Below are 122,265 nucleotides of genomic sequence, written 5' to 3' on the forward strand. Positions count from 1 at the left end.
CTTTAAGAAAGTAATGCTTATATAAGTAGAATAAAAGTTAAGATATAAGGGTTATTATAAAGATTCTAATACTTTTACCTTTTTCTTATTAGCTATAGTTCTTTATTCCTTAAAGTAGCCTTTTAGCTTTATTTAGGTTAAGAGTATACTCCTTAACAAGTCTATTTTTAAAAATATTAAAGTTATAACTAATTCTACTATAAACAAACTTTTAAAAATAGTAATAGCCTTTATATTTACTATAAAAGCTAATCTTAAAGCCTAAACTATCTTTAACAATTAACTTATAGTTATATATAATTATAATATCTCTATATCTAGTTTTTTATAGCTATATATACTACTAGCTTAATAACTATTTTCCTTTAGTAAACTAGGTTTTATTCTAGGCTATTTTAATTAGTATTAATATAATATATATAACTAAAGAAAGTATTAAATATACCTATAACTTAAAAAGAATAAAAAAGCTAATCTAATTATATTAAATTATAATATATATATAAATATAACGTAAATATATAATAAGTAGCCTATTATAGTAAGTAGCTTACCTTTACTTACTCTCTAGCTATTTATATAAGTTAATTAAGTAACATTATATAAAATTAATTAAAACTACTTATTATCCTCTTTTTTAGAGGTCTCTTATATTACCTAATATATTTATATGTTATATCTAGTCTTTCTGTAATTACTATATTACTAACTACATAATTTACTCCCCTTTATATAAGCCTCCTCTTAACACATATTTTTACCTCTAGTATTAATAACCCTTTTCTTTACCTAGATTACCTTTGCTTTAGCTGTATTAAGGGATTCTCTAAGACGCAGTTAGGTTTTTTTAGCCCTTTAACGCTTACTTAGTATCTTATTTGCTGTACAAAGCCTATTAAAACTACGTAGAATAAAGGTTTCCAGCAAGTAGGCAGTTAACACACAAACCACACCAAACACCAAGGTCCCAGTATCGTCACAAGTGCACCTGGAGTGACCGATTACCCTAAGTAACTACCCTAACGCCTAGACTGTAAGATACTACTCTTTTCAGGTCCTCCTTGGCCTGATCAAGGCCATAAGCAAACCAGAAAAGTATATCCTTCACGTCTTACAGTCTGTTCAGATTTACCTTTATTACTAAGTAGTATATATATATATATTATAATCTCTAGAGAAAAAGAATACCCTCTTAGACCTTAGAGGTCTAGTTAAGCCTAAGAAAATAAAGCAATAGTTACTTATTATATGTCTTATTTAGATATTAAAGTAATAAATTTATTTATTTTTATCTAAGTACTTGTCTAAAGATATTAAGCTTGTTTATCTGTTTAGTGATTAGATGTTAATCTCTGTAATAGTATCTAACTAAAGTCCCTTTTTGTACTTAGAAGGGTTCTGCTTAGTCATGTCTGATTATGCCTGTAATTGTGTCTATAGGCTAATAAAAAGAAGAATTGAAAACGTAAAACCTTACCCCTTTCTACTATAGTACTTAGCTTTAATAAAAGCTAGTTTATATATTAACTTACTAATACCTTTAGCTTATAAGTTAACTACTTTATATAAATAGGTTAATAAGCTATATTAATAACTAGTAATCCTTTTCTTAAGTAATATAAAGCTTTATATAGTATTATATACTATAGTTAGTATCTTTAGGTCCTAGGAGCCTTAGCTACTTAGGTATAAGTTAAATAGTGTTAATGTCTTTAGCAAAAATCTAGGTAAGAAATAACTACTTCTAGGTTAAAAAGGATAAGGTTAGCTTATTTAAAGCTAGCTTATACGTTTTTTTTATTTATTAAAGCAAAAAAGGTTACTTTAAAGGTAAAAAAAAAGTTATTCTTAGTAATATATATAATCTAACGTAGTCTACAAGCAAGTAGGCCATATAAGCTAGTAGGCCACTTTCATAGTACTTATAAAACAACATATAAAAGATATTAGCTATAACGCCTTAAATTAATTTAAACTATTTAGAATCCCCTTCTTTAAAGGTAAATTTAACTTTTTAATATATGTAAGCATTATAACTAGGCTCTCTATAGATGCTATATCGTTACGCACACGTTTCTAGCCTCCTTATATAACCACTATTCTGACTTATTTTTACCTTTAACTACTCTGTTATATCTATTTAGGACTTTAAATCCTTTACCTTGTTAATTGTAAGTGATCCTTTTTACTATAGCTGTTTTTTTTTTATATGGTGATAGCGGCTAAGGTAGTCATTTACTTCTTAAAGTTTAGCTAAGTTACTTTACATTAAGGTCTATTTATACACTATTATTATTATCCCTTTTTTTAGCTACTATATACTTAAAAGAATTGTTGTTAAAGAACTATTTTAGTATTATATAATATAATTACTAATATAATTAGATTATAAAGTAATTTTAATTAGGTTATTTAACGTCTTTAGGACCTAAGCTAATAGTAAGCTAGTAGATAAACTAGGTAATGTTAACGTATAAAGCTTAATATTTAGCTATAAAATCATATAATTAAGGTTATATAGTATAAGGCTAGTTACTCTAAAGCCTACTTAAATGTTTAATGTAGTTGTTATAGTATTATACGCCTTATAGAAGGCTAGGAAAAAGTCCTCTTTAGTAATATACATAATATATACCTATATAAGACCCTCGATTTCTTTACTATATACCTATTTTAAAGGATTAAAGTACCTAACATTAAGAGGCTAGAGCTTATATAACAAGTAAGTAGGTATATAGAGCATAATAATCTTCTACTTTTTATAGTATAGCTTAAAATTAATAGAATAGTAGCTTTTATAGCTATTAAGGATAAAGAGGCAGTAAGTACCCTTTATATAATTCTTTGTATAGAAATCAAAGTACTTTACCTATTTTAGGCCTTTTTTATTTATCGTTTAACTGTTTTCTATAAATGTAATTACCTAGTTAGGCGGAAAGGGGCTATTGTACGTCCAGGAGTTAAGATAGACTTTGCCTATAAAGATAATATACAGCAGGATAAAATAACTACATAACCTAATACCTTAGATTACTATAACCTATTTTTAATTCCCTTGTTATACTACTTTTAGCTTACTATATTAGTTAGAGGTTATAATAACTATTTTAGTTAAGATCTTGTTTATTATAAACCTAGTCTTATTAAAGTTATAGATATTATTATTATATATTTTATATTTTACAATTATGTTTTATATAAAGGAAAACTATATGTAATACGCATCTAGATCCTTATAAAGTACTTTCTAATAGTTAATTCTTTAATTAAAACACGTCTAAAGCTTAGGTCGTTATCATATAAAGTTTAAGGCCTAGTTTATCTTAATACGTTATACGTTACGTTTACAAAGAAGTTAATCTACTATTTCTTAAATATTACCTAAGCACAAAGAAAACGATTATAAATCTAGGTTAATTATATATTATATAATGTTATTCTTTTTATATAAGGTTAAATTCTAGTTATATAGTTATATATTACCTTTTATAAGCTAGCTAGCTTGTTGTTGTTAAAGGGTTATACAAGGGACATTATAGATATCGTAATACCCTCACGCGTATTACGTAGCCTTATAAGATTTACGCTAGGCCTAGATTAACTATTAGTCCGGTCCCTTCATGCAGATCCACCACGCAGGATACATATTTATTCGTTTCAAACAAGGCAATCCTACACATAGAAATCTAAGCCGTTTTCCTTATGTCTTTTCTACCCTAAGTAGTGACTCTATAACAGTTATAAGCCTAGCTTATGTTATACCCTTAAACCACTATGTTTAGAGTACACTATAAGCTAGAAAATCTCTCTTAAACAAACTATCTCTATTCTCTTAAACTAATATCTCCAACATGTCTATTTCTATTAAAGCTATAAGAAAGCTTAAGACGTAAAGTAATTAGCCCTTATAATATATAACTCTTTAGCTTAAAGTAAGGTTAAAGTATGTCTAGGAATTCATTAACCTAAATAAACCTAAATAAATAGAAGAAAGTAAACCTAAATATCTTAATAAGGTCCTAGATACCTTAAGGATTTTTACCTTTAATAAATTTATTATTAATATAAATCTTAAATAAACTAATAATAAACCTCTTTTAATAATAGTTAACTTAAATATTAAGGTTATATATTAGATATATATCTTAAATATTAATATAAAAGAGGTTATTTAAAAATAATAAAAAAAAGCATTTAATATAATTAATATATAAATAAAAACATTAATTACTAAATCACTTCTTAAGCTAACTTAAATAAAAGCTTTAGCATAAAACTAGATAATACTTTACTTAATACTTAAAATTCTTAAATAATAATATACTTTAAGTAACTTATTTAGCTAGACTATTATTTAAGAAAAATATTTAGCTTTATTAAATTAAGTAGCCTTAAGTATTAACTTATCTATTTAGCTAGTAAAATAATAAAATTCTTACTTTTATATAAAAATCTTAGACCTACTAAAAGTCTAAGGTACTTTTACTTTAAGAACCTTTCTAAGAGTAGTATTACATAGAATTACCTTATCTTAGGCAACTTATAAACTTATAAAAATTATCTAAAATAAGACAATAAGCCTCTTAATTAAAAACCTAGATAACTATATAATAATTTTAACTAGTATCTTATAAAAAGACTTATTAGTAATAAAGTACTATAAAAGAAGACCTAGTATCTATATAACCCTAGCAAGTTATCCTATTATATTAACTAAGAATAATATATACTACTTCTTACTAAAGAACTTAAACAAAATATATATTTATAGCTACTTACACTATTAGCCTCTACTTAAATATACCTATATAAAGAAAGCCCTCACTAGCTACTTACCTAGACTAGCCTTAATTACTAATAATAATATATAACAAATCTATAATCAAATTAATAACCCTTAGAATACAAACCTTTAAGCTAAACTTACTCAAAAAAGGTAGCTCTAAGCAACCCTTTTATTCTAAAGAAGAGATCTTAAGAGATATAATAATAAGGCTAATAATAACAAAGAAAACAATAATAGACCTAGTAATAACTTACTATTAAAGGTTATTATATATATTATTAACCTTACCCTACTTTAACTAAACCTAGACAAAGCTACTTAAAAAAAGGAAGTTTATAGCATCTTTACTACTCTATACTCTAGCCTACACGTCCTTTTATATAACACTATATTAAATAACTATAAAGCCACTTACCTAGTAAACAACATATCCCTCTTAAAGCTAAGTATAATCTAAGCAATTAAAAAAAACAATTAACAAGTTAATTCAAGCACTACTTTATACCTTATCTATATAAAAGGTAAACATATAATTAAAGGGATTCTTAGAAACTAAAACAGAGTAAACTAGGACCTTATACTTAAAAATATAGTATACATAAAGAATTTTTATGTAAATGTTATATTAAAAGCTTTACTTTGTATAACAGGTATCTAGTACTCAGAACTTAATTACACCCTCTAATACAAAAGATATTTAGATAGCTTTATAATTAAATAACTTATATAGAAAGTAAATATTACTTTCTTTAAATATAAGCCTCTTATTAGTTATTCTACTTACATATAAATCCCTATAAGTAATATAGCTATAGTTAATATTAACATAATAATACTACCTTACTATAATACTCCTATATAACCTTTACACTATAAGAAAAATACTTACTTAGACCTTACTTAGCTTTAACACCTACAAGGTAGCTATCTAGGACCTTAAGCGTTTAAGTAATTAGTCTTAAATACTTAGGAAGTAAAGATTAAGGCCTATAAGAGATTAAAATACTCTTACTACTAAACAACCTACACAAAAAAGGTAATCTTAAGACAAAAATCAGAATAAAAGTCACTTTACTTATACTATAAAATCACTTAGGACCTCTTTAACTACCCTAAAAAGTATAATAAGAACTTATAGCTTATAGTAATTAAAGATAAATATATTAGCTAATTTTTTAGATTCCTAAGGGTATTAAAAACCTATAAAAGTATATTTAAAGTTCTATATATCTTTAAGTAATAAATAGTAAGGTAATATAGCCTTACTTTATATAAGATAAGATAAGATATAGACTACTTTGTTATAGTAATTAATAGTAATATAAAGTTCTAATAATAAGTAAAAAAAGAGGAGATTAAGGTTAAGACTACTCTTCTATACACAAAAAAGCTAAATAGTAAAGCTAAGAGGGCTAGCTAGGAAGTAATAACTAGAAATATTAAACTACTTTCTAGAGTAGGCCTTTTATATAAACTATAGGTTAAAGTAGTAATAGCTAGTATATACCTCTATAATATTAGTCCCTTTTAGTATAACGCTTAGCTTTATTTAATTAAGAAAAAAAAAATAATTTAAATAATATTTTTACTAGTAATAACCTTAATACTAAGCAACCCTTAGCTAAGACTTATATCTATAATAAGAATAGCTTTATATATATAGCTACTAAGTATACTTTGTTTAAAGGGACTAAAAGAGAAATATAGAAAAACAATACTTCAAGATAAAACTAAGAGGCTATATTAAATACTTAGTAGGCTATATTTAAAATACTTATAACTTATACTAAATATAGATCTTTTTATTTTAATAAGTTATAATTATATAAAATATAACGTTTAATAAAAGCTAATTTTATAAGAAAAATAATATAAAGGTAATAATCTTAGCTAAGAAAACATAAGTAATTATAAATAATATATAATACCTAAGCATAAATTATAACCCTAAATTCCACGTTCTAGGTATTACAGAGAAGGCTAATGTTACTCTAATCTTATAAGAAGAACACCCTTTACAACAGCTCTTACTACCTACTTCTACACTAAGAACAGTATTTCTAAACAAAAAGAAACAAAGTAATTACAAAGTATACTATATCTAACAAGGAGGGTAACTGTTAACCTCTGATCCCTCACTTAAACCAGGAGATATCCTAGATTAAGAGATTAGAATAATGTCGCGATACCCTCACGCGCATCGCGCAGCCTTGTGAGATTTGCGCCAGGCCCAGATTAACTATTAGTCCAGTCCCTTCATACAGATCTACTACACAGGATACGTATTTATTTGTTTTAGACAAAATAATCCTACATATAGAAATCTAAGCCGTTTTCCTTATATCTTTTTTACCCTAAGTAGTAACTCTATAATAATTATAAGCTTAGCTTATGTTACACCCTTAAACCACTATGTCCAGAGCACACTATAAACTAAAAAATCTCTCTCAAACAAACTATCTCTACTCTCTTAAACTAATATCTCTAATATATCTATTTCTATTAAGGCTATAAAAAAGCTTAAGACACAAAATAATTAGCCCTTATAGTATATAACTCTTTAGCTTAAAGCAAGGTTAAAGCATATCTAAGAATTCATTAACCTAAACAGACCTAAATAAACAAAAAAAAGTAAACCTAAATATCCCAATAAGATCCCAAATACCTTAAAAATTCTTACCCTTAACAAATTTATTACTAACATAAATCTTAAATAAACTAATAATAAACCCCTTTTAATAATAACTAATTTAAACATCAAGGTTATATACTAGACATATATCTTAAACGCTAGCATAAAAAAGGCTATTTAGAAATAACAAAAAAAAATATTTAATATAATCAATATATAAGTAAAAATATTAATTACTAAATCACTCTTTAAGCCAGCCTAGATAAAAGCTCTAGCACAAAACTAAACAACACTTTACTTAATACTTAAGATTCTTAAACAATAATATACTCTAAGTAACTTATCTAACTAGACTATTATTTAAGAAAAATATCTAGCTTTACTAGATCAAACAGCCTCAAACATTAACCTATCTATCTAGCTAGTAGAATAGTAAAATTCTTACCTTTATACAAAAATCCTAGACCTACTAGAAGTCTAAGGTATCCTTACTTTAAGAACCTTTCTAAGAGCAGTATTATACAGAATTACCTTATCTTAAGTAACTTATAAACTCACAGAAATTATCCAAAATAAGATAATAAGCTTTTTAGTCAAAAACCTAGATAACTACACAACAATCTTAACTAGTATCTTACAAAAAGACTTATTAATAATAAAATACTATAAAAGAAGGCCTAGTGTCTATATAACCTTAGTAAGTCATCCTACTATATTAACTAAGAATAATATATATTACTTTTTACTAAAGAACTTAAATAAAGTATATATTTATAGCTATTTATACTACTAGCTTTTACTTAAATATACTTATATAAAGAAAGCCCTTACTAGCTACTTACTTAGACTAGCCCTAATTACTAACAATAACATATAATAAATCTACAATTAAATTAATAACCCTTAAAATACAAACCTCTAAGCTAAACTCACTTAGAAAAAATAGCTCTAAGCAACCCTTTTATCCTAGAGAAAAGATCTCAGGAGATATAATAATAAAGTTAATAATAATAAAGATAATAATAATAGACCTAATAATAACTTACTATTAAAAGTTGTTATATATATTATTAACTCTACTCTACTTTAACTAAACCTAGATAAAGCTATTTAGAAAAAGAAAGTTTATAGTATCTTTACTACTCTATACTTTAGCCTACACATCCTTTCACACAACACCATATTAAATAACTATAAAGCTACCTACCTAATAAACAACATATCCCTTCTAGAGCTAAACATAGTCTAAGTAGTTAAAAAAAGCAATTAATAGGTTGATTTAAGTACTACTTTATACCCTATTTATATAAAAGATAAACATATAATTAAAGGGATTCTTAGAAGCTAAAACAGAGTAAACCAAGACCTTACGCTTAAGAATATAGTATACATAGAGAATTTTTATATAAACATTATGTTAGAAGCTTTACTCTGTACAACAAGTATCTAGTACTCAGGACTTAATTATACCCTCTAATACAAAGGATATTTAGATAGCTTTATAATCAAGTAACTTATACAAAAAACAAACATTACTTTTCTTAAATACAAGCCTTTTATTAGTTATTCTACTTATATACAAATCCTTATAAGCAACATAACTATAGTTAATATTAATACAATAATACTACTCTACTACAATACTCCCACATAACCTTTACACTACAAGAAAAGTACTTGCTTAGACCTTACCTAGCTCTAGTACCTACAAAACAGCTATCTAGGACCTTAAGCGCTTAAGCAATTAGTCTTAAATGCTTAAGGAGTAAAGATCAAGGCCTATAAGAGATTAAAATACTTCTACTACCAAATGACCTACATAAAAAAAGTAGTCTTAAAATAAAAATTAAAATAAAAATCACTTTACTTATACTATAGAATTACTTAGGACCTCTTTAACTACCCTAAAAGGTATAATAAGAACTTATAGCTTATAGTGATTAAAGACAAATACACTAGCTAATTTTTTAGATTCCTAAGAGTATCAAAAACCTATAAGAGTATATTTAAAGTTCTATATATCTTTAAGTAATAAGTAATAAAGTAACATAGCCTTACTCTATACAAGATAAGGCAAGATATAGACCACTCTATTATAGCAATTAACAGTAATACAGAGTTTTAACAATAGATAAAAGAAGAGAAGATCAAGGTTAAGACTACTCCTCTACACATAAAGAAGCTAAATAGTAAAGCTAAGAGGGCTAGCTAGAAAGTAATAACTAGAGGTATTAAACTACTTTCTAGAGCAGGCCTTCTACATAAACTATAGGTTGAAGCAGTAATAGCTAGTATATACCTCTATAATATTAGCCCTTTTTAGCATAATACTTAGCTTTACTTAATTAAGAAAGAAGAAAAATAGTTCAGATAATATTTTTACTAATAATAACCTTAATACTAAGTAACCCTTAGCTAAGACTTATGTCTATAATAAAGATAGCTTTATATATATAGCTACTAAGTATATTTTATTTAAAGAAACTAAAAGAGAAACATAGAAAGATAACGCTTTAAAGTGAAACTAAGGGGTTATATTAAATACTTAGTAAGCTATATTTAGAATACCTATAACCTATACTAAATATAGATCTTTTTACTTTAGTAGGTCATAATTATATAAAATATAACGTTTAATAAAAACTAATTCTATAAGAAAAACAACATAAAAGTAATAATCCTAGCTAAGGAAACACAAGTAATTACAAACAATATATAACACCTAAGCATAAATCATGACCTTAAATTCCATGTTCTAAGTATTATAGAAGAAGCTAATATCACTCTAATCCTACAAGAAGAACACCCTTCACAACAGCCCTTACCACCTACTCCTACGCTAAGAATAGTGTTTTTAAACAAAAAGAAACAAAGTAACTACAAAACACACTATATTTAGCAAAAAGGGTAGCTATTAACCCCTAATTCCTCACCTAAACCAAGAGACATCCCAGATCAAGAGATTAGAACAACAATAACCATCAAAGACTAAGCTATAGTAAACAAAGACATATTAGAATCCAAGGAAATTAATTACTTAACTAAAGTAATTAAAGATAAGATTATTGTCTATACTAATTTACCTCTAAATAAGGAGGGCAAGGCAAAGGAAGAACTAACAACATATTTAGGATTAGTATCTATAAGCCACACTAACTAAAAGCAAGGATTAAGTGCTAGCAATCAGGACAGCCTAAACTACAATACCTTAACCCAGCAAAGCCAGCGCTAACAAGGCCTGCCACTAAAACCAGCAACAACAGGCTAATCTAATAAAACAAAGAACACTAGCTACCTCTCTATATTCCTATATTTAAAACAAAACTAAAACATATTCTTTAACACCTTTTTACCAAAAAGACAAAAAATACTAAACAAAAAAGCCACTAAATACTAAATAATCCATAATTACATCTATATATTAATTATCTAAGCAAAACATACCTAGAAAATACTAAAACTACATAACAAGAAAAAAATAAAAGAACTACTATTTTTACTAAAGAACTAAAAAAAGCTTCTAAACCTTCCCTAGCTATATTAAGACCTTTTTCTATAAACAGCAGTAACTAAGATTCAGAAGCTTAAGTAAATAAGTACCTAAAAAGTAATAAACTAAAACAAAGTCACTCAGAAACTAATTCTCTTAAAGTAAATCTTCTTATATAAGATAAACCAGGATAATCTCCTTAACTATTATAAAGCATAAATCTGTGTAAAAGGTAATATATAAAAAAAACATCCTCTTAAATAGACATACACAGTAACACTTATAGTATAGACCTTTTATATTACAATAGTTATCATAGCTAAATTTAACCTTAAAATACACTAATTTAATATAGTTAATATATTCCTAAACACCAAGAAAGGACCAAACAAACCACCTATTACATACTTCCTCCTAGACAGCTTTAAGATACTAGACAAAATCATTAAATTACAATACATACTCTATGGTCTTAGGGACATACCCCTCCTTTAATATAAAGAACTCTTAGGCACCTTATATTATCTTAATATAAAGGCTATAAATAAAGACTTATATCTTTTTTAGACCTTAGATAAGAAGATACTTCTCTTTTTTTATATTAATAATATCCTTATACTTTATTATAAATCTTACACAAAAAACATAAAAAAGATTATAAAAGGAATTAGAATAATATACAAAGTGAAAAACTAAGGCTTAGCTAAATAATACCTGGGTATATAGATTCTATGTAACCAGCCAAAGCAAAAGATCTATTTAGCCTATAACTAATATATTAAGCATATTACCAAAAGATTTAACCTTATTAACTTAAGAACACTAGCTACTCCATTACTAATAATTACACTTAAAAAAAACAACCTTTAAGCAACCCTAGCTAATATAAAGCGTTTCTAAAAGAAGGTTAAATTAATCCTTTATACTACAATAATAATTTAACCTAACGTTATATTTATATATACCTTACTTTCATGTTTCCTAACAAACCCTTTACTTATTTACTAACAGGTAATAAACCAAGTCATTAGATACTTATATTACACTTAGTACCTAGTAATCTACTTTAGCACCTTAAAGAATACATAAACACTACTAATTACAAGTAATACTTTATTTATAGATAATAATAAGACATAAAGATCATCCTAAGAATACATTATTTTACTCTTTAAAGGTCTAATCTAATAAAAGGCTACTTAATAAAACACTATTATAATATTAATAACTAAAGCTAAGCTCCTTAGCCTTAAGCATATTATAAAAAAAACTATTACTCTTAAGCGTCTTTTCTAAAACATATAACTTAAGCTTAGTAACATATAAAAGATTAATTACAATAACAATCAAACTATTTACCTTATTATAAACAAAAGCAACCAAATTTCAACCTACTTATAACACATTAACATTCAGAATATATAGCTCTAATAAGAATACAATAAACATTTATTTAACATTATATATATACTAATAAACAACATACTAGCAGACAGTCTTACTAAGAACCTTACTAGAACAAAATTCAAGCACTTCAAAGCACTCCTTAACTTACAAGACACACAAATAAAGATCATATACACTAAAAAAGAAATATTAGTAAAAAAAGAATACTTATAAGCTATTTAAAATTGCTATTTATAGCCCATAGGCCCTTACTCCTAGTAGAAGCCTAAGAAAGAAGTTTTTTCAGTACTACTAACCCCCTAGAAGTACTATATACTAGTCCATAAAGAGCTAGTACATAAGCATAGTTAATACAAGCATTAACTAACTAACAAGGCCATCAATCATAGCCTAAATAGTATCTACCTAACCCTTATTTACAACAGCAATAGCTATACTAAAGGCAAGACCACTAGACAAAGCCGGACCAATTAGTATATTCTTACTAAGTAGTACTAGTACCACTTTACCACACTTCTATATACTATGCTAAACATCCCCTTAAGAAAAGGTCTACTTAAACATAATATAACTTCATAATACACTAATTATTTAGCTAAGGACCTATAAAAATAGTTAAAACTAAATAAATAAATATTATATATAAAAACATATACTTAGAGCTATATTACTACGCTTTATAACCAGGAACTCTTAGGCTAAACAGCAAAGCTCAGAACCCTTAATAATCATAATACAAGGGGTCTTACTAAGCACACAGCACTAGCACTTAAGGGTCCAGCTACCACTCACTAGCACACACTAACCCAAAAAGTCACTATACAGTATGCTCTAAACGCACCATAAACACTCAAAGTCTCTTCAGAGGGCAGGCTCCAGGGTCCTAGTATACACCTCCTCCTTCTCCTCCTCCTCCTCCTCATCCAACTCCTCCTCCCCCCCCACAAACCCCATCATATTTATTACTATTTAATTAAGTTAACACAAAATTCAGATCAAATACAAAGAAACACAACATATAGTCGTTTTAGGCCATAGCCTAGGCTCTTAAAGCCACATCAAAGCAGGCCTAGGCGCTAGGGGAGAGAGGCAACTCTAGATCATCCTTATCCTTACCTGCAGCACCTGCAGGGAGGTCATCTGAGAGAGGAGGCTATAAGCCGTCCTCTTCGTCGTCAACCTCCCTGCCACCATGGCCTCCAGCGAGAAAAGTCTGCTCTTATACGTTAATACTACTTGAGATATAAAGGACCTAGCTAAAGGATAAATGTATAAGAGGAGAAGAGACCACAGGCTGGTCACCAGGGAGATCAGGGGAGCCGCTGCTCTCCCCATCACCCCTACACACTTTATTACGCTTCTTGAGTTAAGCTGTACACGTTACAGTAATACAGGTACACACAGCAGCCTTTTTATTAGACTTTGAAGGCATCTATTCTTAAACGTTAGTATTATATAAAGAGCCTATAATATAAGTAAACGCGCATATACATAGCAAAAATAAGAGTATCTTAAATATATAGTTATTATTATTATAAATAAAGAAAAGAGAAAAAAGAAGGCCTTTTTGCTAAGCTAAAAGAAAATAATATTATTAAAGAAGACAAGCACCTAACCTAACAATCAATTAGCTAATTAAAGGCTACTAATTTAATCGAATTATTTAAAAGCAACAAGAAGAAAAAAAGTAGTTTCTTTACTATTAATAACTAGATATAATATCATATAACTATTTCTTTTATATCTATCGCTTTAAGAGCAAGTGTTTACATCCTTATTTATTCTTTTAAAGCAATTCTTTTATATACAGCTATTATTAGACATATAACAGTTAGAATCCGTTGATCCGCCTAAGGGGGTATGTCGCAATACCCTTACACGCATCACGCAGCCTTGTGAGATTTGCGCCAGGCTCAGATTAACTATTAGTCTAGTCCCTTCATACAGATCCACCACACAGGATACGTATTTATTCGTTTTAAACAAAGCAATCCTACACATAGAAATCTAAGCCGTTTTCCTTATGTCTTTTCCACCCTAAGTAGTGACTCTACAACAAATAATAATAACCGTTAAGGACTAAGCTATAGTAAATAAAGATATATTAAAATCTAAGGAAATTAATTACTTAACTAAGATAATTAAAGATAAAATTATTATCTATACTAATTTACCCTTAAATAAAGAGAATAAGGCAAAAAAAGAACTAATAATATATTTAAGATTAGTATTTATAAGCTATACTAACTAAAAGCAAGGATTAGGTAATAGTAATTAAAACAGCCTAAACTATAATACCTTAACCTAGTAAAGCTAACACTAACAAGGCCTGTTACTAAAACCAGTAATAATAAACTAATCTAATAAAATAAAAAACACTAACTACCTCTTTATATTCCTATATTTAGAACAAAGCTAAGACATATTCTTTAACACCTTTTTACTAAAAAAGCAGAAAGTCCTAGACAAAAAGGCTACTAAATACTAAATAATTTATAGTTACGTCTATATATTAATTATCTAAGTAAAGTATACCTAAAAGATACTAAAACTATATAACAAGAAAAAGATAAAAGAGCTACTACCTCTACCAAAAAACTAAAAAAAGCTTCTAAACCTTTCCTAGTTATATTAAGACCTTTTCTTATAAATAACAATAACTAAGATTTAAAAGCTTAAGTAAATAAATACTTAAAAAGTAATAAACTAAAGTAAAATCGCTTAAAAACTAATTCTCTTAAAGTAAGTCTTTTTATATAAGATAAACTAGAATAGTCTCTTTAACTATTATAAAACATAAATCTATATAAAAAGTAATATATAAAAAAAGTATTCTCTTAAATAAATATATATAATAACACTTATAATATAGACCTTTTATATTATAATAGCTATTATAGCTAAATTTAACCTTAAAATATACTAATTCAATGTAGTTAACGTGTTCCTAAATGCTAAGAGAAGACTAAATAAACTACTTATTATATACTTTCTCCTAAATAGCTTTAAAATACTAAATAAAATCATTAAATTATAACATATACTCTATAGTCTTAAAAACATACCTCTCCTTTAATATAAAGAACTCTTAGATACCTTATATTATCTTAGTATAAAGGCTATAAACAAAAACCTATATCTCTTTTAGACCCTAAATAAAAAAATACTTTTTCTTTTTTATATTAATAATATCCTTATACTTTATTACAAATCTTACATAAGAAACATAAAAAAAATTATAAAAAGAATTAGAATAATATACAAGGTAAAAGACTAAGGCCTAGCTAAATAATACCTAGGTATATAGATTCTATGTGATTAGCTAGAACAGAAAATCTATTTAGCCTATAACTAATATATTAAGCATATTACTAAAAAATTTAACCTTATTAACTTAAAAACACTAACTACTCTATTACTAATAATTACGCTTAAAAAGAACAACCTTTAAGTAACTTTAGCTAATATAAAGCGTTTCTAAAAGAAGATTAAATTAATTCTTTATACTATGATAATAATTTAACCTAACATTATATTCATATACACCTTGCTTTCACGTTTCCTAATAAACCCTTTACTTATTTACTAACAAGTAACAAACCAAGTTATTAGATACTTATATTACACTTAATACCTAGTAATCTACTTTAATACCTCAAAAGGTATATAAACACTACTAATTACAAATAATACTTTATTCACAAATAATAACAAGACATAAAAATCATCCTAAGAATATATTATCTTACTCTTTAAAAGTTTAATCTAGTAAAAGACTACTTAGCAAAATACTATTACAACATTAACAACTAAGGCTAAGCTCCTTAGCCTTAAGCATATTATAAAAAAAACTATTACTCTTAAATATCTTTTCTAAAACATATAACTTAAGCTTAGTAACATATAAAAGATTAATTATAATAATAATTAAACTATTTACCTTATTATAAGCAAAAGTAACTAAATTTTAACCTACTTATAGTATATTAATATTTAAAATATATAGCTTTAATAAGAATATAGTAAATATTTATTTAATATTATATATATACTAATAGATAATATACTAACAGATAGTTTTACTAAGAACCTTACTAGAGCAAAATTTAAGTACTTTAAAACGCTTTTTAACTTATAAGATATATAAATAAAGATTATATATACTAAAAAAGAGGTATTAGTAGAAGAAGAATACCTATAAGCTATTTAAAATTACTATTTATAGCCTATAAGCCTTTACTTCTAGTAAAAGCCTAAGAAAGAAGTTTTTTTAATACTATTAACCCTTTAGAAGTACTATATACTAGTTTATAAGGAGCTAATATACAAGTATAATTAATATAAGTATTAATTAACTAATAAGGCTATTAATTATAGCCTAAATAACGTTTACTTAACCCTTGTTTATAATAGTAATAGTTATACTAAAAGTAAGACTACTAAATAAAGCTAAACTAACTAGTGTATTCCTACTAAGTAGTACTAGTACTACTTTACTACACTTTTATATACTATACTAAACATCCCTTTAAGAAAAAGTCTACTTAAACGTAATATAGCTTTATAATATACTAGTTGTTTAGCTAAGGACCTATAAGAATAGTTAAAATTAAATAAATAAATATTATATATAAAAATATATACTTAGAGTTATATTATTATGTTTTATAACTAAAAACTCTTAGGCTAAATAGTAGAGCTTAGAACCCTTAATAATTATAATATAAAGGGTCTTATTAAGCGTATAGCGCTAGTACTTAAAGGTCTAGCTATTGCTTACTAGTATATATTAACCTAAAAAATCGCTATATAGTACGCTCTAAATACACTATAGGTACTTAAAGTCTCTTTAGAGAATAAGCTCTAGGGTCTTAGCGTATACCTTTTTCTCCTTCTCCTTATTCTCCTCCTCCTCCTCTACCTCCTCCCCTAGTACAAACCTAAAAGCAATTATCTTTATTTAATAGAATTAGTAAAAAGTTTAAGTTAAATAAGAAGAGTATAACGTACTAGCTAGCTACTAATTATAAAAGGCCCTTAGGACTACATTAAAGTAGGCTTAAGCGCTAAGAAAGGGAGGTAACTCTGAATTATCCTTATCCTTACTTGTAGTACTTATAGGGAAGTTAGCTGGAAGAGGAGGCTATAAGCTATCCTCTTTAGTGTTAACTTCTCTGCTACTATAGCCTTTAGCAGAAGAAGTCTACTCTTACACGTTAGTACTACTTGAGATATAAAGGACCTAAATAAAAGATAGATGTATAGGAGGAGAAGAGACTATAGGCTAGTTACCAGGGGAATTAAAAGAGCTACTGTTTTTCCTATTACTCTTATACGCTTTGTTACACTTCTTAAGTTAAGCTATATACGCTATAGTAGTATAAGTATATATAATAGCCTTCTTATTAAACTTTAAAGGTATTTATTTTTAAATATTAATATTATATAAAAAGCTTAAAATATAAGTAAATGTATATATATATAGTAAAAATAAAAGTATCTTAGATATATAGTTATTATTATTATAGATAAAGAAAAAAGAAAAAAGAAGGCTTTTTTACTAAGCTAAAAAAAAGTAATATTATTAAAAAAAACAAGTACTTAACTTAATAATTAATTAGTTAATTAAAAGCTATTAATCTAATTAAATTATTTAAAGGTAATAAGAAGGAAAAGAGTAGTTTTTTTATTATTAATAACTAGATATAGTATTATATAACTATTTCTTTTATATTTATTGCTTAAAAAGTAAGTATTTATATTTTTATTTATTTTTTTAAGGTAATTCTTTTATATATAGCTATTATTAGATATATAATAGTTAGAATCCGTTAATCTGCCTAGGGGAGTATATTGTAATACCTTTACGCGTATTACATAGCCTTGTAAGATTTACGCTAGGCCTAGATTAACTATTAGTCTAGTCTCTTTGTACAGATTCACTACGTAGAATACGTATTTATTTGTTTTAAACAAGGTAATCCTGTACATAGAAATCTAAGCTGTTTTCCTTATGTCTTTTTCACCCTAAGTAGTAACTTTATAATAATAAATTAATATAGTTTTTTATATACTTAATTTAAGGTTAAAATAAAGCATATTAAGCGCTAAAACTAAATTACTTTTAATTAAATAGTGTACTATATTTATAAGTAAAGAAAAATAAAGAGAAAGATAGGTTGTATAAAATTCTAGGAAAGTAGCCTACTAGCTTATATAGCCTACTTACTTATAAACTACGTTATATTTATATTATTTTTTTAATTCTTTTACTATATAACGCCTTTAATAGACTAAAATAGTTAATATTAAGAGGCTAGAGCTTATATAATAAATAAGAAGGTATATAAAAAATAATAATATTATATTCTTTATAATAATTATTAAACTTAGTAGACTTATAGCTATTATAGCTATTAAAGATTAAAAGCTACTTAATACCTTTTATATAAGACTTTATATACTTTTTAAAATACTATAACTAATTTAAACTAATCTTATTTATAGTCTATTTATTTTTACTAAAGTAAATACATAATTAAAGTAAAAATTAACTATTAGTATACTATAAGAAGAAGTAATATTTACCTTTAATAATAATATATAAAGGTAGTACTTAGCTATCTATATATATACCTTAAATAACAGAAACCTATTTATAATTAGTAATGTTAAAATAATAGTACTAGCTGGTTATATAACACACACAACTCAGGGACATACATTATAGTAAAGAGTATAGACTAAATATTTAGCTCTTAGTTAACTATTAAAAAAATTAAAAGTATATTTATACTAAACTAACTTAGAGATATACAAGATTATATATCTTATATATAAAAGCTAAGTCTTATAGTTAGAAAGATAATCACAGAAAATACATCTTTAGTTTACTTTAACTTTAACCTAAGTACAATTATACAAATAAGTTCTCTTAGAAAAAGAGAATCTATTTAATACTAATCAGTAGTTATTTAGTAATCTATATAATTACTTTATGTAATTACAGATTAGTAAAAGTAAAGAGATAAGACTTAGGCTTTATAGCTAGGCTACTAGGTAGTCTTGTACTTTATACAAGGCAAGAAATCCTTAGGGATACCTAAGGGGTTACGCTAGAAAGTCTCTTATACTAAAAAGCCTTAATCTTACCTATTATTATCTACTAAGCTAAACTAGGTAAATAAAATAAAAATAACTTTTACTTTATTATTATATAAGACAAATTCCTATTATTACCTACTAAACTAAACCAAACAAGAATCTTTATTATACTATATATAAAGTATAAAGTATATACTATAATACTAAATAAACTAATTTTAATATTATATAATATAAAATAACTACTAAATATAATATAGCTTTTTAAGAGAATCTAAAAGACAATTATTAAAGCTAATATAATAATATTAATAAATACTTACTAATATATAAAGAAATAAGTGTAAAAAGTAAAGTCTTACTATATACGTAAAAGAAGATTATAAATCCTAAACGTTAAAGAAATCTAGTTAATATTATATAAGTATTATCTAAAGAAGAGATAACTATATATATTACGTATATTAACATAGAAATGCTTTATCTTAAGTAATCAAAAGAAAACCTAATAATATTACTATATAAAGATTTTAATAAATAGTCTACTTTCTAATAAAAAAAGGTTTATTATGCATTTAGAGCAAAGTTTATATAACTTATTAAGCTAAAAGGATTCTAATTACTACTAATAAGAAATATGAATTAATAGCTAATTAAATTTATTAAGGAGATTAAGAGGAAGTTTAATAAGTAAGAAGAATAGCTTTCTACTTATATAACACTTATACTAAGTTATATAATTATAATAACTTAAATACTTATTTAAAACCTTAAATTAACTTTACCTTAAAACATAGCTAAACTAATAATAGAGCTAATTAAACCTTTGTATAATACACAGACAACTTAAACATTAATTATATAAGAGCAGTTATAATTAGCTTCAAGAAATATACCTTCTAGAACAAGATTCACATAAAAGGTTAAGAGTTTTCTATAAATCCAAGGTCATATAACACCTTTACATTAAGGAGACAGCATTTATAACCTACTACCAAAATAAATAGTCTAGAATAGATTATATAAGCTAACTATAATCTTAATCTTCTAGAAGAAATAGAGAAAGGATAGGAATTATATAGGTAAGCTATATAATATCTTATATAATAAGGTAAAAGTCTTTATTAGTTTTTATTAACGCCTTAAGATCACTAAAGACTAATACTATATAGTATTTCCTAATATCTTAGCTAATTATATAAAAGAGTTTTATCTCTATTATATTAAACTAACAAGGAAATAAAATAAAATATATAATATGTTAGAAATACATTTTAATATTAATATTAACTATACTCTCTATTAAATAGATTAAATAAGTCTATCCTTTATATAAGTTAAATAAAATAATCTAGATAAGAATCTAATAGATGTATTAGAGATACTCTTAGACAAGATACCTCTTATATAGTAGGTACTTAGCCTAGGTTTTTAGGGGGAGATTATGCTTTGTATGTAAGTCACCTAAGCGTATAGAGGTGTACTAGAGCTAAAAACTACTCTAAGTAATCTTAAAGCATATTATATATATAAGCAATTCTTTTCTAGCCTAAGAGTATTACTATAAGTCGCTTTAGATAAAAAGTCTATATTACATAATATTAACTTTATAGATAGAAGATACTCTAATAACAAGAGTTACCTATAACTATTATATAATAGACTATTAGATAACAAAGGATCTTCTTAATAACCTTAGAAAGGTTAACTTTTATTATAACCTAGGTTTAATTATATAATATTTAAGAAAAAATGTTTTATGTATAAGAAGAAGGGTTATTAGTCTATAAATTATTTAAATAAAGAATATAATTATATAAAAGACTAATACCTTTAGGTATATAGTATACTTAAATAAGAATTATAAAGAGATTTTATCTTATATCTTCTTAACTTTAAAAAAGAAAACTTAGTAGATAAATTATGTAATAAAAAGAGAGATTTTATAGGAAATAAAGAGATATTAGCTTTCCTAATATCTTTTTTATTCTTCTATTATATAACAAGAAAAGATATCTTTTTATTACTAAAAACGTTAAAGGCCTATTAATTCTTATTGTATAATCCTTATATCTTATTGTACTAAGAGGAACTATAGGATATAAGAGTAGTGAAGTTCTCTACTATAGAAAAACCTTAAGTCCTTATATACCTATAAGAGAACCCTTATACAATAATATCCTAGGGACCAGGATTAGTAAACATATAATTTAAGGCAAATAACTTAATCACATTAGTTAGTACTATAAAAATAGAGAATCAGCTTAGAAAAGTTATGTATTATATCCTTAATACTTCTACTCTATTCCTATTTTCATTATATAATATAAACAAGTTAGGTATATATTTTAATAACGTTAATAATATGATTATATAGCAGGATAGAAAACTTATCCTAGTTATACAGAAATAGGGTTACTTATTCTTTAACCTTAGTTACACAGAGGCCAATATGTTCTTTACAAAAGGACAACTCCAAAGGCTTCACAGACGATTTAGACATCCTTATATAGACTATCTTTATCACCTCTTAAAAAAGGCTAAGTATTATAATATTAACATTAATATTCTAGAAAAAGTCTAGAAGTTTTACTATTATTATTAATTACATAACTTAGCACTAAAGAGGTTTAAGTTTACACTTAAAAACAAAAGCTACTTTAACTATAAGATAATTATAAATATTATATAACTAAGAGATAAGAACGCTTTACATATTATTAACACAGAGATAAGCTTCTAAGGAGCTATCTTCTTAAAGTCCTTATCTATATAAGATACATAGAATACACTTTATAAGTGCTAAATCAGTATATATATTAGTCTACTAGACTATATTATACATAACCTAGGTATAAACTTTATATCAGCAGAATTCAGGAACTATATTAATATTATAGGTATATTATATAAAAAAATGCTAGTAAAAGCCTACTAGGTAATAAACAAGATAAAAAGAGCTTATGCTCCTCTAAGGTATATATATAATATCTTATATACTAAGCTTAAGCATAACACAGACAAGGAAACCATTCTCTAGATAGCTATAAAGGCATTAAATAATATAGCTGGTCTATATAGTATTATACCTACACTACTTATCTTTAGTATATATCTAAGGATTAATAAGAACTTACCTTTATTACCTAAAATCACTTAAAGAGCAGAAATAATCTAAAAGGTAATAAAAATGCTTTAAAGTATTTGTATAGAAGTAAAGATCAATCATATAATCAACACCAAAAATAACCCTAACCTCTAGAGTATACTATTACTACTAATTTAAAGTAAGGTTCTAGTATAAAGAAAAAATAAGAGATAAATTAGACTATATAAAGTCTAGGCTATAAAAAGCTATATAGTAATAGTTAAGATAGTTAATAGTCTTATATAGTTTTATATAATATATATTAAACTATATTATTAAGATATAGTATAGTTAGATTTAGATATTATATAACCTATTTCTTAGAAATAGCTAAACAAGAGAAGAAGACTAAAGAAAAGCTAAAGAAGAGCTATATAATAATCACTATATACTAATTAGGCATTTCTATCTTAGAAAAAAAAAGACTATAAAGAGTTAATAGAAAAGTTATAGCTTAATAATATGATTATAATACTAGGTGCTTTATATAAAAAGTTAAATTAAATAAAAATAAATAACTTTATTAATTAAAGAGTCTTTACCTTTATACTATATAATCTAAAAGAGTATAATTACCTTTATATCTATAAGACATAAATAGTATAAGAGATTAAGAACTTATTATTTAAGCTATATAAGAAGTTAAGACTTATTATATAAGAGTATAGGGACTAAGAAAAAGAAGAACTCTTAACTTAGGTATTTACTATCTAATAGATAAGCTAAAGGCTTATACTTATAATTAGACCTACCCTTATATAAGACTATAAATATAAAAGAGAACTTAGAGACATAACCTAGGTATATATATAATTAGACAATTATCTAACTAGGACAATTATTACATAACTACCCAAGGAGTTAAAAGACAAATACTCTAAGAACACACTTCTTTATATCTTAAAACCACTATATAGCTTAACAGAATTAGGCCTATACTAGTACAAAACCTATTCTAAGTATTACAAGAAAGATCTAAAGATAATAGAGTTAATATATAATCTATACTTACTATATATAACAAAAGGACTAGATACCTTTAGGATTATAGCTATATAGATAGATAATACACTTAGCTTTACTACACCTGTTTTCTCCTAGAGAAAAGAAGAAAAGCTAAGAAGAAAAGGACTTTATGTAAAACCAAAGACTACTTTATTACCTAATAGTGAAATTAACTTTAATAAGGGAAAGATTTAATTACACAATAACTATATTACTTTTACTTAAAAAGGCTAAGTAAAGTACCTGAAACTTATTAATCCTAATACATATAATATATATTAGTAGTATATTTCCTAAAGGGTAAAAGGAGTATACTTTATATTTATCTATTAACTAGAAGTATTATATAACCTGTTAACTATAGCCTAAACTAAGGAACCTAATAAGAAGAATATTAAAGCTTTAAATATATAACTTTAATAATAAATTAATAACTTTATATAAGGTCTTATATATATTTCTCTTAATCTTTATTATATAAAGATATATATCTTTATAAATAAATTATTTATAAATAACTTAGATCTATTATTATAACTTAGATTTATTATTATACTAGCTAAAGAAATAGCTTATATAATAATAGACTTTTAGATTAAAAGAAATATTATATACTAGAGTTTAATAAAGTGTAAAAGAGTCATATAAAACATGCTTGTAAGCGAGTTATACGGGATAACCACAGGATTTAATAGTAAAATATCCCTTAGTATAACACTTACTAAGATCCTTTATATATTATAACTCCTAAGGATTCTAATTATTATTTGTTTAGACTTATAATCTCTATATAAGTACCTTATATAACTAAGTATAATAAATAAAAAGAGGCTTATAATTAATATTATAAGTCTATATAAGTTATATAAAAAGAAAAAGATCTTAGAAGTAAGATAGATTAATAGGAAAAATAACTTTGTTAACGCTTTTACTAAGAAATTACTAAACTTAGTACTTAGACAATTAATTATAATAAATATATTAAGGATTTAAATTAAGGTATATATTAAAAGATTAAAAAAAAACACTTAATAATTAATTTATATAACTTTACTATTATATATTATTAACTATCTAAAAACAAAGTATAACCTTAAAAAAGTATCTAATATACTTAACTACTACTAATTCTAATCTTAATATTAAATTATACTTCTACTATATCTATAACCTTCTTAAATTACCATATTATATAATCTATTTAATTATTATATAAGATTTTAAAGAAAAGAAGTTATATAATTACTCCTTATTAATAACTATAAGGCTAGTAGAAGTACTAAGAAAGTAACTACTTTTATTAATGTTTTTACTAAGCTTACTACTAGGTATATAAGGCTTATAAGTATTAGTAATGTTAAGAGCCTTATAGTTACTAAGGCTACTATTATTATTATTATTATTATTACCTAAGTTATTAGACAAATCAATATCTTAACTATAGTAAGTGTAGTAAGCGCTATACGACTACTAGATATACTTAGTATAGACGTTACCCTAAAAGGTAAGAATGTAGGTGCACTAGTGGAAGCGCAGAGAGTTAATAGTCACGTATTTATTACCACAGGTAATAGCTATATAACTATAAGTCTAAACCAAGACTATAAAGAAGTAGCTTTAGTAGTAGATAATACTAGTAATAAACTACTAGATAGAAGTATTACTAGTAATATAGATCTTGATATTACGTAATAGTATATTAATAATAAGACGCTCCTTATTCTATAGTTAAGGTTAATATATAAAGATAAAATAAAAATAAAAGTAATATATATTAATAGCTAAAGCTAATAAAAGAGCATAATTATTAGTGTTATTAGTTAAAAGATAAAGCTAATAACTACTAGACGTATTAGTATATATACTAATATTACTAAAGATTAAACTACTAATAGTAGTAAAAGATATAATAGATTAATTATATAAAGTACTTGTTGAATGGATTCTCTCTTCCTGAGAGAACCCGTTTGTACGATTGTACTTGGGTTAAAGTTAGGGTGAACCAAAGATGTATTTTCCGTGATTATCTTCCTAACTACAAGACTTGGCTTTCGTACACGAGATATATGATCTCGTATGTCCCTGAGTCAGTTCGGCATGAATATACTTTTGATCCCCTCAATGGTTAACCGAGAGCCGAATATCCAGTCTGTGCCCTCTGCCATGATGTGTGTCCCTGAGTCGTGCGTGTTGTACAACCAGCTGGTGCTGTTATTCCAACAGTACTACTAATAAATTAATAAAAGGAAACATATAAAAGGAAATCTTATATATAAGTAATTATTATTAGAGTTAATTAAAAAAAAAAGAAAAATTATTATTAATTAATTATATAAGAAAATAATATATATAAAAAATAAAAAATAAAAGAAAAGAGGAAAAAAAATAAAAATAAAAAGGGTTTTAAATACCTAAAGTTATTATATAAAGGAAAGAAAATATATTAATAGTAGAAGTAGAAGTAAAGTTAATAAAAAAAGAGAGAACTTTATTAACATATGACTTACCTACTTAACCAAGTAAAAAGAAAATAAATAATTATTTAAAGTTTTAATATTAATAATTTATTATATAACATAAGTAGCTTAACCTATAGGGTTATACAATAAGGTTATTAATGTTATAATTAGTATAACCTAATTAAACACTATAAGGAGTTATATAGTTATAAAAGAAAAAGTTATAAGTATTAGAATAATAGTACTAGCTAGTTATATAATATATATAACTTAGGGATATATATTATAGCAGAGGGTATAGATTAGATATTCGGCTCTCAGTTAACTATTAAGGGGATCAAAAGTATATTCATACTGAACTAACTTAGGGATATATAAGATCATATATCTTGTATATAAAAGCTAAGTCTTATAGTTAGGAAAATAATCACAGAAAATACATCTTTGGTTCACCCTAACTTTAACCCAAGTATGATCGTACAAACGGGTTCTCTTAGGAAGAGAGAATCTATTTAATAACTAAGCTACTTTATATAAGGCCTTTTATAGTAATTAGAGGTTATAATAACCTTTATATATAATAGTATTCTTCTTAAGAAGCTTATCTTATTAAAATTATAGATATTATTATTATAGATTCTATACTTTATAATTATGTTTTATATAAGGGTAAACTAGGCTTATATAATTATAGGATCCTTAGCTAATACCTTCTAATAGTTAATTTTATATTAAAAACACATCTTTAGTTATAGTTAGCGTTATACGAAGTTTTTTGCCTATTAAGGTCTAACACATATCGCGTTACATTTATTAAGGAGGTAATTAGCTATATCTTATACGTTATTAAATCGTAATAAAAATCCTTAATCGATTAGGTTAATAACTCATTTAAGAATCACTATTTATTCTAGCTTAGTTATCTTTATTGATTTTATATAAGTCTTATAGTATAGTAATTATTTAGCGTATTAGTATTAAAGTGTTATTCTTAGGACATTATAGATAAAGGCTACTTTTTATATAGATAGTTTTAGGTCTTTTTTAATAGCTTTAATTACAAGAATAATATAACTTTTGTTCAAAGAAGAACTTATTATTATATATAGAGGAATATTAATATAAAATTAAAGTTTAAGGAGAAAAAAGAAAGTAGGCCACTTACTATAATAAGCTACTTACTATATATGTATGTTATAGAATATATAGAATAGAATTCATTAAATACTATATCTAAGATAATATTACTAATATTATAAAAAGTTTAACTTAGATAAAGGTTTAGAATAACAATAAAGGTAATATTATTAACTATATTAACTATTTTTAGCGTTAATAAGTTACTAAAGAGTTTAGTAAACTAAGAAATTATAGTAAAAAGGACCTTTATAATAAGCTAAAGCTTATACTAAATAGTTATAATAAAAGACTTTAATAAGAAGTATTTAATAAGCCTAATTAGACTAAGGAGAATACACCTGAATTCTTTAACACTTTTCCTAGGACTTTTAAGCCTATTAAAAAGATACCTTTTTTAGTACCTTAAGATAATAATCTTACTAGTCTCTTGTTACGGTCAGATATCCGACAGTGGTGGTTTCTGCTAATAGGCAGCTGAGGTCGATACTCGATAACAGTAAGGTAAGCCGTGTTAGTAATCTTGCTGGTCTGTTCGTGTCTGGTGATCAGTCAGGCACGTCTAGGCGTAGGTAGCTTGTAGCTTCACAACAGAGGGATAATCTAAGAGTCACTATGAGAGAGTGAATCACGAAGTTGATTGCTGAAGAGCTATGGAAGGTTTCTATCTTCTTGGAATGAATGTCCTTATATCTAAACTTGCTTTCCTGGATCATTCCCGTTGCTCATGATCCTGGGTGAGGGATCAGTCTTGCTGGTTAATGATCCTGGGTGAGGGATCAGTCTTGCTGGTTAATGATCCTGGCTGGGGGATCATATGGGATCACCAGTGATCCTACTGATCCATCACGTGACCTTCCCTAGTTCTTCCGATCCGAACCCGGCCCGTGCCGTAGGCCTGCATACTTGAATCGTCTGGCTGCCCTGCTGGTTGCTTCAGGGGTTCACCTCAGGCTGCACTAGTCACCAACCGGATTTGGGTCGTAACATCTCTTTGGTTTAACATACCTCTCCTTAGATACTAGTACGCTACAGGACCAGCTAGGCTTCTCTACTACACTAGCCTTAGAAGGTAATATAGTAAAATTATCTCTTAAGCCTAATTAGGCTTAAGATATAGATAATAAAAAGAAGGTTAGTAATACTAAGTCTAAGGCTACTATAAAACCTATACTTTTATATTACCTCTTTAACCTTAAGTAATTATTTAATATAACTTTTATTATATATATAAAGACTAAAAGATAATGAAATACTTATAAAAAAGCCTTATTTAATATATAAGAGTAGTACTATAAGCTAAAAGAGTATAAAATTAAGTCTATTATTAACTATATTAAGAATAAATATATTAGTATATTTAAAAACCTTTATAAGATAATAGTAGTATAATAGTACTTTTAGTAGCTATTTTTATAACCTATAATTACACTTAAATAAGAGGGTTATAAGTAGTATAATTAAGGATAAGAGTAGAATACTAAGTTTAAGGAGAAGTATCTTAAGGCTAAGAGAGAGGTAAATTATAACTAGGTAAGTAGCTTAAGATACTTTTTTTGTTATTACTAAGAGAATATTATAGGTCTAATTAAAGAAAATATAATAATAAGAACTAGTTTTTACTTTTATATATTATTTACTTTTATACTTTTATACTTTTTTTTTAATATATTATTAAAAAAGAAAATTAAGGAATAATTAAAAAAGGGTAAGGTTTTATGTTTTCTATTTTTCCTTTTATTAGCTTATAAATATAATTATAGGCCTAATTAAGTATAACTAAGTAGAACTCTTTTAAGTATAAAAAGGGATTCTAGTTATATACTATTATAAAAAGAGGAATATCTAAAGAGAAAAAAAGAAAGGTATAAAAAAGAGAAATAAGCTTAATATCTTTAGATAAGCACTTAGATAAATATAAACAAATTTATTATTTTAATATTAAGATAAGATATATAATAAGTAACTATTATTTTATTTTTTTTAGGCTTAATTAGACCTCTAAGGTCTAAGAGGGTATCTTTTTCCTTAAGAGATTATAATATATATATATATACTACTTAATAATAAAATCAAATCTAAATAGACTATAAGATATAAAGAATACACTTTTTCTAGTTTACTTATAGCCTTGATTAGGCTAAAGAGGACCTAGAAAAAGTAGTATCTTATAGTCTAGGCGTTAAGGTAGTTACCTAGGGTAATCAGTTACTCTAAGTGTACTTGTAACAATACTAGGACCTTAGTGTTTAGTGTGGTTTATGTGTTAACTACTTACTTACTAGCTTCTTTTATCTTACGTAGTTTTAATAACTAATAAGATTACTATTAAGTAGTTATTAAAGGTCTTTTTGCTATAGACTACCCCTTAGCTTAATTAAGCTAAACTATTAATTTTAGATAAGTATAGGAGCTATATAACAATAGAATTTATATAGTAATACTATATTAATAACATTTATTTATTATTTTTACTATTATATACCTCTTATATTCTTTAACTATTAGATCTATTAGTCTTTAATTTAGTTAAATTAGCTTATTATAAAAAGCTTTAACTTAATATATCTATATAGTAAGTTACTACTTATAGTAAGTTATTACCTTTCTTTTACTCTTTTACCTTTTATATAAGTTAATTTAGCTATAATATATAAAATTAATTAAAACTACTTATTACCCTTTTTCTTATTATTATCTTAAACTACTTTATATATTTATATATTATATCTAGGCTTTCTATAATTACTATATCGTTATATATATAGTTTAATACCTTCTATATAACCCTTCTTCTAAGGGTTATTTTCTCCTCTAGTATTAATACTACCCTTTTCTATTTATAGTACCTTTGCTTTAGTAGTATTAAGTAACCCTCTAAGATATAGTTAGGTCTTTTTAGCTTTTTAGTGTTTACTTAATATTTTTATTACTATATAATACTTTTTTTTTTTAGCTTTAGTAAAAGTAAACTTATATATTAACTTATTAAAACTTTTAGCTTAGAAGTTAATAATCTTATATATTACTATTAGTAAACTACTTTAATACTACTAGATCCTTTTTTTAAAAGAACTAGTACTTTATATACTATTTAGTACTATAGTTAATGTCTTAAGGTCTTAAGAGTCTTAGCTACTTAGCTATAAGCTAAATAGTGTTAGTATCTTTGGCTTAAAGTCTAAGTAGAAAATAACTACTTTAAGGTTAAAAGGTATAAGGCTTATGTATTAAAAATTAGCTTATATATTATTTTTACTTATTAAAATAAAAAATATTACTTTAAAAGTAAAAAAAAATTATTTTTTATAATATATAAAATCTATATTTATATTATTTTCTTAATTATTTTATTATATAAATACTTTAATAAGTTAAATATTTAATATTAAAAGGCTAAAGCTTATATAATAAATAAAGAAGTATATAAAAAGTAATAATATTTTATTTCTTATAGTATTTATTAAAGTTAATTAATTTATAGCTATTATAGTTATTAAGAATTAAAAGCTAATAAGAACCTTTTATATAAGTCCTTATATATTAATTAAAATACTTTAATTAATTTAAGCTAATATTATTTATTATTTATTTATTTTTACTTAAATAAATATATTATATAATTAAAAATTAGCTATTAGTATACTAAGAAAAAAGATAATATTTACTTTTTATAATAATATATAGAGGTAATACTTAGCTATTTATATATATACCTTAAATAATAAAAACTTATTTCTAATTATTAAGCTACTTTATATAAAGTCTTTTTTTATAGTTAAAAGTTATAATAACTTTTATATATAATAATATATTTATTAAAAAGCTAATTTTTTAAAATTATAAATATTATAATTTTATATTTTATACTTTATAATTATATTTTATATAAATATAAATTAGCTTTATATAATTGTAGAATCCTTAGCTAAGGCCTTTTAATAATTAATTTAATATTAAAATTATATTTTTAATTAAAGTTATTATTATATAAAGTCCTTTACTTATTAAGGTCTAATATATATTATATTATATTTAAAAAAGACTTAATTAGTTATATCTTATATAACTTTTTATTATAAAAGAAACCTTTAATTAATTAAGTTAATAACTTATTTAAGAATTACTTTTTTTTTATAGTTATTATTATTAAATTTAGTTATCTTTTAGCTTATATAACGCGTTTAGTGTATTAGTTATATAGTATTATTTAAGGGACCTTAAAGATAAATACTGCTTTTTTTATAGATATTTTTAGGTCTTATTTAATAGCTTGGATAATAAGGATAATACGACTTTTAATTAAGGAGGATTACATGTTTGTACGTAGAGGAAAGTTAGTGTAAAGGTCAAAGAGGTAGAAAGAAGGGAAAGGTAGTAACTTGCTATGAGTAGCGACTCGCTATACAGATACGTTAACTTTAATAAGTAAAATAATTTAACTATAGTTAATAAAAAATACTTTATATCTTATTATTAATAGGTATACTCATTTAGGTTAATAAAAAGTAATATTATAAGTAACTAGATAAGTATAAGACTATAGCTTATTAATATAACTAGACCTCTTATAAGCTTTCTACTATTACCTAAGGTAATAGCATTAATAATACTACTTAATAAGGCTACCTAAGGTATTTAAGGTATTTAGGGTATCTAGGATACTTAGGGTATAAAGGGATAAGAATCTGTTATATCTGTTGTTATATAGTTTACGCCTAAGAAGATAAAGGATCTTAATAGTTAACTAGACTTATTTAATAAGCTAAATTAAAGTATAACTATATAACGCTAACTATTTAGAAAGGTCAAAAAAGGCTTCTAAGAGTAGTCCTTCTAGCTAGCTACTGCCTAGCACTAGATACAGCTTTTCTAAGCCTATGTTAGTAATACGGCAGCAAGGAAGAGGAAGGCTGTTTAAATTGACCCTAATACCAAGTTCACTAACATTAGCAATATACAGAAAGCCTAGATTAAGGCTGGCGAAGCTGAAGTTGACGCAGATGAATCTAGCGCATCTGATTGCCCTAGTGAAGCAGAAAGCTATATCATAGTTGTATCTGGCCCTCGTCGATAGTCAATTGAAATAGGTGGTTGTGTTGCGATAGCCTCGTTTTTGGGTGGTTGGAAGTGGGGGGTGGTCGGAAAGTGGGTACGGTGACTTATGTGTAGTAAGAATCCCCTCCCTCAAGGAGACCAAAGACTAACAAAACCACCCTCCAGGTTAGATTTCAAGTGCGCATTCTTGATCAACGAAGTCTCAAAAAGTACATTAAACGTAATTACATGTTACGACCCAATAAGTTACCAACGATAACGCCCCACCCTGACAGGGCAGAGCGCGGGCGGCACGGCATTTGTATGGACATGACACATGGACGGACAGATGACCCCCCGGAAAAGGAGGAACTGTGGATACAGGTGATCGATCCATGGATCCAAGTAAGTGATCACTACTATTAAGTTGGTATGATCAGGACGATGGCATCAGAAACGGACTTGTATATAGGATGGCTTGGACGGGCTCCAGGAAAGACTTCCATACCTCTTCAGCAATCAACTTCGTGATTCACTCTACTATAAGTGACTCTTATATTATCCTTCTGTCGTGAAGCTACACGAGCTACCTACGCCTTGAAACGACTGACTAATCACCAGAGGCCCACAGACTAGCAAGATCACCAGCAAGACCTGACTTACTGTTATTGAGTATCGACCTCAGCTATCTATTAGCAGAAAACACCACTGTCGGCTATCTGACCGTAACACCGAAATGATATGATTACTTTGTAGATTTGTCCCCTAATGACGGACACATCTGCGTCTCACATAGGCAGGTGCTGTATACCAACTACATGCTTCTTATGAGTTTCATTTCGTTACACTTTTGGTTGTGGCTTACCCAACGTTGAAAAATGGGCTAGTTGTTGCATCGAGATGCACGTACATTCTGGCGTTTTGTCAGGCGCCCAGAGGGGGGGGGGGCACCGGCGCGGCACTAGTGGGGCCGTCGGCGGGGTAGCTGGGGGCCGCACCGGCACATAGTCAAGGGATTATAAAGGGATTCTAGCTAAGCGGCCAACACAGACTCCGACAACAAAGGTTAGCCACTGAGACCAACATTAGAGAAAGGCGATAGCACAACGCCGCTGAATTAGTGTTATAGCCAGGGGAACTGGGCTCGGTCAAGGGGGGGGACCCGGGGGGCATATAAGGAGCAGCTGCGGCGGACCTAGGGGAAAAGGCAGATTGGAATAGCAGTCAACACCCACCCCTACCTGTGCCCATCGCCGACCTCGTTACTCTGTACGACTCCAGCCTCTGACACGTTTCAAACATTTTCGTTCTTCTTGCACATAGCACTTTAAACCAGCAATAAGATCCAACTTTTCTTTTGTAACTTGTATAGTCTCCCTCCTTCGACCGAACTCAACAACCGCTATGATCCGACGCTAATCGCCTTTCCCAGACATGGTGAGTCTTTCTAGCTGCTGGCCGATAGCTGTCTTTCCCACGCCACCCTCTGTCTGCCTGGGTTTATGCACAAACATATCCCAAGTAAATACAGTAGGCTGCTTCCACAGGCGTGGGGCTCATGGCTCAAAAACATCTGCAGGGACCCACCCATGTATGCCATTCTGTGACGCCGTTCGTTCTTACTGCAGTAGCCGTAATGCTAGCCGAAAGGCTGATAACAATCTTGGAAAAAGAGCAGTGAAACCCTGTCAACAATGAGACATCCTTAACCAAGCCCTGGAGTTGACAACCAATTGGTTTTCGCTTGACAAGAGCACTGTAAGTCCCAGAACAACTCGGCACAAAACCCCATCAAGGATGGGTTTACTCGAGGACCAACCTGAGTCAAGCCGTATAGAACAGGCTGCTTCAAGGGTGTTAACACCTTTCAGGTACATGCTAAGGATTCAAGTCCAGCTTTCTAAGGGTCGGATGTCACACAACCAAAAAGGACATACAACACCAGGTATTCGCTGGTCGTCACCGACCCAACTACTAATCCGGCCCTCACTGGCTTATCTATGGGAGAGCGGACGGGATCCCGAGTTCTCCAGTGGGTATGGTCGTATGTAGTTTCTTTCGACTTTTGAGACAAATATAAAGGGCTCAAACTTTCTGCTACTCTTGTTGAGATATCATTGTCTACATTGGAACCGGATACTGGACGGATGATTACCTACTGCAAGGTAGACACAGTACAGAGATCCCATCACTACCTGCATCAGCACTAAGAGAAGCGGGGAATTACATAAGACTGCAGCTTATGCACGAGCCACCTCAGCTTGGGAATCGATCAAGCCCGGTGGTAACTTTTTCGTATGTAATGTCCATGGTTGTGCCACCGTCGCTACGAAGGAGGGGAAGCAAATCTGTGGAATGATTCTTTCCATTCATGTTTGTAATTTTTTTCATCTTTTCTTGAACGATAACCAACGTGCAGGCTCCTACGGACGGGAACGAGCTTGGAATCCTGCCCTAATGGGACGGTGACTGGCCTCGACAAATTTCACTGGGAAGCATTTAATTGGGTCACTCTGTTTCCTTAGACTCCAGCTCGTAGAAGTGTCAACAAGGGCTGCGACAAGTTTCCTTACCAACTCAATGCAACACTGACTTAGTCGCCTTCAGAAACAGCATCTCCGTCTCGCAGGCGTTTGGGGTCCGGGGCGTGGTTTTGCTCCTCACGCTGCTGGTACTCAAAGCCGTGGGCTCTAGTATTGGCTATCAAGCTGGTGTCTGGGTTGCAGACTTTTAAATAGGGCAACTGTTATGGCTCAGAATCGACATCTAACAGAGATACGGGCACTTCGGAATGGAGTTGTTGATGGCGCGCAGTCGTTATCGAACTTGTTTGTCACGACGTTAAAGGAAGCACAGGTAAGCACATTGCTCTCTGGGTTGTTGCTTACACTACATCACACCGCGCTGCGCCATAGTCCGAGGGAGATACCTGCTCTTTTTGCTGGCCGAGGGTGGAGCTGAGCGATTTGGTGACAAAACAATGCACCTTTTGGGGCGGACGAACGGTCAGATAGGTGTGTGTTGTTCACTGAAAACCCGAAATATAAAGAAGAGTAAAAAAAGAATCCTCATCTTGAACAACAACAAGCAAAAAGACCAGCTTGCAACAGGTCCAGATCCTCATCCTCAGCCGTACCCAGCCCACGCCAGCAACATCATCACAGTCTCCCAGTGTGTCCCAAATCATCTACTTAATGGTTCGCTGACGCTGTTGCCCAGGGAAATGCTCGGGAAAGGAAGGGCGTGTGGAGGGTGTATTGGCTGAGGTTAATTTCTTGGACGTGCGCATGTGTTACTTGTGGAGGTAACACTGAGGTGGAAGAGTGTAAAAATGGCTGTCCAAGTCAGCAGTGTCATGTCTGCACGGCGATAAACATTCTGGAATAGGACTTTATAGTTTTCTGTTTTTGTTGTCATTCAGCCACTTTGTCACCAACAGACCACTATGTGCAAAGATGATGGGAATGTATATCAAGCCAAATAAGTCTGTGTTCACTCCGCTTGGCTACAACACGTCAATGCCTTAGCTTGAAGAAGCAAGAACGGAGGGCGGAGAACCAGGAGATGCAAATGAACGGGCCACAATAATGCAATAAAGAGGATATATAACAGGGAGAAGTAGAGTACACAAACGCTTTAAAGTGATAAGATACAACCAGTAGAGGAAAGCCAAGGACAAATAAATAGTCAGTCTTAGTAGTAACAAACCTTTTCGCTAAGCTAATTGTATGTTACATCTCTTGATTATTTCATTGTCTTGTTCATTGTCTGTATTTGGGTAGCTTCTCCACTATTTCACAAATGGCGTCAAGTAGTTGAACTAACCCACCTACCCCACAAGAGAGCCACCCCCACATCCAAGCCATCCGAAATTGCTGCATCGTCAAGAACATCCCTTTTTTCAAACTATCACAACAATTGCTATTTGTCGCCAAACAACGCCATCTTTTTAGGATACCTTCTCTATTACACTATGAAGCAATACACTGAGTTTGAGCTTTAACGAGCCCTTGCAGACGTAGCAGATGGCTGCCTTATCCGCCAGGCTGCTCGTAACTGGGGTATACTATACCAGACCCTTCAGCATTGGCTGCACGGCAGGCAAAGCAGAAATACTGCGTAGGTTGATTATCAGCGATTATCGCAGTCACAGGAGGCTAATCTGGCTACTTATATATCTACCTAAGTTGCCTTAGGCAGTGCTCTTACCTATCAGTAAGTAAAGGGCCTAGTAGAGCGTATAATAGGCGATACTTAGTGACCTCTAGGGAAGAGATAAATAGCTTGATTCTTGTAGCAATACCTATTAATCAAGACCTAAAGATGCTGATCGATTGATTCTAGGTAATATAGAGCCTATACTATAAATACTATCTAAGAATAGTTTAGTTATCTAGATCTATTAGTAATTAAAGGTATCTATCTATCTAACTAATAGAATATAGATAAGACTAGTATTATAGAAAACAAAGGAAGTAATGGGCTAGTGCTAAGCTCTGTGTTATTGTAATATATCTAAAAAAAATAGCCTAGATCTAGAGTATAGATATTATTAATTGAGTGTGTGTTTGCTGCTAAGACCTCTTTACTTCCCTTTGTTATATATAAGGGTAAGTTAGTCTAGGCTTAGTAGTTCTTATCATTCAACTTATCTAGATATGCTGGCTAGTACTTTACAGCATTAGATAATAGCTAGACGAATGACTAGACTACTTTTAAGTAGCTAAAGAAGGTCTTTATCCTAGGGACTATACCTAGTTAGCTAGATAAGGCCAGGCTACTAATTCTAGACGGCTATCATAGCTATATAACAACAGACTTTATATAGTAATGCTTTTAGTATTACATCTATCTACTGTTTTTATTACTATATTCCTCTATTGTCCTTTAGCCTCTAGATGTATTAGTCTTTAGCCTATTAAAGCAGGTATATTAGAAAAAGGTTAAAAGTCTAGGTAACTAGATAAGTGACTTAACTATTACTAATAAAAAGGCATTTCTAGACTATTATTTTAATATGTATAAAACAGTAATAATAACCTAGAACATAAAGTCTAGCTAGAAATAAGCTAAGTTATAGCTAGTATTTATATAGCGCCCTTTATCTAACTCCCTAGTATTAAAAGCATCATCTAGCCAGCCAGCTAACCAGCAAAGCAGCAGCTAGTAATAGGATAAGGCAGTATCTGCTATCCCATGGTTAACCCCTTATCACTCTACTGATCTACGGCATCAGTTACATCTATTTAACCAGCTAGGCAAGAATACCCTAGATACCTATACTATCCGTCACCTATCTAGAAAGCTACAAAAGGGATATAATAAGCAGGTATCTAGACTAGCAATTGTAGAGCAACAAGCCAGCGATCTACAGGCCTGTCTAGATAACCAGCACAAGGGCAAGAGGAAAAAGGTCCCAACATCTCCTAATAGCACCTTCGCAACAATAGCCTATATCCAGTGGGCGCAAAATACGGATATCGGCGATACAGATAGTCTAGATGAATCCAGCGCATCTGAATTATCTAGTGAAGCCGAAAGTTGCATCTGGGTGGGTGGAAGAGGGAGTGAAATAAGTGGTGATAGTGGTAGTGATGGTGTTGCCGATGGTGGCTCGGATGTGGGGGTGGCTCGTTAACAGGGTGGTTGTGTTAAGGCATCAAATGGGAAGAATGGAAAACGGCGGTTTCCGAGGAGTTAACGCCGTGGCCAACCACACAAGGACCTCGTCGCATCGGTCTGAGCTCGTTCAAGGCCAGCGTCACCATCGCCCACGCTATACTTGATGACAGTGACGAATATGGCAAGCTTCAAGATGATAGTCGCGATAGACAATTTACCCGCAATGAATATGCCGTTATGGATCATCAGCTTATCGTCGTTAGCGCCGGTGACAAGGAGGGTGTCATACGCCAGGCTACCAGCTTAGCCACGCACCTGCGCAAGTCGCGCGATGCCACTCGTTCGTCCCCACGAGAGGGAGCGGCATATCTCAAGCAGCTGGCATTCACACCGGGTGCCAAAAGAGCCCAGCTGGCATGTCGATCCTTTGCAGTCGTGTCGAACATCAAAAAGCTCTGCAGCCAGCTCGCGCCTCGGCAACCAAATGGTGACATGGGGGACACCCACCCACGCTTTATGATACGCAGAGCGGCAGCGGCATCGCTCACAGCAGACAGCAAGCTGCGCATTGGCATGATTTCCACAGGCCCAGGTGCGCAGTGGGCACGTATGGGCATGGATCTGCTCAGGTACGACATCTTCTGGCGGAGCATTGACCGGACCACACTTTTCTCCGGCGATTGCTCGGGTGTAAGTGGTCGGTCCTCCAAGAGCTGGGAGCCAGGGTGAAGTATTCCGACCTCAACAAGGCCGAGTTCAGTCAACCGCTTTGCACCGTTCTATAAGTGGCACTGCTGGATCTCTTGGCTTGGTGGAATATCACGCCAACTGTTGTAACTGGTCACTCGAGCGGAGGACTTGGGGCTGCCGACGCGTTAGAGGTCTTGTCGGAAGAGGATGCTTGGACTGCGGCTTACTGGCGGGGAAATGTCGACGCACGATCAAAACAGCCCCGAGGCTCCATGATCGCAGCCGGTGCTCGCAAGCGGTCTATCTCAAAAAGATGCTCAGGCTCTGGTAGAACGCGTGCCGCGGTCTGACGGGGTGGTTGTGGTTGGCTGTGTCAGCTCCCCATCAAGCGTCACGCTTTCAGGAGACAAGAAGGCCGTTGAGACTGCCGGCACCCTTCTTACAAAGGCAGCCATCTTCAACCGCAAGCTTAAGGTTGATGTAGCGTATCACTCGCCGCTTCAGGCTTGCTTGTCCGACGAACACTTCACTTGGCACTGAACGACATAAGAGACGATGAATACCAACTCAAGACACTTGGCGATAATGACCATTGCTCGCCCGCGGCCTTTTGTTCGCGTGTTGTCCCTAACGTAGAATTGAGCAACTGTTTGCAGGAGAAGCAGAACTGCGACATCGAAATGGTGAAACTGGACAATGCTGGCTTGCCCTGTAGGGAGACCACTTGTTCAAAGACGCCAACGAAAGACTTAACGACCACTTCCCCTACGATATCAGTCATCAAACTTGATATTGCTGAGCGTGGCCAGCTCGACACGCTACACTTTGTGCAGTATTGCGATGAATTGGCGGACAATCTACCTGATGATGAAGTCGAAGTGAAAGTGCACGCGTCTAGTCTAAAGTATGTGATCGGTGACCTCCAAAACTAGTGATAGGCACGGCTAACGGAAAACTCCAGCTTCAAAGACATCATGGTTGCCACGGGGTGCGTCATGGGCACCATGGAAGGTGCAGATGGTAGCGGTATCATCGAGCGTATAGGAAAAGGTGTCATGACCTTGGACGTGCATGATCGCGTCGTATGCTTGGCCATCAGAATGCACTCATCAGTAATACGCATCAAGGCGTCGGCGTGCAGACGCATCCCAAATTCCATGTCTTTCACTGAGGCCGCCTCGCTACCTGTGGTGCATTGCACCGCATACAACGCCTTCGTGCGCATTGTGCGTATTGAGACGGAAGAGACACCAGGGGTTCGCAAGACAGTGCTCATCCACGCGGCGGCTGGGAGCCTCAGCCAGGTCGCCATCCAGTGCGCGGAGCACTTTGTTATGGAGATTTTCGCAACGGTGGGTCCAGACCCCAAGCGCGAGCACATTAGGCGTCTCTACGGCATTCCCGGTGACCATGTGCTCTGCGCCCGCGACACCAGCTTTGCCATGGCAATCAAGCATATGACCAATCAGCGAGGTGTTGATCTGATCCTCAATTCGACATCTGGGGAACTGCTGCGCCAGACATGGCAGTGCCTCGCTCCCGGCGGAACCTTCATCGAAGTTGACAAAGCTGTCCTGGACAGCGTGCGGCCGCGTCCCGGCAACGACGTGAGCGCAACATACACAGTCTTTGATGTCGAGAATATCATTCGCGGCAATACTCAACTTACGGGCAGGCTCCTGGATGGCGCACTCGACTACCCCCGGAGAGGCATTACGAAACCTGCCCGTGCCGCCAAGTCCCCATCAGCGACGTTCATGAGGCTTTTCGGCTTATGCAGACAGGCCGACACACTGGCAAGCTGCTCTTCTCATGGACGGACGACATTACAGTGCCGGTGCGGAGTCCAAACATTTTGAGCATCGTGGCTTCCTCTCCTAATGCCACACTCCGTCCCGGCGCCATATACCTTCTTGTCGGCGGGCTTGGCGGCATCGGACGAAGCTTGACCGCATGCTCGTCGCCATGGGCGCCCGAAATCTTTGCGTCATCTCCCGTTCCGGCCTGCGCTCTAAGTTAGCCCGCAGCCTCGCCACCGAGCTCAAGGCCAGGGATGTGAACATCAGCTCGTACGAGCGATGCCACCGACGCTATTCAGCTCGAACAGGCCTTTTTCTGCTGCTTTGGGGAGCTGCCTCCAATCCGTGCCGTTCTTCAGTGTGCAATGGTTCTGCGCGACTATACCTTAGTCAACATAACATTTGACCAGTGGGCCAAGGCTGTACGTCCCAAGACCCAGGCCAGCTTGAACGTTCACTACCTCCTGTTACCGACGGAAATCGATGCTTTCGTTACGCTCGCCTCATTCGCGGGATACTTTGGCAACGCGGGCCAAAGCCACTATAGCGCTGATTGTGCGTTCCAGAATGCTCTGGCACACCACCGATCCGCTGTGGGCCTACTTGCCGTATGAAACAAATTCTCTGATCAAATATACCATAGTACAAACGATTCTTGATGTTCTTTCATCAGGTTCCCGAGTTAAATGCCTCTTACGGAAGACCTCTTCGGTCGATAGGTGTGAAACAAAGGAACCGTGGAAAAGTGTTGGGTTTTCCTTGAAAACTGGGCCAGACTTTGCTTCACCCCATATCAAGCTTTTGGTGGCGGCTGGCCATCAATTCCATTTCCCAAGCTAACCTTGCCTGCACCGTATAGACTGCCGTTCATGAAGATCAGATTAACCTTTGATTATTGCTACGCTACCTATACTCTCGTTGCATTTCGTGGAGGAAACACCACCGCTACTAGTCCGTGCAGAATATTTCAAGAAGCGCCAATCTACCATAAAACCAGCCACGTGGAATGATAACGAAGACCGGAGATATCATATTGCTGAGTGCGACGACCAGCTCTGAATTCTTATCTATCCCACCGATTACGGGTCTTTCCCAATCGGACAAAGCAATCTTGGCAAACAAATGCCAGCTACCGTCTTTCTTGATATCGAACAGCCGTTTTATTACAACTGCCAGACGCTGGTTCCTTCCCTTATCCATTAGGCGACCTAATCAGCTTTCAATCGCCGCTCGTACCACAACCAAGGCAAATCAGCTGACTCTTCTTCACCTCCAGTGACATCCAGTTAAGCAGAGTTGGCCACAGCGGGTGGTTCTGTGCTGTCGTCTCGTCGTACGTTCTCATCAATTCACCTAACCGCCTCAACTCTACAAATCATACAACTCAGGACGCCAGGTTATGTACTGTGTTCGTCTTAGTGATTATTCTTGGACAAAACCCTCACATACGACCATACCCACTGGAGAACTCGGGATCCCGTCCGCTCTCCCATAGATAAGCCAGTGAGGGCCGGATTAGTAGTTGGGTCGGTGACGACCAGCGAATACCTGGTGTTGTATGTTTTTTGCTTCCTTCACGTTTAGTTTTTTTGTATGAGGGAAATCACCAGCTTCGGTCATGGAATCTTATCTCTTGGCGAACCCTTACGAGAGCTGTTGAAGTAGCTTGGCCGTTGGTGACCCTGGCACATTTTGCGTCACCGGCTTAAGCTTATAGCTTTGTTAGCTATGTATTTAACTTCTTGCAGCAGCAGAATCTCTTTTCTTTGCTCCTATTTCCCGAGCCTCTGCTTCACGTGGCGACAAGTCACGAGCTGTTCAACTCTTAGCCATGTGTGAGTGGCTGAGGCATCGTCATTTACTCATGAGCTCATGCTCACTGGCTGTCGTCAGATTGTTTCGCCGTTTAGGTTTGATGCACTGGAGCAGACGGGGCTCTTCTGCTCAACACTTTGACGCCACAAACGATATCATTCCTCTTTGATGTCGCATAACTGACATCACCGTCGTTGAGGCCACAGCAACCAGAAACAAAGACTTACATAGCTATACTAGCGAAGAGTGACAACTACTTTCAATTCAAAACTGTATTGCTGCTAGATGATATGGGGGACGGAATTGTCTTAGGCTTGATCCATCGATCAAGTGACGTTGTCGAGGTCGACGAGATCCAAGGAGGGTAGACCGGAACAGGCCCAACTAATAGTTTGGCACCTGCTCTTAGCGTCGCGTTGGGTCCCAGAAGACCCTGAAGGCGGAAAATTCAAGGCGCTTCCACAATTGCCTGCCTCCCAGAAGACAACGGCGGCATGATGCGTGTGGCCTATAGCCCACATTTTACGCGGGATAAAGCTAAATCGCATTGAGGCCTAGTTGTGAAGCGAAGGAGGTTGCACAAGAGAATCGTAATTACGTGATCCTAATCTAGACCCAGGCTTCTTGCGGCGCCAAGGTAACGGCCAAGCACATATCTAAGCCCCATAAGCTCTAGTGCCTGCTCGGCCGCAATATAGTAGACTCGGAATCGGCCGCTCTAGGAGATGATGTTTTCTATTCTGTTGTTAGGGTTGGCGAAAAGAGAGCAACGCGATGGCACGGTTGGGAGAAGAGTGGTGAAGCATGACGTGCCATCAGCCAGCTAGCTGCACGACAATTGTATAGTACCTCACTCAGCACCAAAGCGCACTCTCGCTTGCTCCTGCTTAAGCCTAGTGCACACCGTCTTATCTCCACGTCGTTGTGCGCGAAGGTTAACAATGCGATATTGTCTTGGTGAGTTGTTACACTCTTACTATAGTGACGTCTTTCTATTCATCCACGTTTGTTCGAGCGAGCCTCATTAGGTAAAGGTCCGCTCACACAAGTTTGTTCCAATTCATGAGCGTCCTGAGCGCGACAGTCTCATCCGGCGAGCTCAAACTTTTGAGCATTTCGCTTGCTGTAAGCCTTCCAGCACCATGTTTCCCTCGAGGAACTTTGGTTTGAAAAGTGCGTTCTGCAAGGCTTTAAGTCTTTGTCTACAGTCATTGGCCATACATTGTGGCGTGTCAGCTATAGATAAGAGTCGGCATGTATTCTTGTTCCCTGGGCTAGTTTTACTTGGCCGGAGACCCTGTTTAGGCCTTCAAGACAAAAACAAGTCTATTGAGACACGAGACCTAGACTCGTGTCAGGAGCCCAAGGAGTATCTCGGTGGGCTCCCTGTTATTCAGACAGATAGGAATAGAAACCTCTATATCGGGACACATCTAAGCGGACCATAAATCGAAGCTGTTTCATACAAGCACTTATCCGTTCGTCCAGTGGTCCTGTTTCTGACTCTTTCACTATGAATCCAGCAACCTTGACTATTCGACCTGAAAAGTTGATAAGCCGAGTAGATAACGGTCTATCCTGGCCGAAAGTATTCTAATTATAGATTTCGGTTACCGCAGTACACTCCTAGATGTTACTAGGAAGATATACTCATTGAATGTTGATATGTGGTAGTTCTGGGATGACATGCACAATAAACCTCAATGTTTCTATTTTGTGACTATCGTTGATTCGCAGTCTGATTTCTCCAAGGGGATGAACCTATTCAAATTTAGCAGCGTCTAAGTGGGTGTGTAAGGTAATTTGCAGCAAAGATGTGCTAGCTTAAGACAAGACTAACCCGGATAAAAAAAGAGATCGAGCTAAAGGACAAGACCAGATCTGATTCTCTAGCTTGGTAGCCTCATAACTTGGGTAATCACAAATTGTTGCAGCGTAAGTGCGGCTCAAAAAAAAAACAGACATACAACACCAGGTATTCGCTGGTCGTCACCGACCCAACTACTAATCCGGCCCTCACTGGCTTATCTATGGGAGAGCGGACGGGATCCCGAGTTCTCCAGTGGGTATGGTCGTATGTGCAAGCGCAGGCTGTGGGCACGATTATAATGTAAGGAAAACAAGCCTCGAAAATGCAGAGAGAGATAAGGAACCAGAAGTTTAATTCAGTCTTTCTTAGGCGTGCGTGAAGTACTCACTCTTTCTCTTCCTCAAATATCGGTTACCTGATCCCCGTAGTCGTTCCCATTCATAGAAACAACACATCATAAAGGGCATGCTGCAGAACCAAATGACGCACCGCGCAACGATACGCTTCTTGTGCGGAGCATCCCGGTCGACCGAAAATCAGCGTCATGCCCGGAGCGAAGCTGCGTTGGCAGACGAATACACACACGGCAGCATAGGGAAGAGGTGAAGATTTAATTATGCAAGAATAGATTGGAATTAATTGGATTTTGTTTCGCGGATAGGGCAACTGAAGAACACCTATTGTTGGGGATCCTGACTTGCATCCGTACGGCTTAGAATGCAGCTATTACAGGAGGCAAGGCTTGTAGAGTGCCCCCGTATGTTAACCAGGATGTCCGGTCGGCTGCGGAACTTCTCCGCCGCAAGGGAATGGGTATGAGCCGACATCAAATTTCCCGACGACTACTGTGGCTGAGGGTCGGGTTACGGCGTGGCCGTGGCGGCTTTAAAATCGGAACATTGATGGCCCGGCGGTTCGATTCGATCACGCTTTGAGGGGAAGAGGAACGTGCCCGAGTTTCACTGTGACACCGCGGCTGTAATGGAGCACCCGAGGGCGGGGGAGCCAACATCACTATCTCAGTTGGACCGAACATCGTCACCACCACAAATGAAGTGCATTAGTCAACACCAGCGAAACACATACCCAGACCAGCAACATGTCTCATAACGAGACAGAACTCAAAGCGGCAAAGCAGGCTCGCGCTGCTCACGCACGCACGCGTATAGCAGCGGCCAAGGTCAAACGCGACAAGCTCAAGGCCGCCAAGCAGGCGCGAGCCGCCCACGCCCGTAGCGCTAAAAAGACCAGTCAGCATCCCCCATCTGTTGTCAGTTCACGGCTAACTGAGGATGCAGATGCGAAGGCTTGATCGGCTGCGGGCGTGCTGGGCTGAAACGATATCAAGGGGTACATGGGCTTGAATAGCCTTTTCAGGTGTAAGTTATTAGTAGCCTGTTCCTCCGAGGGAGAACAAGGTGCAAAAGACAGCGTAGAATATACCGAGGGGTCCAATTGTCCAACGAAGACAAGAGGGGAGCCTTAATAGGATATTTTGCCAATGCCGTTGATAAGTTTCCATGCGAGGTGATTTGCACAGTATCCGTGAGCCAGTCTGGAGAGACATGGGACGATGGCCGCACTTCTGGATAGCAGGTTCTGGGAATCGCGGATGCATCATTGACTATTACCAGTCCTGGGAAAGAGGAATTAGTTAGTGTCCAGCCATCTCTGGTCAGCGAAGCAAAAGGTTCTGGTGGGTTGTAGCCTGCCTGCAGCAACTGCAAAACAATAGAGTCTTTCTGTATCATTACTTCACTCTGTTTGTTTCCCCGACAAGAAACAGCCTATTATGTCTTCGGGGATTGAAGTAGTCTATCCTATCAAGCACAATGGCGACAAGCTCGAATCCCCAACGCGGTTACGACAAGGATCTAGAAGCAGAGTACATCATCTCAGCCTTCAGAAGCATACCGTTTTGGGTCAAATCTTACTATTAATGGCATCGCTTTAGCCCTAAGTTGTGAAGCCCCCAGTGATGCGTGTACCACCGACTTGCCGCTTTCCGGCAGTTCCGATAATGCCGTCATTAAGCTCTTGGGAACAGCCGTTACTCTCACCATGGCATCTTTCTGTCTATCGTCTATCCTCTCCTCCCTAGAAGTAACCATTGTGACCACGAACAGCGTGGCGTCGTTCCAGTCGGTCGCTGGTTATATATGGGTTGGCTCTTCCTTTATACTCGGATTCATGGCTATGATGCCCGCATGTGGCTCCCTCGCGGACCTCTGGGGCCGCAAGCCCATTATTCTGCTAGTGCTAACTATCTTCCTGGCCGGCAGTTTTCTGTGCGCACGCACCCCATATAAACGTCCTGATCGCCGGCCGCGCCGTTCAGGGTATCGGCTCCTCTGGCATGGGCGTTATGGTCAACACCATAATCTACGACATTTTTCGCCTCGCGAACGCGGCTTGTACCATGCGATTATGTCTCTCATATGGGCCATGGGTAGGGCAGTGGCCCCCGTGCTTGGTGGTGTCTTCGCCAAATTTTTAGTTGGATCATAATAATCACTGTTGCATGGTGGGTGTTACACCATGACTGGATGTGACACTGTGACTGGGCTGCTTTGGTTCGCGAGGCTTTGGAATATATCTGGACCTGGGAGGAGCCACAATCGTTCCTAGGCGTCTTGAAGGCGCCATCAGCTGCTTTCCAAGCCCCCCTCCCCGGTTTATCAACAAGTTTTCCTGCGTCAATTGTCATATAGTATGGTTTCCTATTCTTTCGGCATTGAATTAATTACACCCTGTTAGACTCGATTTACAACAATTCAATTCGCAGCTTTGTAAACTTGGGAAACAGAAGAGTTGTATAGGAAACATTATTGAGTCAAGATAGATCACGTTTTGCTTTTGGACAGTCTTAATCATGTAGTGCTTAAATTCTTGAGCTTTAGCTTATTTCATATCCATGAATCAGCTCTCTGGCATCATTCCCTTGCGGTCAAAATTACCAGCAAGTCGCAAACTCAATTCCAGCCTTCTCTCGCGGTGATTCATTATACAAGATGCCAGCATTGGAACCAAAATCATAATGTTTGGCAGTAGTAATGGCCATAATGAGCCTGCTGTATGGTCTCGGACAGATATTAGGCACTTACCAGCGATCCCCAGAACCCAAAACAGCATGTCCATACCCCTTGTGTTGCTCGTTTGGCATTTAAGAATTACTGTGAGGCTTTGAGACTCGGATCTCTCAGGACATGCAGTGTGTAGCTTCTAGGCCTTTATTTCAAATATCCTGGAATATCTAACAGACTCTGACACCCGCAATGGCCCCAGCGAGCTATCGAAGAGATCGAAAGGCAGCAGAACAGCACGACACCTTATGAAAGCTAGACCTTTCCCAAATTTATTTCTAAAGAACCGGGCTAGTATGTCAAAGAATAGTTCCAGAAACAAATTTATTTTTAGATAGTCACAGCAAAGAAGTGGGGTCTCTGAGTGGCACAGACTAGGTAGCGGAATTCCGCTCCTCCCGCAGCACAACCGAGCTAGGTTAAGCATGCCGACGACAAGGTGTGAGATGACGACTACTCGCACTGCTCGATTTTTTGATTGGGTGGAACGGAGTAGCCATGTGCACTCCAAGCCGTTATCGGTGTGACTCAGGCCCAAAGGTGGCCGTGCTCCCCGCAAATAATAACCGTAAAGCTCAATGTGCTTAAAGCAGCCGTGCCTAATTGTGGAAAACCCCCAACATGGCCCATGGTTATCATGCCAGAATAGTTAGACTTCGCCCAACTGAATCTTTAGTCCTCTGGAACATGGTGCATAAACCACGATTTATTTCTGAGATCGTACTCCAACGCTTCGAGGACTGCGCTAGCGAGAATGCTATTCTTGCTGACTGCTGGACGAGCGATCGGGTCGTCATCATTGCCTGCGAGCCCACGGACGCATACAAAACGGTAACTGTCTCCGTCTCGCCGGCTCTCCAGCTCGACATCCTCTCCCCTGCCGCCAACCCTATTTGGCCCTCCCTCTCCAACGCATCGGAACCCGCGAGGCACTTCTGTAGGCGGAATATTCGGCAGCTGGAACGGCCCAAGTGCCATGATGACAGGGTGTACTGGCCACAGTTCTGGTGCTCAAACACTGGCGTGTACCAGACATACAGCATGTACGACGAAGACGCCAGGGCCAAGGCACAAGAGGTTTTTAACGACCTGGGTGCAGGGTATGCTTCTGCTTGTGTTGCGAGCTGCTCCATCAGCAAGACAAAGACGGTTTTGGACATTTTCCGGGTCAGGCTTCCGGCGACAACGGTATTTGTCGATATGATCAAGGTTTTGGAGCATCAGACAAGGAACCATGATATTCCGCAAGAGTTAAGGATGTATACGAACGAGAACATTTCGGTGCGAAAGCAGAGATATCATGGGCGGCCTGGGGGGTAACGTTACAACTGATCTTTATAGTATGCAAAATGTTCAGTTGCTAAAGGTCCTTAGCCCAACAGCTGAGAGTTATAGGCTGAATCTTAGAAAGATTGAAAGGGAGAACATTGCGCTAAGGAGAATTGTGGACAGGATATACACGGGGAAGAAGCTTGTTAAGCGGTGAAGGTTCCAATTGTATTTCATGGTTCAGTCCCGCAGGCTAGCGAGCGGGTGAAAACAAGTAGGAAACAACCGCCTAGGTAGACGAGCAGCAAATATAATAAGAAGGACAAGACAGGTAATGGTCATGATGATGGTGCCGCAGGAATCATGCGTTGTGTGTCTATCTTCCTATACCCGCCCATAGTTCAATCACAAAGTAGGCAAAGCCCTTACCGTGCTAGCTTTCAATAACACAATATAGTTGAATGAAATTGGAAAGACATCACATATGACACAGTAGCACCACCCAACGCCAACTGCAGATCGTCCTCTGTGAAGAAACGCGCCGATGCGTGGAAATCATCCTCGAAGCCTTGTGAAACAACAGAGCTCCACAAAAGAACGAGTCTCTTTCCCACAACCAACAGCGACGAGACCGCCAACAGCTCAGAAGTTACATTCGATAAGCGAAACATTTTACAACCAAAATGGGTTACCTGTGCCTACGCCACTATTTCCCCTTCTAAATACTGCCGAGTGGATAAGTGTTGGCCAAGGTTACTTTCTACCAGTACGTGCAGTTTTATGAAGCAGGAAATCTTCATACAGTCACCAAAAGACGTGTCTGCTTCAAAGCTGTTCCCAACCAGTCTCTTCATCATTCCTATCCTAAAGGATGTATGAATCGACATTTATAAGTTTGATCCCCCGGGCTTCACATTGGATATCTCACTAAACCTTGGTATTGGATTTTTTAGTAACATCACAAGTTTGAAGTTTCCAACTCATCATCATCCAGGTTTTGCTGGTCCGACCGACTAATCGGTTGTTTAGCGGGCCTGCTTGCCTTGGCCATTCTTGCCATTCTTCTGGGCATCCCTCAGCGCCTGCGCCTCCGCATCCTTTTTCCGCGCGGATTCGACCGAGTGCCACGACGCAAGTTCATTCGCGGCATCTTCACCGCTAACACCCCTGGCCAGCCGCAAGTGATTCAACCTGTGCTGATAGGTGTCTTCTGCCGAGTTGGTTTCGCCTCTTCCTGCCCTGTCGCCTGGTAAAGTATTTGGGTTCTTCTCCTGTGCCTTTTTTTGAGCGGACAGCTTGGATTCGTAAGAGTCCAAAGACTTTTTGCATTCCGGACCACATTTGTCGTTGTAGACTTTGTCCAGGTTGTCTATATAATTTCTGTCATCGGGTCGTAGAGTCTCCTTACTGAACTTTGTGTCGGCGGCTGCTATCTCTTCCTTTGTACCTCTTTTTGGGTTCATCATATTTGCCGGCGACATAGGGTTCGTATTTGCTGGCATATTTCCCGACTTTGAAGTTCCTGAGTTCATATTTGGTTGCTTTGTAGTTCCGGAGTTGGTATTTGCTGGCTTCACAGTTCCTGAATTCGTATTTCCTGACTTTGAAGCTCCGGAGTTGGTATTTGGTTGCTTCGTAGTTCCCGAGTTGGTATTTGCTGGCTTCACAGTTCCCGAATTTGTATTTCCTGACTTTGAAGTTCCCGAATTTGTATTTCCTGACTTTGAAGTTCCCGAATTTGTATTTCCTGACTTTGAAGTCCCGGAGTTCGTGTTTGGTTGCTTCACAGTTCCTGAATTTGTATTTCCTGACTTTGAAGTTCCCGAATTTGTATTTCCTGACTTTGAAGTCCCGGAGTTCGTGTTTGGTTGCTTCACAGTTCCTGAATTCGTATTTCCTGACTTTGAAGTTCCCGAATTTGTATTTCCTGACCTTGAAGTCCCGGAGTTCGTGTTTGGTTGCTTCACAGTTCCCGAATTCGTATTTCCTGACTTTGAAGTTCCGGAGTTGGTATTTGGTTGCTTCGTAGTTCCCGAGTTGGTATTTGCTGGCTTCACAGTTCCCGAATTTGTATTTCCCGATTTCGTATCCTTTGGTGGTTTCGTAGCTCCCGAGTTCGTTTTTGGTTGTTTCGTAGTCCCCGAATTCGTATTTCCTGACTTTGAAGTCCCCGAGTTTGTGTTTGGTGGTTTCGTAGCTCCCGAGTTCGTTTTTGGTTGTTTCGTAGTTCCTTGCGGAGTCCCTGACTTCGGAGTTCCTGACTTCGGAGTCCCTGACTTCGGAGTCCCTGACTTCGGAGTTCCTGACTTCGGAGTTCCTGACTTCGGATTTGCTCTTGGGACAATCAGAAAACCGTTGTTGGGGGGGTTGTAAGTGCTCTCCTTGTTATAGTACTCGTGTGTACGGTCGAGAGGAGCCTTCTCGTTGCACGGCCCGGCATCTTGATTGTCCATATCAAGGACATCCATCACGGTTGCATTTCTTGCTTGAATATGAGGCTTTTCTGTGACCAGGGGTTTAAAATTAATAGGAAAGGTAGTTAAGACATTTTTTCGACTGTACCTTCGTTGCTCCTTTTAATATTGAGACCTTCACTGCGTGAGCCATCTTTGAACGCTTGTGTAGGAGATTGGGAGAGGTTGGGGGGGGCAGCAATGGGAATTGCGGCTACAGACGCTGCAAGAGTCCAAAAGAGGATGAGAGCAAAGTACATCGTGAAAATTTGTTTGTACTACTCTTGAGTAGAAGATTTTGGTTGATGAAGGCTTTAGAGACAGAGACCTAAGAGGAGAAAGAAAAGACGGATTTATTACAACTTTATAATTCTCCGACTAGGCCAGAAGTAAGAACTAGTTGGCTTAATACTGATTAAAGTAGAGCTGTTGTGTGGAATTCCACTTGCAATCGGACAAAGGATTTAAAGTCTATTAAGGTTTTCTTACTTTCTTTCTGGTACCTTGCTGCAAACGCAGATTAGGTTAAGATTTTTAGTGGTGCGGACATTGAGTTGAGCTAGACCGTTGGAGACTCTCAGACACCATGTAGGACGCGTGGCAGCGGGGAAATTCGTAGAAGATAGAAGGTTTACTAATAAGGAGCCAGCAAAAGCGGCAAACTACAAGAGGCTCACCCGGTTTGCCAAAACAAAATCCGTACACTTTAACACAGCGTACCGACAACTCTTAATATTGGGGCGAACTATGTTGAAGAACAGGACAGCACATGAAGGTCGTGAATTCTTAAAATAGACACAATGTAAGATTTAGAACTGAATATAATTTAATAATATTTTATTTGAGTTTTTTAAGTCTCACGTAGTAACGTAGCTGCATAGTAAGTGCATGCCTTGTTAGGTGTGCGGGTTTTGTGCAAACCGGGTGAGGCTGACGCAACTGGCAACACAGAGGGAAGGAGAGCGCAGCTGACTTTTGAGTTTTTCGTTCGTTTCTTCCGGTTGGGTCTGCGAATACCGAGCAAACAATTACCTGAATCTCTTGAATGAAGCTATTTCCTCAATTCCCGAGAGTTTAATTCTTCGGACGGTCTCTCCGTTATATTACCCCGCCTTAGAGATTTGGTAGGGAATCCGTGTGCCATTGGGTGGAGAGGGGGAAGAGCGTGCAGCTTATTAGGCAAGGATCCCTAATCACTCTTATTCTTTCGGTGTTGTGTTTCTTGCGTATGAAACGTACAGGTGGCATGGGGCTGGAGGTGGTGCAGGAGGTCGCTGCAGGCAGAGTTGTGTGGGCTGCCATTGAGGAAGATCGGCTATTAGAGTTTGCCCTAGTGCAGGGGCAAAGAGAAAGAAGATATAAACTTCAACTTACTCGCCAAGCAGGGCTGGAGGATTCATTTGGCATAAGCCTAAACTTACTTGTAAAGCAGGGCTTAAGGAGGCGCGTGCTGATAATATCAAAAACCATCCCGACTAAGTGGATAGTAACGGATTTAGAGCCCGCACAATATCACGGTGCTTATCCCAGCCCAGTGCCTAATTAACAGGCGATTTAAGGCTGTTCCCAGTAGATCGATCGGAATTGGGGCTTGATGTAGGGGCGGCGCGAGGGTCTAGACAAGCGCTTCAAGGATCAAGGTGCAGTGTACTAATCATGCCTAGCTAGGTAGGACAGTGTTACGGTCAGATATCCGACAGTGGTGCTTTCTGCTAACTGGTAGCTGAGGCCGATACTCAATGACAGTAATGGAAGTCTTATTGGTAATCTTGTTGGTCTGATGGTGCTTGGTGATCAGTTAGGCAGTTTAAGGCGTAGGTAGCTCGTGTAGCTTCACGACAGAAGGATAATATAAGAGTCACTTATGAAAGAGTGAATCACGAAGTTGATTGATGAAGAGCTATGGAAGTCTGTCCTTGAGTGCGTTCAAGTCAATCCCATATACAAGTCTGCATTCCTAATATACTTTCGCGACCTTGTAAGTCTATTGGGCCCTGATCAATTCTTTGTTCCATTGATCGATCATTAAACTCACAGACCGATCAGTGGGTCTTTCTAAGTGATCAGCTTGTCTTTTCTGCACGTGACTTATAACTTATACCATAGTTCTTCCGTGGCCAAGGAGTCAGCTGTCTGCCCTCGTGCCCTGTCTGTACAAAAGCTGTGGTCGCCCGTTGCTATTGCATGGTGTTGGGCGCTAGCTGGTTTTCTTAGTTGCAGAAGTCGCGTAACCACGGAAAAACTAGACTCTGGTAGACAAGGAGCTTTTTAGTCTAGAGTAGAGACTGCGGGAGGCCCTGTATAGAGCTTGTAATAAGGAATAGGCGCTGCACTAGACATCTGGAGTTGCCGCCTGTTGGATTGTTAGCTGAAAGAACCTAGATTAGCTGTGAAGCTAACATTCTAAGGATGTTTATGATGGCCGATTTGGCGAAAACGTATTAGAGTTGAGCATGTTGTGCATCGTCTATGTATCCTTATTTTGACTTTATCTTATTAGAGTTAGGCCGACAAGAAGATCGTTGTTGATTAATTACTTGTGTATGCACAGTTACTGCGCGGAAGTAAGGTAGGTGATAGGCTCCTACTCTGTATTCGGTGACGAACGCGTCGAGATAGGCCTATCGTGTGCAACTATTGGGTGTAAAGCCTCTCCTGCCCTACTCTATCTGACCCTGGCCGCCTAGGATATCTTGACGCGTTCCCTGAGAGCTCTATTGGTTGTAATCCCTTACTGTCCTACTTTGTCTGGATGCGAAACCTCAACGCATTCTCTAGCCTTCTCCTGAGGGCACAGACTGGATATTCGGCCCTCGGTTGTCCATTGAGGGGATAAAAGTATATTCATGCCAAACTGACTCAGGGATGTACGGGATCATATATCTCGTGTACGAAAGCCAAGTCTTGTAGTTAGGAAGATAATCACGGAAAAATACATCTTTGGTTCACCCTAACTTTAACCCAAGTACGATCGTACACACGGGTTCTCTCAGGAAGAGAGAATCCATTCAACACTTTGTAAGGATCTTGAGTCTATATACTAAAGTAGCTTTCTTTTCGTGTAGGAGTTCTTCCGCAGAGGCAATACTTTCTACCTTGTCGGTTCTGTCCCCAACAACGACAGTGCGGGTGGCTCGTTTGCAAACGAACTCAAAGCCTGAATGGAACAGATCAATGCATTCAGCGAGAAGGTGACCTTTTCTGATGTCTTCAACAAGATTCTGGCAGCTCAGACGAGCACGTAGGCTGAGGGCGAGGTCAAGGACTGACCCAAGTTCACACAAGATTTGATGCAGATCCTGCTGCCTGTGGACCACGTATATTTAACGAATCTAGACATGACCAGTGGACTACCGCTGGTTGTTTAGAATGTGCTGGCATCCGTGGCGCCGCAGGCTATGAGCAACGAAGCCATCACGACCGAGCTCCTCACGTCTGTTTTACAAAACAGACTTGGCTTCGCACAAGAGCTCTGAGCCGACTGGGAGGAAGCAGATTCAAGTCTGAGCACAAGCCGCACTGCGCTCCATCGACAAGGATTCCGTTGGAGAAGCCCACATAAGCGATGTGTTTCGGGGAGGCGATATGCCGACTACAGACAAGCACAAAGTCCAGGATAATCAGTTAAGATTTGCCCTAGCGGTTGCGCAGATCGGATGTAAGGAAGTTAATGTGTGGAACCGGTAACCTAACTATTTAAAGCGCCTATGCTGCGCCCAGCTGAAGATACGAAGTGGACTCACTAGGGTGGATCTGTGCCGGAGCACAAGATTGCGGGTGTTCGGCTCTGGCAAGAAGACTTGAAGCCGGCCCAACCATCGTGCTTTGTAGAAGGCACACTGGTATTAACCAGTCAAGGTTCATTGCCCATTAAGACTTTGCGAGAACATGATCGGGTGCTGACCCGAGCCGACACGAACGAATGAGGTCTTGTGTCTAGTGAAATCGTCTGCACGCCCGTCCGAGGAGGACAAATCACCCTCTGCGCCATCCAAGACGAGCCAGCATTCTTCACACCGAATCACCCCTTTGTCAACAAGTTTGGCAAAGTTCGCGCCGTGGACCCTACAGCAGCTCATCAAAAGAATCCTTGGCTTGAGGTCGGAGCGCTCGAAGTCCGGCACGTTCTTTTGCACACGAACATACACTGAAGTTCCCATCCGAAGTCTTAGACTAGAGAGTATCAATTGCGAATTCGTTCGCGGAGTGCATCTGCGTGAAGGCCTTCGAAGCTACCACGCCAATGGGTATCTAGTGCGAATGAACTATCCAGAGATTACGATCAAAACCATCGCCGATGCTCTTCGACAGATTCCACCCACAAAAGAAAGACAAAGCAACTGTTACTTGATATCAAGAACTTTTGGAAGGCTAGCGTCAAATGGGACGGCATGGTGAGGGCGCCACTGACTTGGAAGAGCTGCGTAGAATGCAACAGGCCGGCAAACGTGAGTTATTAGATTGTGCCGTCCAAGTAGCCGGATCCTCCGCTATATCAGGGTAAATGACCGATCCAGTCGCAGTCTAGCATCCAGCAAAATATAGTCCTGATGTTCGCGGGTGTTCCCATCTAGCGGTAAGTCAAGTCACCCACTTCTGGGCACCCCACCCATGTGGGCACCCCAAAAATCCCTCAACACCATGACCAGCCTCCCACTTCAAACTATCACAACATTTTCATCCCTTATCCAGATCACTTCGTCTTTTGCAGATACCTTCTTCTATACTTTATGGGTTAACATACCGAGTATGAGGTTAGTAAGGCTCTTGGGGATATCGCCAACGGCGTCCTTGTCCAGGCAGCATCTAGGAAATGGGGCGTCCCTCGGTCAACACTTCAGAATCACCTCAAGGGTATCTAACTTAGAGATATCGCATTTACTGACCTCTAGTGGCTCTCTGTTAGTTAAGAGGCTAAGCTGGCTAATTAGGTATAGATACAAGCTAACCTTAGGCTTACGCTACACATTAACAAGTCAAGGTTTTTGCTTAGCGTATCTTTTATGCTATAGGCAATACTTAGCCTTTAAAGAAGAGATAAATAGACGCTTTTATATAAAAAAACCTATTTATTAAGGTCTAGAGAAGTTAATCTATTAATTCTAGATATATTAATAAGGTATTTATTAAGATTATTAGGGACTAGTTTAAATATCTTATAATTTTATTAATATTAGTTATTTAATTAATTAATAAATATAATATAAATAAGACTAGTATCTTTAAAGGTTAAAAAGTAAATAAGCTAATACTAAATAAAATAAAAATAAAGTTTATATATAAAAAATAGCTTAAATTATAAGCTTAAGTATTTATTATTAAATATATCTTAGTTAATAGCTTAATATTATATTCTCTTATAATATATAAAAGTAAAATAGTTTAGTAATAGTAGTTTGTTTTAGATTTTAGCTTTTATAATAAATAAAAGTTTATAATAATAAAAAATAAATAAATAACTAATAAAACTATTATTAAGTAGCTAGTTATTAAAAGTCTTTTTATTATAAATTACTTTTTTTTAGTTTAATTAAGCTAGACTACTAGTCTTAGATAAATATAAGAGTTATATAATAATAGAATTTATATAATAATACTATATTAATAACGTTTATTTATTATTTTTATTATTATATACTTTTTATATTTTTTAGTAATTAAATTAATTAGTTTTTAGCTTAATTAAAATAGCTTATTATAAAAAACTTTAACTTAACTTTAGTTAATAAAATAATTTAATTATAATAAATAAAAAATACTTTTTATTTTATTATTAGTTAATATATTTAACTAAGTTAATAAAAAAGAATATTTTAAGTAACTAAAAATATATTAAATTATAACTTATTACTATAAATAAACCTCTTATAAGCTTTTTACTATTACTTAAAGTAATAATACTAGTAATACTACTTAATAAAGCTACTTAAAGTACTTAAAGTATTTAAAATACTTAAAATATAAAAAAATAAATATTTACTTTATTTATTATTATATAGTTTATACTTAAAAAAATAAAAGACTTTAATAGTTAACTAGACTTATTTAATAAGCTAAATTAAAGTATTACTATATAACGCTAACTCTTTAAAAAGGTCAAAAAAGGCTTCTAAGAGTAGTCCTTTTAGCTAGCTATTGCTTACTACTAGATATAGCTTTTCTAGGCCTAAATCAATAACACTATAACAAAAAAAAAGAAAATTATTAAAATTAACCTTAACACTAAGTTCGCTAATATCAGCAATATACAGTAAGCCTAGATCGAGGCTAGCAATACTGAAATTGACACAGATGAATCCAGCGCATCTGATTGCCCTAGTGAGGCAGAAAGCTGTATCATAGTTGCATCTGGGCCTTGGCGATAGTCAATTGAAAAGGGTGGTGTTGTTGCGATAGCTTCGTTTTGTGGGTGCCCACATGGGTGGGGTGCCCAGAAGTGGGTGACTTGACTTAATGGCGGCGCTGACGTGCAAAGAGGATTTGAACAGTTTGCCAAGAAATATTTATTGAAAGGTTCTTCATGGGCTGCGTATTTCCGCGGGGGTTTGCCTACTGTGGCCAAAAACAAAAAAAAGAATCTTGCTGTTATGTAAATTTAAGAAGACAAGAAATAGATTCCCTCACAAGACCATAGAGAGATTGACGACAACGCGATACTCGTCTTTGCAGCGCTACTAACAACCAACACCCTATTTCTGTATCGTCTAATCTCGGGTTAATTGTATCTGCGTTACAAATACCACAATCAAAGCCTTGTTCTTGTTCCATACAAAGCGCAACTCAGAGCTTTATACTTCTCCATGACTGGAGTGGACGTTGTTAACTCTTTCTACAACTTTGCAAATCAGTCAACTCTAGTCTTGCCCCAGAATTGTATTGGGCTACTCCTTGGCATTATCACTCGCTTGCTTTTAGTGTGAGGTTCAGCAACTAGCTCTAAAATCCTCAAGCGTCTCAATATCACACCCTCTGCAACCAGAACTGACCCCCTAGAGAGCCGCTGAGAAATGTTATGAAAGCTTTTGTCTTCAATCCCAAGTACCATTAATTACTACACTGCTGTAGAACACCTCCCCAGTAAGAAAGGGAATCTATGTGCTAATAAAGCTTACGTTGCCCAAACATTCTTACGGTGCCACCGCCCCATTTTTACCAAAGCCCAGCACCAACATGACGGTTATAATCATGACCAGTCCAATAGATATAGTCCGTCGGAGTGCTGGAGAGAGACGGTCTTCGTCAAAGGCTTTTGAGTTCCATATAGCGTGGATCCAAGTGGAATTACTAGCACCCGAAATCTTGAGCTGGTCCCAGCCAACTGAGTAAATGACTAGGCCAAATAGGGCGATTGCGTAGCCAACGAATTGCATGAATGTTACACTTATATGCCAGATAAAGATTGCAGCGATAATGAGAAGTATGTTCTTGAAGATGCCGCTCAGGGTCATGACAAGGCCGGACGTTTTGCTGATCTGATTGTCTCAATACTTATCCGAGCTTACTAGAAGAAGAGTTCTTACCAGGAAGACGCTCGAGACATTGAGCATAAATGCGACACCAGCATTAAGCAGTAGCATGAAGACCCCCGTCCTTTGAAGGTCTTGCATTTCGAAGGTGCTGAATTCGCTAGCCCAGGCGACGATGAAATTCATCACAGCACAAACCGGGGCATAATAATAGAGACTGAGGAGGGGATCCATCTTCTGCACGTTCTCGTCGCCCTTGAGCAGAACCTGGATCATGACTAGACGAACAGCTTCAAAGACAATACCGCCCATCTGGAAAACGAAACCGATCCATGAGAACTCAATCTCTCCAAACGAAGCGAGTCCGACGCCGGCAACGATGAGCAGGATATTGTAAAGGGTCTTCATAGAAGGGTCAGCAACGCCCCAGATCCAGCTGACGAGGAGCACGACAACGGGCGCCGCAGCCTTGAGCATCTGAATGAATGGGACGGAGAGATAGAGGTACACAAGGTTAGAGCACACAAGGGAACCGGAGTACAACAGGCCAATGGGAACGACAGCACGCAGATAGACGCGCCATGTCATTTGAACCTTATGACGACCGGCAAGGAGGGAGGTGGTCCGAGCCAGTAGCTGCGTCGCCAGCGTCGAGAAAACAAGGTGCCAGCATGTTAGAATAACAGCTGAGGTTGTTAGTCTTCGCACGTTGCAGTGGCTGACTATGTGAACGTACGATATTCTGCGAGATATTAGTTACAAAATAGTGCATCGCAGACAAGTTCCCTACTGAAGCCTGCTGTGTCAATGAGCCATTTATTGAACAGGATGGTGAGGTTGGAAAACAAAATCCAACTCCTGAGAATGGTCAGCCATGCTCAGACTTTTCGAGGGGGTGGCACGTACGCAATGAAAAAGGCAGAGTGAGAGAGTCGAGAGCCGGTAGGCTTCTCCGTCGTTGGCGACGTACTCATAGCTGCGTCCTTACCCTGAAGAACAACTAATAATATCACAGGAATGTGACCAAAGAAGGTGTGAATAAGGTCAAGAGCGGTCGATGTCGTCGAGGATGTTGTAATGAGGACGATAACGAACACTAGAGATGGATGAAGATCGGACAACGAGGAAATTGTGCAAAAGATTACGGAGATCTTCCTGGACGAATGATTGGAGGAGCGACAAGGAACAGGCGCGGCGATGAGCTAAGACAGAACGTGGTGGTGATAAGAAAGTGACGAGATGAAGAGAGAATCAGGCTTGAAAGCTGAAAGATATGGCAAGAGGATGATGTAATGAGCGTTCTGTGGTTTTTTTACTGGAAGCCCGCCGCTGAAGCAGCTCAGCAGAAACATCAACAGTTCCGAGCTGATTTCTTTTTTCTCCTCTAGGAGTATTTGTGGTTGGCCTGAAAAATAGAAAAGGTACTGTCGCCTGGTGAAGTGGCTCCTTCTTAGCCTGGGCTGACTTGAAACTGATAAGGGCTGGCTGAGGCGAAGGGGGCTTTGGAACACATGGAGGAACAAGGAAGTAAAGACGCAGACCGGATCACTATTCCATTCGTGCAATAAGTACTGCTTCTCAGAGAAGCGAGCAGAATGTACTGCCGGCTACAGTGACGGGCTGTACTAAGTTGACTAAGGAGTGGCAAAAAACTTGTCAGAGGCAGGTGGCTAATCTAATCAGTTAACTGGAGGTAATGCCGCGTGTCGCGAAGTTGGAACCTGGCCATCGACGCTTGAAACAGAGAAAACAAATACTGCAAGACACAAATTCTGGGCCAAGGGATGGGCAAGGGTTCAGTTACCAACATCGGCGGCAAGGAGAATAAGTAACAGAGAAATTATGAGTTTTGTTGGCTTGCTTAGCGGGAAGCTAAATGCAAGGGTACTCACTACCTGTGCCACAAAACCAGCGCCTATCCTATTCTCTCAATCAAACCGATCGAGTAAGGATGCAAAGCAGAGACTACACAGCACTAATACTGCAGGGCGAAGCAACACAGAAGCGCACGGACATCTTATGTTAATGTGGTAGAGCATCTATCGCCTGTATGCTTGTGTAGTAATTACGTACGGACCCGAATTGAGACTCTCGAAACTAGGTCTGTCCTCCCTTGCATCCCCGAGAGTGACCAAGCCCCAGTATACCTACCAATGGGGCATAACAGCTGCTAACATAAAAGCCATACCTGAGACTGTCATATCTGACTCATGCAGATACTATGGATTATAAAATTAGTCACTGCTGCCGATTCGCGGCCAGTCTCAGTTGATGCCTGGCAGCCCCTGTAAGCTGTCGCCTCGTACAATAATTAGCTCTACGCCACTAACCGCAAGGGGTCTCTCTCCGCCCTGTGCCGTATCAATTACCGAAGAAGCTTCATAAGTTGTCCGGTTCATCCTCCTAGGAAGCAAATCTGGTCACGGCCTGGTGTTATGGCCAGATATCGTTAGATCGTAATACCTGGTGTGTCTGGCCTGCAAGCTAGGTGAGCAAAGGGATTACAGACCGCGCCAGTACATATCTGGACTGCTAAACGAAACCTCGGTGCGGTGAAAATAAGTCTCCATCCCAGTAATAAGGCTACCTAACCGCGGCGAGACATGAATGAACCAACCCTTAAATGTTAGACACCGACACAACTTTGGAGACGTATTTGGGCTTCGATAGTCAAGTCCAGCTTAGGTCGGCTCATATTGATGCAGCACGTAATCCGGCGAAGACTTTCCCGTCTCTTTATCATTGCCAATTTCGCCGCATTGTTGCAAGATAGCCGCTTGCGTTCTGTTGACTCTTAGGAAGCCCTGAGCCCTGAAGGTTCTGTTCTTTTGGGCACATAACACTAGCAACTGCCATGAATCAACCCATATCAAGACATCAGATCAAGTATCTGACGCTGGTCGCCGCGCTCGCCTTCATCTGGCTGGTATGGCGTCTCGATCTTCATCGAGAGGTTGTCGAACAGGCGAAAAAGATCCCACATCCGCACTGGGCGCCCTACATTGGTCACGATCAAGTCTCCAATGAGATTCTCGCTCCCGAGCAGGCCACTGAGTACTGCGATCACTTCCGCTTGGAACCAGCCAATCATGAGATGGTCCGCAAGCGTAAGGTCTTCGACTTGCTCTTGATCAATACTGAGATCGAGATGCTCGAACTCCGACTCGGCCAGATGGCTCCTTATGTCGACTACTTCGTCATCCTTGAATCCGACAAGACCTTCACTGACCACCCTAAGCCACTGTACGTCAAAGAGAACTGGGATCTTCTTAAGCCGTGGCACGACAAGATGATATTACGCACTATGGACCTCAACGCCTTCAAAGAGGGTTCGACCTGGGACCGCGAGACCAACAGCCGCAATGCTATGTTTTCGCAGGTCATCCCTGGTCTTAAGGGTGCCCAGGCCGCCTCATACGATGACATCATTCTCGTGTCTGATGTTGACGAGATACCAAAGCCTGCGACTCTCCGGGCATTGAGAAATTGCGTGGTTCCACCGCGGGTGTCCATTCACTCCCAAATGTACTACTATTCGTATCAATGGAAGGCTCGGAACGACTGGAGTCACCCGCAGGCAACCGTCTATCAGGGCGATGATACTGTCTTGCCCCATGATCTCCGTCACAACGCGAACGACTACCACTTCTATCAGGGTGGTTGGCACTGTAGCTACTGCTTCAGCACTGTCGAGGAGATGGCGCAAAAAATCAACTCATTCTCTCACGCCGAGCTCAACAAGCCCGAGTTCAAGGACCCTGACTGGATTGTGACGGTCTCCCGTCGTGGACTAGACATGTGAGTCATTAAGTGACGTGCTTGGGTCAGCAACTGACTATACACAGCTTCGGCCGAGGCGACGCCAATTATGATCGCATCGACGAGAATCTCGACGTTCCACACTACGTCAGGCATAACAGGGACAAGTTCAACTTTTTGCTCGACCGCGACCCACCTAATGGCAACTTCAGAGACTACACTCCCAAGTTGATGGAGACGACTTTGCCCTGATGTTGTCGATATGGCCTAAAAAGCGGCGAAATGCACCTGGCGTTCGCGTTTTCCGGGTACATACACGCAGTATGCTTCTTTTGTGCACCCATCTTGAGGCATCTTCTTCGCAAATATTGAGGATTCGGGTTGGTAACCACCGGCATAATGCCACGTACTGATTATCTTGTACTGGGGATCACTAAGGCGAGCCAACTCTGAAGTTTGTCTAATAGTCCAATCATCAAAATTATACTTGGTTTCTTAGTATTGAATGAAGTATTTGGTAAAGAAGTTACAGTGTCCTTTTTAGGATTAGTTATCCAAGCAAAGCGTCCTTAGTTCGATCTTGAAGGCCGCTCGCTATTCCACATACTCTACAAGGAAATTAGCATGACTCCCGGTTCATCTTGTCCATAGCTGAAAGTATAAATTTTGTTAGTCAGAGAGGGGCATCTCCCTTCTTTGTTTCCCTCGGCAAGTTGAAATGTTTTTCTTATCATCAAACTCTTTACGGCAGCTAACGGAACCAGTCCGAAACGACAAAGCCGATGGAGACGTCGAGTTGAGAGGCTGATTGATGGTGAGCTAGACATGTCCAAGAACCTAAATGGCTTATGTTTTACGAACTAGGAATATGGAAAACAAGGAGAAGCCAGACAATGGGCTATTGAAGTAGCTGTCCTTATCCAAGCGGCTCAGGGTCATGCCGACGGATTCAGCTCGGTGTGCCAGGATTAGTACTGCACAACTGGTTACTGGCAGATATCTATGGGTAATTGACGTGTTGAACTCAATAAAAAAATACACCCACATGTATGGAAGCTTACTGATGTGTTTGTTCATCACGCCTTGGTGTAACACAGAGCCCGGTAGATCTCCTAATGTCAAGGTCCAATCTAACCTCGTAGTGGTTCCATTACGCCATCTTTTAGTGCTGTCCAACGAAAAGCGATCCCGAATGGCTCTTGTGGAGCTCATTGGTCACTTTTTGTTTGCCATGGCCATGTCAACGATGCCAACTTAAGACAGAAAGAGCCATCAGCCGAGGCACCATGACTGAGTGGGATTGGAGTCTAACTCTTGGTTCGGTCGCAGTAGTAATACCATGGAATTTGTAAGACCCCGAGCCAAATAGGATTCAAGAAGCTGCCGGAGAAGTGATCGCGGCACAGTCTCCTCGCGGGATCAGCATTCGCTGCCATGAGTCTCACTGCAGCCGGACGAAAGTAGGGACGCCATGCAGTTGTACAGCTAGCAGATGTGTGTCTTTTAGTCTTCCGGAAAAGTTCAGAACATGCGTGCAACAGTATCCAGTAAAAATGTGCGACCCAAGGATTGAAACCAGAGACTTAGCATCAAGGTGAAGTCGATACTCAGGGACGCTACGCCCTGCCAATTTTGAAGGAAGATAGGGCTTGAGACTTGTTACTCGAGTGTACGTTTGGGAACAGCAGAAATTCGGTCGTGAGCTGCGAGAATCCAAGAGAGATGAATGTACTGAGAGAATATGCACAGGCGTAATGGACATTATTCGCTGGCTTCCTAACGGTGCCGGTATTTAAAGAAACCTACCATCAAGTCGTAGAACCAGAAGTGGGTCTAGCGTACCATTGCAGAGCTGTTAGCCACCTGGAGTGGGTACAGCGCCGCACCGGTGGACCGGGGGAGCCGAAGACCGGGAGCCCGGGAATCTAGGAACCAACGTAGAGAGTGGGTCATGTTCGATTCTCCGGCTGCGGGAGATAGGCAGCACCGGGGGGCAACTTGCAAGCAATTACAATGGCCCATATCTCGGCCCCTACCCGCGGGGAAGGTGGAATGCAGGCAGGATATTACATGTAGACCGTTTGAGGATGTGCCTACACCGAAAGAAGAAGGTCTCAGTCCCGGGGACAAAACTTAATCTTGACATAACAAAATCTTTCTTTCGACGACGTTGGTTTATTGTTTGACTATGAACACCCGTATGGGATTTTGTGGTTGACATCACGCCACCACTGACCATCAGCTTGCTGCAACTTACAGCTAAAGTATCAGGACACAGCGGCCCTAGCAAGTCTGCTACTTTACTACTTGCTGACATCTAGAATATTAGTAACTCCAAAGGTTTGAGCGGAAGGCAAATTGGGAAAGGCAGCATCTAGGAATCCTAGCAATACTTTCACATCTTCTCTGTCCAGCGCCAACGCCGCAGTTGCATCATACGTATAGTGTAACAGCATCCAAGCAAAGACAAGCCTGAGTATCGCCGACTTTCTGAGCTGATAACCATACGGCTGTCCAAGGAGCTAGTATCACAGGAAAATTTATACCGACAGAGCATAGGAAACGTAAAGGGACATGGTAAGAGGCGGAATCAAGACAGGGATTCTCTAGTGACCTTATGTCTCATCGTGACTGACTGTTTGGACGACTGCAATCACCTGCCAGATCAGAGATTTGAGATTTCTTAGGACTCTCTTCTCAACTACGTCACTCACAAAGAGCCGAAGTGTTCAATCAAGATGCTTGCCTTCCGTGGTCCAAGTTATAAGGCTATCAAAGTACGACATTTATCAAACATGTCCTTTTATCCAGTCTCAGCGACACCAAGATTCAGCCGATTTATTTGTTCGATTTCTGGCAGCTTTCCATCCATATGTTTCGAAGCACGGTTGTACCAGCCGTCAGCAGTGATACCATGAGTTTAGTAGTTCTTATTGAGCCGCGATTTCATAACACTATGTCCCTATTAAATGAAATCAATGGAAAGATGCAAGAGAACCCCTTCGCATCAGTACCACATAGCATCACATCCTGTGAACATTGGCATCGCGAAAAGCACAAAACGAGAACTGGACCCAGCGTTAAATTAGGGACTACCTCATGGGAGAAGGCACGACCAATGGAAGCGAATGATTGATCCGCGTTGAGAAGGCGATCTAGGGTTCCTAGGCGTTGAGGAGCGCCACAATTCCCACGATGGCAAGTTCGGGGAACACTGAGGCCATAAACGTAACTAGTTTACCAGTGCGACATTCTTGGATGGTACATTTATTAATGAGAATGGGGGAGATTGATCAAGCCAGGTGTGTTGACTACGCCCTGTAGCTAGCCTTTTCATCCAGAATAGAGGCAAGTAGACCGTGTTGGCAGAAAAGGCCACATTTTGGAAACTCGGGTACAGTAGTTATATCACGGTTAGAGGCTTGTCGTTGTCTCTAAGATGAAAAGTTGAAATCTCAAGGAAGTGGATGCTCACCTAGAAAGAGAACCGTTAAAGGACGGAATGAGTCAGGCAAGTTGGCAATCCGCGGAGCGTTGCTGAGGGTCGAAGCATTTTATGTCCAAATCTGCTTCCCATGCTGCCAATCGAGGATGACTCTGGGAGCGAAATGGAGTATAACCGATTGTTCGGACACCGCCAGCAACCGTATCGTGTGTGAGCTTGTTATAAGTCTCATTTTGTGGGCCTCTTGGACCTTCTGAAAAATGGCAAGTGCATTTGCGAGTCTCTGGGCATGAGAAAAAATCGCCCTTTGAAGGGCTCATCAGCATAGAGCAGAAGTGGTCAAGCAAAGGTCACCGAATATTAACATATCTATATCCGTTTAACTTGCACGGTTAAGAAGCTTTTTGTTGAACGGTTTGTAGGAAACGTTGCATTGGTCGTACAGCCGGGTCCAGGACTATATTCACTGCTCTGGCAGGAGCCACGTGCTTTGTGTTCCAAAGCGCGAACGCTTTGAGAAAGACTACAATAAGGTCTGGTCAACCTTGGAAAACCCCAATAAGGTCGCATCAATTTGATGGGTAGGTTGGTGCACATCTCAGCTGTTTGGACAAAAGGTACATCCAACGGTATCCTCTAGCACTGTCTAGATAATAGTGATTACCCTCCATGGTGATCAAATCACGTAACTCTATGTATCTTTAGGAGTGGACTATTCATGACATTGAGGATTCAAAGCCATGATCAACACTTCGGCGTTGAGATATATGGTTGAAGTCCAACAGTGAGCTGTCAGTGAACCACGTTCTAAAGAACTGATAACCCAGTTTGGTTTCCGCCCCGAATGTGTTTTGAGTGGAAAACCAGGACGCAACATAGTAGCTTCTCTACATACCGCCAAATCAGAACCTCGCAAATGCATCGATCGAACTTAAGCGCTATCCTAGGCAGGTGAATTAGGGTTGGTCCGTCCAAAAAACCGTTTCTAGCCAGGGCCCTGGCAGACCCAAAGTTTGAGCTTGCTATGCCGTAACAGAGGCCTGAATCGGTAAGGGGATAGCTTTGGTATCTTTAAAAAAGATTCTACTTGAGGTGTAGCCAGATCAAGGTGCAGCCAAGGCAGCGGCCAGCCCCGGGAATAATTGGAAAGCTCAATATCAGTGTAGTCCCTTCCCAGCAAGTAGCAATGTGTTGCGTCTTCCTTGGCTTTGCAAAAGAGGAAGCACTGCACTTAGCGTCTCGCTATTAACAAATATAGATGCGCAGATCCAATGGCAATCAAATATGCCATCTTTGTCGCTATCTTCAGCGGTCATAGACCGGGGCAAGAACCACATCCAGGGGTATACAAGGGTAGTATCTGCTAAGAAATGCCGTGTCTGTGCAGGAAATGGCGAAGAATCGGCCAGAATGCGAGAGTAAGCATCAGCACGTTGAATATGGATGATGCTGCATCATATGGCGGAGAAAAAGTTGATCCCTCCCCTCGAAACGTCAAAAAGGGTATCAAAAGGGGACAATGTAAATCGTCGTTGTTCGATCATTCGCGGCTTTTAAGTCAAGGGTTTCCTGATCACCTTGTGTACTCTGCTTTCACGTAAGCCTAGGGAAGTTTTTCGGCCTGTGGGATCAGATACCTTGTTCCATCCCTCGGAATCCCCCCCCCCCCCCCAACGAGAAAGAATTCTTCTACGAAGCACTTGGCGTTACTCTATTCATAGCCTCGCTACCAGTAGCTTGGTTTTCAAGGCCTACGTGCACTTCAGAGCTCTCTCGTAAAGAATATAATCAAAGGCTATGTAGTCCATTGGTACGTAATTTATGCTGAAATCTACTGCTTCGAATGTTCATTAGATTTTTGGTCAACTCAGGAAAATCGACATAGGAGGCCTGTGCTCCGAACGCTTCCACTGAGCGATCTTCAGTACTCATCATATCCTGTGGTTACATGCATTAAGTGGATCGAACTGACCGCACTTAGAGGTACCTGGAGATACACGATAGAATCCTGATCTAGCTTCCGGGGCTCTCGGAAGATGCACGTCAACCTGGAAATATGTACAAATCGTTACGATGTTAGAACATGATTGGCGGACTAGTGTAACCCATCTTTCTTAGCGTCCTATACGCTGGGTTTTGACGGCTAAGCCCCTGTCTACCATACCTTTGGGGCCAAAAGGAAACTAGTGTAATTAGTGCGGCATTGCTTATCGTTTATCGCCGCAATTGCAGGAGACGCCACAACCGACATTTTCCCGTTTTGGACGAAACGAGGTCCATAGATAAACGACCATGTATCGATTCGGATATTGCCGAAGAACATACCATTAATCCGAATACTGTCCCTCAGCAATAAGAATTGTCAATAATACACAACCAGGACATATGCGGTCAAGAACACAAGCAGCCATGTAGCCAGAGAATGGGCCGGGATAAGCGGGTTGGACAGCTCCAACCAGACGTTGCAGAATTTCTGCCACGCGGAATAAAGAGGTCAAATCGAAGCTTTTTAATTATTGTTACAGCAGCCATTACACAACTCCATAGCGAACAATGCAGAATGCCAGCAAAACGGTTGTGTCCTTCACTCGAGCTCGTAGCTTATCCAAAGTAATTACTGTAAATTTCCCCACATTCATGGGAGGACATTTGCTTCAGCTGTGAAGACTCGTCATTGCCTTCATAGAAAATCGCAAAGGCGAGGACCAAGGCTGCAGACCACGGGGCAAATCCGGATCCACCGCACGGGCCGAACAGCTTGAAATGGCTATAAATCAAGGTGGGGGGGTGGAGGAAAATATCTACAGGATAATACAGTAAAATCTGTCTCTTCATCGTCCGCATTTCATTTGCAGTGTTCATAGCTCGCGGAATCGCATCCACCTAGTCCCTGCAGCACGCTAAGCCCCTCTGAACGCATCTCGCCGCTCATATCCATCACTGGTCTATCTAGTCTCAGATCTAGACCGCTATTTACCAAACGACTTCTGTCGGCAACAAAGGAACGCATTGCCGCCTTGATTGTGGGCAAGACTTCGTCACCACCTGGAGTCGGCTTTGTCACTGTCGGCCTTGCAGCGACTGCACATGAGCCGCGTCTGTACAAATTTGATGCAAGAAAACCCCTGTAGCGCTATGAATGGAGCTGCCGTGTGCAGGCACCGGTCTACAATGGTTGCCTGCGGAAGGGAACCCCCACTGGACTCTAACGCCGGATGCTCCGTGCCACTGCTACTGCCATCGCGTTCTGCAGCTACAACTAACAACCTAGCCCATTCTAGTTCGCCATTCAGCCATATTGATCCACATGCTGCATTGCATGATTGGTCACAGCCTCAGGCCACCGCAGGAATCAGTTCCATATTGTGCAAGGCGCTGTTTCTCGCTCTTTTACGCTTTTTAATCTATGAAGGATCCGGGTACAGGGTACTTGAAGTTCGTTGTCTTTACAAACGCTGTTGCTCCATTATCGGATTACCGGAAATATCATAATCGACCCCATGTGGGCAATTTCGGGTGCAAAATGAAACTGGGACCACACCGAGATTAAAACCAGTAGCATTTATCGGCTCCTTGAAAGATTGTTTTCACTATGGCCCGTTGATTTGTCGGTTTTGGGTGGTTTTGTTCGTGAGCTGGTGCACACGTACTCTTTGGCCCTAACTCAATCGTCGAAGTTGATTCCTAGTGGGCGCGTCATGAATCAGTGAAGAAAGTACGGGGAGCGGACAGGGGATAAGATAGGGAGGGAGAGAGGGGGCACAACTTGAAAATCCAAGTTTCAAAACTCCGAAAACGTGAAGATTTTACCCACTTGGATAGTCCGGTGTGGCAGTTCCCTAATTTTCCAGCTTGGAGTGAACGAAGCAATTTAACTTCGTATTCAGATGCAAGACACTCGGTGAAGTGAAATACGACAGAAAGTAACTTTCCTATCGTATCCACACGGCCGTTCTGCAACAATTTGGCTGGAAGACCCGTCCCCGCGTTTACCATGGGCCTGGATTGCCCAGGTGTCCTCTTTCCTGCTTCTCAAATCCTTAATTGCGCCTGAAGTGGGTAATGAGTCAACCCCCTATAATAGAGTGATACCGAATTGCACTACTTTTCCACATCATTGATGAGTGAAAGGAGCAATAATGGCACGCATGCATGAGAATGGGAATTGTCAGCCGAATCCGTTATTGCGAGTACGGATACGCGGGTAGCTGTTAATTGGGTTGATGACTAGCTCGATTCTTCTGGATCCATTTATGATGCGATAGCCTTCCCTAATCTCTCTCCAGCCAATGTGATGGTTCTTATCTCGGCCAAACTTGGCTTGGGCCATCATTACTCACACGCTTGTCAGCCATCAACTATCCCCACATGGTAATGCCCTGTTGAAGACTTTAGAAGGGAGGCCATAGTTCACGTGTTTGAACACTCAACAGCGACATAAGCACGTGCACGGTTAGCTCCACGCTACGAGCGTGTGTTGTCAGACTTGTTTTGTTATATGTGAACAACAGACCAGTCAGCAGCATCGCAAGATACATGCCTACCAAATAGACTTTGCGTCCATCTTCTATTCTCATTGTTACATCCCACATTAGCTAATCGCTATGGGTCTTCCTTTGCCGCTATACCCCAAGTCCAACTTGCAAAAAAAGCCCGGCCAAACCCTAGGTTCGTCGAACCCACCAGCATTGCGCCGTGCACACAACAACTGACTAGTACATAGACCAGCCCAATTCATTATCTTCAACGGCCATCCGAATGCAGAGCCGAAGCCAGCCTGAATATGAAGTCTTTCATAGCCATGACAACAGAGACCGTGCCACTTGGTCTTCAGTGCAAAATCCCGGGCAAAACCTTACGCCAATCAACTCACCAAATCCGTGGGTAGCATTCTGGGCGGCGTACAATTCTCAAGAGACAAATTTGAACAAGGTGTTTGAACATGTCAATATCCTTGCTGAAACAAAGCTGGACCAAACTGAGAGTTGCAGATGGGAGACAACAGTACGAAGTCTACTGGGATGGATTGATGGGTGCAGAACTTGCTACGAAGCCGTCTTCCCAAGGCTTTGTCCTGTCTTCAGCACTGCCCAAAGTTACCAAATTCCCAACAGTAGTCTTTTCGATCAAATCATGGAGTATTTACATCGTCTCGTGATTTGGGGCTGCATACTTCTGACTGAGCTTTACAAGAACACAGTTCCGCGCCACGAATTGGCGCGGCTGGTCACCGACATGGAATCCTTCCGAGATAGATTAAAACATCTCAACGACGGATATCTGGCACGGAGGACTTCTCTCATATGCGGCCCTTGGTCGTAGATGATGAGTGGCATTTGGCAATGCATGTCAAAGGATGTGAGCAAGATCATTTACTTTGTAGCGACAATTCTTGCCTTGTAACAGCAACCCCTATTCTCTCGGATCTTTGGTTGATGTGTTTCATGTGTGTCCATTCTTCGTCCGACTAGGACCCAAACTCACTAGCCTACCATTGAAACATTCACCCACCTTATTCTAGAGAATGCTCTCGAACTCAACGAGGAAGAGCACTTTGGGCATTTGCAGGCGCGTTTGCTGTAAGCAACAATTCTTCAATGTACCATATTAGAAAGGAGAAGGAATAGGAGACAGCAATCGAATTCAGACGCATAAACATCAAGATTGAGAAACGCAATTGTTGCTGAGGACAACCCAAAGTCCCTCTGATTGAAATCCATACTTTGATGATATCCTAGTCAATGCTGGCCTCCTTCTTTGTCATATATTCGAAGTTGAGCTTAGGAGGCAATCTGAGTTCCCTCGAAAAGATCAATGTCTCGAATCAATAAGCTTCGGTTGCACCTGAGGTAGGCCGTGAATCTTGTCTATATTTCCACAATTTCGTCAGCTAGCTCTGGACAGCAGCCATCAACAATCACTCGTAATTTTCTCCTCTCTTCTGCAAAGTTAAAGTTTTCTTTGTTATGAGTGCCCATCTCCTAGGCTTAAAACCCATTATGGAACTTTTCTCGTGGGAGAGGCGATATAGCAGTCAATCTGATTACACCGTGTCTGAATATGGCAACCGGCAATATGCTAAGTGAATACTGCTACGAGCAGCAACTTCCGTCTTATCAATTCAGCTATTTTTCAGTGGGTGAAGCATGAAGCGACTTACAGCACACACAAGCTTTGACCCGAAAAGGGCCTCTAGTCAGTCTAGATGTCAAAAGCACCAAGCATGATAGTATCGGTCTTCAACTTCATTACGGGGTGAAAATGTACAAGACTCGGCCAGAAGTTGGGGAAATATCCATCCCCAATTGCATTTACGCCAAGTTTCCACTATACATCGCCATTCCCCCTGGCGCGAATCGAAAACGTCCAATGATGCATGCTCAGTGCATTATTCAGGTACAGCGGCGGCCCAATGATTTGTCTTAAACAACCCACCCAAGTCAGTCTTCCCATACGGTTGAAGTGGCAGCGCCAGGGTTGCATAGATACCCAGAATAATGTCCAGATCGGTGCTGAATGGCAGTTCGCTGAGCAAGTCTGGCTTGAACCTCGCTCGGAACCAGGGTTTCTTGGTGGATTTAGATTGGTACCTGAGTACTACGTCTCGCATTAGGGTCCAAGCCGAATACGTCGCTGGTTCCCACAAACCAACGTTCTACCTGTGGACAACTGTCACGACGCGCGGCCTTGAGTACCCTGCACTGGCACAGCCCTCACGCTAAATATTGCGAATCATATGTAAGAACTCACGAGACAGCTACACAGTACGGAAGGAGGCAACTCGGGGATTAGAAAGACAGCCAGATTTCCCCGTAGTCATAACACAAAAGTCATTCCAGCATCACGCTCAACGAATACTAAAAAAGAGAGAACCTACACAAAATAGGGATAATTGAGGTCTTTCATTTTTCATGATTTATTGTTATAAAGTAAAAGTCTCATTGAGATTAGGTAAGAATCATGCTGGCGGAAATGTCCATTGACCTAACGATTGTCCGTTCCTTTGCCCCCGAGTGGTGGAGGCATGATGGTGAGGAGACGCCACGCAAACTGATATTTGGAACCCCTAGTTTTCCCTCCCTCCTTTTTGATTAATCACGATATCATTGATCCAGATGGGCTAGTGCTGCTATTCCGATAGAAACCCTGCTCTCCACTTACTCGCAGGCATTGCGTATACATCCCAATTTCTATCTTTTGCCCTTCGAGTGTAGAACTGAAAAAGCTAAATCTCCGTAGCTATTTCGTTGTAGGACACGATGACACGGAATAAAGGAGGCGATGATAGGACCCTCAAGATACAGAGACAACAAGGGGTCGATCACGTGCGAAACTGAAGCTGGATGGAGACCATAATGGGTACTGTATATATGGTTAAGTAAAGATGCGATATCTAGACGTGGATGACTTGATTTCTCATCGGCATCTCTGGATCTCGCTCTCAATTCTTTCCAGAAGGGCCAACTCGGCACATTCGATTCTCTCATTTATATATTTATCTGAAGCACCATGCTCTTTCATTTGTTGACTGCCGCATTCGTTTCGGCTGCCATGGCGGCCCGGCCTTCCTCAAACGAGCCTGACACCAGTATTGAGGATTCGCTCGGCAACTTAGCCGCCGGCACGCTGCCCAACCTCGGTGATGTCGTCGCCCTGAACGACTTTGATAGGGTCGCCAGAAACTATCTACGCACCGCCAACTATACTTATTACCGTAATGGAGCCGGTGGCGAGTGGTCGTATCGCAACAATCTTGAGGTTTACAACCGTTATCATTTCAAGCCGAGCGTCATGAACGATATCACTGATATTCAGTCTAGCTTGTCGTGAGTTTTTTTCACCTTCTTCCCCAAGACCCATCCCGTCAGCACTGAAGAACATGAATAACTTGGATTCAGAACGTCCATTCTTGGATATAACTTCTCTTCGCCTTCCTTCATTAGCCCATGTGCCCGTGCCGATTATGCCCATCCAGATGCTGAGATAAATCTACTCAAGGGCACTGGTACCGGGAATATTCTCTACATCGTCAGTACTCATCATTTTAATTCTTATGATAGTGCTTTCGCTAACGTCAACATAAAGCCCTCGGGATATTCGAGTCTCTCCATGGAGACGATTGCCGAGAATGCTGCTGAAGGCCAAGTCCTCTTTGCTTAGCTGTATCTTAACAACAACGATACCCAGGCGCAAAGCATGTTCACCCGTGCTGGAGAGGCAGGGTAAAAAGCCGTCGTCTGGTCTATCGACAGTCCCGGTGGTGCCAGTCGGCAGCGCGCCGCTCGCTTCGACGTCGGCTCCGCGTATGTTTCCCCTATGAATACGATTAGTCTTGGGAGACACTAACATGACTTCTCTACAGCAACAGCATGTTCACCCGAAACACCTGGGCCGACTTGGACACGTTCCGCGGCATGACGGAGCTGCCCCTTATACTAAAGGGCATCCAGACGGCTGCCGATGCAAAGGCTGCTATTCAGCATCAGGTCCTGGCCATCATCCTCTCCAACCACGGCGGACGCAACCTCGATGGCTCGCCATCGGCACTCGAGGTAGCTATCGAGTTGTATAATGAGGACCCTAAACTTTTCCAACAGATCGAGGTTTATGCCGATGGTGGCGTGCGTTACGGTAGTGATGCCGTGCGGCTGCTGGTTTTGGGGGTCTGGGCTGTCGGCCTGGAACGGCCCTTTATGTATGCTAACGCCTTCGGCCAGGAGGGTGTTGAAAAGGTCATCAGCATCATGAATACTGAAATTGCTGGGGATGCTGTTGACCTTGGCGTGGCGGCTTTGAAGAACATTAGTGCTGATTTGGTGGACTGGGAGCCCAACCACTGGTTCCCGTGATTGGCGATTGACGGATTCCTACATGCCTGACAAAACCTTGGGTTGGCCGATACCTAGTTGACCTGGAGGAATCTTCCCAAGTCGTCCACCACCAGCGCTATAGTCTTTGAATATTATTCTTGAATACAGTGACACCAAATAATGTCACGCGAAAGTACCCCATATCCATCGTAGCACGGCCTCCTTCTCTCGGTGGTCCTACCACTATGAATGACATACAGATAGCCATGCAAAGTCTATACAAGGGTTAACTTCTTCTCAGCTAGGTATGCGGATACCAACTCAGGTAGTTATGAACTACTCTCTTGGTTCTATTACTCAGTTATTATCTAGGCGCGTGCGGCTGAATATTACCCAGCCGCGACTATCACTACTACCAACTGGTGAGCTCGTTTAGATGGACATGCCTAAGAGAACTCCTCGAAACAAGCTACAAAGACGTTCTCAAAAGTTTCTCGAAACCAGTGAAATCGAAACACTGGGCCTTACGAATGACTTAGGCATTCACCCAGAGATGAGTTGTAGTAATGGGCTCTAGTTAGCCAATGCTTCTCTGTGTTGTTTGATTTCTGTGCATGTATCTTTGACTGCGCCACTACTTAGAAAATTCTTCAATTTCTCAGGTATTACTAAAGCTGTCATACTATACTGCTAATAATGCCTGAGAAATCAAGCCAAGTCAAAGGTTGTGGGAATTGTGCAATACGGGCTAAGACATCTGTTCACACCCAAGCATTCAGCAGTTCAGCAGGTGGTATGCTTATTGCTTTACCACAGGGCTCACTTTAGCTGCTTCATTGCTTGGGAGCCAGGTGATTTTACTTTTTTGTCTTAGAGGATTCGCTGGATACCTGCAGTAAAGTTGGTTATGAGGCGGGTAACAAGTAGTAGTCTCCCTGTCACTCCGCACGTGGTATTAGCCTGGGGAATGTGTGGTGATTAGAGGAACGCCTGCGAGGTTGTGACGCATTCCTTTCTTTCTTCTGGATTTCATTGCAAACATATCCTCCTTAATCTGTTGTATTATAAAACCACGTCAGGGTTCACCAAAAAATTGACCGGGAGGACAGGTTTGTGATAGTCACTCACCAAACCTCAAGGGCCGAACTTGTCGACAGGACTAGCCAAATCTCATTCTTTAGGCAATTGAGTATCTCACGGCCTGAGTGTCATTTTTTGTTTCCTTTCGCCTTCAGGCCGTCTTTTTCCTCGTGAGTCCTTCTCATTTAGATCCAAGTGCTCTGTCCACTGGCAGGGTTCACTAATGCTCCATCATCAGATAATTCAAAGACTACGGAGATCTGTGTCTGCCACAATGGCCCCAACCGCCAACCACACGGCTACTGACCTTAGCGGCCTTGTTTGCACAACAACGGCATGCATTGGACTTGCTGCGGATATTCTCTTTAACCTTTCTACCAACTACACTGAAATCGACCCATGCACCGACTTTGAAAAACGTAGGTTCCCTCATCTTCTTGTCGTTGTTTGGCTATCCGACCTACTCTTATCTATTCCTATATGATGATACTTTGGTGTCTTTGATGAAGTGATCGAGTTGTCTATTGGCTAACCCTTTTCACTACCAGTGGCATGCGATGGCTTTCGGGCTAAAAGCGCGCCAGCGCCGGGCTCGCCAACGGCATCTACGTTCGGCAGCAAATCGATCGAGGCCGTCTTAAAGAATATCTTGGAGGAACCGTAACCTTCAGGGCCTGACACTGGGTTCATCACGGAATCTTTGTCTAAAGATCAAATTGCCGTTGATCGGAACAATTTCGAGCTCATGACTGACGCATACAACGCCTGCTTGAACTACACTGCCGCCGAAACAGCAGGGTTGGAACCCCTCGTTGGCTTTATTGACCTTATCGTCAAAGCTTTTCCAGAGAAGGCATCGGATGGTCTGATAACAAAGGATGATGACTTAGGAAAAGTGATGCTCGTCTTCGCTCAGCATTCCATCCCTACATTCGAGTTTATTCAGCCTGTAAAAGACGCTATCAATCCTGTCAGTCTCGCTTTGGATGTCGTCCAGTACAGGCCTGCGGCCTCTAGTGTATCAAACTAACAACCTACAGAATAGGTTACTAATCGCTGTCAGTCCTCACGAAAGCAGTGTTGTATCTCTTTTAGACGACCACGAGAAAAGGAACAAATATTTAACCGTCCAGGCATTAGTGCTCCAGGCGATTCACCCAGCAAACCTCACCACAGTTAAAGCCGAGGAACTCGCATTGAAGATAACGGCATTCGAGGAGGAAGCCAATCAATTGTTGAATGCGGATAGAAGAAGCGAAACTGCAGATGTATGTGGGAGGGCCGCGTGATTCTTCATCATTACTGCGACCGAGACAAAACAAGAGACAAAACAAAGCTGATTCGTCACCTAGATACCTATCAAGTTCACTCTGGCAGATGTTACCAGCGTAGCACCTGAACTAGGCCACGACTTTGTGATCAAGAGCCTCTCGCCGCCTGGTTATATTCCTGAAGAGCTGAACTTCGCCCCTGGATACTTCGGCAATTTGTCTGCGCTATTGGCAAACACTACGGCAGACACTTTGAAAGGATATTTCGTCTGGAAAGCGGCTATCACATTATCCACCTACGTTGAGGCCGAGGCCATGCACAAATTGACTGACGTGAAGGCAATTTTGAGCGGTTTAGACCCAGACATCATCGGCCAGGGCGCTCGCTGGCAGCAATGCATTGCCAGAATCGAGGGCGGTGTTGGATGGATTGAGACCTCAAATGGGCTGGGGTGGATTCTCGGTCGCTTTTTTATCGACAGGGCTTACTCAGAAGCGGCCCGTGAGCTCACCACGACTCTCATGAACACGATACAGAGGGAGTTCATTACCCGTCTAGCTGATAAGACGTGGTTGTCCGATGAAGTCCGGAAGGTTGCCGAGGAGAAGGTCCGCGCTATGGCCCTAAAGATTGGGTATCCAGACGCATCCCCCAAGACAGTCGACCCACAGGGCATGGCGGCTTACTATAGAGATCTTGAAATCGGTGAATCCTTTTTCAACAACACAATCAGCTCTGCTGCTTGGTATACTGCTAAGTTGTGGTCATCGCTAAACAAGCCTAGCGACAAAGCAATGTGGGGTGAGAGCCCGACAGTAGTCAACGCCTATTACTCCCCACAACTCAACGACATCACTATCCTTGCAGGAATTCAACAGCAGCCTCTTTATGATGTCGAGTACCCATCTTACATAAACTATGGCGGCCTAGGCACGGTTCTCGGCCATGAGCTAACCCATGGCTTTGATAACGTGGGTCATAAGTTCGCACCGAATGGTTCTCTTAGCAACTGGTTTGATGAAAGCAGCGAAAAAGCCTTCACCGAGCGCGCTGGTTGCTTCGTCAAACAGTACAGCGAGTTCTCCGTTGCAGCGCCCAACGGTACGCGTGTACACGTCAAGGGCGACTCTACGCTAGGCGAGAATATTGCAGATGCTGGCGGCCTGGCAGCTTCGTTTGCAGCGTGGAAACGCCAGCAGGCTGACGGCACAGCCAACGACTACGATCTCCCCGGTCTCGGTAACTTCACATACGACCAGCTCTTTTTCGTTAAGTATGCCCAGAGCTGGTGTACAGTGTCCGGCTCTCCTGGATACGACGTCTGGCTGATCAACAATGACGCTCATTCGCCTGGTTTCGCACGCATCAAGGGTGGGTTAGACAATACTCAAGAGTTCAAGAAGGCTTTTAACTGCCCTGTGAAAGAGGCTAGGTGTGAACTGTGGTAAAAAAATAGAAATGTATGCTAAAGAGATCCCGCATATGTGCCTCTCCATGGCAAAGAGGCCTTTTGGATTGTGATTCGGTAAATCTCCTTTTTTTCGAAGAGGTTTAATGTGCTCGGGTTATGAGAATGATGCAATTTTACTTGTGCATCTGAAAACATTCAGAAATTCTAGACAAAGTCATATTATTTTCTTCAGTATGGCAATGAGAAGTTTGAGCACCATTCAACCAACGTCCCATAATTACCGGTTCAATCTCCAACTTGTGGACCGCCATCTCAAGGACGAAGTCCATTATTGTCAAACGTCACAATACAAACCCGATGAAACTAACTCACCTGGTATATTGTATATAAACATCAAACACACAAGGCCTGGTAAATCAGTAGAATTACGCACAGAAACTAATACTACTGCAGGCTTGAGCACACTCGCCGCCCTGAAGCGTCTCTGTTGACCAGATCAGTATCTGAGATTGCCTATATCTGGGGTCTTACCTTGAGTGAATTGCAATCTAAGGACTTCGAGATTTTCTTGACCTAGGTTCAGATGTTGCTACAATACAAACTCAAGGGATTGTCTTAGAAGGCGATGGAACATCTCGGGTGCTCCCACAATGATGTTAGGGCCCGCGTTAAGAAGCGGTGATCTGTAGATGACGTAAGCACACACGAAACCCCCGCCTCGTCTCAACATCTCCAGCTCTTCAACGCATCGAACTTGCGCTATTCAAGTTGTTCCAACTTCGCTCTTCCGCCGAACCTCGATTCTGCTTTACTACTTATCAGAGGTCTATTAGAGGCATGCGCATGCCGTCTATTCATTCACTTCGGCCACGTTTGCTACAGCCTCTCTTCCGCCTGCCCAATCCCTGTTTACCGGCTCTCTTCCACAGTTCATCCATCATGGCCGTCAAGACTCAAGAGCCGGTCATTACCAAGATCTCAGACCTCCCTATTGAGGAGGCGAAATGGGTCACCCTCAAAAAGATTGACTACGTGGACCAGGTCGGCACGCCGCGCACGTGGGAGGTTGCAACGCGAAAGACAAGAGGCAAGGCCGGCGTCGATGCTGTGGCTATGGGCAACGTCCTCCTCCACCCTTCCCGCCCGCCATCGACCATGATCGTCATCCAATATCGTCCACCACTGGACGCGTATACGGTAGAGTGGCCGGCCGGGCTGATTGATGCCGAGGAGACCGCCGAACAGGCTGCGGTGCGCGAGTTCAAGGAGGAAACGGGCTACAACTGTCGCGTGATGAGCGTGAGCCCGCCGCAAGCTGCCGACCCGGGTCTCACGAATACCAACATGCAGTTGGTCATGGTCGAGGTCCAGCTGGGCGAGGAGGACGAGATGCCAGAGCAGCGCCTGGATGATGGCGAGCGCATCGAGCGCGTGGTTGTACCGCTTACCGAGTTCTACGACCGCCTAGTCGAGTACTCGAAGCAGGACCGCATGGTTGTAGCAGCCAAGCTGTTTCACTTTGCCGCTGGAATGAACTTTGCTAAGACGCAAAAGTACTTTGACTAACGGAAACGGGGTACTTTGTCCAGGAACTCGTGTTCAAGTGTTAGCATCTCATGGCAATTAGCGATCGACGAGTCACCAATGTACCCATTTGACGTTTCCCTCTGCCTGTCAGCGAGGCGGCTCCCGAGAGGTGACCGCTGGCGCATATTGCGGAGGAATTCAGGGGAATTCTTGCAAGCGTCGTTGCGAGGTGAAGGTCGACAGCCACGCGCATCATAGTGGCGACAGTGGATCGTAGTAACAGGTCATGGTTGCATGCATGGCCACCAGGGGCCTTAGTGGCGTCTTTGTAGAACTGATGTTTGGTCGATTCAACAGAGAGCAGCGTCTATTCACCCTAGAAATGTAGACCTAACATGTCAGCCCTTCGCGCTGGCGAACCACTCCGGATTTGAATGCTATACAGACGCTGTTTCACTCGGGATTTTCCTCCTTTCCCCCCACGCACGGCTTCGACTCCGTCGAAGCTGACAAACCAGAGTCACGTGGACCGGTCGCGGTGCCGAGACTAAGCCACATACTCACATTAAGTAAGCGTCTGCGCCACATATCTCGCCTAGATCTGGCCCCCTTTTCTTTGTTCCTCCTGGATTAAGATTGGATTGATTAACCTTTCACAAGTCGTGATTGACTGACTACGTGACAATCTAACTTGTTGTCCACCTGCATTGCCAAAACCTGAACTGTCGAGTACTCCAGAGCCCACATTGTTTGTCGAGACTGCATGCAGCACAGTCTGAAGGCCGAACCCAGAAGAACCGCGCCACCCTTTTGCGCTCCAGGTGACGGCCCATCGGGACGGACCTTCGGACCACGGACGAGTGAAGCTGCAGAGTAGTCATCCTGCAGGCATTGTGAACTCGACAACTGTGTGAGCCATTGTCTCTGCGTTCTACTCGTGTAGCCAAAATACGAACCCGCACCCAAAGCCAACACGTCTTCAGCAACCGGCGACCATGGATTTTAAAGGCACCTCATCAATCGGCAACGGTGCCAGCACCAAGCACTCCCATCGCAAGCAGCACAAGCCCTCCTCTTCTCTGGGCTCTCTGTACGAAGTTCTCGCCGACCTCGACGACACCCAGCTGCAGTACCTCATCCAGGAGATGAACCACACCGGCCATCGCAACGTGCCAGTGTCCCAGGCGGTGTCAGCGTTGGAAGGGCAAGCCCCCTTCGACTCCCTCAGCTTCGTGGGTTCGAGTACGCCAGCCCCTGTGCAAGGACCGCAGCGGCAGCTATCAAAGTCACAAAGAGGAAAACTTCGTCTACAGACGGCTTTTCGGAAAGCTCCCTCTCTGCAACAAGGACGACACGGACGTCTAGGAAGCCGCGACGCCCTTGACGGTCATGACGCGAACGTGGGTGGTGGACCCAGGCGCACATGCAGCGCGGGCACGGCCCCTGTGGCCCAGGACCGCCAACCTACCAAAGAAAAGCTCACTGGCTTCCGCGAGAAGTCTGGTGATTGGAGTCCCATCCATTCTGGCAATATCGGCTTTCAAAGAAATCAAACGCAAACTCAGCCGTCGACAGACAAGGCTGCCAACGCAGGCGCTGTGCAGCTAGCGACTGATGGGAGCAGGAGGGAAAGCCCTGCCTACAGACGCATTCCTAGACCGGATTTCAGTCTCCCAGCAGGCATCACTGTCGTGGACCTGCTTCAACTACTCGAGGTCGAGTATCTATCTTCCAACGCATCACGATCCTCTTCCCCTAGCTCTGCGTCTTCCCCGTCTTCCTGCTCGTCCCAATTCCCGACGCGTCGGTTACCATCAGGATCCAAACACTTGACTCAGACGCCAAACTGGCCCGGATCCCGGCCGCTGCGGAGACACACCTCAAGGTTGGATATGGCGCTTGACGTAGAACGATCAGCTTCTGGCGCGATGGAGATTGGATTGGGTATGCTCGAGCCCCGAGAGCTGAGGTCGGCTTCGCTAGGAGCGCCCTCCATCTCTTCGACAAATACCTTGTCCCTGGACTCTTTTGAGCGGCACTTCAAAGGCGAAACGCCATCGTTCGCCCCGCCGGTGGTCTACGAGGGAATCTTTGACGTTCTAGAAAACCAATGAGGCCGCCTTTCAAGCATACTTGTCGGCCAGTTCGTCCCGTTACACACATTTTCTGTTGAAAAAGGGCGCTGTCGTTGAAGCACACCTAGCCGCAGCAGGGGAGCCAGTTTGCGACTCCCTCCCGGTTATTTAAGGTCAGTGCCTCTGGTTATCGTTACGTACGATGGTGGCTTAATGTAGTTGCGCGTCGCAACATTTCGGTAAAGCCCTCGATTGTCCTGAAAAGAGACTTGAAACATGGCGATGCAGGAACATCTTAGGCATGGTACAAGCGTCGAACAAAGCCCAGATTTAGGTGCAGAGTTACCCTCAACGTCGTGTTGGTACCGCCTGTTGTGTGTATACATAACAGTGAGGGGAGGATGTGAATTCCTGACTGTGTTCACGATGTAATCCTTTCTATGAACAGTCGACAGGGTTCTGGAGAGACAACTATTATGAGGTCGACAATGAGACGATGGTGCTGGTATACTGGTTGACTATTCATGAAGGGCCCCAATCGCGGTGATGCTTAATTCCTGAATTTGCCAATCGGTAGTCAGCGTATTTTGGCATAGACCGGAACATCTGAGATGCAGGCAGGCAGTAAGCACAACTGGGTCAGGTGAGAGGCATCCTAACATTAGGAAAATAAAGGTGGAGTTTAGAGCGATAAAGAATAGAAGAGCTCGGAAGCCATATATGTTGTTTTCAATCAATTTTAAATGCAATTTTTTTTTTAGATCTCACTGACTTTTTAATACTACGCACTTCCTCTCGCGCGTACTACAGCCAGTTTCAAGTCCCAAGTGATCGCTGGAAACGAGTTCCTTGACAGGTCATAGACTGTAGGAGCGATTTTGGGCATCTCAGCTTCCAGCGCACAATCATTATTTATGGTCATCGCTAGAGCTACCAGTAACTTTTCTTTTCTTTTCTCTTTAAAAATTTTTTTTTTGGGGGGGGAGGGGGGTTTCTTTTTTTCAGTTGAAGACTCGGAGCCATGTTGCCATTCACTATCACATACAATCCACTGCCAAAATTCTCTCAGTAACGCTATAATACTTCAGGTAGCCCAGTTTGATATTGTCACACGTTTTCCCTTTTATGCTAGTTGGAGAACATCGCCCTGTCTGAAACCCCTGGAGTAGCTGATAAAGCATTCAAATATTCGAGTCAAGTTTGTCCCAACACTACCTAGGTCTTTTTTTGATGCTTGACTACTTCGAGAGATGCTACAGGCTTCCGAATTATGAGTGTGAAATCAGTATTCTAGGCATAAATTGCCGTTATACTGATGGACTTTGCAATATTCTTTGCTAGGCCAGCAGTATAGATGCGGCGAACTAAATCTGTCGACGGTCGAAATGGCTATGAGCAGTTGACTTCGCAGTCATAAGGGACTTCAGAATGTTTAGGATCTACATAAGATTGTGGAATTTTCGGCAGCCTAGTTATAATAAAATGCTATTCATGAGTCGTTACCATGAAAAGTCCTGAAAGATAATCGAACAACGAGCTACAGAGTTATGTCTTCAATAGGAATAAAACCCAGCCTAAGTACGCTGTTATACAAGAAGGACCATTCCGTTTCTTGATTCAAGACGTCTCTGGTTATTATCTTCTTGACTGAAGAGCCTGTGGGCAGCAAGATTCCCGAGTAACTTGTCATTGGCATTGAATGACATAGAGTGCTAAGAGGGTGCGGGTCGCAGAGACCACTATTCGAGAGACAATGAAATGCTGATTGTCACGAACTTCTTGACTCATCGCCGAGGCAAACGCGTCATCTGAGGGGTATTGAGGTGAGCTGAACACCTGGGAACTCGGCATGTATCCGAATTTCCGACCATCAAGAGGAATCAGGGTCTCAGAAATCTGGGCATTGATAGTTCGGGGGATTTCAGCGCGGGGTCATTATGCTGTAAATACCTTTTATCAGTCTGAAGTGTCAGGGGTCTTATAAAAACTTTTATCCGTCTTGGCCGTTGCTATATCCCATCAATCACCACCACGGAAAAAGACAGTTAAGCTTCAGGTTCCACTTTCATACATCTCTTGGCTTCAATCTTAACGGTGAGCAATACAAGTGCAGGAAGTCTCCAACTTGAACTCTTTGTCAATGGGGATTCTGGGCAACGAATTGTTGCATGGAAACGATTTGGGTTTAGTTCAAGCCTAACGCCCTCGGCTCGATACGCCGACTATAAATTTCCTTGCGCTCCCGAGTTCCAGTCTCGTATTCTACGACCAGTTTCCACTCATCTCGGGGATCTTTGTTAAAAGCGCGTCATGAAGCTCTACATTTTCTTGGTCAGTCTCACCGTCGCCACGAGCGCAATGGCAGCGGCTGTCGACACCTTGTCCGGTGTTCCACGCAATGTGCGGGAATTCCGTGAAAAACACCCAGTCGCAAAACGGACACCCAACTGTCGTAGAACATACACACCTCGGGCTTCTCGTGACGATTTTGACGATGTTTCCGACGAGCTCTTAGCTACTATTAAGAAAGCCAACAACGGTGGCACCGTTTATTTGCCCGAAGGGCAAACATTTGTTATTGGCAAGCCTCTCGACCTGACGTTTCTGAACGACATTCACGTGCGACTCGAAGGAACAATCAAGTTTACGAACGATGTTCCCTACTGGCAAAAGCACGCTTTCTACCACCCATTCCAGCGTTCACTTATGTTCTGGAAATGGGGTGGAAAGGACATCAAGATTTTTGGGGAGGGTACTCTGGATGGACAGGGACAGAGGTGGTGGAACGAGTTTTCCGGCGCAGAGTAAGTCAACACAACACCACATCAGAGCAATCGATAAGCTCTTGGTTTCGTTCGGCATTGGCATCGAGCCTACACTGACTTCTTTATAGGATCTTGGATCCCGACAATGAGTATCTTCGGCCCATTCTCTTCTACGCTGAGCATGCGGAGAACTTGCATCTCGAAGGCATCCTCATGAAAGACTCACCGGTTTGGCACAATTTCATCGTTGAGTGTAGGTGATCGTCCTGAGTGCATTAGGTTACGTAAAGCCATTGGTAACATATCCTCGCAGCCAAGTACATCACCTATAGAGACGTGATTGTTGAGGCCAAATCGAATAACGCTACTGTCGAGCCCAAAAACGGAGATTTCTTCAACTCGCTCAATGTGGAGCACATCAAGATTGAACGGGTGTGGGTCGACTCTGATGACGACTGTTTCTCACCCAAGTCCAACAATACCGATCTGCACGTCAATACAATGTATTGCAACAACTCCCACGGACAGTCACTTGGCTCTCTTGGTCAATATGAGGGTGAGTATCTCTTTGTAAAAGATGTTGTGATAGAAAACATCTGGATGCTCAACGGTAACAACGGAGCCCGAATCAAGGTTTGGGCCGGAGAGCACGTAGCAACGGGTTTTGTGGATAACATAACCTTTCGCAACTTTTACTCGGCAAACGATGACTGGCCGATTTTTCTCGACTCTTGCTATTTCAATATCGATGCAGAGACGTGTAACAGGTTTCCGTCCAAGATGAAGGTCAGCAATGTTCTCTTTGAGAACTTCCAAGGTTACTCAAGTGGAACTCGTGGTCGCGCCGTCGCGCGCGTGAGTTGCTCAACAAACGAAGACGGTCTATGCCAAAACATACGCTTTAAGAACTTCAACATCACCAGCCCTTGTGGTGGGCAGTCGGTAGTAATATGTGACGGTCTGGATGGAGACTTGGGAGTACCTTGTGTGCCATTCAATAGCGTTGAAGCACAAGAAGCACTTGCCGACCGTTGCGCTGGATCGAAGGCCTTCATTGAGCCCCCTTGGCCAGTAAGGGATTATGGCGCTAGGGACTGAAACATAGAGGTTATAATCGTTACCCAGGGACCGATTAGAACACGGCATGTGGCGTTCTGTCGATAACAGTCAAGAGTTTCTATATTTTCCAGACACATCTACAGATGGCAAGCTCATGTAAGATGACCTCTCTCTCTCCTACCTCCATAGATCTCTAAAGTAGACTATTGTTGTACTATGATAGGTCTGCACGTATTGCCGCAAAGAGTCGAGATATAGAGCTTGGGACGAGGTCATGTGACAATAAACCGCAAATTGATGTTTAGCAGAGGACTGGATAACTATGTGACTTAGTTGAGGAATGAGCGTAGGATTTCTAGACTCAGACATTTGGAGGTCTCGCACTTCGGATACTTATACGACCCAGTGTAATTGTCGAGCTGACAATGTTCTTACCTAACCACAATGTCTTCCTTTGTTGTCTCTTTACCTATGTGTGATAGAAGTCCGCTTCAAAAATTGATCGACATTCTTAGTAGAAGCCCCAAAGCTAATCGAGTTCTGCGCACCGTTGACTCCACGAGGTTGTTGCTTCCAGCTGCGCAGCCTCACCCCTTTGCCGAAATGGACGACCGTGTTAGTGTCTGGCTTGAAAGACGGCCAATGAAATCCATTTCCTTCAATCGGGTCTTTTGAAGAGTTAGATGCAAACGCAAGCCATAGACCTGCAGAGCGAAAATTGTCAGTTTCCATCCAAGTAGGATCTACAACTACGAACTTACTCTGCATTGTGTCTGCTACTTGCCACTCATATTCAGTGGAATTTCCGCGGTATTCGAAGTGCGTCCCAAAAATCAGTGGCAACTCGGCTGGGATTGGGTTTAGTCAATTGAATCTTGCAAGAGGAGGGGGTCGGGGGGCTGTCTCTATTCCCTGACTCACCGCTATGCATGGCTCCTAACCATGGCAACGGCGATATGTTTGAAAAGTTGCCGGCATAGTCATAGTAATACGTAGTCAAGCCTGCCATTTCCCGCGTCCTACAAAGTAGTTGAGTCAGTTCCTAAGAACTCGTGCGAAACTTTGCATCCACCTACTGCACTTCCGTGCCCACTGGGCAATTTATAATTCGCAGGCCATTCTCGTATTGACCAGGTAACATGCCATCTGGGTCGTAAGTTCCGAATGACGCTCCTTCATTTGCGTTCGCTCCAGTCATGTATGGCTTGAGATGCATGCAGTGTCAGTTCATCGGCGGCACGGCTGCGTTGCTACAGCTTGAAAGCCAAGAACTTACGACGTTCGCGAATTTACCTTCCAAGAGACGCTCCGAAAAATGACTGAATACCGTAACGCCATCTACCGCGGGTAGGAAGCTCGCGCCTGTACCCCCAAATGACAGGATTTGCTGGATGACGCTGGCATTTACATGCTGCATACAATCCAGCTCTTTGTTGGCCGTGAGGTTTCCGCAGCCAACGAAACCCGCAAACTTTGAGAAGGTGGTGCTCTCGGGGTCATTGACTGAGAGAATAGAGGCTGAACCCGAGTCCGCAATCAAAGCCGACACAATTGGGTCCTCGACCCAGGCATAGCCGTACATTCCAACAGACATTGCTCCAGCTGACTGACCCCAAAGTGTGATCCTTGAAGCATCGCCGCCAAATGCTGCGATATTATCCCTTGTCCATTCAACGACAAGACGTTGATCTAGAAGGCCCGCGTTCTGTGATGCGCTCTTGGCATTAGGAAACCCGAAAATATTGACTCGGTAATTCATGGTAACAACAATGTGTGCCTGTGTTTTCTGGATCCACTGGTCGGGAATCTTGTACAGCGAGTTGGCACCGCCACTAGTAAAGCCACCGCCGGGAATAAAGACAAGCACAGGAACCCTCAGGGAAACTGGATTCAGTGGCGCATATATGTTGATGTAGAGACAGTCTTCGGACTGCCCCCCATTGATGAGGAATTGGGAAACGAGTTCGGTGTAAGGAGTACTGGCGTTACTCAATTGTTGTATACAGGATGGCTTGTAGGAGTTTGTTGTGAGATGCCGGAATGGGCCCTTCGGCTTTGGAGGAGAGAACCGCAGAGCCCCAACAGGTGGCTCAGCGTACGGAATCCCGAGCCATTGGCGAACACTGGGGGCGGTGTCATTGATAATGCCGGTAACGATGCCAGCAGTTGTTGCAACCGAAAGACCTTCCATAACGACAATTTCCTTTGGGTACGAAAGAGCCTGTGCCGAACCAGCAGTCCATACCAAGAGAAGCAACAAGGCAAATCTCATGGCTGACAAAATTGTTTAATAAGGGTTGCGGACAATTAAATCGATTGAAGAATAGTAGGCGTCTTCTTGGGTCTCATTCAACATGGTTTCGTGCGGATATTTCTTGTCTCGTCTGGACTGGTGTAATTACCAAGTTCAAAAAGTGTTGGAGGTCCTGTCATTGTTTTGAACAAGTGGAAAGGCAGCCAGGCAATTCGCGGGGAAGCCTGAATTGCCGGTCCGGCAGAATATTTAACAACAAGTCGATCTTCAATGTGACCTCGGCTTGGAGTTTCCGCATAACACACATATAAATGCGTGCCGGTAATGAGATTGAGATCAAAACCCCGGATCGCCACCCAGGGTGCTTAAGTCGTTGTGGCTAGCGCGCGGGGAAGACCAGGTTTGGCCAGTGATGTGAGGATGACTGGGACGTATGTGGATAATTATTCTTCACATGCCCCTGGACTGGTCGTCACCCCTTCTCAATTCCGACTTGCTACAGAACCACTTCACATGATGATTCGTAGCTTCTCTCTTGTGCGTGCTCAAAGCGCAAAGGTCTGTTCACGTTGCTGTCATTCTCTCGGTTCGGACTCGGCTTCATGCAGGCTACGAGTGGGTCAGCATCTAGTAAGTCACAATGAGGTCCAGGGCGACTGCTGCTTGGACTTTGGAACTTCCCCCACGTGGAGGGGTCTCCAACGCATGGTCCTATACCAAGTTACGATTACATTTCCATTCGAATATAATTGTTATCTTTGATATGAAGCGAACTCAATAGCCAACAGCAATATCTCTGACAGTGTGTAGACTTTGTGACTTCAACACTTGTGCCGCCCGAAAAACTCAAACTTTGTGATGCATTTGGAGCGGGTAAGCCCTTCTCCCAGCTTGTCATTGTTCTCATGGCAACCGCATCCAAATTGCGAGCACCACCTTGCGCAACGGCCGTTTGGGTCTAGACATAGAGTTAGTAGCTTGATCTACCTTGAGTGCAAAAGATACTTGCAGTAGCACTGGATTACGAACGCGGGCAGGGCAGCCGGCAAAATCGTGATGAAGGCGAGAAAGTTGACAAACATCGCGGAACCGACGTGTCAGTTTGACAGATTTAATGAACGAGGAAACAAAACGAGTGGTACGAGATATACAATGAGTTTGTACGGTATTCTCAAAATGACTTTAAGGAAAGAGGTAGAGATGAGTGCTTTACCTAGTGGGATCTGCGAGGACTTGACTATCCTTTAATATGCTCTGTCCGTCAATATTTTCGATCGCGAAGTCCTCCGCTAGATGGAGTTGGAGCCTCCGATGGTTACAGTCCATGTGTTTGCTAAATGGAGCATTAATATTCCCCTCGTACCGGTATAAGATTGGAGTCGCTCCACCATCAGACATGCTTGGTATTGTATTGCACAGGCGGGCAAGCATAGCAGTTGTAAGATTCTTACATTAGACGTCTTCTACGTTACAGTGCCCAGGCGCTGTAGCTCCAGCGAGCCGCGATAGCGGGCAGGTACTGACTCGGATCAGCTCTTTCTTCAGTGTTTTCGATGGTGGGTGAGATCTATCAATATACCCCTGTGAGCACCATGAATCAGAAACAGGATGAACCTCGTTAGATCAACATAGTGTTACAGACACTGATCAGCTACATGTTAAGTAATAGAAGAGGGTCTTTTTGGACCATGATTTGCTGACGCCGCTTCGCAGTTAGTAGAAAATGTGTCGTGAGTTTACGCTGATTGTGATCGTCAAAAGTCTAGTTTTCTTTTTTCCTTCTTTACTTCTTACCCCGTGCTAGTAAGATCAACACCACTTTTGTATCTTGCGACGAGCCAAATCGACCTGGATGATCGCGTTCAAGCGACTGCAAGTTTGACATATGAACAATGGACGTTGGTCCCTTTCGAAGGTGTCAATAGTCCATCAAGATCGTCGCAAGGATTGCCGCATGGCTTTGTAACTCTTTGCTTAGCACATCATAGGAGAAGCTAAGCATCGAATGCCGCCATGACGCTCGCTCAATCTGTTGATGTGTCAATGGACTAATCTGATTCAAATGGTTCCTGTTATGATCGTGGATTAGAAGCAACTGATCTCGGTCTCAGACGCTTTTTGTTATCGACTTTCTCAGTTCAGGCCGCGCGGGAGTGCAGACGACTTGACAACTCATATAAACAGAGTGCTGTTCTCTTGCGGCTGCCCAACTTTAAAAAAATCCACAACATAGGCTCAGTACTTTCTGAAGAGGATAGTATTATTTTGGAATGCTGTGAAGCTTGGCTTTGCACAATTGCCCGCGACAGCTTTTGAAGGCTAAGGACTCTTGGCATCGCTTTAAATGCTTCCCGGGCGAGCCTTTTCCGAGGTGAACATAGAATCACTACCTGGATATTACTTAAAAGTCTTGTTACACTGCACAGATGGCAGCTGTCTCTTATCCGAAATTGACCCGTCTCGTAACATAGTCGACCGACAACGAAGGGCCGACTCCGAACTGCGGCACGAGATCACAGTGCATATTCAGGAGGTTGACGCACGCTGGCTCGATTCACCTGCCCGGGCATTTGCAAGACAAATCTTCAGAGATTGGTATGCTCAAATCTGTTTTCGTTTATGTTCAAGTAAGCTGTCATGAGCCCTCGCGGGCACAGATCTCGGAGTTGCTAGTTCGCTTAACCGCATCGACCGATTTGCGGACGTCCTCGGCCATGTCGAACTACTAAAATTCTTGGAAGACCACGGTTCGCGACTCGTTGTTGGATTTCTTCTGGACATATGGAAATTACACCAATTATCAGTGGTCCGGCTACTAGCTCGGGCAGTTTCCTACCGAACGGCGCAGTCTTGGCGGCATCGCTCGGGCATGCCTTCTTCGCTCACACAGTCTTCCGTATGCGAGATGAACCAGTGCAACATCGTGTCAGTATTCGGTGGGACCGTTCCGTACAAATACCTAACTGCTCAATGTCGCCCAGACTTATTCAGGTTGGTGAGAGATAAGGTTAAATGCTTGCCGGCAGTGTTCTGAATTGATTTGACGGAGGCTTTCTCCTAGAATGGCAGTTGATCTTGGCATAAGCGGGGAAGCGTAACGCATAAAAAGCGATAAATGGACACACCTCCGGCCTAGTCACTATCTGTATTATTTAGCGTTGCATCAACACGGCTATAGTACCACGTGCTATCTCAGAGAAATAGACCCGTGCCTATCATGAACAGCCTCTGAGGACCTGCATGCACGCATATCAGGAGGAAGCGACGAAAATCACTTCTCGAATTGTCACACTCGGAAGATGTACTAGGAACGACATCTAAATTTGGTTTCTCAAAACGGCGACGAAGACAATTCCAGTGTGCGAAATCTATTAAGACCTAAAAACAACCATGGGCACGAGGTATTTATACAAAGCCTGGCTGCTCCCCGCCCCTAATTGTTGGATGGTCTGGCCGAAGACCGACAATCCACCAGAATTTTGTCTTGTGGGTGCTCTCTTCTCTGGCACATTTTTCAAGCCATCAAAAGCCATATTTGGTCTCCATCCCGTCAACTTCTCACCCGCAACTCTCGTTGATCATGAAATTCTCACTCCTTGTTACCCTCGTCGCGTATGTTGCCACTGCTCAGAGCGCCGTCACATGGACCCTCCAGAAGGCTGCAAATCCTACAGCCGACCAGACGGATGCCTACAGTAGGATCGAAGCCGCAATGCGCCTTGCTGTCGCCCGCCATTCCCGCCTCGGAAGCGCTACTAAGAACCTCCGTGTATACTACACTCCTGGTGTTCCTACAGCAGAGGCAAACTACAATGGTGACGTCCGTTTCGGCTCCAATCGCGCTTATATGAATGAGCGGACTGCCCTCCACGAGGTTTCTCACACTTTGGGTATCGGCCAAACCGCCGCATTTGATCGAAAGTGTGCCGCGGGAGACTGGGCGACCGCGTTGCCACTGCTTCGTTCTTGGGATGGATCTAGTGCGGTGATCAACTGTGGAGGCTCGCATGTTTGGCCATACGGACTGAATTACGACAACGAATGGAGTGAGACAAATGCCAACCGCCACGTTCAGCTGATCAATGCCATGATTCGAGATGGAATGTAGGCAGAACATATCAGTTAATGTAGTTTATTGGATGATGGGGCCCACAAGCGGGAGACAATGCAATGCTGTTTTCATGTTCTACACCAGAGGAAGACAATAACCTTGGCGCCGGTAAACCACAAACGGTGGGGAAAACCAGGGGTTCATGAAAAGACAAAAAAGAATCTGGAATGCACTTTGGATAATTATCTATAATTCACCCCTCATTCACATTGACCATGTGGCTCATCGCAGAGACTAGGACACAGAAAAGCATCGCAGACCAATTTCTAGGTAGACTCCAACACGGGATTTGTAGTCATTGCAGGTCAGTGAGAGAAGGCGAGGAAATGGCCAAGCCCACTTCGCTGGAGCAAGGACACGGATGGCGTGTACATACCATTAAACTTTGTAATCTGCTGATTACACAGCGCCACCATCAACGCGTCCTACGTCTCCACACATCCCAATCCTCGTGGAAGTCAACAGCTTCATTGACAATTTCGCAGCCAGCAGTCTGTTCGACCGAGGCGTCATATTCGCATCGTCATGAGGTTGCCTACAGCATTCGTCCTTGGGCGTCGTCTAGTATGTGGGCCGCACTCACCGCGTCTGTATCTCAACTTCCCAGCCCAATTAATTGGAATTCATTTTCCTGGGCAAAGCAGACCAACCTCAACAAAGACCAGGGGGGTATCATATTGCAGTAAGACACACCAGATCTCTCCTCCCTCAGCACTATCACGCGGTTTCTGGACTTCGAAAGCCACATGGCGCTGCTCAAGCCTCAATACGCTATGGTGCCTTGTGGGCTGCACTCTTGGGGATTTCTCGGCCATGTGATACCTTCAAGCTTTTCATTCTGAGATTGGAAAAGAGACCATCGTGGTACTTTCCAGTCAGTCTTGCCATAAGAAACTTTTTTCGTCTTTGCATTACTCCCTAATACAATTCGATTGACTGAAGATAGTGGCGAGCGGGCTCTCTACATCGTTATTGCTTGAGACAATTCTCCTCAAGTTTGGTCGCGATGGTCTGAACTGGCTAGCCGCGGCTAAGACTGCCGCAGGGATGAGCATAATATCTATGGTCACGATGGAAGCAGCCGAAAATGCCGTAGACTATCACTTGACCGGAGAAAATATTCAGCTTGACGACCCTGCCTTCTGGCTGGCTGCGTTGGTGTCCGTAGTTGCCGGTTACCTTGCACCTCTCCCTTACAACTATCATAGGCTTAGAAAGTTCGGTAAAGCATGTCATCAAAGTTAATCACCGCATGAGATCCGGTAGCTTCAGTGAAATAAACCATTGAACGTAGCGGATATCGACCCACGAGTTATTCGGCAACAGCTGCCATAAAGTGTGCTGGCAAGTCATAATATGTGTTGGGTCCATTCATTCACGATATTCGGCTTATTACATATATTGAAGCCAGCCATTCAGCTTAACTTATACACATTTGTCATAGACATACTGATGGTTTATGTCAACAAACCTCCAAGATGGAAACATTTTGCTGCTGGAGTTAACGTTTATGGGCTTGGTCAACAGCCGTGAGACTTTGCGACAAGAGCGGTGGTATTGACCCAAGCAGCGATTTGATTTGTCAGTGCTCCGATGGAAAGTCGGAAGTTTCAATCGTGATACGCTGATCTGAGTGACTTTTCCCAGGCCGTTCAGAAGGTAGTTTGAAGAACACGCCGATTCGAGTATATTTAGACCCCCCGAAGCGCCCTTTTACTCGACTCCCTGATGTACTTGCGTTCCTTATCTTATAGTCCCAATAATCGTAAACTATGAATTGATCATACACACCCCTAAAAAACTTTTACGTCATGGTGGTCTATACCAACGCTATGACAGCTCCTCTGGCTGCCTTATGTCCCACTGTGGGCTTTTGCTACAAACACGAGTCCCAAAGCTTTGGACCCTGGCATGCCTACTGATCAAACTGGGTTCATCTTAGATTCTCTGGTCACTTTTGCTGACGAGAGGTTATTGACATGTTTGACATCTCAATGTTTGGTAACGTCTATGCAGAGTCGGCCAGCTTCGGAGTCGACTCAGAGACCGGAGATGCTGCGCTCATTGGGTCGGTGCCTATCTCAGCAGAGGAACCCCGTCAAACAAGACTTTGCCTGCCTGTTTTTCGGATGAGGTCGTCGACTTTTCTCATTTCGCCATATTTAGTGGCACTACCCGGCAAAAGCAGCGGGTTGCAGAAGACTTGTCTACGGCTTCGACAACACGGTTGCAAAACTTTACTTTAGGCACGCTTGGGGGGCAAAATATATGAACATCAGTATGGCCTGGTTTGTAACTTATTCTGTTACAAGACCATTTGCACATGAGCATAGAGAAACAATGTATTTTCAAGAGTTTTTTTTTTAAAAAGAGACTCAAATCCCAATTCTGTCTCAGAACCAGATTTGTGAGACGCAAAGTCTCACAAATAGAATGCATGAGACCTGAGACCCGTAAGATTGACTCTAGTAGATTTCAATCAAACTGGTGAATATGCTGTGGGCTGTCTGTTGCCTTTAAGCCTGCAGCGAAGCCAAACCTTTCTCTAATGATCCTTTTTCTTCGGAAGACTTGGTCGATTTCCACTCCAGTCGCTTTCTCAACGCAGCTCGTCTCTGCACACGCTTAGCTGTGGGCTGATTGTATCCATCAGCGAATCCAGTGCCTCCAGCTCCTCTCTTGGGTATGTTTTGTGTCAAGTTTCGCGGCCTATTTGCACACGAAACCGCGTGAATAGGAACGGTGAACATTGTGTCGTCACAAGGATCGTGCATCACGAGAAGTCGACATCGGCAAAGCGACCGAGGATAGGGGCTAACTTCAGCAAGGGCATTGATGACCTTCTCTGGCTTGTTTTACCCATTGCTTCTATGCACTCTGCGGTGGCGGTTTTAACCTTCGTTGAGATAGGTTCGGGCGCCGCAATGGTCCTATCTTGACTTTGCGTGGCTATAGCGGTTTCCCCAACTTGGGTTACTCCTGACAGTGGAGGCCGTCGAATGGGATCGTATGGAGTTGCAGTTGGCTCTGCAATTTCAAGCTTCTCTGTTGATAGCATGATACTTGACGACAGAGATTGAAGCCGGCCAGCTCGCGAGCATGGAATATTTTGTTCGAAAAGTTTCAGGTGTCGTAGGTTTGTCATGGATGGCGCGCAGAGGAGGCGGGAACGCATTTATATGTCGTCAGCTATCAGCGCGAGTGGAATGTAGTGAGAGAAACGAAGATAAGATAACAATTGTTCGAATGGGCTCCCTAATAGCACGGGTATGCTTGACTTTTGGAGACAAGTGTGGCGAGTTTTGCGAACTGGGCAAGTCATCAACCCTGAGCAGGCATGGTGTCCAACAAGTAGAGGTGGTGAATGAGTGACATTGATTGATATTTCACGCCGGCATATCTCTAGAACTGTTGGTGGTAACAGTGTTAAGTACACCTTGCGAGGGTTTCGGGGTGACAAATCCCATCCTCAGTGGTGCGTTGGCCAGGCCGCCAGGGTCTAGTTCGGCAGCGCTTGTCGATAGAACTGGAGTTACAACGGGCGACAAGCGTGGGGTAATGACTGTGGAACAGTGAGAAGGTGATACAGATCATGAATTTTCCAGGTTTTGGGACCTTGGCGATGTGTGCCGTTACGGTGCTCAACTAAACGCACTTAATCGGGTGCAGACGAAGAGCTATCGTCTGCTGACTGCCATCTCGGGCAAGTTCCCTGAGGACAAAAGCGAAACGACTGATGGTCATGTCGCTCGTATTCGACAGTTCAGGAGAGATTAATGACTGTTGGAGCCACCTGTTGGTTGAAGTAACAGATGGAGGGGTGGGGCCAGGGGGATGAATGTCTTGAAAGTAAACACGTTGGTCGATCCCTGCTCATGAGCTGATGGGACGGCTGCACAAGCAAACAGGGTTTCCAAATTTAGACGTTCTAGCAGGGAGCCGCTGTTAGATCTTGCTACGTATTGCGAGCCTTGGTCATCTTTGGTAGCAACCAATCCAAAGGCGCCTTGAAGTAGTCTGCTGTGCCAAACCTTCTTATCCATCCACAACTGGGCGGTGCAACTCTTGTTGTTTTTCTTCTTTTATCCAGATCCGTCTTCGACATCAGGCCGGTTAAAGCACGGTTAGAATCAATTTTCGATTGCGACTTTGCTTTGACCCTTTTATACGGAGAGACATGTTGTTTTTTGAACAAAGTCAGTCGCGTGCGCCCCGTCTTGCGGTGATCGAGTATCTCTTACGTGCGGCGCATGTGACCTACACGAAGCATATCTCATCTTAGGACAACCATCTGCCGGCGCAAACCACATCAATAATTCAACTTCAAGCGGGAATATGTTTCATGCATCGCGTTCTCGAAAACTTATCTATGCACAAAACATAGTCGGAAGCCTAGCCATTAGGCATTACCACCATAGCCAATGAATGAAAGACTGTTCTCAAATGTCCTGCGCCACTAGCCGACCGATTGCGGTTTTATCGGCATCGACTGGCATCTCGATATAGGGCAATTGTTTATTGGAGAAATACATCTCATCTTCCCCTTGTTTTTACTTCCTCATCAGCAAAAAGCATTCCACGTCCTCAATCTTGCTTGGAGAGGCAGTTTGTTGAGGCGAAGGGAGCTTGTCACACATCGCCTTGTATTAGCTTGCGTATGTGCAATCGTGAGATACATATCTATGGGTACCACCAATGCGTGTATGGCTTGGTTCTATTCCAGATGAGCTATGCCACTTCGGTGTTTGTAGTGGGATGGTTGCGGGCCTCTGCCATGCCGCATTCGTGAGAAAATTGGACCAACAATGACATGCACAGACCCAGTGATTTGATCACGTGACTTCTTGCAGTCCCATGTGGCCCAAACAAAAGAAGTGTTCTTGTAAGTTTGAATGAGGACGCGATCATTCTAGGAAGTGACAACACAATGACAATCCGCCAGAGGTTTTGAATACGGCCTGAGATATCAGACGAGGTTCAAGCCAGAGCTAGCGATGAAGACCGAGCCTAGGGTATCATCGGCCAGGCCAATCCCAGCTTGTCGGACTTCTGGGTTGCATCGCAGGGGAGGTCATCGTCGCCTCGAGAGGATGAGGTCCTGGGCTAGATGACTTTTCCCCGATGCCATGGTTACAGGACACTGCCGACCTAACGTCCCTGCTGGTACACCCATCGAAGCTCATCAGGCATCTGCCCTCTCCAGTTCGGCTCGGCTGGACGTTCATGGCGTATTGCCGCTCTAATGTCTGATAAGGATACGAGTGCCGGCCCCCTTGAGACTCAACAGGACGACCAGCGATCTTTGCCACTGATATTCGAAAGAGCTAGTTTGGCCGGCCCTGCCCTTCTCTCAAGACGGAGGTGCAAGTTGGAAGATCAAAAGCCCTTTCCCAGATGATCCACCCGAAATGCCGCCGTCTAGTGTGCGAATCTAGAGCCAATGGACGTATGCCAGACTACTGCTGGGTTGGCTGTTCTGAACCGTGGGCCAATAGACGGGCCACGAGCCGATCGCCGTCTGGGTACCGCTTTTGTGGCAGGTGAGTTAAGGTAGAGGTAGAACACCCTAGTCTCATCCTGTGCTGGATTCGTTGTCGGCCTCCTGCGGCATTGGCTGGAGGGAAGGGGCGCTCGATCGCGGCCGTCGTCCTCTCCTGGCCTTGGGGCGTTGCGTGCTGCTCGAGGCATCATTAGGCGAAGCCTCCCGAGTGCTGGCGGGCAAGTTAGCCCAGTTTATACCAGTAAGGAGGGGATGAAGCGCTGCAACTCACTCTTTGTCCTTGAAACGTCGACGCTTAATCATCTGTAGGGCCTCTTTACGCATATTACAGGAGAAGTGCTCGTTAAAATCAAGAGTGATGAGCTCCCACATGCAGTGGCGCTTGGTGTGCCGGTAGTGGTCGAGGAGAAAGAAGAGATACTCTTCTTGGTCCTGGCGTTTGGCGTTGGCACTAACGCTAGGTACGGAACGGTCCGAGACCTGCTGGGCGTTCGCATGACTCGGAGTGAAGTAGCCCAAGCAATGGATGCCCATGCGCAAGCAGTTTTGACCTGTTCGGTTGGTCAGTACACGGAGGCCAGGTTGGTTATAGTTCAGAACGTAGACGCGAGTAATTCGGCGGAGCGAGACTCACATGAGGGGCGCCCCTCGTCACAGGGCATCTTGCGGATCTGACATGTCTTGCAGCCAGGTTCCGTGTGCTGGATGTGAGGAGTGTGCAACTGGGGCCGGGTGGTCATGACCACATGAGAAGGATTTGGGCGCGGCACAAATGCAGATGTTTCGAGCGGAGCCGAAGCTGGAGAAACGGGAGCAGAGTGTGTGACGGGAGGGTTGAGTGCATCAAGGTGAGGCGGCGTGGGCGGATGACTGGAGCGCGACGAGGTCATGTCTACGTCGTCGTCCGGGTCGCACAAGACGTTCTGCAGGGCCATGACTGAACACCTGCCGGGCTTGGAAGTGTCGGAACGCGGTGCTGACGTGACTTGGCTGTTGCCAGTACTGGTGAAGTTTGAACTGCTGTGGTTCCTATCATGGCTGCTGAGGCTGTTGAAGCTGTTGGGGTGTGAGGGGGTTGGTGAGGGCGACGGAGGGAACCCGAACGTGCCATGACGGGCGGCGGAGGACGTGATAGCAGCTGGAGCAACTGGAGTTGGCGTTGGAGCTGAAGCTGGACCTGGACCCGGACCCGGGCCTGGAGCCGCGGCCAACCGACGGTAGTAGGTTGGCGGCGGCGGAGGATGATGGGAGGCGAAGGAATAAGGTTCGAGGCGGCCGCCAACAAGCGCGGCGTCATGGCGCGACGCGCGAGACAACGCCAACGGCATGGAGGAGGGGGCCAGCGGAAGAGGAGGAAGAGCAGCAGCGACGGCAGCAGAGGCGGCGGAAGCAGGCCGATGAGTCTCGGGGGCAGAAGCGGGAGCGGGAGGAGGAGTAGTCTCGGTAGCAGCAGCAGCCGTGGCGGCGGCCGGCCGGTTGTCGGCTGCGACGGTGACGGCGACGGCGTTCGCGTTGGCGGGCATCCGCATCGTGTCTCACTTTCCAGTTCCAACAGTCCACGTCCACACTCTGCACTGCACACTTCCGCCGGGTGCGCGAGCGGGCGAGTAAGGGGAAACCCAAGGGGGCGGAGACGAGACGGGATGACTTTTGACACGTGGAGGAGGCGGCTCCAGCCTTCAGCCTCTTCCAAGCAAAAGCAAAGCAACACAACAATAATTATTACTGTACACCAAGGAGGTAATAAAGCTAGTTGGCTAGGTAAGCTAAGCGCCCACTTGGCTCCTCTCTCTCTCTCGCCTAGGCCGTGTCGCGTCTCGCCTCGCTCGCCTGCTCTCTGAGCCATTTGTCCAGGACTGGAACTGTACTTGACTGGACTGGGACTGGACTGGGACCGGACTGGAGCGGTGGACGGACACATGGACGTGTCGGGGGGTGGTGGTGTGGATTCGAAGGACTTCGAACAAGGGGGCCAGGCAGCGGGCAAATGCACGCAACGAGCGGGAACGCAGGGAAATTCCTCACTCTGCTGCGGTTCTCTCCGCCCTGTTGTGCTGTCACCCAGCCTGGGAGCAGTCGGCCCTCTGTTCCTCTGTCTGCCTTGGTCACAGATCAACATGGGCATGGCATGACGGTCTGGAAGCGTCTTTCTCCATTTCTCCCCTCTCTAAACGAGGTACGTATCCAGAATGAACCCACTCTCGGTCATGAGCCCAGGGATTTCCCCCAATCACGTCAATGGCGGTTAGACGCCGTCCACTTTGCTACCAAGACTTCTCTCTGATTGGGTTTCCGAGTTTGCCCATCTCGGCCAAGTCCGCCAACGGCTAATAACCCGTCACACCTTCCTGTGTCGTCTCCGTCCCGTGTTCTCCTATTCCTCCTCTGCTCGTTGTCACGTGACATGGATCAATGTTTTTCATTAACGACGCCTTAGGTGGGGGAGTGAGAGCTCCCTCGAGCCGAGCCGGGTCTCATGCATCGGCCTCGATCATCCACAATCGCTCAGAAGTTCCCTCTCGAAATGCCCGAAATTCCATTGAGCATAAGGCTAGCTTGGATTACTTGGCACGCATTTAAGTGCGTCTCACGTCCCCACAAGATCAACAGCCTCGAGTTGACTCTCTCCACTCTGTGAACCGTGATACAAGGTAGCCTTGTCTGGCTTTTTTTGGTTTTTTAAGGTTAAATCCTGCCACAACTACTCTGAATCATTCATCGGGAAGCGGTTGCACCGTTGGTGTTGGTTATCGCAAAGTGAAACGCCATCATCGATATTCCGATTGAGACTCGTGGAGCGGAGACGTCTCCGCAATCTCATCACCCACAATGGGTCGGGATAGTGAACGGTCGCGACCCCGTCCATCATGCGCCAGCCAGCCCATCGTACCAACCATGCACAACCAAACCCTCCGATAAGTAACTCTGCTCGTTCATGTATTGCTGGATGGTTTGTCACTGTGTCAGAACTTTGACCAAGGTATTGCGTCTTCGAGCACTAGGTTGCTCACCCTCCGAACCATCATCAGTAGCTACCCTCGAGGCCGAACGATGGTATATCCCATATCCCATTGCGTTCAACACCTCCGCGTGAATGTCCCTCAGGATTTTGATGTCGTTGCTTTACATGGTGGGGGGGGGGGGGGGGGTGGGGGGGGTGTTTCCGTAGATCAACCGTTGCTGCGTCAGGTTGCAACAACTTTCTCCGCAGCCACGTTCTTCTGTCCATCACAACCGTCTTGGCTCTCAATGCCAGGTTCCTTCTCACACACAGCAACCCTGGCTTCGGGATCCTGTTTGGAAGGTCGAACAAACTTTTGCAGTGTTTGCTTATCGAGCTGTAATTATTTCAGCATATTTGCTCTCGGGTTTCTCACACGCCCCATGAAAATCTCACCGTCCACACCGTCCACATATTATCGAGCATGACAAAGCAAGAGACGATCATGACTATGCATCCTTTTCGCCAGTGCGAAGCTTCATCGGCCAAGTAGAAGACGATGCCGCAAATTGTGTAGAGAGTCATAGAGTCAATGTTCATGCAGTAGACTGTAACGCTCCGTACTGCGTCGTCACCGCTTCTCTGCAAGAGGATACTTGCCCAACTGAAAATGAGGAGGTTGACCATACATTGAATGCCCCAGATATAAAAGACAAAGAGTGTTCTGGCAAAATGCATGTTAGGCATGATGAAAATAATAGCACAAACAAGTTGTAAAGTCATGGTTAGGACGACCATGGGAATGCGAGTTCCTGTGAATTCCATGTGCCAAGCGGCGACTAACGTATTAGTAATAGCTTTAGTTGATTAAACTAACTGCTATAGTTCTAAAAGCCTTGTACGTTATAGCCTAAGTTACTTTTGACTTTAGTGAAGGCTTAAGTACTACAAAGTCTATGACATGTCAGAGAAGGAAGCAGAGGTAATGAGATCTCGAGGATAAACAATCTTCTTAAGTTCGGATGTTTAGATGTATTAATTGGAGCTCGATAATATTGCGATACGCTCCCGCACCGAATCAAGATATTACAGTAGAACACTCTTCGCCTTCAGTGGCTTCCTTATCCCGTACTTCAAGCTAAAAGAACTAAACTTCTTACAATTTTCCGGGAGTTTCAGGGTGAATCAGTAGCTTGAGATCTACCTGTTATTCATGCAGTCTTTTGCTGTATTGCATTCATGTGACCAAGTGGTAGCTAAAATAATCTAATCCAGCGTCGAGAATCGGCAACCTAAACGGTCAAATGACAAAGGCAGTGACCGTGGATCATATCCTAGCCTCAAGAACAGCCAACGCAAATGATTCCGCAGCCCCTGGTCCTAGGACCGCCGTAGCTGCGGTAAGATCGACCAGCTCCTGAAACTCGTTTGGCGAGCTTATCACTTTTGCCTTCTTCTTTTCGACGCCATCCTTACGCGAGAGAAGTAGATGCGCAAACACTACGGTTGTGAGGCAGACAACGATCCAATCTCACTGCGAAAACAGGTGAAGATTCTCCAGCAGTACGGCATAATCGTCAGACTGTATCCCTTTCTTCAATAAGGAATCGGAGACCCCATACTCCTAGGGCGCTGAGGTAGAAGAGCTGCGTCTTGGAGGTTTCAAACATGATGAACGCAGGTGGGTTAGAGTATTCACGAGGCCTTGGGATGGGAATTGCTAATTGTGACCTCGTTCTGCTTGGGTATTTGACTTGGGGGACGCGGAATTGATACGAGCATGGCGATCTCGCTGTCTTCCATGTAGACTGAGCTTCACCGCGACGGCCGACACTGGATGAGGTAACCCGTCCCGGTTCCACCGGTCGTCAGTCGCCAAGGAACGGGGCCGAACGGCCGCTTTTTCTTCTTCATTGGCTGCTTCGCGGTTCCACCCCGTCCGCCGTGCGGAACGGGGATAAGGCCGATTGCACCCTCAGTGGTAAAATCCAACGACTCAAAAGACCGCCAGGTTTGCCGCAACACTTCATTCCAGTCCTCTCTCATCACGTTGCAAATACTTTCTTATCAATAGACTATGACGGACGACTCATCATCCTTCAAAGTCAGCATTGTTGGCGGGGATGTTACGGGTCTCACGCTGGCTCACTGCCTCGTATTGGCAAACATTGACTATGCCCTCTTGGATAAGGGCATAGTTGCTCCCAACTTCGGAACCACAATCACGTCACAGCCACATGGGTGCAGAATCCTGCACCAGTTTGGCTGCTTCGATGCCGTGCTGGCGACGTGCGATGTCATGGGCGGAGCGTAGTGCCGCGACCCTTCAGACAAAACCTTTGCCTCAGATGAATTTTTCGGTGTCGTCAGGAAACTGTAAGTGGCTCTCGTCTCCCGAATCCTTAGTTCCATCATGAGTTGTATGTTGCGGTGACAAGAGTGCATGCTGATTCCGAAACTCAGCGCCGGATATGATACCAGAACCCTGCATCGGCAGGTGTTCTTGTGAACTTTGTATGAACAGCTGCCAGATCAGTCCAAAGTCCATGAGAAGGCGCGCGTTGAGGAGATTGCTGAAGAAAACTCCAAGAATCGAGTCATCTTGGCGGATGGCCGAGAATTTGTTGGATATGTGGTGATTGGCGCAGATGGTGTTCATTCCAACGTCCGCGAAATCATGTGGGACAAGGCGAACGCGGCGAATCCTGGCATGATCACAGTGGAGGAGAAGCGAGGTAGGCAAAAAACTCTTCCTTTGTCCTCCTCTGTCAGCCCGAGTGGATCTCCATCATCGTACACAACAAGTTGCCCCAGGACCAGCACTGTACCTGGCCCACACGCAGGCAATTTGCCGAATCAGACATGGAGGCACTTGTGAGCAAGATCTCGGAGTACCCTGTCACGGAGACGGTCGTTTTTGGAGAGCTGTGGAAACGGCGTCTAAAGGCACAGATGATATTGCTTGAAGTGGGTGTGCTGGAGCACTGGTTCTTTGGGAGGATTGTCTTGGCTGGAGATGCTGTTTACAAGGTAAGTTTTCGCCTTCTGTGCACGATTGGATTTTGCGTATCCGAGACTGACAAGTTTTCATCTCACAGGTTGCTCCGAACTCGACTCTCGGCGGCAAACACAGCAATGGAGGACGCCGTCACCCTCGCCAACACTATCCACGCCCCCCTGGTCGCGCATCCCAACAAGAAACCGAGCGACGTTGAGCTGCGCGATGCGATTTGGAACAAATATCAAAACGCCCGCGTCGACCGTGCCTGGACGATTGTGAAGGTCGGGGGCGATGTGACGAGGCAGCAGGCGTATGGCGGGTGGAAGGTTTATTTCGTGCAGCGGTGGCTCACGCCTATCTTGGGCCTGGGCACGTAAGCGAAAAACATAGCTGGACTATGTGTGACGGCGCCGAAGCTTGGTAATGTGAAGTTCGAGGAGAGAAGAGGGGTGCTAGGGTGGCAGGATACGCTGGCTGCTGAGAACGAGAGGGAGGTGCAGGCGAAGGTAGCTCAAGGAAATGGAGATGAATGGCTCAAGAATGGACTTGCTTGGGGTGATTGGAATGGTAACTTTGAGGAAGTCTTCCCACGGTTGCTGGCAGCCTTGGTTGCTTTGTGGTCGGCCATCTGGGTCTTGCATATTGTCTTCTCTAAACAGTCTATAACGGGCTTTGGGAGGGAGGCGTGGCGGATTGTTTGGAGAGAGAATGTGACTTTCGGAATTTTAGAATAAAACGAATATGGCCGGCGTTCGAGTTATGAAACCATAGTGGGAGTAGATGTTAATCTAGTAGGTAGCTGCATGGGTTTCTGGCAGTTGATACTTCCATGAATTTATTAGGATAATAAACCCAATTTTGATGCCCATATTTGTTACCCGAAGACCGCAAATGAACCCTGCAGAACGAAGCGGATAAAGCTACGGGTAAGCTTCTCAAGCATTTCGTTGAACTTACATATGAGGAATACAATTTATGGCCTTGAGATATTTGATGATCGTTTATACGTTTTATTCGCGTTGACCTTCTGGACCTTACACAAATAACTTTTGGAGTTGTCCCAGATGTCAGGATAGTTGCTTTGTCTAACAAACTAGCAAGATAGCCCTCGGGTCTTCACATCATTGAAGGTTTCGCTAAGTAGCTACCCTGGCCTCTTCCCAGACGCGCTGTGATCATGGGTTTATCTTATGCCGCGACTAGTGCTTCCGACTCCTTGCCGCCGCCGAGCTTAGCTTTCTGCCGCATGCATCAATAAACAATGCAACAAACTGAGGGATACTTTAGGACAACTTACCAGCAGCTGTACGGACCATACCACACTCAAAGCAGCAGCCGCCAAGAAAAAGGCCCAGATACTTGTCATGGCACTTGCAATCTCGGGGGTTACAAGGGCTTTCTCTACGTCTGTGAGGGCCTGAAATGCGTTGCTGCTAGATCCCGCGATGAGGTTGCCAATCTCGGTGGTAGACACGCCTGTGAGCGCCCTGCCGACCTTGTCGACGGCCACGTTGTGGAAGAGACTACCGCTGATGGTGAGGAAGAGAACGATGCCGAGATCCTGAGCTGTTTGTTATGCGGGTTTTCAGCTGTCTGTTTGACCGAGGAAACAAAGTTTGTGGAACGTACAGATCGTCATGGCTCCCACAGCGTTGGCGATGTCGTGAACCGGGACTAGAGATTGGGCGATGGCGAATCCGGCTACGATGTAGCAACCAGCGCCAGTTCCGACGAGAATGTTGTAACCGTAGATTTTCGCATTCGATGTGGTATCATTTACGGTGTCTGCAAGGGAAGTTAGGGACATGACTACTTTCAGGATCTGATTGCGCCGCCAAGGTTATTAGCAGTAAAGACCGAAATTTACGTATAACTCACACATTAAAGCGGTTCCAACCACTGCAAGACAGCTGCCTCCGATGTACCAGGCAGGGATCAGACCATATCTTGGCATCAAGAAGCCGTTGGCCATGGACGCGACGACCATGAACATGATCAATGGAAGTAGACGAACACCAGCCTGGAGAGGTCCATCGTCCTGACAGAACGAGAATTAGCACTTGAAAGAAAAGAACTCGTGTCTTTGAAAGTACCTTGACGAACTGAAAGTAGAGCGGGATGTAGTATGTCATCGCCTAGGCACTGTCAGCATCATGCCCATGAATGAGGCCTAGGGCAGCGTACCAGAATGATGCCAGACGACAAGAAGACTTGAAGCTGCATGTTGATCAAGGTCGGCTTCTTGAAGAAGTGCAGAGGGTATAGTCGATTCTCCTGGGTCACTAGCGGATGCAACTTGAGCATGACGAAGAAGGCGACTAGTAAAACACCCGTGACGGTCCACAACGCGATGATGGTTCCGGAGTTGAAAGGGTAGACGACTCCGCCGAAGGTGAGCACGACAGTCAGACAAGAAGACCCGGCGAGGAAAATGACGGCGTTGACCCAGTCCATCAGACGGAATTTCTCTGTGAGGGTCTTGGAGGGGTGAGGGTCGACGCTTGGAAAGAGTAGGAAATAGACTGGCGCGAAAGCAGCGCCAACGGGCAGGTTGATGTAGAATCCCTGCAGGTTGGTCAGCACTGTTCAGACTGGATAATTCATCGAGGAGCTTACCCATCTCCAGGTGGAACTGCTTGCGGCAAAGGCACCACCGACCTAGGAAAGCAAAGGTTAGCAATTAGTTGTGCAGACAGGGAACAGGTACCGCATGCTTACCACGGGACCGAGAACACTGCCAACACCCCAAACGAAGGTACTCCCCGCAAGGTAGGCAGGCTTCTCCTGGTCATTGGAAAGGACCGAGACGTAGGTCAGAGTACCCGAGTACATGCCCGAGCCACCGACACCGGCAATGACACGGCCAATGACGAGGGCCTCAATGTTGGGGGCCGCACCGCAGATCACGCTACCAGCCTCAAATAGGAAGATGTTGAAGATGTAGACCCACTTGATGTTGAACACGCCGTATAATTTGCCCCAGAGAAGGATGAACATGGTGCCGAGGGCGAAGCCAGTGCCAATCCATGACAGAAGCTCGAGGTGTCCAAAGTCATTGACAATGGCCGGCTGGATATTGGCGACGATGGTGTTGTCGAGAGCGAAGAGGAGAGTCGTGGAGAGCATGGCAGCGTAGGCGATGGCCCACTGGACGAAAAAAACCACGGCGTGTCAGCTTGGGTAATACCATTGCGCCAGGATGAGCGCCCGTCAGGAAGGGGGGTCACTCACCTTCCATCCATGAATGTTGCGCGGACTGGTCTTGTTAATGGACGTGGCTTCGTAGTTGCCGTTTCCAAGGTCGCCGGGGGATCCTTGAGTACCCAACTCTGTGGCATCTGCATGCTTTTCGGAATGCGCCCCGTTCGGGGCCGACGACGCGAGCTCGTTGTTCATCTTCAGGGATTTCAGGGAGCGTTGTAGACGGATTGTATAATTTGCGTCATATCTTTCGAGGGGTGCGGAATGACTCAGTAGAGTGAAAGTGTAGAGTGCAGGCGTAGGAGGCTCAGTAAAAAGGAGGGTGAATTTGCAGATTTCGAGGAATACTATACGACCCCCGAGAGGTGCACGATACGGAGGACGGACGCGGGACGGAGACGGACGGCAAGAGACCCACCCTATGGAATGGGTCTCTTGCACGGACCATCAGGCCCGTTTCGACCGACAGCGATTCTTCATTCGCTCATCCAAGATCCACCCGTGAGGCTAGTCCGCTTTACACCGAGGAAGGCTCCCGGTTGGTCAGAAGGGCTGGCTGGATGCCATGTTTGACGGTGATCGGCCGTGGTGAATCGACGCTGGACGGCATGTTCTTTCAGGTTACCGGTTTCCTAAGCGCCTCAAAAGATTCAACTACCTAGGTAGTAAATCATATCGGATGTCATGCTAGCAAACACACATGTTGTGACTTTACATGGCGTCACAGGTGCCTCGGGCAGACGGCGCGTTTGGTTCATGATTTCCAAGATGTTTTGGCTGGTTTCCCTTTGGCAGGAATTAAATTTTAGAGGGACCGCGGAAAGCGCGGGTACATAATCACACAGGGTGGCCAATACCTCTATACTACAGACTTCATCTTTCTTTCTAAATATGTGATCTAGGCTTCAGAGTTCAACAGCCACCCCTCTTCAAGCAAATATCGAATGCCTGTTTGCTTTCGCAGTCCCGTTGGCTGGCTTCTTCGCGCTCCCATGCGTCCCTTTCTGTTTCAATTGCTCCTGCTGAATGATTCGGTACTCGTCCAGAATGGTGGAATAGTCGCTTGGCTTGTACCTGACAAACCACTCCTCGAAGACGCTGCTCTTACGGAAGGGATTCAGGCCTAGATCTATCATTAGCGTGTCAATTTACTAAACACCATAATTTCAGCCCCAAGATACCTAAAATACCCGAAAAGAGCTGTTCACTCACCGCGATGTAGTCGTATATGAAATACGAGTGTTTCTTGCGCTGCTCGAGGTACCTCTTCCTCGTCCACGCATTGAAAGTCGCAGCTTCAAACTCCAGTTCCTCTCTGGGCGGGAGGTCGCGCCACCCAAGCATCCACGAAACTCCCCAAAGCGCTTGGAGCTGTGCCGCGAGTGGTGTAAACGCCGAGTGAATATGCTCAGGAGAGAGTATCGACCGATCACCCCGTGCCGCCAGTTCGGGCATTACCAAACGGCGAAAATATCTGTTGGAGCCCTGCTCCGCTCTTCTGCTGGTTTCTTCATCACCGGACTGTTCTGGAGCAGTTTTGAGATACGGCAGGAGCTCGTCGACGGTCTTCTCAGCCTTTTCGTCCACCGTGAGAACGTCTTGGTGTTGTCCTGTAGACCTAGCTCCTCGCGGAGCTCGGGATCAAAACTGTCGTAGCCTTTATCGAACCCAGTACAATGAATCACTATGTCAGTTGCCACAGAGTAGCCGTTCTTCAAGTTGACAACGTCTTGATGTGAGAGAGACTCGATTTCCGTCGAATGAATCGTGACATCGCCTCCATGGAAGACCTTCCAAAAGTCAGGGGCCGTGGCAATGCTAATACCGCCACTTCCCCAGCATACTCTAAATTACAGGCCAGTCAGCATGGCCCGAGGTCTTGATAATGTGATACTCACCCATCGCTATATGGTCTTGGCCGCAGCTTCTCTGCATTCGGAGTCTTCCAGTATCCTGCGTGTGATACGGACAGGTAGTTGGCGGTTCTCCAGTAGACATTCGTTAAAACCCGACCCATGGCGTTACGTTGGAAGAAGTTGTAACAGAATTTAGAAGTCTCCATGATGCATGGACTGAAGCTCGAGGCGAAGCGAGTCGAGATATGGTCAGCAATATTCCACAGGCCCATAAATGTTGGGGCGTAAAGACTGAATGGGCCGGATAAACCGTCATGCATGACCCAGTCGACCGTCTTTCCCTCCCATAGCAGGTGGTATACGGCGTCGTAGGATGACTTGGAGCGGCCAACGACGGTGGCTCTTTGCACACTATTGGTGATGTACTCTTAATGTGTTCCGGGCTCAAGGGAGTGGATTACGGGCTTCTGGAAGTTTTATCTGGGCCATTTCGGAATAATAGGGCTAGAGTTGACGCCTGTAGCGTAGATGATTTTGTTGCATTCCAGAGAATTTTCATCTTTGATGTCGAGAATCCATCCTTCCGAGCCGGCTGGCCTTCTCGCGACCCTGTTCACACGGGTTCTTGAGGCGAAGGCGTGGCAGAAGATTATGATCTCCGACGAATTTGTCAAGGTAGTTGTGGATTGTCTTCCCGGAAACAAACCCATCCGGCGAGATATCGTCTTTGGACATCGGGTAGAACGAGTATTCAAATTTTGGATGGCTGATCTGAGCAAAGAGACTTGGATGAATCCGCTCTTTGGACCGGGCGCCGTCAACTGTGCCGCTGTCATCGATAATGAGGAGATTGGTCCCGGGAGCCAGCTCCGGGTATGTGCGAGCCGCCATTAGTCCATACCACCCTGAGTAGACTGTTAGCGAGGCCAAAACAGAGATCTTTGAAATGATGCCCTCGCCGGCACCAACGACGATAACATCGAATACCTCATTGTCTTAGCCCTTTGTTGCCATATTAAGGAAGTTAGGAGGTTAACTGCGTGATCCTGTACAGCTGCAATGAAAGGATAGAAACTGACTAGGAGGCGAGAATGACAGAAGACAGGAGATTTGTGATATTTTCTGTGGCTTCTTTCCCTGCCTTACTAGTAGGGAGCCAGGGTAGTATGATAGGCCACCATTGTCAAGTTCGATCCCGATGTAGACTCGGTCTCACCCGGCTAACCCTTCCTCGGGCAACGGTTCCGCACTCCGAAGGAACGGATCGGCCGTTCCAGCGCCGCATATTTGCCAACGGCGAAGGACTCCTATCAGCCCCCACGGGCTACCCGCTCAAAAAGTTCCAACCGCCGCAGTTGGTGTTGAGGCAGCATCTGGGCAACTTCTGGGAATACACCGCGCCAATTTTTTTGCTTTACATGATACGCAGATGTAGCAGGATGAATGAAGGGCAGTCTGGTCGCGATCATAATCTTGTAAAGCGGATTTGGGGTGTGCAGGAGACTCAGGTAGATAATAACAAGCTTGACTTACCGAAATGCCCCATTGATAGTGACAACCTTGTGAGTACGGTCGGACGTCGAGCAGGTCCGGTGTAGTTCAAGGCAGTATATAAATTCAGGAGATTATATGGTTTCCTATCGCCCATCTTTAGACTATAATCTGGAGAATTTCCAGATAGCCATACACTTATCCTACCAATAGACAATGGAAACAATGCCGCGCATTTCCACGAAACATCCTCGAACAACTCGGATTCAGCTCCCGAGTTCGACACCCAAGGAGCCCATCAGCGCATCGTCAGCGATGATGAGTACGCGGCCAGTTCATCCTCCGAACTGCTCCTGAGCCAGCAGCTTGGACCAATTGCAATCGTCGGAATGGGTGAGCTCTTCTGCATGCCCTGGTCAAGGTCAAGTTCCCGCTGACACATAGGAATCAGGATGCCGCCCCCCCGGCGATGTCAGCTAGCCGTCCGACTTTTGGAAATTGATAATGGAGAATCGCAGTCGCCAGACGCCCAAAGTTCCTCCGTCCAGGTTCAACATCAACGCCTTTATTATTCGTTGCGTTCGAGCGGATAACGCTGCGGATTGGGTCGCCATCCCTATTTGCATCGCTCAGACGCTTCAGGTAAATAGCTCCGACACCTTCAGCACGCCCGTACCCGTTCGCGTAGCTGTTGAAGGTGTGGCACGTTGATGTCGGCGAGACCACGCCCAGCTTGGCAGTAGTCATGTGCTGGTCAACAGTCAAGATGAGATTACTGCCACCGACGACAGCTGCACAACACTCGTGCGTCCGTAGAGCATTGCGTGCGTTCTTGCAGAGCGTAGACGCATGAGGAACAGGCCGTGTTGACGACGATGCTGGGGCCGCGAAGGTCAAAGACGTGGCTAACTCTGCTGCTCAAAAGGCCAGGATCTATGCCGGTGGCTGCGAGACTGTGACGGAACGAGGGCTCTTTGAATGACATTTGCTGGAAATCTGCCGTGAACGTGGCCATAAAACAAGCCGTGTCCGAGCCGGAGAGCTGGTCCAAGGGCGTCAGTTCGCTCTTGTCTGACATTTTGAGATGCCCACCTAACAACTCGTTCTAAAATGTGCCCTTCGAGTCGGCGGTCGGTGCCTTCACAGTGCCAAAGAATCAAAACCATTCTTTTCATCCCACTCCTGCAGTTTTGCCTCAACGTGAGATACACACTGGTGCCAGTGTCCGCCAGACTCCTCAATATGGTCTAGAGCCGCGAAAAGCAACCTCGACGAAGCCACTACCCCGTTCACCGTCTCGCGGTTTCCACCATGAACTAGCTCTCGATACAATGCCTTGAGAGCCATGGTGAGGGGCCAAGCAGTAAAGATGGCCTGCAATGTAATAATGTTGCTGTTCGCCTTCCACGGCGACGGCAAGTTGAGCCGTACCGCGCTGGAGATTTGGAACGCCGCGGCGGTGGCGCGTCGTTGGCTTTCGGTCGTCATGAGCGGCGGCAGCCCCTGTTCCTCGCTCTTCTTGATGGCCGACTCGTGCGAAAAGATCTCTGTTGCGCGCAGGTTGAGGTACAGGCTAAAGGCCACGGGATCCTCGCGGATTGAGGTGGCGTTGAGGTGCCGCTTGAGCATGCCGAAGAGCTCGTCTGTGGCCTTGACTAAAGCGCAGTAGCCGTCCCAGAATCCGGCCATCGCGCGTTGTTGTCCGTGGTCGAAGCAGCGTAGTGCTAGGTCTACCATTAGGACGCAGCCTGCGTAGGATGAGATCTCTTGCCCGTGATTGGTACGTATGTTTGACAGACAGGGCATCTTGAGTGGTACCAGATCGGATCTAAGTAGACCTGGTGAAGGCAAGTTGATTCGGAAGTTCTGAAAAGGACGTCAGTTGACACAATTCGCATTTTGGTACAACCTTGGCCATACCTTCACGTCACACAACTGACATTGCCACCCCGTCCTTGTCGTTACGTAACTCTGCAAGATGTAAAGCCCCCAAAAGGTTCGCCGTCGTTCCTCTAAGATGACGGGATCATTAGTAGGTGGCAAACATAAAAGGGGACCACTCGGTCCTCCGTCATCCTGTGAAGATTCACTCTCGTCCACCTCGTCCATCCGACCTATCCGGAGAAGCCTGCAAAGTATCGCAGCGCGCCCCAGAGTCAGCCAGCTTCTTTCTAATTTCCGATCCATGGCCTAGAAACGACCAATAAATAACAGCGCTTGCACAAAGTTGATGTCATTTAAGCCACCGTCTCGTTCGCACTTCTCCGCATAGTTGCGCGCTAGACTGTAGCACGTAGACTGTCGGTTGGGGTCTTTGGAGGAGTGCGCGCAACCGGCGAGGGCCACGGCGTAAACCAGCGCGCTCACGGCGGGACCACCACCGCCCGTCGATTCTGCCAAGAACCGATCTCTGTTAAGGAATGGAATGGAAAAGTAGAAGGAGTCAAAGTAGTGGCTGTGTAACGTGCTCAACTCCGCCGCAGAGATATCTTCTTCCGGACCGCTGTGAGACAACGACTGAGGTGAGAGGCGGTTGAGGAGGTTGTCCAATGGTTCGAGCGCCGCCAACGGCTGATTTGTCCAATCGTATGTCATATTGGTGTCTTCGCCTTCGGTGAAGGAGGTGAAAAGATCAATGTCGAGCAGCGATGAGCTAGTCGTAGGCAGATCGATAGCGGCACTCATCTTGCTGGACTTGTCAATATTCACGGGGGTGCTAGTGGCCGATGATCCCTGAGCCGGGACTATCTGTGTGTGCGAAGCAGTCGCCGGTGGTAGTTGGTACTGGGAATTTCGTCACGAAATCGTATTCGGCGTGTTTGGACGTGGCATCTCTGGCCACCGTAATGAGACGGCCTGCTCCGCGGCATCTAACCGCGATTGCGGGCGCACCAACGAAGGACCCCTCGATGTACTGAGGGCTAGTTGAGACTCGGTGTTGGCGAGGCGTTCCTGGAGCTGTTGCAGCTGCTCATCTCGTGTACGACGTTGGTGGGCTTGGTTGAGCTGCATGGTTGGTTAAGACGATCGCACCGTCTTTATGTCATGGCAAGATGAGCGCGAAGAATCAGCCCTATGATCTTCTTGAAGTTGGCGCGAGGCTTATTGCACGCGGGGACACATGCTGATGAGATAGCGACACACCTGCATTTTGGCAGTCCTCGATCACACCGGACTTTTCGTTCTCTGGAATGTTGCGCGGTTAGTGTTGTCGTCTTCAGTGGTCCTCATCCAAGTGGGAGGGAACCTTGCCTGCAAATCTCACAAGCATGATGCGCTGTAGAGGAAGTCCCCCTCGAAGACGGTCTCATTGTGTTGCGAATGCAAGCTTGTTGTTTGCGAGCGACTTGCCGCAGTTATCGGGTGGTCAAGGCGAACTGTCCTTCATCCACCTCAATACCTAAGTGCTTTCGGTTTGATATTGATGAGAGGATGCAGCATGGGGTAACTAAGCTTAGGTTATTGTTGCCAGCTGATGATGCGACAGTAAGGCTGTGCTGCAGATGTGCCTCCCTGTATCTGGGCCACGTTACCGCCAACAGAGAGTTGTGGGATAGATCGGGTATACAACGCGGCGGCCCGCCGTGTTCCGTGACCGCCTCGCTGCAGCGCTATTGGCTCGCGTACGGGGCACTTCGCGCTCTTTTCTCCAATTGCCTCATATGCTATCGAATCTGACACAACAAACAACATGTCGACCCGTCCACTGGCGGCTTTTTCGTTGCAGATCATCCACCTCCCAGTTTTCGCATGTAACGGGCACCATATCTGACTATTAGTACCAAGATCTTCAAATGAAGGCCACATGCGGCGTCGGATTAAAGATGCATACCCGCAACACTGCTGTAGGCCTTGGATAGCAAATATCCCGTGGGGGCTCAGGTAGAGATAAAGCAGTTGACAGCCACACTTTTGGCGGTCAATGGGAGTTTCACCCGCGGGTTGAATCGTATCCCGTCTTGTTAGGTGATTCACCGAGGGCACGCCAAGATGTGACTGCAGGAAGCCCGCATATCTTACATGCCTACGGGTTGGGCCAAATCATTGAGCCTAGATACCAAAGTACCATGGCAAGGCCACACACCGTGCATAAGTTGATAGAGATGCACGCAAAGGTCGGGTTGTTTTTGCCAGATATCGCTAGTCTGGGTAGATGTTTGAGAACGCACTAGCGAACCTGGCTGCGGGCCGCTGCGGGCTGCATAAGCGTGCTTGCATTACTAGTGGTTAACGAACATACGAATCTTCCGATTCATATAACGACGTACCTAACACGGCCCCCCTTTAAAACGGACCTCGAGTTAACACAATTGAAGGGCCCTGTTGGCAGAGAGGTGAAAGTCTCTGAAAATGACTCCCAAGCGGTTTACCAATTTGCAACAAATCCTTCCAGTCAGGGCTCAGGCAATTGGTTGCCATGCAAGGGTTGCCTATCATATCGGTGTACCAAATGGAATCTTCACCTGTATCCGCAAGATTGCTGCTTTGTAGCGTTGTTCTTATCGGAAAGCCTGAATTAGTAAAATGCTAGGGTCCATATAGCTTTTGTATTACGTCTTCTGCGACCAACTCGCTCAAGATCTTTATAACGACTCGTTTGTCTATAATGTTCCATACTTCTGTGAGATCTAGAGAAGTCTACATCTGCTCCATAATCACAACCAAACTGATGTATACAAATATTGAAGAGAGCTTGTTGCGAGCAGCAATGTTTCTGCATCGATCAGACCGAATATTAGCCTCTCACTTACTCACATGTACAAACCATCTCGGAACTAGCACAATGTTCCTTTCATTCATTTTACTTTTTCTTGCCAAAGTCTGGTTAGTCGTTGCTTAACCGCCTTTTACATCAGACGTCTGCAACACCTTGCGCAATCTGTGTCTAGATTCGACCGTTTTCCCAGGCACGAGTCAATATAACTTTAGAAACACCAATGAGGGTTTCTCTTCCCTCGTTTCGGTCCACCGCGCGCTGTAAACCATGACACCTCTAAGGTTACCTTCATCAGAGGGGATGCGACTGTTGGGCGTTACATATTTGGTTGTAAGGTTGTTCTGCGTCTACTCGAAACGGATCATGGCTGTTCAACGCAATAATATCTTCCCTGCTGTCGACAAATAGTGTGTCTTGAATGCTTTTGCTTCACTTCGCACTACTCTAGAATCGATGAGTGTGACTGCCTGACTAGCAAATTAACTTTGGTTCTTAGAGTTGGATCACGACATTATGTCAGCTGATCCGTTTTTCCTACGCAGGTATCTCAGGTTTTCCTATCAACAACGCCAGCTCTCTTTCACCCTCTTTCTTCCTCTCACATACGGAAACTACTGCGAGAATTAACACGAGAGCCCAGAATCTTATCCTTGAAAAGAACCCATACCAACAAGATTGCAAAGAAAAACACCATAAATGTCCTTAACTAGGGTGCGTGTTTATATTTGCTATGTCTGCGACGAGAACTAGAAGACGCAACAAAAAAAAGGGTCCTCCGCTGAAAAAGACCCATGAGTTGCAACCATTCGAACAAGCCGAGTGTGATCCTTGGCCCACAGCCACAGCGTGAATATTCTGCGAGGTGTTCAATCCCACTATTCACCAAGCGCTGGTAGTCGATATGTAGCTTGAGAACACTTCAGCAAACTTTGCTGTTCTACGAGGAGCCTGATGATGTCTTCTGCTTCGCTCTTCCCAGCCTGCTGTTTCTCGAAGTGAGTAAAGGCACCGCACATTTGATAAAACAACGCACTACATTCAGTAATTATGCTGTGAACCAGTGTGAGCTTGCATGCTCGTCTACCGCTTAGGTGTTGAATCAAAAGATTCGCATCAAGCTAACAGCTTTACTAGTTAACCATATCGTAATGCTTGTGTAAAAACTTCTGTATTAAAGATAAACCTCAAAGACCGTATTATAGAATGAACCAAGTTTTGCATGGGGGCCTATTCAAACCTTTTTCTTTTCTGTTACATATCCTCTCTCCCCGATGGCTTGGCACGTGGAACGCGCAGTAAACGAGCTTTTCTCATCAGAAAGTCCAACAGTAGCATCTTGGAGAGAACTCTTAATACTACGTAGTGGGTATGCAACCAAGCGTTGGTTAGAGTCAGCGACTCTAATGACGGAAGATTTTGAGGCTTAAAGGGAAACTTTTGCGACGCTGTAATTTCCGAAACAAAAATTCTTGGCATGATATTATGAAGTGTTCCAAATCGATAACTACAAAGTATTAATAACTTGAATCCTTCAGAGCCTTGTACAGCTGAATAGTCCGCTCTTCTCTGCCTCTTGATTGGTCTGACGTTAGAGATGTGGAGCGATAATGATTTGCGACCTGTATTTGCTGGGCCGCCGGTGCGACTGTGACTCCGGCTCTCCGCTGGACTGCGCCTCTGCAATTTCGCTGCGTGTTATGTATTTAATGGCCGATGGTGCTTTTGGGACAGCCGCAATTGTTGGCCTCACAAAACAGCATTCTGCCTCCACCACGTGCAAGTCTGGGTGTGCTGTCATGGATACCAAGATGGATTTCCTGAGACATGCGAGTAAGTCACTGCGGAAGGCCACAGCTTGTAATCGCTGCTCACACCTTCATCTTCCAAGGCCCGAATGAGCAGCGGACAATTAGTCGCGAGGACCTCGGCTATTATCACGCCGTCGTGATTGGCGCCACTTATGAGTTTGCGGATGGCTTCGTCTTGGATTCGCCTTCGCCGCTCTTCAACCCCTTGGCACACTGCATCAGAGAACACCCCTTCCTCAGCGTGCTTGTGGTAGACAGACATACCAAGAAAGCTTATTATCGACGAGCACCCGTTGTGAAACTTGAACAACACATCGAGATACTGAGTCTGAACAGCTCGGCGGATACTAAAGTCTGGCATACCATCGAGGAGGTACTGAAATCTAACCTGGACCGGCCGTTTCCTCATACAACCCCCCCTTGGAGGGTCATTGTGCTGCCTCTCGGCGGACCGCGATACTTCATAGCGTTCGCCTACTCACACACCATTGGTGATGGGCCGACCGGTGTTTCTTTCCATCGTTCGCTGCTTGAAGCAGTAAGAATGCCGTCGACAGTTGAGCAATTGCAGGCGTCAACCGTTGCGTCATCACTGCAGCCATTGCCGCCTCCTTTCGACACCCCTCAACGGCTTCCCATATCCTGGTCTTTCCTACTGGGGCCTTTGATCGCTACTCTCATTCCCAGCTTCCTTGCGAACTTGCTAGGAGTCAAGGCTCAAGTTTCCACACTCGATGACAACACCTGGACAGGCTCTCCTGCTTTCTTCGATCCAGGTCACCCAGAAGCTTCCCGGACCAAAGTTGCTGTCCGTCTCGTAGAAGCCCAACTTGTGGAGAAGGCCGTCCAAGAGGCAAGGCGGCATGACGCTAAATTGACTGGCACACTTCACCAATTCATAGTCCGGGCTCTGAGTAAGATCGTTGCCGACTCCCATACCACGAAATTCGTCTCGCAGACAAGTATCAACATGCGAAAGTCCGTGGGAGTTTCTATGCACGAAATGGGGGAATTTGTTTCAGCAACATATGTCACTCAGCCAAAGTCAAGCTGCTCAGGCCCCCTTTCCCAGGACGAATGGGCGATTGCAAGTTCATCCACAAAACAGTTTGCCGATACTGCTGCCACTCTGCAAGACCAGCCCATTGGACTTCTCCGATACGCCCCTAACATCCGAAAATGGCTGAGCGGTAAGATGGGCCAGCGGCGAGACTGCTCTTACGAAATCAGCAACATTGGTGTTTTTGTGGATGAGCATCCCGAAAGCTCAGCCAAAACCAACATCGAACACATCGTGTTCGCTCAGCCCGGGCATGTCTCCGGCGCGCCTATTTGTTTCAACTTCTCAAGTATCAAGGGTGGCGACATGGTTTACACTGTCACATGGCCAACGGGCGCCTTGGGCGTTGCAAAAATTGAGGAAGAGAGCGTTGTAGATGCGGTGTGCAGGTCCATACAGGCTGATTTCGAGGCATTGGTTTGACTTAGGCGAGGAACATCAACCGTTTCTTATGTACACAAGTAGATAACTGAGCATCAAATTCAGGACCTAGTATGTAAGATGTGTGCAAATGAGGCCATAAGGGATTGACTGGTGCATGCAATAAGATTGCCATCAACCTATAATGCACTTTTCTAGGCGGCTGGGCATAGAGTTTCTGGGTAGTTCGGCTTCTTCGAATAGCCTTTCATTTGACTCGTTAACGCTTGGTGGAACGACTATGGCCTGCTGAATCGCTATAAGCAAGGATCGGTGAGTAACATGGTTCAGGGCTAACAACTAGTCATACCAGAGCAACCAATCACAACACGAGAATACGGCCCAGTATTCAGGGCGTAAATGACAAGCTCACGCATTGAGATTCGTATGCGGACACTGTCACAGAGATTGACTGGCTTAGCTTAAACAGTCTTATTTAGCTTTGTGCTGACAAATGTAGTTAATCACTTACCAGTGTTTTCGCCACAGCTATTTGGCCTCTTGCCTGATAACAAATATTTCTCAACGGCAATGCTCTGTAATTGGTGTCACACGCAAGACAAAACATGATCTGCCCATTCGCTGAGGTCTCAAAGGTGTCGGAAGACTTCTTTGCCGAAGACCAGGGTGGTGATGCCGCTGCCAACAAGGAGCACGAGGACACGACCATAAATACCAAACACGGAATTACAGCCAGAGGCCACAACTCCGTAGGTACTTCAGACCAGTTGCCATTACTGTCGCTTTCAGCCTCTAGAGATATCACAGATCTCTCACCAGTAGATGAGGACTGGGCACTACCGCCAAACTATCTCGATGATGTTGACGTCTCGGATGGATTCCATGCAGCGACACAGTCAAACCAGTTCGTTGAGGTTGGTCTTCAACGATATGTTTTGCAGCCCCTGGTTCCTCTCTCGACTAACTTCAGAGAAAGGTTCAAGAAGATACCACCGCTGGGAAGATTGCTACTTCGGATAAATCGAGGCTCTACATCTCCGAAATAGCACCTCGCTCTGCAAACGCAAACACGACTGACATTTCCGGTGATGAAAGTGCAGATTTTGGAACGGATATCGCGTTACCAGGAACCAGTGGAATGCCGCCCAAGATAGGCCGACGGTTCTCTATCGAGTCGGCACGGATATTGAAGCAATGGTTAAGTAACCACGAGGATTATCCCTACCCCAGCCACGCAGATAAACAAAGCTTGCAGCTTTTGACCGGACTTACCATGACGCAAATCAGCAACTGGCTGGCAAACGCACGTCGTCGACGGCAAAAACATACTGCCAACCGCCGATTGCCCTCGTCAGACACATCTTCAGCCACGGAATTTGGCCGCCCTGGGACGCCCGTGCCTACCCGCAAAATAGGACACTCTTACGGCGAGATGGATCCAATTGAAAGATGGGTAGACTCTCCGCCAGAGGATGAGCCAGCATCTGTGGGCGATATTGCACGTGCGCTATCTTCTCGCCGGAATTTGATCAAAGGTATGTGTGCTCCCGTCGACCATTGGCCGATGCCCCATGCTGATGTGACTTCGTTCAGCAGGGCCTAGAGATTATCGTAACATGGACCACTCTTCGGGCCCGTCATCCGTCATCGGTGACAGCTCCGCAAGTAGTGCGGGATCCTCGAGAGATGAGCTCTATTCTGGAGCGTCTGCAAATTCACAAAGTTCTGGCAGATCTCAAGGCACATCTTCGCCACTACCCATACCACGTCGACGGAGAAGAAGACGCAAAATGGGACAAACAACAACTCTACTCCGAAACAGAGGTCCTTACCAATGTACTTTCTGCACGGAAACCTTTCGTGCGAAGTACGATTGGCAGCGGCATGAAAAGTCTTTACATATCCCACTTGATAGATGGGCTTGCTCACCTTATGGCCCCACAAGTGTTAACCCAGAGACGGATCAATCTTGCTGCGTTTTCTGCGGCGAAGTTGAGCCTTCATTGGATCATATTGCACGGCACAACTTTGATGCATGTAAGGATCGGGTGTTCAACCGAAGGGATCACCTCAAGCAACACTTACGCCTTTTCCACGATGCTGACGGAGTCGACTGGGCTATCGGTACCTGGAAAGCCTCCAGCCCTGAGGTGAAGTCGCGCTGTGGGTTTTGCGGAAAGAACCTTGCGAGCTTTTCTGAACGCGCTGATCACTTGTCTGACCATTTCAAGACTGGTCGAACAATGGCAGATTGGACTGGAGATTGGGGATTTGAACAATGGGTTCTAGATTCTCTGGAAAACTTTATTTCTCCTTGTGCGTATTCTTTTTATTGCCGTACTAGTCTTCTTACTATCATTGCCCCAGAGTTAACTTCTAATCATTGTCCATCACTGACCATGAGATTTGAATAGATCTCATTGACTTTGAGCGCAGCTGTCCTTTCCCTTTCGAGGCCAGTAATCGGCCCCCAAGCTCTCCCCGGACAGCCTATGAGCTCATTACCCTAGAGCTCGCTTTTTTCGTACAAGAGAACTTGGATCGCACAGGCCAGATACCCGAGAACAATGAACTGCAACTAGAGGCTTGTAGGATCATATTTGCGTCAGAAGTCCTTTCTTCGGCCGATCGCAGTCCTGAGCCCAAAGCAGCTTCTTGGCTCCGAGACTTAGTAGTCTCCAATCAGGAGATCACGCAACGGGCGAAATTCAGCCCTATAAGGACTCAAGCGGAAAGCAGACTCTCTTGTTTGCAGATAAACGGTAAAAGCACACTTTTTGACTCATGCTCCCTTGAGCTTTGGTTGCGGAATCATCTATACAGACTATGGATATCCTCACCCACGGCTCCCATCAACAGCGCCTTGCAGATGGAAGCGTGTCGAATGATCACTGAGATGGAAAGAAGTCTCTCATCTGATGGTGTTGCCGACATTGTGGCAAATTGGCTTACAAAACTCATCATTGCTTCATCCGATTGGCTTGCTCCCTTCAAAGCGCGTGCCCGCCTTTTGTGGGAATCCAACGAGAACCAAACATCCAATCAAGATTTGGAACAATCTTTTGGAGCCCTCTCTGGCATGATCCATTTCACTATGCCGCAGAATCACATTATCTCGGGATCGAACACATCGTTTTCCTTCTCTCAGAATCACACTTCAAATACATACTTCGAGCCAGCTACTGTTCAGACACAAGGCCTCATTGATTCGTTCTCACACAGCCTGAACACCAGCAGCTCAGGTCAAGCGGGCGCTGAAACCCAAGATTTCCTTTCCTTTCTAACAGCAACATCGACTTCTTCCTTTACTATTGGAGGCACGACAAGAACCGCCGGCGGACCCTCTACCCATCAACAACGGCTCGACAGCAACAATCAAGCTGCTTGGCTAAGATCAGGACAGTTCATTCTAAATAACTCTAGCTCCCATCGATGGCTGTCCTCAGACTTGAAGCGTTGGGTCCTTGCTACAATGTCACCAAGCAATCCCAACTGCCACGTCCCATCAGACGATGAGATCCGACTTCAAGCTCGTTATCTGCTATTTGGCGAGTAAGTTAGACCCCTTTCAAGTCATCAGCCTTAGAAGGTTCATCTAGACTATACTACATAGAGAAACTTACACCTCATAGTGGCGACCCTTGGAATCCGACTGAAGCCGACAATGAACAGTGGCTAGCTGTTTTCAAAAGAGACGCTGGCATTGATAGAGGCTCAGATTAGTGAAATACGACTATAGTAGCCAATGTGTGCCCTTCGGCTTTTGTTGCTGTTTCAATTCTTGTCAACGTTGGCGTGGCCATAGACGGGAAATTCGAAAGCTCACGGCCCTTTGGGTAACAGACTCTCTGCACGTGAATCATATGGTAAGTACCAGTAGGAAGCCGATTGATCAAATTTCTCATCATGAGTTAACATGAAAGGCACGCATTCGTCTCCAGATACGGGCCTTGCTAGTTTGGCTCTCAGGCTACGTTTCCATATGTAGTGGTAAGTGGTAACGCGAGTGAAAACACAGTTTAAACTACGGCCACGAACTAGATACAAGCCGGCTTTCTATTGAACGATTTAGGAATTCTTTTAAAATTGTTTTATTTGTCTACTAATTATCATTGCTTTAATCGAAGAGCATCATCAAATCGTTGTTCTAGTCCCTCCTCACACCAGGGCCCCCAAACTGATGTTCTATTTGTCCAGCAGTCTTTCCCCTGGCGACCTAAATGCCGTTCTACGGGCCTTTTAGCGGGGAGCTTGCTCGAGGTTTTGCCCCATACTAGAACTCGCAGTCCGAGACGAATCCTCCTACACGCAAAGACCCATACTGACATCCGACGAGCCGAAGATGCCGCGGGCAGAACAGATGGGTTCGTCACATTTGATAAACGAGCGGTGTCTGACGGCACAGTATAGCGTGTCCAAACATTTTCAGCGAAGGTTATAGTGAATGTGTCGAGGCCGAAAACACGTCAGTTCTCCCCGAGATCCTAACGAAGACTGGATGCCTCACTCTCACCAAGGTGAACCATGAC

The 122,265-nt window shown here is 42.4% G+C and overlaps 19 protein-coding genes and 1 non-coding gene across 20 annotated transcripts; 12 read left to right on the plus strand and 8 right to left on the minus strand.

The window, feature by feature from the left end:
• Positions 1 to 34,137: 34,137 nt before the first annotated feature.
• ColSpa_rRNA_003 lies at positions 34,138 to 34,253 on the minus strand. The gene has a single exon (XR_007414234.1). It is a non-coding gene; the product is annotated as a 5S ribosomal RNA (ribosomal RNA).
• A 5,238-nt stretch (positions 34,254 to 39,491) lies between these two features.
• On the plus strand, positions 39,492 to 40,376 carry ColSpa_01502 (reducing polyketide synthase rdc5; the record flags this gene model as incomplete). Its single annotated transcript, XM_049267714.1, has 1 exon — positions 39,492 to 40,376. One exon carries the CDS (start codon positions 39,492 to 39,494, stop codon positions 40,374 to 40,376), a length of 885 nt encoding a protein of 294 aa, XP_049123671.1.
• Positions 40,377 to 45,040: 4,664 nt separating this feature from the next.
• ColSpa_01503 (uncharacterized protein) lies at positions 45,041 to 45,253 on the plus strand (the record flags this gene model as incomplete). Its single annotated transcript, XM_049267715.1, has 1 exon — positions 45,041 to 45,253. One exon carries the CDS (start codon positions 45,041 to 45,043, stop codon positions 45,251 to 45,253), a length of 213 nt encoding a protein of 70 aa, XP_049123672.1.
• Positions 45,254 to 47,645: 2,392 nt separating this feature from the next.
• ColSpa_01504 (uncharacterized protein) lies at positions 47,646 to 48,344 on the plus strand (the record flags this gene model as incomplete). Its single annotated transcript, XM_049267716.1, has 1 exon — positions 47,646 to 48,344. One exon carries the CDS (start codon positions 47,646 to 47,648, stop codon positions 48,342 to 48,344), a length of 699 nt encoding a protein of 232 aa, XP_049123673.1.
• Positions 48,345 to 49,318: 974 nt separating this feature from the next.
• Positions 49,319 to 49,759, minus strand: ColSpa_01505 (uncharacterized protein; the record flags this gene model as incomplete). The annotated part of the gene is made up of 1 exon (XM_049267717.1): positions 49,319 to 49,759. One exon carries the CDS (start codon positions 49,757 to 49,759, stop codon positions 49,319 to 49,321), a length of 441 nt encoding a protein of 146 aa, XP_049123674.1.
• Positions 49,760 to 57,873: 8,114 nt separating this feature from the next.
• Positions 57,874 to 58,620, minus strand: ColSpa_01506 (putative sugar phosphate/phosphate translocator; the record flags this gene model as incomplete). The annotated part of the gene is made up of 2 exons (XM_049267718.1): positions 57,874 to 58,218; positions 58,267 to 58,620. 2 exons carry the CDS (start codon positions 58,618 to 58,620, stop codon positions 57,874 to 57,876), a joined length of 699 nt encoding a protein of 232 aa, XP_049123675.1.
• Positions 58,621 to 61,066: 2,446 nt separating this feature from the next.
• On the plus strand, positions 61,067 to 62,223 carry ColSpa_01507 (uncharacterized protein; the record flags this gene model as incomplete). The annotated part of the gene is made up of 2 exons (XM_049267719.1): positions 61,067 to 62,010; positions 62,058 to 62,223. The coding sequence occupies 2 exons, from the start codon at positions 61,067 to 61,069 to the stop codon at positions 62,221 to 62,223; spliced, it is 1,110 nt and encodes a 369-aa protein (XP_049123676.1).
• Positions 62,224 to 72,967: 10,744 nt separating this feature from the next.
• Positions 72,968 to 73,246, plus strand: ColSpa_01508 (cytochrome b2, mitochondrial; the record flags this gene model as incomplete). The annotated part of the gene is made up of 1 exon (XM_049267720.1): positions 72,968 to 73,246. One exon carries the CDS (start codon positions 72,968 to 72,970, stop codon positions 73,244 to 73,246), a length of 279 nt encoding a protein of 92 aa, XP_049123677.1.
• A 539-nt stretch (positions 73,247 to 73,785) lies between these two features.
• On the plus strand, positions 73,786 to 74,265 carry ColSpa_01509 (cytochrome b2, mitochondrial; the record flags this gene model as incomplete). Its single annotated transcript, XM_049267721.1, has 1 exon — positions 73,786 to 74,265. The coding sequence occupies one exon, from the start codon at positions 73,786 to 73,788 to the stop codon at positions 74,263 to 74,265; it is 480 nt and encodes a 159-aa protein (XP_049123678.1).
• Positions 74,266 to 76,051: 1,786 nt separating this feature from the next.
• Positions 76,052 to 78,026, plus strand: ColSpa_01510 (neprilysin-1; the record flags this gene model as incomplete). The annotated part of the gene is made up of 3 exons (XM_049267722.1): positions 76,052 to 76,322; positions 76,483 to 76,574; positions 76,659 to 78,026. The coding sequence occupies 3 exons, from the start codon at positions 76,052 to 76,054 to the stop codon at positions 78,024 to 78,026; spliced, it is 1,731 nt and encodes a 576-aa protein (XP_049123679.1).
• Positions 78,027 to 78,928: 902 nt separating this feature from the next.
• ColSpa_01511 (putative O-acetyltransferase CAS1) lies at positions 78,929 to 79,555 on the plus strand (the record flags this gene model as incomplete). Its single annotated transcript, XM_049267723.1, has 1 exon — positions 78,929 to 79,555. The coding sequence occupies one exon, from the start codon at positions 78,929 to 78,931 to the stop codon at positions 79,553 to 79,555; it is 627 nt and encodes a 208-aa protein (XP_049123680.1).
• A 956-nt stretch (positions 79,556 to 80,511) lies between these two features.
• ColSpa_01512 (uncharacterized protein) lies at positions 80,512 to 81,630 on the plus strand (the record flags this gene model as incomplete). Its single annotated transcript, XM_049267724.1, has 1 exon — positions 80,512 to 81,630. One exon carries the CDS (start codon positions 80,512 to 80,514, stop codon positions 81,628 to 81,630), a length of 1,119 nt encoding a protein of 372 aa, XP_049123681.1.
• A 2,271-nt stretch (positions 81,631 to 83,901) lies between these two features.
• Positions 83,902 to 85,454, plus strand: ColSpa_01513 (putative exopolygalacturonase B; the record flags this gene model as incomplete). The annotated part of the gene is made up of 3 exons (XM_049267725.1): positions 83,902 to 84,395; positions 84,485 to 84,609; positions 84,670 to 85,454. 3 exons carry the CDS (start codon positions 83,902 to 83,904, stop codon positions 85,452 to 85,454), a joined length of 1,404 nt encoding a protein of 467 aa, XP_049123682.1.
• Positions 85,455 to 91,249: 5,795 nt separating this feature from the next.
• ColSpa_01514 (uncharacterized protein) lies at positions 91,250 to 91,777 on the plus strand (the record flags this gene model as incomplete). The annotated part of the gene is made up of 1 exon (XM_049267726.1): positions 91,250 to 91,777. The coding sequence occupies one exon, from the start codon at positions 91,250 to 91,252 to the stop codon at positions 91,775 to 91,777; it is 528 nt and encodes a 175-aa protein (XP_049123683.1).
• A 5,575-nt stretch (positions 91,778 to 97,352) lies between these two features.
• Positions 97,353 to 98,809, minus strand: ColSpa_01515 (uncharacterized protein; the record flags this gene model as incomplete). Its single annotated transcript, XM_049267727.1, has 3 exons — positions 97,353 to 97,491; positions 97,552 to 97,831; positions 97,915 to 98,809. 3 exons carry the CDS (start codon positions 98,807 to 98,809, stop codon positions 97,353 to 97,355), a joined length of 1,314 nt encoding a protein of 437 aa, XP_049123684.1.
• A 3,489-nt stretch (positions 98,810 to 102,298) lies between these two features.
• ColSpa_01516 (FAD-dependent monooxygenase DEP2) lies at positions 102,299 to 102,535 on the plus strand (the record flags this gene model as incomplete). Its single annotated transcript, XM_049267728.1, has 1 exon — positions 102,299 to 102,535. The coding sequence occupies one exon, from the start codon at positions 102,299 to 102,301 to the stop codon at positions 102,533 to 102,535; it is 237 nt and encodes a 78-aa protein (XP_049123685.1).
• A 1,875-nt stretch (positions 102,536 to 104,410) lies between these two features.
• ColSpa_01517 (efflux pump DEP3) lies at positions 104,411 to 106,618 on the minus strand (the record flags this gene model as incomplete). Its single annotated transcript, XM_049267729.1, has 9 exons — positions 104,411 to 104,461; positions 104,520 to 104,788; positions 104,852 to 105,007; positions 105,101 to 105,260; positions 105,316 to 105,357; positions 105,407 to 105,787; positions 105,839 to 105,880; positions 105,941 to 106,369; positions 106,454 to 106,618. The coding sequence occupies 9 exons, from the start codon at positions 106,616 to 106,618 to the stop codon at positions 104,411 to 104,413; spliced, it is 1,695 nt and encodes a 564-aa protein (XP_049123686.1).
• A 3,924-nt stretch (positions 106,619 to 110,542) lies between these two features.
• Positions 110,543 to 110,848, minus strand: ColSpa_01518 (reducing polyketide synthase DEP5; the record flags this gene model as incomplete). The annotated part of the gene is made up of 1 exon (XM_049267730.1): positions 110,543 to 110,848. The coding sequence occupies one exon, from the start codon at positions 110,846 to 110,848 to the stop codon at positions 110,543 to 110,545; it is 306 nt and encodes a 101-aa protein (XP_049123687.1).
• A 62-nt stretch (positions 110,849 to 110,910) lies between these two features.
• ColSpa_01519 (depudecin biosynthesis cluster-specific transcription activator DEP6) lies at positions 110,911 to 111,459 on the minus strand (the record flags this gene model as incomplete). The annotated part of the gene is made up of 1 exon (XM_049267731.1): positions 110,911 to 111,459. One exon carries the CDS (start codon positions 111,457 to 111,459, stop codon positions 110,911 to 110,913), a length of 549 nt encoding a protein of 182 aa, XP_049123688.1.
• Positions 111,460 to 111,960: 501 nt separating this feature from the next.
• Positions 111,961 to 112,455, minus strand: ColSpa_01520 (depudecin biosynthesis cluster-specific transcription activator DEP6; the record flags this gene model as incomplete). The annotated part of the gene is made up of 1 exon (XM_049267732.1): positions 111,961 to 112,455. One exon carries the CDS (start codon positions 112,453 to 112,455, stop codon positions 111,961 to 111,963), a length of 495 nt encoding a protein of 164 aa, XP_049123689.1.
• Between the last annotated feature and the right edge of the window lie 9,810 nt (positions 112,456 to 122,265).

The sequence above is a fragment of the Colletotrichum spaethianum genome, assembly GCF_022836535.1.
Source record: "Colletotrichum spaethianum MAFF 239500 DNA, contig03, whole genome shotgun sequence".
Lineage (NCBI taxonomy): Eukaryota > Fungi > Ascomycota > Sordariomycetes > Glomerellales > Glomerellaceae > Colletotrichum > Colletotrichum spaethianum.